The sequence below is a fragment of the Glycine max genome, chromosome 11, assembly GCF_000004515.6.
Source record: "Glycine max cultivar Williams 82 chromosome 11, Glycine_max_v4.0, whole genome shotgun sequence".
NCBI classification, from domain to species: Eukaryota; Viridiplantae; Streptophyta; class Magnoliopsida; order Fabales; family Fabaceae; genus Glycine; species Glycine max.
The window spans coordinates 7,810,948-7,949,602 of record NC_038247.2 but is presented as its reverse complement, the minus strand read 5'-3'; the positions used below and the strand labels follow the sequence as shown (position 1 = coordinate 7,949,602).

Sequence of the window (138,655 nt, the reverse complement as noted above, 5' to 3'; positions counted from 1 at the left end):
GCTCTTGGTAAACTTAACTCATTTCTTGTATTTCATTGTTGAAGTTGCATATTCATGCTTCCATGTGTTTTGTGAGTGCAAATACATGATTAATTGCAAATTTGCAATCTTTGTCCACAAACAAATAGCAATATGTTCAATATATGAAATGAAGGAAATAAAGAAAGAGAAGTAGGCCAACCTATGTCAAATTCCAACTGTTAGAGATATAAAAATCATTCTTGGCATCCACTTAGCAAATCAAAGCAAGCTAGCTGTCACTCCCTTTTTGCTAACAAACAAGCTAAAATCACTATATGTTTCTGTCACAGCTACACAACCAGAACATCTTTCTTGACGATGTATAATTCTTAGGTTTTAAAAATTGATTTGCATATTATTCATTGGCAGTACATCTTGCACCAAACTTTAAAATAAAATTAAAAAAATGGCTATCCTAAAAAGTACGAATATCTAGTCATATACTCGTATTTGTAAATTATATCCTAAAAAGTTGATTGGTTTATGCATTGCCAATTCAAGCGGGCAAAGTGCTGACTCCATCAATATTTCCAACACAAATCTAAGTGCATCAGTGTAGAGAGGTTCGCGTTCTTAGCTGCAACTGTTTTGGTGCTAGCTACATGACATTGAGGAGCTAGGGAGTATCTCAGGACTTTCCAGAGTTTCTAATCCATCTTTGATCTTATTGCTCCCTGCTGAAGGAAACCTTGGAACTCCTGTTGTATAAACAAAAAGAAAAAAGAAAAGGGAGAAAATAGGAAAGGGATTAATATAACAATGGTTTGAGCTAAATGCACCTTATTGATTTCAGAGTGCAGGTGTTTTTCTCATGCCATAGGAACTATTGTAGATCTATTTATGCTAGTTTGTCATCAACTTCAAATTTTAAGTAATGCTCATATTTAACCGTTGATAGATGTTGTGTGATGTGTGAAAGTAAATCATTATTTACATAATTTCTTGGGTATAGCATGCTTAGTAATACGTCAATTCTACTCATACGTCTTTTATTTTTACGTCCACAGAGAAGTTACTTTGTTTATTTAGCTTCCATTTTTCACGTAAAAAAAAACGCAAGTTAGACCCTATTCGACGAGGAAACCAACATACGTCCGTTGTAGTTCGCGGAGTTGCCTTGCAGCTAACAACTTATGCTGCCTTATAATATACTACTATTATTTATCGTTTTCTTTGATATGTTTATTTATTTGCATGAACCAGGCATTTTTTAATGTGTCTATGGACATTGAATAATTGATTAAGAAAAAATAAAGTAAAATAGTTTAAGTAGATGAATATTCATTGTATAAAAAAGTCATTTTAATACCTTTAAATAATCTATATAAAATGATATATTTTATATTATTAAATTTATATAATTAATTTTTTGAATTAGTTTCATATTATTTTTACTTTTTTTATAAAATAAAAAAAATAAAAGTATGTAAAATAATTATAATCTTAAATTGAATCGAACTAACAAGCTAATGAGAGAGAGTAAAATGTGTGTGAGTGGCTCGGCCATGCTGAAGTAAAAGACGGGGTTTTGAGTTTTGTGATTCTACTAAAATGGACATAAGCAACAACGGTATAGGGAGGGGTATCTAGGTAACTAGCAAACTAGGACAACTTAATGAATAAGTTGTTAAAAGAAAAACTAAAGTGACTTTCCTAGAAACCTTTGGATTGAACGATCAACTCACCAAACTCGGTCTGCAAGGAAATTTGTGAATTATGAGGCTGTGCTACAGCTTGTGTCATTAGCTTTTTATATAAAATTCACTTTTGCTGTGAAAAAAAAATGTTCTTCCTCCTATTCTTAGATCTCAAAAAAACTTTTCTCCAACACTCTTCTAAACTTTAATAATAAAATTATTTGGACCAATAGTTTTAATCTTTATCCATCCTCTTAAGGATCATTTTTAGTTCTCTAATTAGAATTCTACTCTAATAAACTAGATTTCGTTCATCCTCATAAATTTCTAATCCTTTTATATTAATATCCAATCTTTATCTGCATTAAATTAAAAAAACATATAAAAGTAATTCCCCGTCTCACTTCTAATAATTCATATAATCAATATACTATTTAATTCCAAGGAGTTGGCTAATTGGAGCAAGACAGAGTCTAATATCTATGGTAATCTTAAACTTTTGGTCGTTTCCTTAGAGTGAGATAAATGAAAATACATCTATAAGTACTTTTTGAGTCCAGAGACTTTCTCGACCTAGCTGGGGTGTCATCCCCACCTCTAAATTTTTGAAAGAAAAAAAAATATAAATTCGTATAGTATTTTAGATTAGTGGGATTTATCACTTGACTTTCAGTGAGTAACCTTACTGTGACAACTCTAGTTAGACAAAGTTGGAAAACATATACCCAATATATAGTATTATAACACCTAATGGAGATTATTAATTAGCTAGCAGGGGAAGGCCGGGGGAGCAACTAACAAAAATATTGTTATATGTTATCAGCCATTTCGGCAGATGCACGACTAGGCGTAATGAAGACAAGTTAGAAACGATAGCAGCATTAAGATGTCAACAGAATTCACAGAACATTGAATACTTTATAAATTGTAAGACTCTAGCTACTCAAGGGGGGTTGCTACTTATATTTTTATGCACTTTTTGGTACTCTTGTTTTCTGTCGATACTCCTTCCTAATAGTCAAAAGTGTACATAAACCAAAAGTTTGTGTGTGTATATTATCGTTCTTCATTCTAATGCTGACTGTAACCATTATTATTTTTTTGTGTTATGAACAAAGTCAAAAGGTGGAGTTAGGTTTGAATCCTTTTTCGTTGTTATATATATGCCAACTTCCTTTTCACAATATTTTAGAGTATCGGTTTCAAGACATGGCCTGTGAGAGAGAGTTCCAAATGGCTGTCCTTCTGACATTTGTCATGATCTGGACACCCATGTTTGTTCTCAGTGATTGTCCATTACAGGACTTTCTAGAGCACTCTGTCTCCATTCTCCAACTCAACCATATAAATAAATGCAATTAAAATCTCAATCTCCACTTCACCACCTTACAGCCTCTCTTCTTTCACACACAACTTTGGTGCAACAATACAATGATAGATTCAAATCCACCACTCGTGCAACACTATGGGGCACTTGTGAGAAACTCTGGTGAAGAAGCCAAAAAGGCTAAAAGTTTTAATGATCAAAATCATCCTTTAGTGGATGCATGTGACCTACCCTTGATAGACCTTAGTGGCCTTAAAAGTTCTAATGAAAGAGAAAGGAAGGCTTGCACTGCAGCAATATGCAAGGCAGCATCAGAATGGGGATTTTTTCAAGTGGTGAATCATGGTATAAGCCATGACTTGCTAAGAAAAATGAGAGAGGAACAAGTGAAGTTGTTTGAAGTACCGTTTGAGAAGAAAGTTACTTGCGGGCTTCTAAATAACCCATATAGGTGGGGGACACCAACAGCTACTCGTTCAAAACACTTCTCATGGTCTGAAGCTTTCCACATTCCTCTCACCATGATCTCAGAAGCTGCTTCCTGGGGTGAATTCACTTCTTTGAGGTATATATCTCGCTCTTACATTCCATTCCAGTTAAATTTGACAGTGTTTACTTACTTATTGGAAATCTTTCTTTTTTATTTTTATGCACAATGCACCGTTGATAACAATCCTAAAGCATGAATATTGCAGAACAATGACAAAGACTAATAATGGCTGCAGAACAAAGACAAAAGTGTCTTAGGGTGGTGACAGCGAGATTCACCACCACCCTCTTTCAAAGTGTTGTTTTCACAGTTTAAAATGCATGCTTATTATGCTCACTAGATCCCTTCCTTAATTAGATTATTTGATCTTAGGGTTGAATCCCATCCTAGCCGCTTCACATATACATAATGTGATGTATAGGCATGGCACTAACAATGACTTAAAAGAGTAAAACCTAGTGATTCATTTCTTCTCTTTTTATTTTTATTTTAGATAAAAAAATCACATTTGGCGGCTATCCTGAGACTTTTCTAGTACAGATGACACTCCACTCTCCCTATATATATATTATTGAAATTTTCACCGGGCACATGCTCTGTCCCTCTTGCCTCCATATCTATTAAAATTAGAAGACCACGTACATGTACATTTCTAAACTTGGCAAATGCTAGAAGGTACCTTTACTAGTTAAAAAAATTAAAAGAATAAAGTTTTTATAAAAAAATATAATAATATAAGCATAAAATTAATGTTTACTAATACATGGTCAGTGTGTTTTCTAATAAAATACTTTATTTATGAAAAAATAAATTTAACCAGTAATTTTAAGATGGGTAAAACTATTATTGTAATTTGCTCTTTTTATTTGTAACATTATGAATGTATGATAATATAAAAAGGGAATATAGGTAATACACTTTCTTAGTAAACTTCTTAGTAGTATTATTAATTAGTTGAAATTTATCAAAACATAAATACATTTTTTTAATAAAAAATATATATTTAATGATACTAAGAATAAGGAGAAATTCTTCCGTGGGCACAGACATAGCACATCACTCTTAGACACAACAATAAAAAATTTACACCTAAGAATATATTCTTATAATTTCTTCAAAATTCACACTATATGTCTGATAGGATATTGTATAGTGTAATGTATTTTTTGGATAACATAAGTCTCAGAGTAATTTATTGCAAACCAATAAGGAAGTCATTGTAGGAAAAGGAAAGTAGAATAAGAGGTGTTGGTGTAACTTATTTTTAGTCAGAGATATTACGTGTGTCTTCTAATTCATTGATTCATAAATTAATTCCGTTTATGTTTTCACTCATGGGAACGAATCTTTTGAGTTAAAGGTGTTGTTGTAATTTGATTGCACGCCCTTATTTCTAAAATATATACTTTTTTTATTTCTCAATTCTTAATTACATTTTCGAAATCCTAGGAGAATACTAATAACCAATAGAAATATTTTTAAAAAAAGAAGCACTTGTCGGGTTATTCCATATCTTGACAGGTTGGCTTGTAAAATTTATGCTGAATCGACAAACTCTGAGCAATAAAACAAGCACTTGTCTGGAATGAACCTTCTCGCATGCTGCATGATTTCATCCCCACAAGTTCTGCACGTTAATTTGTTTCTGTTGCTGCTGTTTCTGCAGGGAAGCAATAAATGAGTTTGCACCAGCGATGTTAGAAGTATCTAGGTTGTTGGCCAGCATTCTAGCACAAAACCTGGGCTACCCGGAGGATGCACTTGAAAAACTCTGTGATGCTGGCACATGCTTTCTGCGATTAAATCACTATCCATGCTGCCCAAAATCTAAAGATGAAATTTTTGGATTAGTTCCTCACACTGACAGCGATTTTCTTACTATCCTTTATCAAGATCACGTCGGTGGACTCCAACTCATGAAAGATTCCAAATGGGTCGCTGTAAAACCAAACCCAGATGCTCTCATTGTTAACATTGGGGACCTTTTTCAGGTAAAAAAATTTACTTTGGCATGTATCTTTACTGCCACTAAATAAAATTAGGTATTATTGTATGTATAATGTAGCAAATTAATTATTAGGTGTCATTGACCATAATGAATCATTCATTTCTAACATCTAGACCTCAACCATAGTGGGGCCAAAAGAGAGTTTCCAAATTCAAGGGTTCTTTCCTAAACTAATAATCATAATGGCACATATGACATGCCAACCTTTTTGAAAGGAATATATTCTATTATAAACAAATGAGTCAACCAATGAAGATTCCATCCTTAGAAGAGAATAATTAAAATGGTTTATGTGTATCATCCTTCAACTAAAACTGCGGCTCTTTCGAAGGCTACAAATGAAAATTGAAAGAAAACTAAACAAAACAGGTCCCTAATCCCTTGTTCTGTTCCTCTTAAGTCTTAAACCTAGTCTATAAAAAAATCAATAGTAGAGTGACGGGTAGAATGGCTATTGCAGCATCCATTATTGACACAAGCCTACCACCAAAGATGCATGCATGAACACATCAATTTTCTACTAATAAAACCTGTGGTTGTATGAAGAATTATTAAATTGTCGGTTACATATACATGCCGATGGTTCATTAACTAACAAGGTATTTCCTTTGGGACAAAAAAAAAAACCAATTAAATACAGGCTTGGAGTAATGATGAGTACAAAAGCGTGGAGCACAAGGTTGTGGCAAATAACAAAATGGAAAGATACTCCATAGCATATTTCCTATGTCCTTCTTACAGTACTGTCATAAACGGCTGCAAAGGACCTTCTGTATATAGGAAGTTCACGTTTGGAGAATACAGACACCAAATTCAAGAAGATGTCAAGAAAATAGGACACAAAATTGGACTATCAAGATTTCTACTTTAAGATACATGCGCACATTTGGATAAAGCATCAACCATCATTTAAATGGAGGGACTAATATTATTATTTTGCCTTTGCAGTAATAGAGAAAAAGGTAGTTTCAATATTCTTTTTTTTTATAAATAAAGTTTTTCTGTTTAGATGCAATATATGTAAGAAAAAGAGAACAGAGCCAGATAAAAAAAAGGTGGTGGTTTATGATACAGCCAGTTAGAAGCACCTGAATAAAAAAGTGTTTTTCTTTCCTCATTCGGGTTTCTTGCTTTCCTTTTCGCTATTATTACGATTTTAACTTCATTTTTTAAAAAAGAAACTCTTAAACAAGAAAAGGATATACATTCTACCAATTAATGACGATCATATATGTCACAAGGTTCCTCGATTGAAAACAAAGGTTATTCAAAATGGTGAAGCTAATTGAAGAACTAAACACATACGCGTAGATCATTAGGAATGGTTCCCTTATACCAAAGATGAGAAAGGAATTTCTGGCAGCAGAAAAAGAAATAAAAAAAAAAGTTTTGATTGATCGTGCTCCCTTAAGACAGAGGTGGCAGATACGAAGAGAAGTACCCGACAAGAAGAAAAAGGAGAACAAGATATTCTTTCAAAAAGCTAGAAAGAACATGCTTAAAAAAAATCAAAACAAAAAGGCTTGCTAATCAGTCACTCTCCACACTTGTTAAAGGAATCTTTGCAAAGAAACAAGTGCCGAAAACCATATACAAAGGCTATGAAATCAGTCAAGTCCAAAAGTAAGTATATGAACAAAGGTTTTCTGCGGCCAAAAGGCACCATAGAAAGAACAATACATTCAACAACTACCATCACACATCCTCCTCCTTTCTCTGACCAATCCCCTGAACTTAATTTAAAGAAAATGCTCCAATCTTTAAAGGCATGTCCAATTTTTTTTTTATTAAAAAAAAATTAGCCTACTTGGAAAATAACAAAACCTACATAAACGTCCATATTCTGTAATTATTTTGATTATTATAATTATCCTACCTTCATCTATCAATCAATATAAAAGTTAAACTCTCTAAAGTTCATGGAGGATACAAGAGCTCAGATACTTTGGTTGTTGGCTTGTCTTCAATGTATGATATTATCATAATTTAGCAAGGAATATTCACAATAGTAGCCACTAATCACCTTTTTCTTTATGATATGTCGATGAAATATCCCGAATCCATATTCTGTAATTATTTTGATTATTATAATTATCCTACCTTCATCTATCAATCAATATAAAAGTTAAACTCTCTAAAGTTCATGGAGGATACAAGAGCTCAGATACTTTGGTTAGCAAGGAATATTCACAATAGTAGCCACTAATCACCTTTTTCTTTATGATATGTCGATGAAATATCCCGAATTGCAGTGTAAAGATGAGTATTTTAATTCTGCCCTTGGCAATGGGTGATTGAAACTCAATTAAATTGTATAAGAATTAAATCTATAACTATATACACTAACATTATCACATAGGACTTTGCCCAACTAGGATGAGACTGCAATTATTAAATGATTTACATGTGAAACTACTACTATAGGTCATGCAAGAACTCTAGCTCATTGCTTTACCATGACACCCATGCTTGTATTGATGAATCTACATATCTTGGTCAAGAAACATTGCCACCTTGTCTTTCAAGGTGTTTCTTTTTTTCATCAAGGGGACCATTTCTTCTCCAGCAAGTTTATCTTGACTTTGCCTAGAGAACTCATGGGTAATCTTGGCATTTTCCACAACAGATTTGATCTTCTCCTTCTCAAGAGTTTTCCTCAGCAAGGGACCCAAGAACAGGTCCAGCATGTCTTGAGCAGGATCACCTGTTTGAGAGGTGCTTGTAGCAATTAATTCACCAGTTGTTGAAGTAGAATTAGATAAATCTTCCCTTCCAGACCCGGATGAAATTCTGTTCTCACAAGAGGAATCAAGAGTAGTTCCCGTTTCATTTGTATCTTGAAATTGCCATTTTGATTCACGCTGTCTACTTGATCTTTCTTTTCGATCCTTGTTCTCATAATCTTTAACATACTGCATGCACATGACAAACGTTCAAATCTTAAAGCAGAGGTAGGGTAAATATAAAATGTCTTGGGAGGCTATATTTTTATAATGACTGAATTATATGATAATTATGTTGACACAGAGAGAAAAGGTATAACATTACTCAAGCAAAGTAAAAAGCAGAAAATTACCTGTTCTGCTATGGCCATCAAATCTTCAACTGTCAGGTCCATGGCATCATCCCTAACTGGATTAACATCATAACAACCGTGGCTAGGATCCTCTAATTTTTTTCTTTTCTTTATAGAAGATAATCCTGCCTAGGGTAGCTTTGCTATTCTTAGCTGGTCCCAAGCCCGGATAAAAGGAGAGGGTTGTGTTAGGCTTTCGACAGCCAACGTTAAACTTTGTCGAATCTCTATGACATGGATCAATTACGTAATAATGTGAATGCTAGGTCGTTGCCCGGAAGCAACGCGTTGTATGGCTCGAGTACAGTGTCAAAAGAGCAAGGGTCGCTGCATCGCCGTCCGGATGTAGTGAAAAGTAAGCAAGGGTTCCCACATTTTCGTGAACGGGTGTGGGTAAAGAAGCTAGTTCATAACAGGAGGATTCGCTTTGGTACATGGAATATAGGCACACTTACTGGAAAATCTATGGAAATAGTGGATGTTATGGTGAGGAGGAAGATCAATTTTATGTGCCTACAAGAAACTAAGTGGACAGGTGAAAAAGCGAAAGAATTAGACAGCTCAGGATTTAAGCTGTGATATACGGGAAAAATCAGATCAAGAAATGGGGTAGGGATTATTGTGGACAAGGAGTGGAAGAAGGATGTCGTGGATGTAAGAAGAGTAGGAGATCGTATCATAGTCTTAAAATTGGTAGTGGGACAGGACACCTTTAATGTTATTAGTGGGTACGCACCTCAGGTTGGGTTAGCAGAACACTTTAAGGTAAAATTTTGGGAGGATCTAGAAGGGGTACTTCAGGATATACCCCAAGGAGAGAAAGTTTTCCTAGGAGGGGATCTCAATGGACATGTAGGTAGCGTGGCTAGAGGTTTTGAGGGGGTGCATGGGGGTTTTGGCCTAGGGGAGATGAATGGGGAGGGTAAATCCATCTTGGAGTTTTCGGAGGCTTTGGATCTTTCTATAGCCAATACATGGTTTAAGAAAAGAGAGGAACATCTTATCACTTACAAAAGTGGAGGGACATGTTCTCAGATAGATTTCTTCCTTATCAGGAAGTCTGATAGGAAGTATTGCTTGAACTGTAAAGTTATCCCGGGAGAGAGCTTGACTACCCAACATAGAGTTTTGGTTATGGATGTAAGAATTAGAGATAGGGCAAAGAGAAGAAGTCCTCTGGTAGCACCAAGGATCAAATGGTGGCACTTGAAGGGTGAGAAACAAGGAATCTTCCAACAAAAGATATGGGAGGGTTGGTGTGGACAATCACAAGGAAGTGCAAATGATATGTGGAACAAGATGTCCCAAGAGATTATTAAAGTGGCTAAAGAGACGTTGGGTGAATCTAGAGGTTTTGGACCTAGGGGTAAAGAATCGTGGTGGTGGAATGAAAATGTTCAGAGCAAAGTTAGAGTAAAAAAGGAGTGTTTCAAGGAGTGGTCTAGGTGTAGAAATTCTGAAACTTGGGATAAGTATAAGATAGCTAGAAATGAAACCAAAAAGGCGGTGAGTGAGGCAAGAGCCCAAGCTTTTGACGGACTATACCAAGCTCTAGGAACCAGGGACGGAGAAAGATCTATATATAGGCTTGCTAAGGGTAGAGAGAGGAAGACTAGAGATTTGGATCAAGTAAAGTGTGTTAAGGATGAAGAAGGCAAAGTCTTAGTGCATGAAAAAGATATCAAGGAAAGGTGGAAGGCGTATTTCCACAACTTATTTAATGATGGATATGGATATGACTCTAGCAGTCTAGACACAAGAGAAGAGGACCGGAACTATAAGTACTATCGTCGGATTCAGAAACAAGAAGTAAAGGAAGCGTTGAAAAGAATGAGTAATGGTAAGGCGGTGGGGCCAGACAACATACCTATTGAAGTGTGGAAAACTCTTGGAGATAGAGGTCTTGAGTGGCTCACCGAACTCTTTAACGAAATTATGAGGTCAAAACGCATGCCGGGGGAATGGAGGAGAAGCACGTTAGTGCCAATCTATAAGAACAAGGGGGATATACAAATTGTGCAAATTATAGGGGAATCAAGCTCATGAGTCATACCATGAAATTATGGGAAAGAGTGATCGAACGGAGATTAAGAAAGGAGACTCAAGTTACTGAGAATCAATTTGGTTTCATGCCGGGAAGGTCGACCATGGAAGCGATTTATTTATTACGGCGGGTAATGGAGCAATATCGCATGGCCCAACAAGACTTGCACTTGATTTTTATTGACTTGGAAAAAGCGTATGATAGAGTGCCTAGAGAGATTTTGTGGAAAGCTCTAAAGAAGAAAGGGGTTAGGGTTGCATATATTCGAGCTATCCAAGATATGTATGATAGGGTATCGACTAGTGTTAGGACACAGGATGGAGAGTCAGACGATTTTCCCATCACAATTGGTTTACATCAAGGGTCAACCCTTAGCCCCTACCTTTTTACCTTAATTCTGGATGTCCTCACGGAACAAATCCAAGAGATAGCGCCGAGATGCATGCTTTTTGCAGATGACATAGTCCTCCTTGGAGAGTCGAGGGAGGAGTTGAATGAGAGGTTGGAAACTTGGAGACGAGCTCTAGAAACACATGGCTTTCGCCTAAGCAGAAGCAAATCGGAGTATATGGAATGTAAGTTCAACAAAAGAAGGAGGGTTTCTAACTCAGAGATGAAAATAGGAGACCATATTATCCCTCAAGTCATACGGTTTAAATATCTTGGGTCTGTAATACAGGATGATGGGGAAATTGAAGGGGATGTGAATCATCGCATTCAAGCAGGATGGATGAAATGGAGAAAAGCATCGGGGGTGTTATGTGATGCAAAGGTACCGATCAAGCTAAAGGGAAAGTTTTATCGGACTGCGGTAAGACCGGCGATTTTGTACAGAACAGAATGTTGGGCGGTCAAGAGCCAACATGAGAATAAAGTAGGTGTAGCGGAGATGAGGATGTTGCGGTGGATGTGTGGTAAGACTCGACAGGATAAAATTAGAAACGAAGCTATTAGAGAGAGGGTTGGAGTAGCGCCTATTGTAGAGAAGATGGTGGAAAATAGACTTAGGTGGTTTGGGCATGTAGAGAGAAGACCGGTAGACTCTGTAGTGAGGAGAGTAGACCAAATGGAGAGAAGACAAACAATTCGAGGTAGAGGAAGACCCAAAAAGACTATAAGAGAGGTTATCAAAAAGGATTTCGAAATTAATGGTTTGGATAGAAGTATGGTACTTGATAGAACATTATGGCGGAAGTTGATCCATGTAGCCGACCCCACCTAGTGGGATAAGGCGTTGTTGTTGTTGTTGTTGTTGTTGTATAGAAGATCTCTTATCTCTATCCTTAGACTTATCACCTTTTCTCTTCTTTTGAGTAACCTTTCCTTCTTGTTGGTCTAATTTTTTTCTTCCCTTAACTTCACACTTGGCTCTTAAGTTTGAAGGTTCACTCTTGTGAGTATCTTTCTTGGTTGCATTAGCTTTAATGATGTCTCCTTTTTTGGTAGAGGAATTAGTTTCAACAGAGTCACTCACATGGGTGGCAGTGGCAGAGGCACCAACCTTCTGCATCATCCATGGTGGTAACTGGCGTTTATTTCCCTCAACACAAGCATTCATTCCTATGAATAATATGTGAAAACTTTTAATTTACACTCAAAGCAGAAACAACACCTAAAAGTTGAATCATCTGCACACACAACAAAGAAGGCTACGATATTTAACAGTTGAGATAAAAACAACAAGCAAATTTAGCCATAGAGTCTGTACAAAATAGCAATTGGGGGTAAAAATAGGTTTTCACAAAATCCAAGGTTGTTTGTTAAATTTCGAAAGAGAAAGCGAAGCCCAGATCTGTCGAAAAGGCAATGAGCAATAGAAAGAAGAAAAGAGAGAAAATTGGCTTGGCTTCGTACCTAGAATTGTCAGGGTTCCGATCCAATACCCAAATTCAGCGTTGAATGAACGACATTTTCAAAACATAACAGAACAGAGGTAATTGGCTTTTTATGACATGTTCTCTTTCTTTAGAAAGAATTATTTGTTTTAAGGTTTACAATTTACAGTAATTGAATGAAAATATATATATTTTTATATTATCTGTGCATTTATTCCTTATTTTTTATTTTGATATTTAAGTATTATTAATTGAATAAAGTCTCAGAAATTAGCACATAATTTGTTTTTATAAAAAATTTCATAAAATTTATACTAACAATAATTTTTAATTGACAGAAATATAGAATGTATGTTAAGTTGTTAATTAAACTCTATTTTTTTTTTACAAAAACAACTCTAATTAATTTTTTATCTTTTGTATGTATATTAATATCAGTATAAATATAAATCCTTTATTTATTTATTTATTTATTGAAAAGTAAACGAGAAAAACTATAAATTAAAAATATTTTAGTTTGGTTTATTCTTTTTTTATCTAATTAAAAATCTAGAATATTCTCATTGAAAATTTCAGAAATTATAATTTCATGCAAAACTAGTAGTAAATAAAAAGTAATTTTTTTTATGATTAAAAAAGATAGTAAAAAAATTATAATACTTATACATGTTCCATTCCAAACTAGATTCTCTTATAGCAAATAAAGATAACATAAACATCTAAGTTAATAATTTAGAAAATAAAATAAGGTAAATTCTAGGGTTTCTGTATTTTAATGAATAAATCAAACAATAAACAGAGTTTTGTAATATATCAAACAATCAATTATTAAAAATAATGTAACAGTGACATGCTAAGTAGTGAACACAATTAACAACGCGAAATAAATCATTTGGAAAGTTCTGCTCCCTCCATTTTCTCAAAGCCATGATTCATGTGAAGCACAACATTAACACTAGGAGACACGGGATGGCCTTCCACAACAAAGCAATGACAACAATTTTCATTTGCACAAAGCTGATTTTATAGCACACTTGTTCTCAAAAGGCACTGGTGGGAAAAGTCTCAAGGCTTCACATATTGCTTCATGCAGGTAAACTAACTTATCCTTTCAAACCAGAAACTAGACAGTCAATTTTTCTTCATTGGTTTTAAAGTCATCTTTTATTTCTTCAAAATTTTAGCTTCCATTTTTCTTCATTGGTTTTAAAGTCATCTTTTATTTCTTCAAAAAATTTTAGCTTCCACAAGAGGAGTTAGAAAATTAAAATAAAATGAATGAAATAAATAAGAAGAAAATACAAAGTTTTGAATTAAATAATAAAATAACAGTACCAAAATAACTTTAATTGGCCACACATGAATTAACAATGTTGGTTTCGATTGTGTGGAATGAAAAAATCCGCGAACCTTCTGAACACCAATGTTCTTGCTCTCAAAAATAAATTTTTTTTATAAAAGAAAAAAGAGAAAATTTTAGGGGGAGAAAGAAACCTTGCTCTGCTTGTATTTTTTAGAAAAGAGAATATATAAACATAAATGTTCCTTATGCAACAACAATAAAAATCTAACCGTTGAAAACTAAATATAACGATTGCAAACCAACTTAAACAAATATAACAAATTATTGACTCATTAAGACAAAATCTTAGAAAAATAGAATTTTACGCTAAAATAAATATTTTATTTTATGAAATAGAATTAATATAAGTAATATATATATATATATATATATATATATATATAAATTTTAAATTATAAAATAAATATTTCCTAACAGATGTGTTGAAACAAGGCAGAAGAATCAACTTAGACCTGCACTGGTTGCATCCTCCATTTTGTTGAAGGCTTTCTCATAAGCAACCTCCGAGAACTCGAGATGAACTTGTTTGGAAGGAAATTAGGATCAAATCCTAATACCACGGAGCAGATGTTGTTGTCAAAGGTGAATCTTTGAAAGATGTCTTGCAAGTCCACCTGGACCTCAGTTTTTTATGCATGATGGAGAAATGGAAGTAGCTAAGCAACTTTCAAGATTCTTCTGAATGATCTGTTGAAGGAACTTCCCAAAACTATCATATCATTCTTAAACAAATAAAGAATGAAGTATGGCTCTGTCAAAATAAAGCAAAAAAAATGTATTTAACAATTAACATAAAGTTATAAAAAGGAAAAGTTTCACATATTAACCAGAATAGGCCAATTTCTCGCCTCCCCTTTGGTTGCAGATTGCATGTTTTCTTATAATTGCAAGAAGAAGAATATTCTCCAACTCTCCCTGTGTTCTGTATTTCTGAATCCGTTCAAAATTATCCAGTTTTTTAGAATGCATGTTTATTATATGACGTTGTGGACCTTTTGTCAGTTAGTTATATTTTTTGGCGATTATTTTGACATTAATTGTCAAATGTCAGGGATCATTTTGACAGTTTCTTGTAAAAGTTTTTTTTTTTTGCCAACCGGTTTCATTCGAGTTTGGTTTGTCATACTACCTCCGTTAACAAAAACGAAAGAAAAACAAGAAGGATAGAGAACTGAAGAAGAAAGATGAAGGTGAATCGAATTGAATTGAATCGGAAGAAGGATGAAGAACGGTCGGATAACAACTTTGCTGAATGAAGAAGTTTCTTCAAATTTTCTACTCAAAATAATCGTTACCTACATAAACTAAAAAGAACAGCCGTGAAAATTATTTTTTTCACTGACAATTTAACCCAAAACACTGCACTGAGATGGAAGTTTCCTCCATGCATGGATATGCAGTGTCAGCAATGACATGCCATGTACACATGCTTAACAAGTGAACTAATCATACTTAATAGATGGACTAATTTGTCACAAATAAATTGGTCATTTTAAAAATATAAAAACTAAATTTTCAGTGAATGCATAAGTTTGAGACTAAATAGGCTATTTAAAAAAGAATGAAATCAATTGCCATCTTTACCAACTACTGTTTTTTCAAATAGTACTGTAAACGGAATATGTTAATAGTACTGTGGTGCTGGGATTTGTGCATTGCTTGTAAACGAAGATGGATAACAAATTATCTAATACTAATTCGTGCTTTGCTTTCAGTACCAGCAATCACATATTCACATTTATCCCCTTATTGATTACCATACAATCTTCATATGCAGAAAAATACACTTCAACTAATAATTGATAAATGAAACACGTTTCATGATACCAAATGCAAGTTCAAACCGATTTTGTTTTTAAGAAAGTTCTTCTCCTTGCTAGAAGATAAGAAATCGAATTCATGTCAATATATTTAAAAAGTCAAACTATCTTAGATCTTGTTGGTGTTTACACGAGAGTTTATATATGAATCCTCATCTTCCTACTTCTTTAATTTCTCTTCGACCACCACCAACCATAGGATTGGATTATTTTTCTTTTTTTGGGTGGATCATTGGATTGGATTTGCGAGTCATCAAGAACAACGAGTTCCTCCGTTTCTCTTTTCCTTTTTTGCCGTTGGATTCTCGACTCATCAATAACAAAGACTTCCTCGCTTCTCATCTTCCTCTTCATCTCCGGTTCTTTCTTTCTTACAAAACGAAACCTCTCTCTCTGCACACTGCACCACCCTTTATATAATTCAATTACAATCAAATCAAATTCAAAATCATGATTACAATTCAATTCCGCTTTCACCATTAGATAAATATATGGAGTATCAAATCGTGAGTGTATTTAAGATGAGATATGGAGTAGGTGAGAGAAAAATAAATAAATAAATAAAAGTGACGAAAAATAAATCTTAAATTATTTGGTAGGAGATAAAATGGAAAACAACAAATATTTTGTATTTGTTTGACTGAAAATAAATAACAAGATTAAATTTTATCTTTCTATTTCATTTTAATAATAACAAATATAATGAATAAAATTGTATAAGCTTTGTTTTAAAACTATTAAAATATGATAGTATTATTTTGTACCCAAAAAAAGTATAGTATTATTTGACGATGTGAAGTAAATATTTGTTTTTATCAAATTTAACAATAAAATTATTAGAAGTATATGTTGTGTTTAAGACAAAACAATTGTGAAGATTAAATTATTTTAATAATTAATTATATGTATAATTAACTATTTTTATAATTGTCTTATCTCAGACATCATACTTCTAGTAATTAAATTATAATCAATTTTTATTTGAATAAATTTGCATAATTAATTTATTTTGTTTTGATGCAACCAAAAAAATCAACTTTTACATAATAAAATAATATAAAAACAGCTCAAAGAAAAAATAAGCTGTTAGAGAGTAATCATAGGCTACAAATTTTTAGTTTCATCAAAATAGCTTATTTTTTCAAAGAAAAACTTTTTTCTAAATTTAAGCTAGGATCCCAAACATACACAGCTAATTAAACTATAAGAATAATCATTCAAATGTTGTTTTTTGAACTGGCTTATCATTATTTTTATTTTTTGGAAGAGTAAAAACAAAAAATAAAAACATTTATTGCTAACACGTGCTTAATTTTATTGTTTTAAATAAATCTTTTTACTATTCACTAATATATTTTATTCGTATTGTTACCTAACTACAAAACTAGAACAACTCTCAATTCAGAAAAAAAAAAAAAAAAAAAACCTCTCATTTATTATAGTTACATGAGAAAATCAGAATAGGCAAGATTAAGCGTGAAATCCATCATATATATATAACATAATTTTCGAACATTCAATTTCAGTATGTACATTCTTACCTTAACACAATCTGTCCATTCTTCAATTTTTAAAATAAATTACAGTACATAATGATCGATATTTTTAAATTTCAAATTGAATTTTGCTTCATTTTTTTTTTTTGCTTCATAAATTTCAAATTGAATGATAGTTAAATTAAAATTGTGTAATTAAAAAAACACTTACAATGTTTTTATAAATAAAAAGCGAGTCAAACTTGAAAGAACAATGAATCGGCTAAAACGAGGTTATCTTTTTTGTGGAAGTAACTTAATGAATATATTTTAAAATTTTCATTAAGAGTTACGTGTTAAATGTTTTCTATAGTAACCGCAACAAATATGGATCCAGATGAATTAAAAAGTTAATGAAATTCCTTTCGATGAATTAGGCATTCAAAATTAAGAAATTGAACTTTCTTTTTCTTAATGAACAACAGCATATCTTCAACATTCCTAATATATATATATATACCAGATCCATCTTCACTGGCATTCAGCAAGCAAGATAAATAGTTCTTCGTCAGTTATTGCTCCCCTCTCCATTGCTCTTTCAAGTACAGTGAGTCCTCCGGCATCTTTAACTGACGGCCTTGCACCCCTGGTAAAATGGCATGTTAGTTTATGCTTTCATTGGAAGTTTGTGTTAGAGATGAATGTGTGCAAGCTTCATGCAAACGGCTTAAAATAAAAGTATTACCTTCTTAATAGAAACTTTGCCAATTGATTTTTCCCACTTGTAATGCAATGGTGCAAGGGAGTTCTTTCATGATAGTCACACATGTTTACATCAGCACCAAATTGGAGCAACAACTCAACCATCAGTGCACTGCCAGAATGACATGCCAGATGTAATAATGACCATCCACGGAAACACCTCTCTGTCTCAGTAGTCTCTTCAACTCTCAGACAGGCTTCAGGATCATGCTGATGCCCTTTGGCATCAGCAGCATGGTGAGACTCATCATAATACTTTGTGTTTATCAGATTTGATGTTGATGTGACAATAAGGCGATACACTTCTCGTACATTTACAGCCTGAACTGCTTGCCAGATTCTTATGGAAACTGAAGGATTCCCAGGTATATCCTCTTCTCGGATGATCAGTGATTTCTCTACATACTGATTAAGGAAAACAAGAGTTACAACAATATTTAGGTCACAATAAAAGCTGTGAAGAAAGCAGAGGCTTCCTAACAGATATATCATAATACAGCAATACATAACATTAAATGTCAAAATGTAAAACTGACATAGGACTGGCAGAAACAATATGTAGAGAAAGACACAGAGCAACAAAAATAAGAGAATCCAAAGATGGAAATCCAATTATAAAAGATTACCAACCTAATTCATTTATTCACAAAGTGCAGTGATCTGGGTACATAATCTCCATAGAAGTAAGCATCAACTATCCTATTTCAAATTCTATTAGCAATGAAAACAAGTAATTATTATGACCAGAAAGGTGAAGTAAAATCCACAAGACATTCTTCAATTCCAATTGAAGTCCAAACTACATAACTTCCTAAATTCTTAGATAAAACCTTCATAATCCTTAAGACTTTAGATAATTCAAAAACATTTCCAACTTAATCCCGAATACTGGTGCTTAAGAATATGAACAAATACCTCAATGAACTCGTCAATAAAACAATTTTTAAAAAATTTCTGAAGTGTTTAGAATATCATTATTAAACAGACATAAATTTAAAATGAAAGAGTTGTGCTATCTTACTCATGGAAAGAATTTGTCACATGTCTAACATATCAAGCTGCCTCTATAGCAGTAAACCATGAAAGCTTCCAGTTGCATCAATAAAAATTGAAATTGAACAGAAACTGCTTACCTTTGCTTGGATGTACTTCTCCTTGTGTTGGAAGGCATCTGTAGAGCAAGGTTTCATAGGCACATTTGATTCACCTAACCTGCAGGTAATTATTCCCAAAATGAAGGATTACGAGCTTAAATACTCAGTCACTCAACATGATACATTGATAGGACACAATGTGCATTGCTAAGGAAAGCCATAATTTACCTTTCATGATCAAGTAGAAGCAAGCCCTCCCAGACAGAATTACAATAAGCATTACCTAAGTTATCAAATAACTCTAGAACGGTATTTTCCCAAACCCTAACATCTAATGTTATAGATCTCACCTGCAATTCACAGATAAAATATAATTACCTTAAGAAAATGATAATCGGTTTTTAATATCAAATCAGAAATCGCATTATTTAAGAAAATTGACTCAGATCAATTATAAAGACAAAAAAAAGTGTGTATTATTTCTCAAAAGTCAAAGCTAATGAATTCTTAAAATGAAAACCCTTGGCAAGAAAAAAAGAGTTGCAAAAATATGCAAGCACTTTAGTGCAATATAACTATCCTAGAGCAAGAAAAAGAATTAAATCTTCACCACCTCAAACTATGGATGCTTCAATGGTAAAGATAAACTTCGAGACAAACTTCAATAAAGTTACAAAATGCTCTTATATCCACATAGATGTTGAATTTAGAAGGGGAGATTTAGAGAAAGATAGAAAAGAATATCTTAGAGAGAATTTTGAGAATGGGAAATGCTTTCTTATTCAGTTGAATGTGGTACATAGATTATGCAAGACATCTATAATTCAATATCTATCTATCTATCTATCTATCTATCTATCTATATATATAGGCTCCTATCTTTCTAACACACTTCTTCAATCTTCAAACACACTCTTTTTAATTGATTAAAATTTATTGGAAACTACAAAATCAGGAGAGAGGATCATTAAATATGATGTGGGACCCACAAAATTGGGTCATTTTCAATCAATTTCAACCAATAAGAGAGAATGTGTTCAAAAGAGTGTGTCTGAGAGTGTGTTCCTAACATTTCTCTAACCAAAATGGTGCCAATGGGTTGCCAGAAAATGGCTGGATGTGCCTCCACGCACAGCTAGAAGGGGAGGCATGTGGAGGAAAAGTGCTGGACGGTAATTGCGTGCACATGGGATGTCAGATGGAGCTGAAACTTCAGTACTTCACCAGCTCATAGATCAACTGATGCTGATTCTGATTGCAGTAGTTTTGCTGGAAAAATCGCTAGAAAATTTTTCCAGTAGCAGCAGAGGCCAGAAAAGTGATTGAATGCATTGGGTGAGAGGACAAAATGTTGGGAAAAGGAAACCAAGGTGGAAACACTGTTTCTACCCAAAAGAAGGCCACAGATGGAGATGATTCAAGCAGAGCTGTGGTGAAGATAATGAAAGAGAAGATTTGAACTGGCCGGAATGAAAATATGTAGATGACTGCTCGGAAAAGAGAAGAATGCTATTGAAAACAAAATAATTCCATATTTTTAGGAACATGACAGTGGAATTGGAACAAGTCACAGAAGATGGTAACACTCTAATGCCACGTTAAAATTTAGAGGGAAAATTTAGAGAAAGATAGAACATAATATTTTACAGAGAATGTGAATTGGAATGCTTTCTCATTCAGTAGAATGCAGTAGATTGGTTATGCAAGGCATCTGTATATCTAGGCGCTTCATAGAGACATAGTGGAGATTATTTCCTAAGCTAATATTAATCCAGTGCAACTTTCTAGACGCTAATATAATGCCCATGAATAATAAATGCATTTTAACAGGAGATACATGAACATGCTATTTCCTAAGTACATTTAGTATTATTATTTGCAACAATAGAGATAGACATAATCACGTAAATAAATGGTTTGCATCTATATCTGAAAGAATGCACCTTTGAGACATGAACACCAAGATTTCGATGCACTCCAGAGCATTCAATACACAGCAATATGCCAAGGTTTAGAGATGCCCAGTCTGGATCAGGAGCACTGCACTCAGCACATTTATCATTCCCAGGAATTCCCCTTAAAATCTTTGACACACTAACCACTTCCTTGGAATATATGCCATCCCTCAATGATTTCTGACTATCCTCTGATTGACTTGCCAAAGAAGCACCAGCTGCTGAGTTTTTATTCTGTGAATGCACTCTACCAAATTGAGGCTGCAGCAATTATGAATGAATTAGTGTTGATATAACATCTTATATGGACATCTTGGCAGGATGCTATGCTTCAAAAAGTTTGAACAGATAACCTGTTGAAGAAACTGAGAATTAAAAAGCGATGTGATAGCTCCAGTAATTTTGTTTACCCAGTCCATCCTATCAGCTTCATTTTCAGCCTGATGAAACAAATTTGGAAAATCAGCTTCGAAAAACCAATCCAGAACTAGACCAAGCCAGCACACAGAATTTGATACAAGATCTAACAAAGAAGCTCAATCTAAAAGACTCAAAACTACAACTTTAACCAACAAAATGTCTATTTTCTCCTGAAATAGAAAAATTGTATCACACAAATGAGAGATCAATACAAGATCAGAAATTATGTTTGGTTATCACCAAGATAGGTGGACACAATACAGTGGCTTGTTTTATGAATCATTTAAATATATGAAATAAGTCAATCAGTCACCTGTAGTGTGTATGATTTTGAGGGAGAAATTATTCGGAAGCAAAGACGTAAATCTGTATCATCTGCATCCATCTTTATAGTGGATGTGCACAGATCAACCATACAAGAACCTAAAATATCCTCATTTAGAGATGTGGCCCTATTGTGTCTTGTACGGAATCTACCAAACATGCCACTGTTTTGTTCAGACGAGCGAGTATAATTATATGACTGAGAGCCCTGGGGACAGATTTGGAAGTAAACATTAGCAAATTGCTTGATAGGTCAAAACAAATAAAGACAAAAATAACTACCATGGGTTTGACACCCTTCACTCTGTAATAATATAAATTCCCTTGGTTATCAAGTACAAAGAACCTCCGTTTCCAATCTCCACGTGAGCTTGATGATCGTTTTAACAGATAACCCTGTTTAACTGTTTGAACCTGTAAGCGAGGGTAAAAATTAAATTTAGAAGACACAAAATAAAGAAAAAGGGAAAATATAAATGAAAACCAATGTATTTAACATAAAGTCATAAACAGGAGAACTTTCACATATTAACCAGAAAAGGCCAATTACTTGCCTCCCCTTTGGTTGTTGCAGGTTGCACCCCTGCTTCAAAACTTCTGTAAGAGTTCAAACCCACAACATGGGTGCCATCAGAACCTAGAACGGTTTCTATATAATTGCTAGAAGCTCGTATATTCTCCAGCTCTGCCTGTGTTCTGTATTCCTGAATCCGTTTTGCAAGCTTATCTTGCTCAATATTAGCAAGTTCTTTTGATTGCTGTGCATATGTTAGCACCTAATTTCAGGAAAATACACAAAAGTAAAATCAGGTCATAATTTTCATGCAACAATCTAGGTATGAGTCATTGATAGCCACCATCATCAAATATTAAAGAGATTACTTCAAAGTTGATCATTATAAAATAAAACTGTCAAAGAAAACATTTTGTAGTGTCACAATGTATAAAAATGCTCATACATAACATGCCCCAAATCACATAGAAGAACCCACAGCATAGAACAAGCAAGAAAATGGTAGAGCTATACAGTCCTAGTAAAGATAGTGCAAGAGATATCTAAGAGAAAGGTTAAGCACATTTTGACCTTAAAACTCGTCTTACACGATAGTTTCCTTTTTTTCCTTTTCAAGAGATAGAGCAACTTTTTAATGTGGGAGAAACAATTTTTTGTACAAGTGATTGAAAGTTCACAAGTTCATAACTCCCATTGTTCTTATTTACATTTTGTCACAAAGTAGTGTCATCCCTATGCTAAGTCAATTCTTCCAAGGCCAACAAAATTACAAATAAGGAGACTGTATTATACGAGGAAAATTATGACACTCAATAGTGAAGGTAGTGAGAAATTGACATTAAGTTTTACACACTTGTAAAGGGTACTTCATCTATGCCAATCAAGTGCTAAATATTGTTGTTTGAAATTAGCAAATAAAATACTCTAGCTTCAATTTAATAAGGTCAGTTTTGGCTACTAAAAATGAATGAAGCATGCCAATTGTCATCCTTTTTCAACTGTTGTATCAAGTATGTTCATAATTTTATCTTCAATATATTTGCTTGTGGGAAACAAAAGAGTACACTTAATACCTGGTGAATATAGGGCTCCATTTGGCTTAGTAAGTCATAACCCTAAAGCAAAAGATAACTTGTTTAGTACAAAGTAATAATTAAAAGCATAAAAGAAAAAGAGTTGAACATTCACTTATGAAGAATTGCCACCAATTTACAGACCAGTTTAAAATATCTCAAATGAGCATCCATTATTGCACTAATGGACTCCAAGAACTCGTACTTCTTTTTCACTTCAATATTCATGAGAGAGTTTACCTGCACTCCTTAAAACCCAATAGCCAGGTTCATAATAATAAAAAGAAAAGCTGAAGATGTCAGCAAAAAAGATTCATAATTGTAGAAGACATACTAGATTGAAGCGACTTTTCTCAAATGCTGATTTTGAGTTTTGTAGATCCTGCCATGGATCAGAGTATGATAAAATTAATTAAATAATACGACTCACACAGTCATAAAAAAATATGCCAAAAATTAAAAAACAAAAGACTTAACTATGTTTTTAATCATTGTAAATTTGACTATTTAGTCCTCCAAAAAAAACTGTTGGTTTTCCTAATAATTTTTTTAAAAAAAATATAATAATCCTTGTTGGTGTCTTGGCATGGACCATGGTTTGTGATGTAACATGTCTAGATATATGTCACATCATTCATAAATATTAAATAGTAATAGAAATTATTTCCTTGTAATATTATAGGTGCTTGTAATAGACAAACTTCTCTCGTGACTGGATTAAGAATAATGGCTTGTGATAATGAATAGTCACTCAATGAATTATAGGTGCCAAAATTATAACAGAGTAACGCTGAAAGTTAACAGTGTTTGTTGATGATATAAGACCTGTTCAAAGGTGATACAGGACCTGATTGTGTGAAAAATAGTGCGGAAGAAAATACAACTAAAAGGAAAAAAGTTATAGGAAGTTAGAGTGCCTAGTCTCTCCCAAAGTCCTAGCTAATTCCAGCCTACCCTCTCAATTATCACTTCCTAGCCTTATACCCCATACAACCAGATTTGCTGATAAAAAAATACAACCGAATCACCTGTTTTTCCCACCTTGCCAACTCAGCAATTAGTTACATGAAAAAATCCTTTTCATTCTCTTCCATTTCGTTGTGATCCCCTACAAAGCCACTCTTTTCTTTTCTTAACATAGCCTTAGTTATTTTGGGTTTGGTACTAACTAGTTCAAGGTTTCTATCAGACTTTTGGAGTTCCTTTAAATTCAGAAAGGATGCTAATCTCAGGGTATAATGCTATTAACATAACAGCCATAGTCTCAACATTGACTCATTTAGAGTCCATGAGTTATGAAATACTCTGGATGACAGGGCAGTACCTAAGAGAGATTGGTTGTTGTAAGTTTCACATGATATAATTTTAGTAATATCCTTTTAAAGTTGTCTCTTCTGAAGTCACAAAATTAGTTTTTCACCATAATCTGAAATCATGGCACACACAGTACATGAAAGTTAAGGGAAACCTCAGATACGACTAGAATTTTTTAGAAGCTATTTATCATAAACAAAATTGATACAGAAAACCTCTTCTAATTCAGCAACAACATCTTCCGGTGTATTCTTCTTCAAAGAGACAAACTTCTCTCGTGACTGGATTAAAGAGATAATGAATATGTTAGAGATCATAATTAATTGTAACTCTGAGAAATTGAGTATTTTGGTTTAAATATAGTCCAAATATGCATAAAACATTAGATAAATGAAAAATTTATGATGCTGAAATCGAGGATGTAAGCAAATTACCACTTTCAAAAGAGGCATTCAAGTGCAACATGAGAATGTCTTTATAGGCAAGGCTTCTGTAGATGACTTAAATTAGCACTGAAGCCACTGTCAAATTAAGCAAGCCTTACCTAAATGCTTATGTGAGCACTTAGACTGTAAAATAGAAGTTTGATTCTAAAATAATTTTTATCACCACAAATACTAATAAGGAGTAGCCCTGGGGGTATTACCTAGGGCTTTCATCCAAGTATAATTTACCATAAACAACTGTTCAGTCAATAGACAAATTAAACAAAGGGCTTAAGAAATAATTGCAAAAAATAATTAATCCACATAAATCATGGTCAATTACCTTAAAAAGCCAAAATTCTTATGAACCAATACAAACAAGATAAGTTTAACCATCAAAGGACTAAAATCATCCATGTTATATAAAAAAAAAAAAAAAAAACATCCAAGAAACTCTCTTATGAGGAATCCTAGAAGTTGATAAATAACTAAACGACTTAAGGAAAAGAAAAAGGAACAATACATAGGATGGATACCCAAAAGAGACATCACAAAAAGAATATCTAGGCCTCACAAAAGGAAAGGAATTATCATTTAAACAATGTACAACAGAAGCACTGAACTGTAATAAGAATATCTAAACATCACAAGGAAAATTGAAGCATTAACTTATGAACACCAATTTGATTTACCAAAATTACTGGTAATATTTGCATATACAATAATTTTTCTTTTAAAAAAAATCATCATCAACTTTGAAAATAGACTTTTTTATTTTCTCAATACCTGATCATACGAATGCACAGCTTTGTCAAAACGACGGCGAGAATCCTGATACAAACAAGCATCAAGTAAATGTAATGTAATAATTAATTTATATATATAATAAAACAACTTTTACAAAAGAAACATTAAGCCTAGAGAAAAAGAAAATACCTTTGCATCTTGCAAATCAACGTTCATAAACTCTGTCAGCCGGTCAATCAACACATGCTCTACCTATACAAGAAATCTGTCATGTAATTACTCGAATAAAAAAATCTACATCAACAAAACATTAAGATGGCTTTAGCAATTGCCCACCACAGATAAGTACACAAGTGTTGCTCTTTAATTTGTGTTTCTCTTTATTCCTTTACTATACAACCTAACAGATCTGATGCAAGCAGCAAATTTTCATGAAAGTAAAAGCTTAAACAAAGAAAGAATTTTCAAGTATAGTCCAATTTTATTACAGACAAAGTTGGAACCTTTAGAACTATCGTTCTTTAGGTGAAAAGGTTAACTGGGAACTTCCATAGCTTTAGTCATCATTTACCCATTGCTTCACTTTTTCAAAATAAGGAAACTGTTGTTGAAGTTCCATTTGATTTTTCTGGATTCTAGAGGAATGAACTACTTAATTTCTTAAACTTTTTTGTTTCTTCGAGTTAGACCTGCTTTTGACATGACACAATTCACAGACACAACAAAGTAAAAAGGAGAAAAGAGAAAAACTCACATAATTATCATTTTACTACTATATGAATGATAAGTGTATGATCTGCACAATCAATACTAGACTTTTGAACACCATCAGTATATGGGCACTCCACTCAATACATTAAACCAACTTATATCCTGTCAAATTTATTACGATTCAGTTTAAAGTGAGATAAATCAAGAGTTTTTTTAATGTTTGTTTTAGAAAATTTGAGGTAGTTGAATAAGCAGACCAAAAAACCATTGCCTTCAAGATCAAACACCTAAAGTAACAAGTCTCATAGTCACTATTAAAACTTCCAAGGAAAAAAGTGCAGCTTTGTGGTTAAAGGACTCACCTGTGAACGAAGAAGCTCTTTAAAAGAAGTTAGCTCACGCAGTGTGGTAATAAACTTAGATATCACAGGCCCTACATAAAGAAACAGTTTTAGAAAGAAAAATACACCTTACATTTAGTAATGGTCAGTGCTGTCTTCATGATAGAAGGTATCCCACTTATTATATATTATCATCAGGCACCAAAGCAGTTTATGTGGAGCTTGAGTGGTGACATGGCTGTTCCTGAGAAAGTTATATGGTAAAAAGAAAAAAGTGGTCCAAAACTACATATAAATCTATTTATTAAAAAATTAAAATCAGGGTAAGGTCTGTCATTTTTTAATAACCTCTTATAAGTTAAAGAAAACTAAATTAAAACTATAAGCTACTAACACATTTAACAGTGCACAAAATATAGTTGTTTCATAAATGAAGCACGGACACTCCTCTTGCTTGAGGTGTTAGGGTGCCAGGCATGTAACTGACACTGAGACCTCTCAAACACTTGCACGGCACATATTGAATACTCCTCAATAAGTGTCTGTTTAAAAATAATTTGTTATTAGCTCGGACACTTGAGCCAACACTTGCACCTCCATATGGATGGACACTTCGAAGACACTAGTATTATTTTTTTTCAAACATTCATAAATCTTGGCTTAAAATGTAACATAAAATATTAAAAAATAAAGTCTCTCAATATGATTTTGGGAGACTCATTATCATAGAAAGATGAATATACAAGAATATACAAATCTTGATCATCATTTTAATTTTTTGTTATGTCGTTTACATTTAATTTCATTTGACACACACACATATAGTGGTGTCCATGTCAAAGTTTGTGCTTCGGAAATAGAAGAGAAAGTAAAACAACATATGAAAATAAATTTCAACAACCTCCAATTGATACACTGACAGGGTCATCTTGGCCGCCACCAAATACTTCTAATGAATCAGCAAAGGATATTTCTCCATTATATGCTTCCCCCAAAGCTGTCCTGAGGAGTTGCAGAATAAAGAATTAATAACTTCACCTTCAGTGGTTCCAACAAATAGTTTGTTGGGCAAATTTGATTGGTAAAATTTTCAACCAAAATGTGGTGCTTGTACATTTAAAGCCACATCTTTTAGCCACCACAATCATTAATCAATAACTATCTACAATTACAAATAGATGAAAATTTATTATTACAGAAGACCCTGGCTCTAGTCATTTAATTAAACTTGGTGAACATTAATATTTAGATATTCCACATATACCAGTTCATGGCCAAGTTTGGTAACGTCAATTTTTGAGTTCAAACACATTTGCATTTAATTAATAGACCAACTTCAATGTGTCAAAAAACAGATTGAAAAGTTATGGAAGAATACTATTAGAAACAAACTAGAGAAAGTACAACTAGAGAGTGAGATATGAAATTCTCCTAAAAAGAATAACGAGAAGAATCAGAAGATAATGGTGAGTTAACATGGCTCACAAATGCAACAAAGCTGTCTAATTTCTTAGCATATTTGATCAACAATAGAAATCCCCTTGAAACAACCATGAACAGAGGAGAAAAACTAGCCCTATACTTCTTTCTGCTGTATTCAAGAAAATCATTCCTAAATAAAAATAAAAATTCAAAATCAAGAATTAACTTAGTACATGTAAAAACAGATCTAATACTCTATACATGAATGCCATTAAGCACTTACATAAACTTCCTGCACCCTTTATATAGTTTCTGGCACCGATCCGTTAACTCATCAGTTGTTTCTTCGAGAGAATATAACTGTCCCACATCAAAAAAAAAAATTACAGCAAGGAATCATCTTGATAAAAAAATAGTAAAGAACTAATAACTTACTAATCCAGTAATCTTGACCAATATAAATAATTGGAAATGTATAGGCACATACTTATTTTGGGGAGAAACAGCACAAGTTACAGAAATTGAAGAGAGTAAAGGAGTACAAAAGTAAAAAAAAAAATAAGGAATCTGGTTTCCGGAGACAAAAGGAACATCATCAAACAAAACAGGAAGAACACATCTTCACACACACACACACACACACACACACAGAGAGAAAAGGTGATTAGCTGAACATCATAAAGCACCAAGAAGACAAATCTATCCAACAAAAAGTGGCAATGGAAGATACCTTCCTTTCAGAAAAAGCTCGTATAAATCCCTATTTCTTTGCTCAATCGAAATCAACGAAAAAATTCCAAAGAAGTCCTAAACTAAAGCCTCATTCCACAAATTCCAATCAACACTATCCTAAACTAACGAATCATTCGGGTTCGCTCGCTATGAAACAGTTATTTCACACTCAATCCAAGCTTGTGTTAGCAGCAATTTGAAGATTTGCGAAGAAAAACAAAGTATGAGGAGAAACTAAGCGCAAAGGAAAGCATAATAATGTTGTAGGACAAAGGCAGAGTATCTATCAGTAAACCAAATCTGAAGCAAAGCTGGAATTGAAGCTTATTAGATTGCGAAAAGTGTGATCCAGGAATGGAATGAAAGTAGCGAACCTGTCTCTGGAACATAGGGGAATCATCGAGCTTGACGAACGCCGATGCCATTGTTGCGTTGGTCGGTGCGGGTGTTGGTGTTGGTGTTGGTGAGGGTGCCTCAACTCAAGCTCTGTTATGTTACAGTTTAGATCGCATGTCACTGTTATGTTCTTCAGATGGAGATCCACCTTTGTAATGTGACTATTTTGTCCCCGCCGTTAACCCACCCACGTACAAGTTTTTACTATTTTTACCAGACTCACCAAATAGTGTATGTATTAAATTATCTTTTTTTTTTCTTCTGAGTATTAAATTATCTATAACTATTATAAAAATAATAATTTAATTTAGTGTCATCTATTTTTATCCTTCACTGTTATAAATTATTATAACATTTTAATTTCCAAAAAATAGTTATATTTTTTAAAAACAAGTTACACACAATTGCATATATAAATTAATTTTCAAATATTTATTTTGCATTTGTTTACATAAATTTATTATATATCATAAATTTATTATTTTTTATAATAATTATGTTATAAAAAAATTTATAGACTAATGTAAAATAGATAATAGTATAAAATTAGTTTAGACTGACATATTAAAGACATTAAACTTTAACCATAATTTGATTGATCGGTAATATAAAACACTTAACATTAACCACATAATAAATACATCTTATTTGCTGACAATCTATTTTTTTCACCCTCACAACTATTATTAAAAAACTAGTCTCTATTATTACTATTTTACAATTGTTTGTTCTTATTTTAAACTATTTGATATAAAGAATTAATCTACTCCTATATTATTAATTAACATAATATTCTGTTTAAAAAGTTAGCATGATAGATGTTTTCATAAAATTAAAATTTATTGTGAATATTTTTTATATGTAAATTATATTAGAACTAAAACTTATGATAAATTAATATCCTTAAATATATCAATTATATTTTAAATTTGCAATAAATAATTTTAATTGTAATATATAGTTGTTTTTAATTATTAATATTTTCTTTTAATAATATTGAATTTTACTTTAGAGGTAGAAATAAAATAAGATAAATTAATAAAAGATATAATATAAAAATATATTATAAAATAAGTTAATATAAAAGTTATTATTGCCTTACGTTATGTTTGAAAAATTTAATTGAAAAATTAGTTAAAAGTTGAAAAAATTAGCTAGTAACTGAAAATTGAAAAAACTAACTTACTAGTTTATAAGTGTTTGATAAAATTGGCCGGTGAAATAACTGAAATGGGTAAAATGATAGTAAACTAATAAAATCATGATTTATTAAAAAAAAGATAACAATAATAATGAATAAATATATTGAAGCAACATTTCAAAAAATATTAAAAGCTACTAAAAAAATATAGTTTATTGAATAGTTAAACAAAAATTTTAATTAGTAAAAAAAGCTAGAAAGTAACTAAAATACCACACAGAGCATATAACCTTGATATAAAGATGAACTAATAAAATATATTAATATATATTATTCATTGACTTTACTTATAATTAATCTTTGTTGAGAAACATGAGTGATTATTTTTAGTGAGATTTTCTATTATCAAGCATGTTTCTTTTATCAACGAGTCTCATACTCAAAATCTTACTTAAGAAAATTAAGTATCACTCAAATTAATAATTTATTGTAAAAATCAAAATAATTGAGTCATTATTTGTTGGATCTAACTTAACTCTTAAAGGTATAATCAATAATTACTCTGTCTGATCTTATATATAATACTCAATTATCTAATCTACTAAGATTAAAAAAATGATTAATTTAATTGATAGTAAAAAATTTATTTTAAATTTATAACTTTTTTCAAACTATTATTATGATTAATACTCATCCATCTTTTAATTATTTGTAACACATTCTCTTTCTTCCTTTAATAAAAAATATTTTTAGTCTAAAATTAATACAAATAATATTATACATCAAATCTTATAAAAAAAAAAACAAACATCACTTCACATTTAAATCTTGTAAATAGAAACAATGAAAATCTGTATAAGTAAATACAAGTGTTAAACAACATTCCCAAATTATATCTGTCTTTAATTTTCAGTTTTCCATCCATTATTTAGTATTTCAGATAATCAAGGCAAACTAAAATAATTTTAAAGGGGGGATTTATTTTTTAAAAAAAAGGTAAAAAAGGTTTATAAATTGTTGTATTGGTTTTGATTTTTGTTTAAAGAATAAAATAAATAAGGATAAAAGAGAAAAGTTAACTAGAGAGAGAATAAACATATTTAAATAAAATGTTAATAAATCATTCCACATAACATATCATTAAAATATACAACGAAGATAATAATAAAAAAGTTGGAATTAGTATTTGAAACTATCATTACTCCCACATGACACATGAATTATGAATTGCTCTCCTATAAAATCAGACGGCTTTTAAGGTTGCTTTTACAGTTACAATTGTTATTTTAATTGCAACTTACATTAGAAATAGTCTCAGGCGGCGTTTGGTATGGTTTTTTTTATACCCGAGAATCATTATTCTTATAACTCAATTTTTGAGAATTATGATTATTAAGAATATATAAAATATGTTTGATTAATTTTAATATGATTTTTTGGAATTAAAGAATTTTATAAAATATGTAATTAAAACTTTTTCTTTATTCGAGAAAATTAGATTCCTAATCCCACCTTAAAAATATTTTTTTTAAAAAAATGAGTTAAAATTAATTCCCAAAAATTATAATTTCTTCATAATTTTGTTATTAATTATAAATCAACGTGAGAATCATAATTACTCAATTTAAGATTTCTGAAAAAGTTAATAGTGTGTAAATTTTCTGTCTACTAAACACTCTCTCAGGAATTTTGGTTAGGAAAGTTGAATTATTAAATATTCTACACACTATTTCGGTTAATACTATATATTAAATGCAAATAATTAAAGTTAAAGACAATGATTGCCACCAGTATATATCTATCATTGAATGATATGTTTTTTTGGTATAGTATCATCGAATGATAAATATGATATGATTACATATTTCATGTACAATAATTAAAAATTCGTTCCTCTAAAAAAAAAAAAAAAGAAGAATTCGTCCTTCAACTAGTTGCTCAGTATTTTTATTGGTTGTCCGCCACATATCTCTTTTGTTCTATTTTGAAACGGGTGGAAATAGTCGTCAAAATAGCTTCTTTTTTTTTTTCTTTACCAGGAGACATTGCAAACAGGGGTGTTTAAAATCGAATTCAAATATTTTAAACCATCAAACTAATCATAAAAACTAAAAATAAAATAAATTAAAAATTAAAAGACGAAAAAAAACTGTATTTTCTAGGTTAAGATTGGATTTTTTTTTTCTTTTTTTTACTGGTGGATTTTTCTTCTTATTATTATAAAAATCAAATTAAACTGTGTACGTTAACAATTCTTATATTCTTATAAAGCCATAACTCTATTTCGATAATGACAATATGGCATTTCATTGAATATTCTTTTTTTTATGAAATTTGATTTTTGTTGTTCTATTTCTTTGTAAATATCATTTTAAAGGATTGATTGTGACTTAATTAGTTATTAAATTTTATATTATGTCAATTAATTTTGAAATTAAAAAAATGAAATTCAAGTAAAAATAAATTAAAAAATTAACAAATCATCAAACCGATATAAACCAAAACGAAAAAAATTAGCTTGATTTAATTTAGATTTGACATTACATTCAACTAAACCAAACTACATATTATTTTTATGTTTCATTTAAATAATCTTTATATAAAAAAATAGACCAAATCGTACCGTAAACACTCGTATTTATGGCTTGAATATTAGGGGGCACCGGGGATGGGATCAAGCGGCATCACCTTCGGTGGTGACAAATGGTACAATAGAAAATTGCTAAAATGGCCATACTGACATTAAAGCATAAGACAACAAAAAGTAACATGCCACTCACTTCTACAGTATATTATTAGTATACGGTGATATGAGGCGATAAATGATCTTTAGTTTTTAGTTCAACTAAAAGTGAGACCAACGCAGATAAGAGCTTGATATGGAAGGAAAATGAAGGACAAACAAAAACAATACAATATGGCACTTGAAAGTACCAAATTTTATATTAACTCTATAAGTTACACAATAACTTCTACTTTGCAATGTTTCCACAGCCAGAGCCCAGAGATAAGTGCTTGATTGTTACAAAAAATGGTAACAATTCTCCATTTGCTTGAGTTGCATCTTTAACATCATTGTCAATGTATTGAATACTGAATAGTTCTCGCATTTAGTGTTTCAGGCCTATGAAGAAGTGAACCATATAAATGCAACATATGAATTTTAAAAGACACAAGGAAAAGCATGATAGAGAACACAACCACAAAAATGTATAGGTTTTAACCTTTTTCTCCTATCTTTACATTAGATCTGAACTCTAAAGACTCATATAAAGCATTACTGGTTAAGCTACATAACCACAGAACCATGGTGTGTCTTCTCATAAAAAGAAGGTAAATAGGGAATGAACAAATATGGAGAATTAATAGCAGTTAATAGGAGTGGCAACTCCTTGTGATTTTCTTTAACATAAATTAGGCACAAAGCATACAAATTTAATAAGGTAATTAAATATAATGCATTAGAAACTCATCATAAAAGAAGTCTATTACTCTATTTCATGCAGAATTTATCAATAAATCTCATCCCTGTTCCATATTATCAATAAATAATATATACTACTACTTTTTTGAGACTCTTCTCACATAAACTTTATGTTGACTTTGGTCTTGAATTTAAAATTTGTCCTATTAAAGCAAGTGTAAACCAATCTTACAATGAATCTCCTGGCCCCATCTCCCTTAAAACTCCTCCAATTTTAAATTCTACCAAGCATACTTTGCACAATTCTAAGCAGACACAGTAGTTTCCTCCAAAACTGATAACACAGCCAAAAGAAAAGGAACAAGAATCATATTGGATTTCCTACCTTCATCGGAATCAGCTTCAAGGCTTCACGAGCTCCTCATTCCTTTGCATTTGTGTCTCTCACCCTCTGTCTCAATTTCTCTCTTCAATTCAAAGCTGAAGCACAAACAAAGGACCTGAATGATTCAAATCATAGTGATAATTTGTAGAAGACGACCTTATCCCACTAGTAGCTACGGATCGGGATTTAGATTCAATAATAACCAACACACAAATTCAACAAGACAGAAATGAGACATACCTGAACAAGAATTTTGCAAAATCTTTACAAGCATCTATGGTGATGACAGATTTGCAAATTCATAAACCCTCCAAGAGATCAAGAGAGAGTGATGAGAGAAAAATGGGTTTCTACCATGGCTGAGTCTTTGCACTAAATCACAAAGTTGTACTTTTGCAGCTTGAACAAGGGTTAATGGGTAATTTGGTTTATTTTCCCCTAAACCTCCCTCCTAATTTGGGGAAAGTCAAAATGATTAAGAGGAGGGCTGATTAAAAGTCCCCAAACCATTCCCCTCTTTTTAAGTATCTCCCAAATGTTGAGAAAACATGTCTAGATACCTTCCCTTTCCCCCTATAACTCCCCACCCAAACACACTCTTAAACTCATGAATTAAAACCATCCACCTCTATCCGACTATATCCTGGAGCCTTTACCACTCGTAATCCTTTCATGAGCTTCCTGACCTGAGCAGCTGCTTCCCAGTTTTGACACATTTTATACAAGTTAGCCAGAAGTGCATAACTACCACTATGGTTTGGCTGCTGATTTACCAATAAATTCCCTATATGTTCACCCATTTCAAAAGCTTTGTGGACCAAGCAGGCACCAAATAAAGCCCCCAATACACCAGGGCTAGGCTTCATTGGCATATTATCAATAATTTGCTTGGCATCTTCCAAATACCCTGCTCGACCAAGCATATCAACCATGCAACCATAATGGTCCATCTCTGGCTTCAAATGATAAGCATGTTTCATCAATTCAAATAACCTTTTCCCTTCCTCTACAAAACCTCCATGAGAACATGCAGCAAGAACACCGACAAAGGTAACTTCATTGGGTTGAATACCACTTTTTAACATGCAACAGAAGATATTCAATGCTCCTAACGCATCCCCATGCACAGCCAAACCATTAATTATCACTGTCCAAGTGTACACGTTCTTAACTGGCATGTTTTCAAACACCCTTAAAGCTTCATCAATACTCCCACATTTTGCATACATATCCACCAATGCAGTCCCTAACGTTACATTCATATTTATCTTATTACACTCAATGTATTGATGAACCAACCTTCCTTGATCCAAAGCCCCCATTTGAGCACAGGCACTAAGAACACTTGAGAGTGTAAAATCATTGGGTGCAACATTGTCCGATAGCATGTCCCAGAAGGCACGAAGTGCATCTTGGAACTTGTTACTTTGCACATAACCAGCTACAAGCACGGTCCAACACACTACATCTCTGTGAGGCAACTCATTAAACACCTTGCAGGCATCTTCACAATGACCACACTTGAAATACATATCCATAAGAGCACTAAAAACATAACCATCCAATTGCACTCTCCCCGCTTCCACATAAAACCCATGAACCCACCTTCCGAAATCAGCATCTCCCACCAAAGCAGCAGCACGTAAAATGCTAGCAACAGTGACCGCATCAACACTCCTGTCCCTCAATCTCATCTTCACAAAACACTTGAGTGCCTCGCCAGGACAATCGTTTTTAACATACCCATTGATTAATGCGGTCCAAGCAACAGTGTCCTGGAAGGGACTTTCATCAAACACTTGGCGTGCACTTTCCACAAACCCAGAATTCGCAAAAGCCGGAATCAGGGCATTGCCAATGAAAAGATCAAGATCAAACCCAAGTTTGAAAATTTGAGCATAAATCATAAAAGGGTTTTGGGCAATGGACTTGGAGAATGTCTTGAGAAGCAAAGGGAAGGTGTGTTTGTCTGGTTGCACGCCCTTTTGTCGCAGTTTGGCGTAGCATAGAAGGGAAATGTGGGGGTGGGAGCAGGCTGCGATCATTTTGTTTAAGAGGCGAGTGTTGGGAGTGTTGATGGTGTCGAAGAGAAGCAAGAGACATGTATTTTGATTTTGAGAAAATGGGACACATTGGAGGAGTTTGGTGAGGAAAAGAGTGTTGTTGTCTTGTGTTGAATAGAGACCGGAAGTGACGATGATGGATTGAATCTGCTTGCATTGTTCCAATGTTTGGTGTTTCTTGAATAGGGAGACAAGGGTGTTGCTCCACCGAGGTAAAGCTAGCATAGCATTTGGCGCGCGAGAACGACAATGGTTTGGTTACTTCACCAATTTGTGTTAGTGTTACGGTAATTACTTCCTGCACCTCCCAGAACTTTCTAGTTTTTTTTCCCGGGTTTTGGGTCGAGTACTGACCGGATTGGAAAGGGTGTTGATAGGTGTACCCAACATTATTGCTGATGCATCCAGCACATGAAGTGAAATGACAAAAATACCCTTGATCTGTAAGTCATTTAAGTTGATCCGTAAAAGACTTACGGATCAACTTGATTCGTAGAAGCCTTACAGATCAACTTGATCTGTAAGGTTTCTACGGATCAAGTTGATCTCTATTGTTCCATAAAAGGCTTACAAATCAAGTTGATCCGTAAGCTTTTTACGCATCAACTTGATTCGTAAGTCTTTTATGGAACAATACGGATCAACTTGATCCGCACTAACCCAAATGAGCCGCGGGATCTGTATGCTTAATATCAACATACGGATCAACTTGATTTGTATCAACCTTACGGATCAACTTGATTCGTACGATTTACGAATCACCTTCACACACACTCATCACAAATACGAAAAAAGTGTAGGGGCAATTTTAGTATTTTAAAAAATGTTAGGTGCACCTAGCAACACCCGATTGAAAAACACCAAGCCCAATAGAAATTCTCCAAAGCCCAAGAAGTAAGGCTCAAATCCAACAACTCGGCGCACATGGATCCAGCACCAGATTTTAAAAAAGAACTTGATTGACATAACCTAATATTTTTTTATATTTAATAAGATAAAATATTTATTATTAATAATAACATTTTAAAGTTTCATTGTTTTCTTTATCTTATTTTGATTTTAAAATATTCATGTAATACATTAAATAGTTTATCTTTTATTCTCTTTTTCTATTTGAAATTTGAGGTTAGTATACACAAAACAGAAAACAAGACGATCCAAAATCTCTTTCCAGTAATCATTTGACTTACACTCATTCAAAAAATCTTTTTTGAATATTGGATTCCTCTGACCTAATGAGTCAGAGACTAATTCTATTAGTAGTTGTGATTGTTGTTGGTTCAAAAAATTACACACGATGATAATATAAATTTTTCATTAAATAAATTGATATCCCTAATATAAGCACGATGAAATCTTTTATCATTATGTCACTCATATGGTTAATCATAAAAGTATTTTTTTTTATAATGTAACCTCTCTTGAAAAACGTTTCACTTTAGTTGATGAAAAAATAAATAAATAATTTACTACAAAAAATTTAAGCCATAATAATTATAATTATTGTTGTTACAAAGAGAATAATATGTACACGTGAAGCCATAAAATAGAAAAATTAGTATAAGGTGTATGTGGGCAAGTTGAGAGATTACTTATATTATAGGTAAATTGCCCGTGCCAAGCATTTAAATATTGAAAGATGCATTGCATTGCATTGGTCGGCGGAGAGACCCGTGATTGATTCTTCTTAACTTAATTAACACACCGTAGCATACTTAGGAGACAAATACTAGTCCTCAAAATTACAAGTAGACATCATATACATTTTTTTTCTTTGGGTGCCGATTAATTTGACAGGAAGCACCGACGATTCTAATTCAATTATTCAGGACAAAAGGAAAAGAAAATTACAAAAAATGATTTTTAAAAATTCAATATGTAACTAATTTTATATATGAAATTTTTTTATCAAGCATTTTATATATTATTTTTTTATATTCTACTAGTTACACAAAATCAATTCCAATTTATTTCATTAATATAAAAAAACTATAATTGTAGATTTAAGATTCAAAAAGTTAAATTTCATTACTATGCATTAAATTAATAATGAATTTTACTAATAAAGTTTGGTAAAGTAATAGGTAATTGGTCTCTAATCAGAATTTGATTCCTGTCATAAAAAAACATTTTGAGAGATAAAACTCTAGTGTACATGCCGAAAAATTATTAGTCTTCGGCAGTGGAAGATACCATTTTTTTTTATTGAAAGATACCATTGTCGTATAAAAAAAATTAATGATTAATTTACATAATTGATTTCCGCTTTTTTTTTCAGACTTAAATGTTTGTTCTTTTTTATTTTATTTATATGATAAAACTTTCCAAAAATCGTATTTTTCTTATTTATTTTTATATGATAAAATAAAATTTTCATATTTTGGTTAGAGTGTCTTGTTATAAACCTTAATATACCTAATTCATATAGTTTGAAAGTGATCTTTTTAGTCTCTATAATTTATATTTTAATTATCCTTCAGTCCTTATCACAGAAAAAATATATAAAAATAATTAGTTATAAATTATAAATTATTTTTTTGTTATAAATTATCTTGTGATAAATTAATTATGAATGATTTGCTAATATTTTTGTAATTAATTGTAATTTATTTTGATGATAAGAACTAATATGAAATTAAAATATAAAGTATAGGGGACTAAAAAAATCACTTTCAAACTATAAAAACTAAAGAAAAATTAAAATATAAATTATAAGGACTAAAAAAACAATTTTCAAACTACAGAGATTAAAATGAAATTAAAATGTAAATTATAAAAACTAAAAAAGTTACTTTAAAATCATGAAAACTAAAAAATACAAATGATGAAACTATAGGGACTAAATGAGTAATTAAACCTATTTTTTTATAGATACTATAATTAAGTTTTAGTGAAGCAATTTTGTTTGAATTAAATAAAATTATTTTAAATAAAAAAAACATGTGACATCATTTACTTTTATATATTTTTAAATTCTTGCTTTTTCATTTAAAAATTTATGTTAAGATCTTTTTTCTAAAATCTCTACTATGGTACTTTTTAACCTTTTATACTAACTTATTTATCTTAATTCTTATTTATTTATACATTTAAATTAAGTTTTTATCTGTTTACCCCTTAATTTATTTATTTGAATTAATTTTAAATAATTTTTTTATAATTTTAACTATTTTATTTCTATTTGTAAAGATTTGCCTAAATTATAATATATGAATTAATGTTACCGATTTAGGTGATTGACTTAATTATTAGATTCTTAATGCAGTCATTAGATTTACCTATATTGCAGTAAAAAAAAATATTTACATAAATTAATTATCAGATAAAATTGTTAATATCATTAAGGAAAAAAGTCTCAATTACAAACCACTAAAATTGACTTAATGACAGTGGTTTAAGGCCATAAATTCAAATTCTGTTTCCGCCTTCATACACTGCGAAAAAAAATCTCCATCAAGGCAGTAACATATACCTTTATCAATGACCACGATAATTTTTTTCCCTGATCCTCGTAGGGTCCCTCTTCACGTGTTACGAAAGTGTATCAGTCAAAAATTCAGGAGGCAGAGAACTCTATTAGCATTATGTGACAGAAAATGTGAGATACTAAAATATCAACAAACATACTTTGACCAAAGGGGCTCAGCATCATATAAAGCTGGCCGAAGAATCATAAAGCTTAGTCTTAAAGATTTTGAATTAAGTGAGATGTCAAGTTCTTTAGATGATGGTTTATATTTCATTGATATTTTTTTCAATGTTTATCTCCTTTAATTTCCTGGCAAATTAGTATCAAAGGAATTGTCAGTAGATCTATAGACATGGAAATCTCTTTGTATCCAACTTAGTTGATTGAATAAAATACATAAGTTGTTATAAACTTTACTATTTGCCTTTGATAAAAAAAAAAAAAAACAAATATACTTTGGCTTACCATTTCTTTACTTACAGACACTAAATATTTTCTGCATCAGACAAAATCCTTACATAAGGTTTTGCTATTCGTTCGACCAACACATATATAACAAAACATATTTTCGTGATTTTTTGCAATTATTTCATATGCTACAACAACTTGTTGGCTACATGAAACAATAGGATAATTTAGGCAAATATACATAGGGGTATTTAGCACCTCACGTTTACAATAATACCAAAAACCTTGTCACAGATGGGACATATCCATGGGATCTGTCATTAAATAGCCAAAACTAAAACATGATCACTAGCACTGTAGACTCACGGCCGAAAAACCGTATTCAATAATAAACAAATCACTATATTATATAAAGAATAAAAAAAGAGAGATGAGAAACCATTGATTCAAGTTAACAAGCGAGGTATGAGTAACAATAATGTTAGAAAGTTGTAGCAGAAACTTGTTCATAATTTAATTGGGTGAGTTGGGAATGATGCACCCTTCTCTGCCACATATAAATAAATAAATAAAGAACCTCTTTGTGTTAGAATAATAACATAAAACCAGGCAACAGTGGGAGATGATAATAGGATATATCTTTCATGTGAAAAAAGCATTTTCTCTTTTGTCATAAAGGGTGCATATCCAAAATCACAACTTTATTTTTTTATCTGTTTTCCTTCAATGCAGAAGTAGCTATGCCGAAGCCTTGTGACTTGCAAATCAACATTGATGGTCAGCAGATATTCCTTTTGAAAGAGGTATTCATCAGTGTTCTTCACTGACTCTTTCTAGTTTGATATAGATATATATTTCAAAGAAAAATTATAATAAACATCAGTTGTGTAAGGAGAGGTGACACTAGTTTTATTTATTTTTGCAGAAGGTCATATCAAAATACTGTGGAGGGTTGAAGAAACTATTGAATCACCAAAAGAGAAGATGTCATGTGAAGGAGTTGGGGATTAGAATCAATGATTTCCCTGGAGGACCAGAAGGGTTTGAGCTAGTTTCAAGGTTTTGTTACAGCAATGCCAAAATCCAGATCACTGTGGCTAATGTGTCTCTCCTTCACTGTTGTGCTGTTTATCTTGGAATGACTGAGGAATCATTCAGCAACAATCTCTTGCAACAAACAGAAACTTTTCTTGAGAGAATCTATCACTGGAAATGGAATGACATACTTGCAAGTCTCAAGAGTTGCCAGCTGTTTTATGCATATGCAGATGGCTATGGTCTCTTGGAGAAGATCATTAGTGTCTTGGCAAAGTTTGTCCAGAATTCAGATTCAAACCTCCTCACTTCCTCGCCTTCAGCATCGTCGTCCTCTTCTTCACCAGAAAGCAGTTTCGCCCAGAGATTCTCTTTCTCATCCAAGAAAACTACCCCAGAAAAAATCAAGTCAAGTTTGCCGCGCAAGGCGTGGTGGTTTGATGATTTGGCAACTTTACCACCAAAGATCATTGAGAAACTCTTCCAGACTATTGGAGCATACAAAGCTGATAACAAGGACTTAATCCTCACAAGATTTCTGTTGCATTATCTGAAAAATATAGCTACTCAAAGCAAAGTGGTTAATTGCAGGAACAGCAATGAGTATGCTGCTCTTGCAGAAACAGCTGCTTATGGGGTCATATCTGTTGGTAAAGAGATATTTTCTTGCAGAGGTCTTCTTTGGGTACTAAGGATTGTATCTAAGTTTGGGTTGAGTAGAGACTGCAGAACTGAATTGGAGAAATTGATTGGTGGAATGCTTGACCAAGCTACACTGGATGATCTTCTAGTCTCTGGACATGACATGGGAGTTTATTATGATGTTAATTTGGTGATAAGATTGGTTAGATTATTTGTTGATATCAATGGTTCTGATGGACTACAGAAAGTGAAAAGGGTTGGTAGATTAATTGACACGTATTTGAGAGAGATATCCCCTGACCACAACCTCAAGATCTCTAAATTTCTTGGAGTAGCAGAATGCTTGCCAGACACTGCAAGGGATTGCTATGATGGGGTCTACAAAGCCATTGACATCTATCTTGAGGTGAATAACACATACCCTTCTTCCATTGCTTTTCATATATATGCATCATCTTCCTAAAGAATCATAGGAAATGGAAAAGAGCAAATAGATTAAAGGACTTTTGTAAAATAAAGTAATATTAAAGGAGTTGTTTTGCTTGAGAGAGAAAAATTTTTGTTTTTATTTTCACCGTTTTTATAAATAATTACAAAACTATTACTTTGTTTTGATTTTTTGTCTGACACTAAAAATTTATACAAAAATCAACAAAGATCCCTGTTTATTTTATTCTCAGTTTGTTTCTCCCTCTTTTCCTTTCTTCTTCCTTTTTATTTTATATATGTATACGTGTTGTTTTTATTTTATATGCATATTACTGTATTAAGTGACAAATGCAATCAACCAAAAAAAAAAGAGAAAAAAAAAGAAAGGACAAGGAAGGTGCCTGGATACGTACAAAATTTATATAATAAAAATTTTAAACATTTTCCTTAGATAATTATTTTCCCTCCATCTTTCTAAGATTATCTCTCTTGCATTATGAGTAGGAGCTTCAGCCGTCAAAATATTAAATTGTACTACGCTTTATCATAAAAAAATTATACTAAAACTTTTTAATCCTTATTTTGGCTCTTTCACCTTTGTTTTGTGATCTTCTGGTGTGTTCTCTCGTAGTTTATGTTTACCATTACATGACGCGGGGAAAGGGAAAAATCTATTAAAGTTAAGGCATGTAATCTAGTGTGGAAATTTTTACATATTCAGTGCGCATTTATAATAAAGGTACAATCTGAAACAAGTATTTTAGACCGGTGAAATCACTGTAAATAAAAAATTGTTATTCGTAATTGCCATTGATCTTAAATATTCTGATTTCTGAAATCTTGCTTCCAACTGATCTTGATAGAATTCGCCTGTTACTATAGTGTTATATAAAATTTTGTTATTTCTTTCATACCATACCGCCGTATTTGACCAATAGCATAGTATTATATAAAATGTTTTCATTTCTTGAACCAATAATGATTTGCAGTCTCATCCAACTATCACATTTGAGGAAAGGTCGAGATTGTGTAGATGTCTTAATTACAGCAAACTCAGCTTTGAAGCTAGTAAAGATCTGGCCAAGAACCCCAGAATACCTCCAAGGGTTGCAATGCAGGCTCTTATTTCTCAACAACCAAAAATTTCAACAAGTGACTTAGTAACTGAGAGTCCAAGGATGAAGCACTCCCAATTAGTTTTGTCCAATGAAGCCAACAGAGAAAGCTTCTCCCAAGAGAGGAGAGATATGAAACTAAACATAGAGAAAATGCAATGGGGTGTAATAGAACTGGCCAAATTACGCAAGCAAATGAACGGTCAGGAGCCACAGTTGTTTACCCATAATGTCTTGCTTAATCCTGCTCGTGCTTCATCCTCACCAAGATTTTGTTGAGTATCCTCCTCTTGTGTACCTGTCTACCACTATCCATGATATTATGGTGTATTTCTGGAATTGTAAAAAGATGTAGTAATTGTTTTGTACTTTATATTTGCTTTAGAATTTTCAACGTGATAGATGAAATCAAATAGCAAAGATTTCTTCATTATGCATGGCAACACTTGAAGTTGCATACATAAACATTATTGGATAATATTCTGCGAACAAGAGAACAATGTGAATGTGTATTACGTGCTATGGGTAGTAAAGTTTTTGATAGCTTCAGATGTCATCGTTTTAATCCATCTGTAACTAGTGACATGGCAACCGGCTTGAGATGCATAGTAAGCTGCTTTTTTCCCCCTTTCAAATAATAGGAATAAGAACTAATAAACAAGAGCAAAAAGAGTTGTGATAATGCAGTGTTACACTGGAGAATGTAGCATGAGGGCAATTGTGTTTCTCAAACATAGGACATGAATGTTTTGATTTCAATATTGTCAAACAGAACATAACAATGAAATCAGAGTACATGAAATCATAGCAATCAATTAAATTAGACAGAGTAAAACAGAGATGGCGAACTTAATTTCTAGCTTTGGAGTTTACACTCTACCATGACCCACTACCTTTCAGTTTGTTGGGAAAGATAATTCCCCTGGCTGTCCATGCATTCTAAATTTGTTAGGCTTTGATTGATATGATGAAAATACATATAAATGAATGGAATCTATGTAAATATATAATCATTTCCTTCCGAAAGGGCATAAGAAAATGGTGGGGCTCACAAAAATTATATCACCACAGTTCTTTCCTTTCATTTGCAAATGTGCTACCAAATAAATAGTGAACTTCATCCTCCCAATTCAACCTTTTTTCTTTCCTTTACGTCCAAAAAAATCATAACAAATAAAAGAGAGAATAATAGGTATGTAAAAGATTAGCAACAATGCAATGATTACTTAAAAAAGTAAAGATAATTTTATTTAGGGATGCACAAAAATAATAATAGAAAGATATTTTCCTTAACAAAAAATGTCATATTCGCATACAAACTACTCATGATATGAACTATGAAGCATCGGAATTTTACAGTGCAGACACTGGCAAGTTACAGATATGAAGAATGTAAGCAAAATCATGACCGGAAAAGGATGTGGAGGGCAAACAAAATTCAACTATCAAGTATGAGTACTAGAAGTTTTCTTGAGTCAGGTTGACAATATTAGATCCTTCTTTTGATCCACGCCACATCTGAAATAGGTTCTTGTAATCTAAGAGTATGGATCCTCCCATCAATCACCACCTCGTGAAAGCCCATGAAGCTTCCCATAGGTTTATCTGGAGGGATTGAAATTTGCCCAATGATTACATTTCAAATGCTCTAAGCCGAGAAAACACTAGGTGGAATAATATTCCTCCTTTGCTTCTCTTGTGACAGCACATAAGAATAACTTAACCTCAGACAAAAATGGATCTTGACAATAACTTGATTTGGATCCTATCTACGTCATAATATTAAGCCCAGTCAAGAAGTATCAAATGCATATTCTTTTCACTCAAGTTTTTCTAGTGAATCTGTATTACATCAACTAACAATCAAGCAATAAAAAATTTGAAAGAAAATAAGTAATAATGATACTGACAAGCGTATATTTAGAAAGTTCAGAAGAGACAAGACACAATAATTTAGTTACCCATCACTGAAAGAAGGATAATGGATTACATATAGGCATCCCTTTGCAACAAGTGCTTCATGAATCAACAAAGACACCAGCCTACAAGTTCAACAAATCCAGAATTAAGTCCAACAAACAAAATCCAAGTTTAATAACCTTAAAATTGTCTAAAATTTGTCCAAAAACCATGATCCACACATCATGTGCTTACATCTTTCACTACAATCTTATCCGGAAAACTCAATCTTGGCAATAACCATTCCAACAAATAGAATGAAGAGTTTTGATAATTGGTTGTAACAGGATGCTCATCTGAAAGTCAAGAATATGCTGAAATCATGGCTGGTGACAAAAACAATTGGCAATTGTAACCAGTGGCAATGGAGTCCAAACCTGAAGATCGTACAAGTATTCTGTGTGTAACAAAGGACTGTGACAGTGGAAGGAGCAGTATCAAATTAGAAATGTTAATACTGAATAAAAAAAATAGGCAACAATATTAGAGGGGGGAAAAACAGCATTAGGAATTAGCATTTGGCCCCTTTCTTCTACCCAGGAAAATAAAAAGCATTAGAAGCCATAAAAGCAGCCAGTTCATAATTTCGTTTTTAAGAACATATCCACTTTGTAACTCATGCTTATAATTTAGAAAAGATTCTTTCAGTAAAAAACAGCTTTTACATCTCCAAATAATTAAATATAAAGTATGTGAGAAGGTTATTTGAAGCATTGCCTGAAATTTAATAACTGAACATAAAAACTCCCACATTTAATGATTGTCATACGGCCACACATAAATAAATTATAATCATAATAAGCAGAAACCAGTGATATTGTTGAACATCCAACTTCCAAGTCCTATTAGAATATATCTGAAATCTTATCTATAATACAAATAAAGATAATTGTGATTTGTGGGTTGTTATTTATCATAACCTTTTGTCCATTTAATGTTTATAAATAAATTCATATTGCCAGATTAAAGGTGTAAGGGTATTTATACAATTGGTTAAACAATATCTCAGATAAATACTCTCACTTTCTCCTCTTCTCTCCCACTACACCCATTATTGCCTAGTGTCCTACCACTTTCCATCATTATTTTTTATTAATACTTCAGATATCATACCATTTTTAGGCCTTCACCAATAAAACATAAGATCTTATGAGAGTTGGTCTTGGGACACACTGACACACTCATATGACATGTATGTATATGATGTATCATGCATGAGTAATGAAACTTTTACCTGCCAGACAGAAGGCATGTATTCACGATACTGGAAATTTTGATGGTTTCTTGCCACATTTTTTGAACATCCTTCCTCCATATTCCTGTTATAGGGTATCATCATGCCCAAAATCAAGAAGTACACTTGAGATTAGAACAGAAAATACAGCCTTATATTTTTATTAGTGGCTGATCAATGATTAGCAGAACAACGATAAAATTTTAGACATTGCAAATGCAAAGGACCTGACAAATCACAATTGAACTATGAAGGCCAATTGGGTTTCACTAAATTATCTTGGCTTCATAATGTGTTGAAAAATATTAGAGAAAAAATAAGGGCACACCAGAGGTGTTACTTTGTTAAGGAGAAAAATATATTTACAGAGAAAAGGATACACAAAAAGGGAGGGCACTTATAAGACCTCAAAAGCCCATACCTACAGTTATATTAGAGGAAAGAGTATATGATAGTGTTATTGTGAATTAATTACCCCTTGATCAGCCTCCTAGTTAACAGCAATCAATCAACTAAAATGATTCTCCTATTAATCAACCTTGAAATGGGTCAACTCTTCTTAACCCACAACTCTCCTAAATAGTTTTTCATGCTTTTGACATATCAATCAAAATAACCCTGTACCAAATCAAAATATATCTTTCTATTAATACAAGATTTCAGGTCAGATTCAAGAGTTCTTCAAGCTTCTCTATTATTTGGAAATTGAAAGGAACAAGTTTTCATTTCCAAAACCATTATAGAACTCACACTTTGACATCATTTGAAGCTGTAGAATATCTATTCCCAAAAACCACTGACTTTGTGGCTATAATAAGCATAGGGTGCACCTGAAGAAGTTTTCTAATATTCTGAACTACAGCTTCTGACATGGTCTGAAGGAAAAGTTTTTTTCTGCATCACACATCACATCTGCAAATTAAAATCAACATATATCTGAACCAATGATAGTCATAGGTACTACTATTAATAGAACCTCCTTTCGATATTCTCCACACTTTGTGTCTATAAGTTTTCAATTTTTTTTAAGAAAGCTAAAAAGGGACAAATTGATCATGTGAGATTGAGAATTCTGAATATAAATTGATCATGTGAGATTGAGAATTCTGAATATAAATTGATCCTCCAAGAATTCTAAAACATGAAGCCAAAAAAGACACCCGCCATCCACTAGGAAATACAAACATATGTATAACTCACTTGCTGTTTTCTCTTTGAGACAAGAACATCGATGCACGATCCATCCAATGAAAAGCTCCGATGCTGCCAATACGGTTCAATCAGTCAAAGTTTACTTATTACATCAGATCAAGCCTTCCCATAATTAAATCAGAGGCAATTCCACCATAGTTAACAATGCAGCAACATTGAAAGTAATAGTTGGAAGAACCTCGTGTTTATTTTTAGTATTTAATCAAAATAGTTTTATGGAAACTATGAAATAGATGCATCATTAACCACAATTATAGTATTATACACAATATCCCCGACTTTTTAAAGTGAATAGTTATTTACATGGCATTCCAATGAATACATCAATGGAAACCCCAGAATAGAAAAGGACTTTATGGTTCATACTACAGTAAGATGACCCAACCCACCTAATGACAATATAAAGATTACAACTAAACCTTTTTTATTTATAGAAAAAACAGTCCTAAACTTTAGTAAATGAGAAATGCAACCATAAAACGAGCAGATTTATTTTACGAAAATCATTTCAAATTATAAGGTTGATCCTTCAAGAAAAAGCAAGAAGAAACCAACCTGTCAATCATGAGGAGGTGGACACCAACTCCGTGAACTTCTTTCTCCTTCTCTAAGCGACAATGCAATGTCTGTTGCAGAACAAAAGGAATAAGATAAATTAACGGGAGTAAAAATAAACATCGATACTCCACAACATGCACAATTATATTATTTCAGAGAAGCACTACAATGTTTCTGGGTTAGATTCCATCTCTTTTAATATTGAAGCCTAACAAAGTGCAAGAATCACGCAAGATAATGCATATTCATTTTACCACACTGCACTGATGAGAAATTACTTCGATTGTAATAAAGAACTGTGTGTCAATGTCACAATATGCACTTGCATCAGCCATCAAGAAATCATTAGTTTAAGGATCAAGGTGTCATAGAAGTCAACATTCTCGACCACTTACGGTTCATTACAGCACTCATTTTACTTGAGAAGGACACAAAAATTTGTGAGTATAATTCAGTGTGTAGCAGTGTACAAAGAGATCCTAGTTATGTTAGAATGGTTTAATTACTAATTCGGCCCTGTATCTACACAATTACCTTTTAGTCCCTACACATACACTTACCACTTGGTTTTAGTCCTATTAATTTGGACAATTTTGGACGGCAAAATCTAACACGGATTAAAAAGTGTATGAATAAAGACTAAAATTAATAATACTAGTTTCTAAAACATAAAGATTGTAACAAGTTCTTCTAAAAAAAGAAAAAGATTGTAACAAGTACAGGTTTAGAAACTAATCGAGTAATTAAACCTATAAGAAAAAAAGTAGTGTAATGCAAAAATACTACTATTGTAGTGTATCAGTGAATCACAAACATATCCAAAAAAAAAAAATAATGAAAAATCATTACCCTGAGAGTGTGAAGAAATTCAAAGCTGTCGTAACAACGGACGTACAAAAAACGGGCCATACAGAGAGCATACAGCGTTTTATCATAAGAATCCGTTCCGTGTTGGGTAATGCGATGAATGAGCAATTGGGAGAAGCGCGCAATGTCGAAGCGACAATCGAGGTCGAGAAAGAGGACCAAGTGGTCGAGGCCTCCGTAGCATTTGGGGAGAACGGAAGTGATGGCGGCGTGGATGAGAATGTGCGTTTTGGCGGAAGGAGAGGGCCCCACAAGCTCGACGACGTTTCCGACGCGGAGAGGAACCCTGTGGAGCGGCGGAGGAAACAAGAAAGGTCGCATGCTGCTCACTCTACTCAGCATCTCCGAGGCACTCTCATCTCCTCCAATCCACTTTTCAATCTCTTTCTTGTTCATTTCTCTTCTCAATTTTCAAATTGATAATAATAAAACACATTATTGTTAGTAAAAAGAATTAAATTGGGAGCACTTTTTCTCTTTCAAACGTATGTAGATGCGTGTCGTGGAGAGTTATGTTGTCACGTACGTACGGTGAAGTGAGGAGACGTGGCTTGTTACTAACGTGTAACATGTGCGGTGTGGTTTGCACATGGCAACCTGTGGTTGGCCTTATTTACAAGAGAAACATGAGGTTCTTATTCTCTTAATTTCACAACACCCTTTAATATCCACATTTTCTTAGTTATCTCTTTCATACCACACTTGCACCTCATTAATATTAAGCTAGCTTTGCTAATATTGGACCCTTCAACCCCAAAAAAACTAAAAAATTAAAAAAAAACATCAACCGAAGGGGTCATTTCTCCCAATCCGCTAGCTTCTGCTTTCTGTCTTCCAGGTTTGCTCTACATGTACTAAACATGTTCAATAATATGTATATATGGGTTTTGTTTTATGTTTACACGAAATTCTCTTTCTGCGTGATCTTGATTATAAGCTAGGAGTATAAATATTTATTTGTGGCATTCTGTTATGCATTGCACTAGAGTTTTATTATTTATCTTCCTTTGGAAATTTAATAACTTGTTATTCAATAAGTTAGCTAAAAGAAAATCAACAAGTTAACCCGCAATTTAGTAACCAGTACCAGCTAGCTTTTCAGTTATTTTTTTTATCAAACATCGTCTTGGTCTTAAAGTAGAATTTGGGAAAAGCATAAGATGATCTCTTTGATGTTCTCTGCACATGGATGGAGTTACGATTGTTAGTTAACTAAATTCATGCTTCTAATTCTAAGCTTATCTATTTGAAAAATTGTGAATGATCAGAGTAATAATTGTCTCAATCTATTATTATCCGTGGCCTTTTTGTTTCTATAATTGTTAATTGGTCTTATCAAATTCTGTAATTGCTTCATGATGTTCGATCATGACCTACTTTTCAAATGCCCATTTTGTCTTTTATCCACAAAAAAGAAGTCTGTGTTGGGCTGAGATTTGAGAACAATATGTTTATTTTTTATTTATTTTTTTGGCTGCTAACAGTATTTTAATTTCCACTTTCCATGCATATTTTGAATGACAGTGCGTGAAGGATACGATGAACATCATGTCTACCCACCAGTGTAGTTGGCCTGTGAGAATTCAGGATCATCCTGACAAAGGAAGTATTAACAAGGCTCCATTTTCCAGAGGATCGGAATTCCTTAATGTTGGATACCATGCTCAAAAATATGGCCATAGTGCCAGAAAATGTAGGCCCATTTTTGCCAGTTCAGTGAGCAACAGTATGGATCCTTCTGATTCAGATGACACTGATAAGAAAAAACCTCAGAATGGTGAAATGGGAGGAGTACGTTCAATTCTCAGTTTCCTATTGCTTGATCAATTTATATTTATGTCAAAGTGATTTTCCAATTGGATTATATCCAGACTCTCAGTCTTAAGAATAATACATTAAAAAGCATTAACTTTACATTGCTGTGCTTACCTGAGTCTGGCTTCTTTTGAAATATGCATCAGGTGAATAGTGAAATGCTTAGAGAGAGTCTCGAGAAAATAGTTGGAGAAGATGATTCCACGTTTAGTGGATTTGACCTTGCTACTCTTATCAGGAACAAATATGGGAGGTCTTATGATGTACAGTTGATAAAGAAGGTTAGTTTTTAAACAAGTGGAATTATATGCGTGATTTACTTGCTCTGAGTTATACATGAAAAATTCAGCCCATATAATATCTGGCTTGTTTGTTCCAAAGTATAATTATTGAGAAATGAGGGGGAGTTATCCAGCACTTCGTTGGAAATTGTACACTGCTGTTTCTTCTGCCATAGAAATTTCATTCTTCAGCTGATTTATCTTCTTGTCAACTCTATCCAGATTGCATTTGTTGATCAGGCATATACTTTGAAATTCTCAAACATACATGCTGTTGTTCATAGACATGCAAATGGTGATCAAATCCACAGTGCACATTGCCATCTTTTTCCACTTTAGCGCATGTATGTCCCTATTTATTAGTTAGCATGCTTGTGGTTGAAAAAATTCTGATAGTAAAGAGATGAATGCTGTAACTAATAATTATATCATGTAGTATGCTATTAAAAAATTGGGTTTATCCGATCACAGTATACCTTAGTGTGGGATAAAGGAAATTATATTGAAAGAGTTGGATATGCTTAGCTGTGATTTATAGACCGATGTCTTTCCAAAAATTACTAGCATCCTTGTTCTTGAATGTTGTTGCATTATATGTTTCCTTGAATATATAACTTGAAACTTCATGAGTATGATGCTTGTTCCTTATTTTCACATTTTACTTACGAAGTCCTTGGAGCATTATATCAGCTCCATGGTGTGTGCTTGATTCTTTGAAATTGGATAAATTGTTGAATTAAGACATGGTTTAGTCTCATACTGTTAAACATAATCTGTTCTAGGAATTCATGGGAAGAAATCTCCTTGCGATGAATGTCATGTGGAAGTACATGGAGCAGGTATTAAAAATTCAGTGCTACTTCGTGTTTTCTTTGTCTAAGATAAATGATTTGAGTAGATTCCTTTCAATTGAAACATACAATTTATTGGACACTAAGAAAATAAAGGAAACCAGACACAACTTTTTTTCTTAGAATTTTTGTCATAATGAGTTGAATTTGTTATTGACTCTGTTGCATAAACGAATGGTTCCCTGAAATGTCACTTATCCAACAGCCATGCTTACAAATTCTGAGTGAATTATGTCAAGCTGGCCATGTTGCATTAATCAAAATGAAAACAGCTTATGCCTACAGTCAGTTTAGAAAGGGAGAACAAAAGAAAAGGCAAAATGCAAAGGTTACTGTTTTCATAGATTGCATTGGTATGAAGAGTTTGAGTACCTAAACCATGCATTTGGTTGTACTTTAAAGTACATGGTTATTAAAAACAGTTTGTACCACTATGGAATTGCTTGTATACATTGAAATTATCCATTTAATTGTATTTCAGTATCTCCAATATTTTTTTGCTATTAGAGATCTTTCCCATTGACCGAAGAAGAGTATATTTTGAGGCTTGATGATATTGCAAACACCTTAAAATGTTGGGGAGCTGTCTCACATATTCGGAACAGCCTAGAAAAGTCGAAGGAACGACCTCGGATAGGCAAGGTATATGCTCTTCTGTCTTTTGTATAATTATCTAGGTGCTGTTTTTAAACTTTGAAAGTTGGTTGAAGACTGTTTCTTTCTTGGATAATAATATCATTAACGAGAAAGAAGGGCATAGTGAAAGGTGGATACATGTCTTTCTTAGAGAAGACAGAAGATACAAATAAGAAAAACCAACAAAACAATGACTGCTTAATGCAAAGCAGCTTATATGCAAATTAAGGGCCTGTTTGACTAAGCTTCTCTAGAAGCACTTTTAGGAGAAGAAAATGATGAGATGAGCTTCTACATAAGCTAAAATAAGTTCTCCATTGGTTAATTTGTAGATGTCCTATCATCTTTTAGAGTGCGTTTGGATAGAAAATTTTAACTAAGGAAAGTAATTTATTAGAGAATTTGAATTTCTATAATCTAGAATTCATTGTTTGGATGTTTTTTTTGTGAAGAATTTAAAATTTTGGAATTTTAAAACAAAATTTTAAACAACTAAAAATCTGGAATTTCAATTTCCTTCTAAAAGATGAGAAATTAAAATTCTCTTTTTACAGTCTTCTCCACAAAACACCGTCTGAGCTCGTGGAACATCGATCAAGTGTGAGCGTAGAGGAACACGTAGAACTAGCATACCAATCATATCTTCTCTTTTTTTCATTCATTTTTTTTCACCCTCATAATTTTAATTTTTTTTATCCAAACACAAAATTTTGAAAATAAAAGAATTTTAATTGAAGTATTTAAAATTCTTAAAATTTAAAATTTCTCAAAATTTTAAATCCCCCCATCCAATTTGGATAGAGAATTTTAACTGAGAAAAGTAATTTATCAGAGAATTTGAATTTCTGTAATTTAGAATTCATTGTTTGGATGTTTTTTATGAAGAATTTAAAATTTTGAAATTTTAAAACAGAATTTTAATCAACTAAAAATTTGGAATTTCAATTTTCTTCTAAAAGGGTGAGAAATTGAAATTCTCTTCTAACAGTCTTCTTCAAGAAACACCGTCTGAACTCCTAAAATATCAATAGGGTAACTAGCACACCAATCATATCTTCTCTTTTTTTTTCATTCATTTTTGTAATTTTAATTTTTTTTTTATCCAAATACAAAATTTTGAAAATAAAAGAATTTCAATTGAAGTATTTGAAATTCTTAGAATTTAAAATTTTTCAGAATTTTAAATTTCTCCATCCAAACATACTCTTAGAGAAGTTATACGAGAGAGTTTCTACAAATTAGTTAACGGTTAGCTAATGGAGAATTTATTTTAACTTATGGAGAAGTTCATCTCATTCTTTTTTTCTTATTTTTTTTTCTTAGTATTTTTAAAGAAGCTTACCCAAATAGTTTCTAACACTCAAACTAGAACGAAAAATTCTACAAGTGTAATTTTGAAGTTTTATACTGACAATAATCCCATAAATAAGTGGTTGCCAAGAAAAAAACAATGGTCAGTGTACATTCGAATTTCTTATTATTTGCTGCAGGCAGTAAGCATTTTTATAGATATGGATGAGTCGGGTGCTCGTTCCAACGAGTGGATCTACAAATAGAATGCATTGCTGAATTGAAATCTTATTTAGTCAATGGATTCCAGATTCCAGTGAAGAAAAAGTCCATAGCGCGCATGCAGGACCACCACTTTTTGTGAATTTCGTTAATTTGGAATTTGTTATACTTGGATCTTAACAACATCTACAGAAGCTTCTCTAACGTTTCTGTTGGCAACTTAGCATCAGGCCTAGGCAAATATATTTTTGGTTCGTCCCTTCTTTTTTTTTCCTTTGTTCGATGTAAAATGAGTTAATATAAGAAAAAACATTCATATTAAATTTCTAACGAACTTCTCTTCAATTTAGAGTATATATTAATACTGATTGTTGTGTTGTTGTCCTATGTGCATGCCTGTTACTTGAAACATGAGAGAAATTTGAATCCTTTGCCAGTAAGTATGAATATAGCCAGCTGATGGTCTAGCTGCTTTGATAGAGAATACAATTTTCAATGTAGCTTTTATCAAAGTAGAAATTTCTTTTCAGTGCCAAAATGAAGTTTTCAGAGCAAAACAATCAGATTGACTAATCTCAAAACAATAGATTCCAATCCCAATTTATGTTCAGGTTTAAGTAGCGTGACATGTGAGAAACTATGTATTTTCCACCATTTTTATAGCATCATGTTGACTCCACCTTATGAAGATATATATGCCCCCCAGCATATCGATAACTTTTTTACTTTGGCCATAAATTATTTTGTGAGAATCAACTAAGGTAAGAATGTAGGAGTTCAGTGATCTTCTTTCTCTTCAAGTTGGTATTTACAGCTTCAAGTTCACAAATATAAAAGCACAGAAGACAAACAACACATTCTACAAAAACTGAATAGTTGCAAAATAAATAAAATTAAACATATGATCCATTTCAGTAAGTGCAAGCTACAATTTACATGCTATCTAATTTATCTTTGCCTGCTTTCTTCTTTACAATAATTATAAGCCGACCTAGCATTGGCATCTACACAAATAACCTCGTTGATACATTATAAACCTCTATCACATGCTATAAGGAGCCGGACCAGTCAATGTAATTCTTTACAATCATAGATCAAGACTAGATGAGTCAATTCTTTGCTTCAAAGGATCAAGACTACAAAAGTTTCCTTTTTCTGGTGGAGGAAAAAAGAAAGAAGGAAAACCTACAATAAATCTATTTTAAGAGCTGCTATTTTGAATTGGCTGGGAGGGGCACTGGTCCGCTGGTGAGTTTAAGAGCTTCCTAAGAGAACGGTACTGCAGGCGGACATTCTCTCCAGTTTCAATAATCTTGAGCAAATACCTGTACAAAAGTTCACCACTAAATGAGAATTTACTTTTTCACTCTTTTCCATCTCAAATTAGTGTTGCAAAGAATGTAAAAAAAGAATGATTAGATACATCATATAAATTAAACATGTAGAGTGCATACAAATATAAAAAGCATATAAACTACCAAATCCCACCCACAGAACCCAATAGTATTCTACACTTTCAGAAATAGAATATCATAATAGTCTTAAATTTATACATAATAGTACAGTGCTATTAAAACTAGACAGGATAGCAAATTGACTCAGTTTTCGGCCATTTAAAATGGCAGGTCGAAATGGAGTAAAAACTTTCAGAAAAGTTGGAAAACATAGAGTTGATTCACTTGATTGTGACATTTACAGTGTTTGCTTTCATGAGTATACAAGCTAAATCAACCAAAGAGGTACCTAAGGACCCATTTGAGGTGGTTGCGAGTTTTTGGTTTTCAAAATAAAACGCATTCGGAACTAAAATGGTTTTTAACTCAATTTCAAAACATATATCTTCATTCATTTTCAAAACCAAGAAAAAATTATTTATGAATTTGGTTTTAGTTTTAAAAAAACCCCTCTCCTAACATTTAACAATGGTCCTACCCTTGCCGCCACCCCCACAAACATCAGCACCACCACCACCGGCTCTGCCATTACCACTAACATCGTCATGACCAATATCGACACTCCCACCACCATCACCGCCACTACCACCATTGGCACTGCTGCCACCATCGCCAACCACCACTACTAACACCACCATTGTCATCACTAGCATTATCACTGCCACCAATCCCATCATCACACAAACACATCTTTAAACTAATTTTAATATGATAGGAAACTTTTAAAATGAGTTTACTTTGAAACTAAAAATTAGATGGGAAAAAAAAAACTAAAACCAAATTTTAAAAACTAAAAACTAGTTGTTTTTAAAAAAATTGAAACTTACAAATAAAACCACCACAAACGGACCTAAGTATAGTATACATAAACAAAGGGGCTTGGGATGGTCATTTTGGTTGGCGATGAAGACAAAACAAAATACAGTGAAACCAAGCACACAGAAAACCTCTATATACCCTTACCACACCCAAATGGGAAAATGCGCTAAGGCATAAAAGAAGCTGACTAATTATGTAATGTGCAGGGAAACGGAATTTTTATATTAGTATTTCTACATTACGGGTAACTTATAACTCAAAATATAGAGTCTAAATGCAAATTTAACAAATCCATCCTTGATAACTCACCAGCCATTGAGACACTGAGATGTAATCACAGCTTCTTTCCCAACAAATTTTTCTGGTGTTCTCCTGTTGCCCTGTAGAAATTGGTTGTTCTTGATTCCGCTGACTATTTGGATATATTAGTTGCCAAAAAATTGAAAACGTAAAACCAAAAATGTTTACCTTAATAACAACTTTCTCATTTACCAAAAATGGATATTGTACTCCCCGCTGAAGTCCATCGGCAGCAGTAAAATCTCCATTTTCCTGAAACATTCAAGTGCCAACAGAAATAAATTTCTCTCCAAAAATCTAAATCCTTACAGTCTTGAATATTTTGTTTAATCAGAAAACATATCCTAATTATCACTAGTACACAACACTACTGGTTTGCTACTCATGCCAACTGGTCAATCTCTTCATCAATATGTTTGATGAGTTTGTGTAAGTCAGTTTATAAAATTATATTTTAAAACACAGATTACACAGATGATAAGAAGAAAAGGCACAACAACAACACAACCCAGGAAAGCAGAAACAAAAAGGAACACAGAAAACAGGAATTGACACCAGATACATAGCCACTCCTCCATGCCACTGCTTCTCACCCAAATCCATATATGATTATTCCCTCATCATTGCACTCATGACTCTTCAATTCCCTTTTCCAGTTATCCAATCTGTTAGTCATTTCTCTCTCTCCTCCAACTGATTTCTCCACTCATTGACTCGTTTTTTTTCTTATCTTATTTCCATCCTTGTTCCCTTTTCCTCTTTCTTGTTCCCTCATACACCTACAAGCCTTTTCTACTGTTATGCCCACCTGTTTTTTTTACTCTCCTTCCATAAACACAGATGAATGGCACATCATAATCATTGTGACTGAACATAAAATAAATTCATTTAATCCTTGCCCATAAATCCCAATCTTTTATGGGCAAGGATTAAAGCACAGGCTACTTAAGTTATATACCCCATTCACTCTTCTCATTGAATCCATTTGGTCACCCATTTCTTTCCGCCGCTTTCGGAGAGCGGCATTACGAAATAACCTCCGATCATCCTCATGCTTGACAGCAGCTGCTGCAGCTCTAAGAGCTGAAAAGGAAATCAAATTAATCGGTCACAAAAATAAATAAATAAAAACAATAAACCAAATGCATCAGATAGATAAAACATAACCAGAAATAAGGCATAATCCGTGTATTTGTGTATATTGTGAGATGGATGAAAGAGAGTTAAACTGTGAAGGAAATGGAAGATACCATGATTAGGGATCAAAGAACCAGTTTCAATTTCCACATTGCAGAGAGTACATTTTGACTGTTACAGAAACAGTAACTGTAAGTATGATTCTTGTCTCTCCCATCTAAAAGTTTAATACCATAAAGAAAGTGGAAGGTAATAAAAATGAGACAACACAAATACAACCAAAATAAGAATACCAAATGCATGGAGGGCACACATATCAAGAAAATAAGTTTAAATACACAGTAAATAAGGATATGGTACAATTTGATGCTGGATTTAATTGTGAAATTCAAGGCATTAACTAGCTTAAAGTAGTTAATATTTTGATATAGAAATTAAATGTTAACATTTTGATGCAAAAATACCACTTTATTCAGCAATGGGCTTTCATTTTTTAATGCAGAGATGTAACATAAAGAGTCCAACTTACCGTTTCAATGACTCTCCTCAGCATGAGACCACCAAAAGAATGTCCACATGAGACAAGCATGGCATCTTCAAGGAATGTGCCACTGGTAAACAAAATTGAAAGAGGAAATGAAAATAGATATCAGAATAAAATTAAATCTTAGTACATCACTACATCCTCAAGGGCATATTTTTCTTTTCTGATCATAATAAATGAAAAGGACACAAAATGAGCTAATATGCAAGTTAAAAAGAAAAGCTCTACATGTGAACAAAAGTACTAACAAAAAACCACCAATGTTGCATTAGAGATTAAGAGAAAATTGCTGATATGCCAAAAACCCACGATAAGGTTCCAACTTCCAACTCGAGTTTTACTTAACACAATATTATCTATAGCTTCATTATGCAACATGGAAAAATTAAGGTGTTGAACAATCTTTTCTCTTCTCCATATTATTGTGAAATTTTACTCGTTAAGATCAATAATATCATTAGTCTGGCAATTATAACTCTGGCTCCATATGAATGTCATAGACAATCATTTGGTCCAATCAGTAGAATCTGAAGACATACATAATATAACAGCAACTCTCTTCACAGAGTCATACATTCAGCAACACTTGCACAGACCAATAGCAACAGAAAAAGAACAGAGCAATGAATTAGACATCCTCAAGGCATGGCATAATTTCTCTAAGGTATAAAGTAAGAACATGGACAGAGCAAAGATAATAGTTTATTTCCATGTACTTAAATCTATTGCATATGTTTTATAAAAGGGGGAAATAACATTGCATATGGAATTATGGATCACAATAAATAAAGGAAATGTGCACTACATCAAGTATTTTCAGAATGTAAGATTTCAAAATAAAAGAACAAAAAGAAGTATTCTCAATCTCAAGGCTTTGGGCATACCATGCTCTAATAGCATAGTGTTATTATCATGTATATCTGTAATTGCACTATGAACAATCCACTGCAAAAATTAGCATAATATTTTATGTATTCTCCAAAGAGTGGATTTATTAATCTTTTACTTTTAATCAACTCCTGTCAGTCTTTTGTTATGGCAACTTCTTTTATTTTTTTAATTTTTAAAGAAACTTGGAAAGAATTATGTGAGACTGTTAATCACATAGTATCAATAACATACTTCTCAAACAGAGTGCTAAATCAGTTGGAGAGTTGAAGTTAAACTACACTTACGATAAAGGATCTGATAGAACACTTCTTAATGATGGCTCCTTATTCACATTGTGTTGAGCAGCAGCCTGTGAATAAAAAGAGTATAAGTTTCCACATGCATCAAAGGATATTTTCTTAAAGGGAAATCGTAGAAGTTTTACAAGAAGAGCCATTACTATTACAAGAGCTGTTATAAATGACAGGGAAACAAGAAAAAGACCATTATGATCTTCTGAATAGCTGGCCTCAATGGTTACCACATCAAGTAGTTCATTCTACTCAATGTGGGACTCCTAACATTGCCACCCCTTTAAGGGCCAACCTTCATGGTGGCTTTCACTCTATCGACACTGACCCAGTGGTAGCCAGCCCTTTTCCCTAGGCTGGCTTCACTCAGTTATCAGTATTCGGTTTGCACCTTAATCCAGCCTATATAGGTAGCCCTTTTTGTGGCCTGACTCTCAATGAAAACACTAATTGTTAGGACTTAAGCACAAGAGGAGAGCCCAACCCAATAAGTGGGAGAACCTCAAGGCTCAATACCACATCAAGTAATTTATTCTACTCTATGTGGGACTCCTAACACCCTCCAATGCCAACAAGCTTACAGACAAAAATGCTACATGCGTAAACTTTTACTTAAAAATAAGTGAAACAAGAAAGTCATAATCAAATTAGTTTAAAAGATCAATTCAGTCAGTAACTTGGTATAGGACACTGGACAAATAACACAAGCTAAGCTCTAAGGATTAGTTTGTATATAGCATCACACCACAGGAGCTTAAATTCAGCTTTAGTTTCACAGCAGAATGCTAGCAATCAAACATTGTCATTATCAACAGGGCAACAGGCTCAACACTGATCCTCGATATTTCACATTGTGTGTAGCAAATGAAAGTTTAATTGCAAAAAAAGTTTTAGTTACATTATAATAATATCCATGTCTTTTCAGGGTAATACCACAATAGAAGGTATAATACAATATTACAAAAGAAAATGAAGTGTAAACATTGTTTATGATTAATTTTCTGTTAATTGCATTCTACTTTCCATTAGTAAATTTTACGTTAGAAAGAATCCTATTGAATGATTGAATCTGGTTGGAGAGGAACTCGTGTGGCTTTTGCAGCAGGAAAGTTACAGTTGGAGAGAATATGAATGCCGAGATTTAAGCAATTTGTAGTTTTACAGATCTCTGAAGTATTTGGGTGAGTAAAGAAGAATGTGGTGTTTTGAAAGGTGTCTCTTTACAGTTCCATTTGTCATGGTTAGGATCTTTTTTTTGTTTATCTAGTCATGATCAGTGTGGAGGGCTTCCATAATGCATATTTAAAAATAAAAATAAAAAAATAGGAGAGATAACTTACATCAGCATTATCACATCTGCTGCCTATCAGTTCTTCGGCAGCAAGGTCATCCATAAATTGGCTTACAGATATTCGAACATAGCTTTGGGGAATAACATGGCCAGCTGCTGCAATTGGGGAACAATCTAATATAGCATTGCCCTGTGGCATGAGCCTATATGCAAGAGAAGACCTACAGTCACAAAGCCCAAGAAAGTACCTAAATAAGTTCCTTGGAAATCTTATCAGTCATCACAAATACAAGACTTTTTAAAAAAAAAATATTTGGTACCTTCCTCCACCATTAGGACTCAGAAAATAATCAGGAGAAGCTCTATATGATGCAGCAGGACATAGGCCAGCAGTAGCATGGCTAAGTGCCTTGCCTGTTATAAGTAAAAGATCTCCAGGCCCAAACCCACTGTCTGCCAGATACCATCGACCACTGGGATCACATACCTAGAGAAGAAAATAGATTATTCATAAAAGTTGGAAGATAAATCAACTCAAAAGCCACCAAGCTTTAACAGTCCCTAAACAAAATTACCCAACAGACTAGAAAATAAATATTGGACAATAGCACAAGATATTGTGATTTCTATGGGACCTAAAGCTATTGTTTTTCTTCAGCGAACTAAGACACACTTAAACTCTACATTTTCAATCCACATAAAACAATTAAAAAGACACCTGAAGACCAGGAGTGTCAGAAGATATCAACGTCAACAATCCCTTCTCAACTTCACCATTCATGGTAGGCTTACTGCCTCCAATGGCACCCCTTCCATTTTGCAAAGAAGCATGTGAGTAGGTCACAACAAGAACCGACGAAGACACCTCATTAGCAGGCAATGGAGCATCATCAAGCAAATGGTTAAAAACACTGCACAAAGCAATTTTCTTCTTGTGAACACGCATAATCATAAACTAGAAAGAAAAGAACAATCAGACAACACACGGTAACAAGACAGTTAAACTAAAAAGAAAGGCCCTCCTTCACAATCCCCATTCCTTACTCGCTTCTAAGACGCAAATGCCTCGCAATGGCACACAAGGCGGATCGAGATGCCTTTCCCATGCACCTGAAAATATCAGCCATGCAAGGGGGAGAAGAATCCCAATCCTCCAAAGCCCTGAAGCCATAAAAAACAGTAACAGGTCAAGGTTAAGCCAAACATCATCCATATCAAAACAATAATTTTCCATCAAAACACTAAGCTCCAAACCTATTAACAACAACAACTACTCTTGTCTGAATAAACTTCTCCATAAACACTCGTAAAATAAGAAAAATAACAACAAGGTAAAGTGAATTGAGCAGTTAATTTATGAATTGAATTTCTCTAGTGTGCTAAAATCAACTTCTCCAGGAGCACCTAACTTGTAACTTTTACAGAAGCTTTCATCTAATCTAACTTATCCAAAAGCTAAAAAGTGCATAAGTTGATTTTAGCTTATCCCAGACAAGCTCAACTCATTCATTTGAGGTTGAATGGTTTATACCTTCCTGCTCTGTACATGTAAACCCCACGGCTGCCCTTGCCAGAACCAAGGTGGGCCCTACTTCTGAAGAACAACCTCGCACCTTCCAAGCCGCATCGCATCAGAGCAGTGTCTTCGTTCCCCAATTCGATCAAAGCAGCATTGTGCCGCAACAGAGACCCACACAGTGCCTCCATTGCTCTCAGATAGGGTCCCCCTGGTGCCCCGTCATAGGGGGCAATGTCCGAGAGCCGGACTCTGACCAGCGGACACGTCGGCACCGCCGTCAGACCGGGCTCCACCGTCGTAACCGGCACCACCGGATGAGAGGGGGGTGGGGGTTGCCGGATGGGTTGGACGACGGAGAGCGGCGACTGGGCGGAGGGTGACCTAAGGGGAGTGGTGGTGGCGGTGGTGGTTGTGGTGGAGGATTGGGGATTCTTGAGCTGAGGTGGCACCAGTGCAGAGGGGTTCTGCTGTTGCTGTTGATGCTGCTGCTGCTGTTGCATGATCGCTACCATCAATCATTCTGAACGGTCGATGGGAATATGACTGATGGAGGACTCGGTTAGGTTTTCTAAGTTCGTTGGGTTCTGTGATCCATTTTGATGGTGGCGCGCCATTCGTCCATGTTTTGTTTTGTTCTTTGCCTTTACTCTTACTTGTTGGGGTTGGAGGGTTTTTTAGCAGGCAGCTGCAGAGAAGATCCAACTCCCCTTTCTAAAACAATTAAATTTAAGTTGGTATATTATCTGTTCTAACTTTTAACATGGTAAATAACGTGATTAATTTAACGCCCCAATGGCTGATATTTCAATGGTTCACACGCTAAAACACTCTATTTAATTATTTTTTTTACTCACAACTCTTCAATGGTTATAATTTTTTTTTAAATAGTCTTTTTAAGGATATCAACAATCAGTTATGACACAATTCCGTTGTTTTTAGGATCATTGACGACTAAAAAAATTTTATATTAATTTATAGGTATAATCAATGATCTTAAGAATAATCAAACGATATTAAAATTAATTATCAATATCTCAAAAATGACTATTACGAATTGTTATGATCAAACGAATGTTATTCATCAAAAAGTTTAATAAAATCTCATATGGATTGTTTTGATAGTAAAATTTGTTTTCTTTCTATTTTGTTTTATTAGGTTCCACGTAGGATTAAGATAAAGACATATTTCTCTTTACTCATTTACTGTCTTACTGAAATACTGTTATCTATGATTTCCAATCAATTAAACAAATAATGATTCATGGCATTAAGGTTTCCAATTTTGCTCCTATGATTTCACATTTTTTTTTCAAATGATAGTATTATTGTTGCAACAACTGTTGAATAAGCTTCTCATATTTTTAACTAATATCCAAAAAAATCCTATGAGGTGGCTTCTGGAGAAAGGGTTAACCTCAAATAAATAAAAAAATCTCTTGTGGGTGAAATGTTCCTTGAACCATATTTGATAAGCTGACAAATCAAATTGGGTATAAAAGCGGTATATTTGAGTCTACCTACTTTGGTATGGAGGTCCAAAGCTATTTAAAAGTCATTTTATGTATCTCAAATATATAACAATACACAATTGAATGATTATATTGTTATTATATTTTAATTTTACTTGTTAGGATTGGTTTAATATTGAAGACTTTGAGGAACTTGTGTAAGGTTCAATATTGTAATTTATTGTTTTAAAAAATATACATTTATTTTCAACATAATAAATTAAAGGCTAAATAATCTTTTATTTATTTTTGTTAAAATTGATCCTTTATATTTTAAAAGTTTATTTTAATCTTTTATTTTTTTAAAGTTGATTTAAAATGATCCTTTATCCATCCAAATTTAACGTGGTTAATAAAATAAAAGTATTAACGGTTAAAAATCACCATAAAATATAAGTTTTTTTCCCTACTTCTCTTTACTCCATCCTATTTTCTATTTGCAAACCTCCCTCCTCCTCCCATGTTTCGCCAACCTTATCACCTTTGCCTCCATTGTTTTTCACACCCTTCTTCGATGTCATGCACCTATCTCCTTCCTTACCACCACTACATTCCTCTATTATTTTCTTCCTAATGTTGTTAGGGTCATCGTAGTTCTACTACCACACCAACACCAATTCAAGCGCGCAAAAGATTTGTCCCCATTGAAACCTCCCACAACCTCTTCATATGCCTCCACTACAAATATTGGGGTCGTCCATTGTGAAATTTGGGGCTTTTATTGCACAACATTCACATATTTAAGGCATTTTGTGCATTTAAATTTTTACCTATAATTTGTTGTTCTCAAACCTTATTGCGTTTTCGACTTCGAGATCAAGATGGAAAAAAGCCATATTAGGGTAGTTGGGATTATGGTGTGGTGGGATCTAGGTCGAGGTTAGGGTGGCGGCACGATGGTTGTGCATCACCGGTTGTGGTATGTTGGTTGTGTAGTCTGTCGTCTATGGCGAAGAAAATGAATCTGTTGGGGAGAGATGTCAAAGTTTGTAATGTTTTTTAAAACGTTATTTGAAATAATATTTTTTAAAATGTTAGTTTTTAATTTTTTATATTTGACTTAATTAATGTTTTATTCCTTGAATAGTTTTTTTAGTTGGAAATTTAAAAATACATTTTTTAGTTCCTAAATTTTAAAAATTTCATTTTTTAGTCCATGATACATTGGGATAATTTTTAGCTGTCTTAAATTAATTTTTACTTTGTAATCACTTAAATTTGTATTTAATGTCACAAAGTACTTAAAAACCGTTACAATTAATTTATTATGTTAGAGACTAAAAAAATAATTTTCTAAAATTTAGGAACAAAAAAAGCATTTTTAAATTTTAATAACTAAAAAAACACACTCAAAATCTAGGAACTAAAATAATAATTTAGTCTCTTTTATTTTTATCTTCAATGTATTTTTTTTTACCTTTTTAAAATGAATTATAAATTTTTATTTTTCTATTATTTTACACATTTTAATTACTTTTAATTTTATGAAATAGTCAGAATTTAATAAACAAATTTTTTTAGCTGTAATTCTAATTTTGGGCTAGTTTGATCTCACATATATATATAGCCTTAATATTAATAAAAATCAATTTTACATAATTTTCGTCATTCAAAATCAAGACGAGCTATCCGACCCGTATTATTGTTGTGAAAAAAAAATGAAAGAAAAAAAAAAGTATTAACTATTAAGGATTGGCATTGGAAGAGAGGAAGAGAAACAGTGCAGGGAGAGTGGAGAGGGAGTGAGAGGAGAAGCGATAAATCACAGATCTAACGAACAACACAACAACTGCAGCATTTATCCGATATCTCAACCTCCTCCGATCTTGGGTATGCACTCTCGTTTCATTTCTTTATCCTTTTATCTCTATTTGTTCGTTTTTCTGTTCTATAATTTGCCCTTAATTTCGTTTTTTCAACCAAAAAAACCTTCCAATTGTATCTTTATTCTTCTTCCCTTCACCCCTTTCTCTCCGATTGTTTTACCATCGAGCAGTTACTTGTTCAAACGGTGTCTTTCATATTGCCACAGTCGCCCAACGTGGCTTTTGGTTTTTTATTATAACGGGGAAAACAGATTACACCACTGCTTTGTTTTTCAATCGATACACTGACTTTCTGCACTGTACGATTTTTCATCCGATGAAACTTCTAGAACATGTTTTTTTTTTTTTTTTGCTAAGGCGTTGTTCCACGCAATAAAACTTATTTTGCATTTTCTTCTGTGATTTTCACTCTTTAAATAACTACGCAGTTTTTTTTTTTTTTGCGAAAACTAATTTCATCAACGTCACATTTTGCCCCTTAATAAGTAAATTTGTGTCGTATCCGAATGTTTGTTGTTTGTACTTGTTGTCAAACCTTGCAGAAGAATTTTTGTTAGGGTTGTGATAATTTTTTGTTTTCCTTGGAGGTTAATTAATTAATTAATTAATGTCTTGACTTGTGTGTGTGCATTTGTGTACCCCTGTCAATTAATTGGCTTGCTCATTTTCAGAGCTCTGGTTGCTTCTGTTTCATGAGTTAAGGCCCCATGGCAAGCAATCCTGGAAATCATGCCCCTTCAAATGGGTCTGTCTATGTATGCAACTTGCCCTATGGGACTGACGATATTATGCTGGCTGAATATTTTGGTACCATCGGATTAATAAAGGTATGGAGTCTGCATCATGCATGGCAACCATTAAAATTAATGTTATCTTATTGTCAAAATGTCTTTCCTGCTATAGGAAAGATCAGAAATCTTATAAGGAACATAAGTATGGATTCAATTTTTACCTTGGTCAAATTGGAATCTCATATTTCGATGTAAGATTTGAATTAAATTCTGGTTTTTTATCCTTGCAAAATGAGTTTTATTTGGGGTTGTTTACATGAACAATAGGTTCAAATTTTCAATTCATGATTGATTTGTCATTTTTTGCATTTCTCTCCATATAATATTGTTTCTTGTCTTTTTTTTTTACCTTCTCTATGTTGCATTTTATTTCTAAACTGTTAGTCTTATTTCCTTTGCAATTCATACTTCGCAGAAAGATAAACGTACAGGGAGACCAAAAATATGGTTATATCGAGACAAAGAAACTAATGAACCAAAAGGAGATGCTACCGTAACATATGAGGATCCGCATGCTGCTGTAGCTGCTGTTGAATGGTTTAACAACAAAGATTTTCATGGCAATACAATTGGAGTTTTTATAGCAGAGTCAAAAAACAAGGATGAGCAAGCATATAATGCAGCAGTTGAACCTGTAGTTGCTGATGATGTTGGTGGACTAGAGGAAACTACCAAGGATGTTAATGGTGGTAGTGGAAGAGGTAGAGGTCAAAATGATTCTTCAGGCAAAGCATGGCAACAAGATGGCGATTGGTTGTGTCTGAATACAAGGTCTGTGATATGAAATTGGTGAGCAGCTCTTTCTTGCTCTTCTACTCACTTCAGTCATTTTAGATGATTTAGTATTGAGAGAATAACATTTTTCCCTCTCGTAGCAGTTGCTCCAATGTGAACTTTGCTTTTCGTGGTGCTTGTAATCGCTGTGGAACTGCTCGTCCTGCTGGTGCTTCTGGAATTTCAGGGGCTGGTGGCCGTGGCAAGGGACGTGCTGCACAAGAATCAGGGGGCATTGGCCGGCCAGCTGGTGGAGGACTCTTTGGTCCCAATGATTGGCCTTGTCCAATGTATGATTATGTTATATTGCCTTTGTGTTCTTTTCTCTCCTGTGTCTGGTTTCTTTATAATTATTTTCTATTCCATCATCACTAAATGTTTTACTGTTGACCAAGTTTTTTCATTTCGTGAGTCATGTTATAATTAACACTTGGCCTGAGGTAGTTATACTTGACGTTGAATTTGCACATCACGTGTACACTTTTGTGGTTTATGCAGGATTTTTAAAATAAAAAATTTAATGTATGAATTGGCTCTCATGTTTTTTTTTTCACTTAGGTGTGGGAATATCAATTGGGCAAAGCGGACTAAATGCAATATCTGCAATACAAATAAGCCTGGGCATAATGAGGGTGGTGTAAGGTATTGGATTGAATTCTTTTATATACCTTCATGATGACTATCTATTTGCATGCTAGGAAGTGTGTGGGTGTGCTTTTGGTCTTTTTCCTGAAGTCTTTTTGTAAAATGCATTCCGTTGTGTTTTATGGAAAATACCATGAAGTATTTCATTTTGGGAGACTGGGAGATTTCAACTTATGAAGTCTTGTCAAAGTCAAACAAACTTCCATTTATTTAGTTATAAAATCAAAATTAAGTCCACATATGTTGTTAACCCAGTTGGTATTTGGTTTACACATGGATTAACCATTATTATTCATTTTGGTTTCAATTTTGAAAATGTTGGATTTCTTCAATCATAATTGTCTCCTTCATTTTTCATATGTTGAAGCCAAAACTTCAATTTAGTGTCTGTTTTACTATTCACAATTTTTTTTTCTTTACCAATGAAAATGTTACTGAGGTTACTCTCCTAAGGTTTGTTCTTTATAATTTCTAATTAAACAGAGGAGGACGAGGTGGAGGTTACAAAGAGCTTGATGAAGAGGAAATAGAAGAAACTAGACGTCGTAGAAGGGAAGCTGAAGTAAGATTGATTAAAAGTCAGATCATACATGCTATATAATATATATACTACCTTTGTCTTATAATATCTTTTTTACTGTCAGGATGATGGGGAGTTGTATGATGAATTTGGAAATCTTAAGAAAAAATACCGTGCCAAAACACAGCAAGCTGAAGCTGCACGTGGGCTTCCTGGTTCAGGGCGTGCTGGTTGGGAGGTCGAGGAACTAGGTATTGCTGCATATCTAGAATTGTTAATACTACATGATCATTAATTACAAGAGCAAGCTGAAGCTGTACAAGTGCTTTGTGAGCTATTCAAACTCCCAAAGCCCCCACCTCCACACTTTCCCCACATGTTATCCTAGAATCATGATTGCATATCATTTCTTTTTAACGTTTTCTTATTTCCTTTTCAGCATTCTTGATCTAGGCTTTATGCAAATAGTTGATTTTTTAGTTTCTAACCCTGCATACTAGATCAAACTGGTTATTGTTTGTCTTGGGCATTGTTTGGATAAACTTCTCCATTAGCAATTGTAGCTGAAGAAAATAAGAAGGAAAAAAAAATCAGCTTTTCCCATAAGCTAAAAGTATCTTATGCATAAGCTAATTTGTAGAAACTCTTTTATTTTAACTTATTCAAAAGACTATTTTATTTTAACTTATGCACAAGTTTAGTTTATTATGGGAGAAACTTATTTTATTTTTTCTTCCTATTTTTTCTCCTGTAAGTGCTTATGAAAAAGTTGATCTAAATAGACCCTTAGTGCATTTATGTAGCAGTTGATTGTCCATCTAAAGTTTCGAGGTAAAATTATATTGAACTGTTTATTTGTGTTGGAGTATATTATACAGGTATATATGGTTTGCCTAGTTTTTTTTAGCTATCATGGTTAATGAGGATGCATAGATATGCCGTGTTTGTATGAAATTATGAATTGGTTTGATATGCAGTAACCAAGCTATTCTGTAATAATACCTATGACAGGGATAGACAGGGATGCTAGAGAAAGTAGAGACAGAGGAAGGGAGCGCAATGATGGGGAGAGCAGGAACAGAGAGCGAAGCGAAAAAGAGAGGCCTAGCAGTTGGAATAGAGAGAGGGAGAGGGGAAGAGACCGAGATTGGGATTATGTTGATCGAGATAGAGATTATGGGCGAGATCGAGATCGGGACCGAAGTAGACACCGTTACTGAAATTAGCAGCAAGAGTGCATCCGGATGTGTTGACTACCATGCTGTGTTGGCCTTTTGTGGAAGGATTTCAATTGCTTTGAATTCAATCCTTAAGTTTGGGGGATCAACTTCCTGCAATCTGATTAATGCCCATTTTACTTGGCATGGACCTTTTGTACAACCTATGGTATTAATGTTTTTTCTATTCACAAGGACAAGTTTTTGTTTGAGAATGTCGCAATAGTTTGAACTATTAGTTGTCGTCAGCTAATTTCTTGTGTTGTTTGAATGGAATAATTGCTAGAGCGTGAATGATAGTATTACAAGACGATGATGATCTTGAAGGCTGACAATTTTTCCTATTGCAATTTGCAAATGAGTGTTTGTTGCTTGTTCGAGTTTTGATGGTCATTAGACTCGTTACTCAGTCATAGATGCTTTGGGCGAACTAGTATTACAAGAATACAATTTGTGACATAACTAGTTGGAGGTAAAGACGCCAGAGAGCAATCAGTATGCAGAACATGAATTAACCCATTCGGGGTCGAAGTTAATTTCAGTATGTTCGACTCACATAAAGAGTCAGGTCTATAAGTTCATTAAATGATAAATATGTCTTATTATGTTAGACCTTAAAAATAGTCTTATATCTTTGAAATAACTGAAGTTGAGTTTTATAAAATTTAACCTACCTATTTCCATCGTGTATGTCTTGAGTATTACTTGTTTATAATTTGATTTACCAAGGGTTTTTTTTGTCATGTTAGCTAATTAGCTTATTTAAGGTTAGTTTAGGTCTACCGATTTTTTTAATATGAAATGGATTTTTTTAAAAATTAATAGACTAAGTCAGACTTTCAAAAAATGTTAGATCAATCTAAAAACACACATGACACGTAACAAGCCAAATATGAACTTACTTGATTTTAACCTATTTCCGTCCTAAGAAATAGTGTAGCGATTGACAGAAAAATGTGTGATATTTGATAAATAGTAATAGTAATAAAAAATTAAATTAAAATGAGTAAAGGATGATTTCAGGGTAAGTCACAAGGGTAATTTGGACCCTTTATTTAGGCCCTAGCCGGTAGCCACATACTACTACTTGCAATGTGGGGAAGAGAACTGTGGAATCCAGTCCCACCGTCACTCCATTATCTCTTTCCTGTTGATGCTGCTTTCCAAATATGTGAATTTTTCAGTGTCTTATTTCTCCCTTAAATTAACCATTTCAAGTAAATAAGAACGTGTTCATGAAAAAAAAATGCACGTATTTAATTATGAGCAATACTTCACACCACATGTATGTAGTTAAGGTTATTTTTCTAATAATTTAATCTAATTAAATTTTATAATATAATATTCATATGATTTTTAATTTACTTATCATGCAAATATGATTTTATTTCATAATTTATTTGACAAGTTTATATTTTTAAATAATACCATCTTATGAATAGTTATCGTTAAGATTATTTTTCTAATAATTTCATCTAATTAAATTTTATGATATAATATTCGTATTGATAATAATTAATAAATAAAAGCAAGGATTGGTGTCAAGGTAATGTTAAATACACGTTATAATAAAATTATTTAAATATTTTTTATCAAAAAAATCTAGTTCATTTAATTAAATATGACATGTGAATGTTATAAAATAATGAGAAATTATTATCCGGATTCTTCGTGTATTATTGTTATTTCTCGAGAATGTAATTATAAGAATGACATTTTTAAATTTTAAAAAAATATATATTTGGTCAAAAATTTAATTTTTTATATAAAAATGAGGTGTGGAATTTTTTTAAACTATATATATATATATATATATATATATATATATATATATATATATATATATATATATATAAACTTACTCACCTTTTTACGTAGGAGTGAAAATATGGGAACATGAAAATTGTTCTTCTCCTAAAAAAGTTTAATGTTCAACAGTAAAGAAATTTAATCTTATAATAAACATGAAAATATTTCCCCGTCTCATATCCTTAAAAACATACACAATAAAAAAATCTTAAAATTATAGTTCTGTAATAAAGATTAAGATTAAGATACTCAAAAGAATTAAAAAAAAAAAAAAAGATAAGTCGAAAGAAATACGTCTGAAAGGTAAAATAAATTTGAAAACTGAGTTTAGCACGTGCGAAGTGACGTTTGGCAGGCGTTGGAAGCGCGTGGGCGGGTCTGAACCCGGGCGGTTCATGTTTCCGTTCACAACAGTGTCAATGTCTTCCTCCCTTCTTTTCCCTTTTAAGTCGTCATAGCTTTCCCTTCCCTTCAATTTCTCCTCAAACCCTACCTTTCTCCGCGTCGTTTCGCAACCGGTAAGCCCCTTAGGGTTTCAATCTCTTTCTCAGATCGCTCTCTACTTCCCCGTTTTTCTTTGTATCGATTTTCTTTTCAATCACCATACAACCTAGTTTTCCAGAAGGACTCGCCTCTGCTTCAATCGGTGTTGTGCTGTTCTGTTTCCTATTTTTTGTTTTTATTTTTTTTAGTTTGGTCAATTCTTTATATATATATATATATATATATATATATATATATATATATATATATATATATATACATTCCGCTGATGAATTGACGATTATGTGTGAATGATTGGGATCGGGTTACTTCAAGAAGCTTGGCTTTATCGTGTGCACCAGATTAAACACGATTTAGTTTTATATATATATATATATATATATATATATATATATATATATATATTATTATCTAGCACTGTGCTGATTGTTGTAGGTACGTAGAAAGTTAGTCACGTGAGAAATAGTGATGGAAAATGGAAGTGGTTCTCTAATTTTCTATTCAGTTGTAAAGCTTGCACAGATTGTAGTGCTGACGTTGTGTGTTTTAAGTTGTTTAAGTTTTTGAATTTTTCTGTTTTATGATTGTCTTCTAACATTAAAAGTTTACCACTTCACCTAATTGTTTATGCCTAGACCTTCTTCTAAGAGCAACGTTTGTATGATATTGGATTTTTTTCAGACTGCATCTTGGATACGGGAACAGTGTGCCAATATGAGCTCTCGGGCAGGCAAGGGACCTGCTATCAGAAGTTACCGGCGGAGAAAGACAGCTTTGGACCTTGACCTTAACCGTTTACCGGCTGGTGAGAATCGTGAGCAGGAGGGACCTTCAACTCAGGCGGTGCCTCAAGAAATTCAACTTGAACAGCAGCCACAGGTTACTCAACCTCCGATGATTGACGTGGAAGCCATTGATGATGATGTTGTTGAATGTACCCCAAGGGCTTTTGCTGAGGTTTATCTTCCCTTGGACATGTTTTGTTTCTATTATTTTTTCAATTGTTATATTTCATTGTTGGAAATCAATCTCATTTTTTCATTTGTGTTCCATCTTAGGCTAAAAACAATTCAAGAAGAATTCGTAGGAGGACTGTAGTTGATATTGATCTAGGTAATGTTATGCTCCCCTTTCACATGCCTTTTTCTCACCAGGTTGTGCTGATGTTGAACATTGTGTTTTTAGAAGAAGACAACAGTTGTCAGATAAGATAACCTCATGAGTCATGACCAGTAGACTTGACTCAACTAAGGTAATCAAAGGCTATAATAGAACTCAAGTGGCAGATATGATGGAAGTTTGTTTATAGCCAAAGACTGGTAACCGTAGACCTATGTAAAAGTGAGAGCGTGTTAATTACCAGTGACTATGAATTAGACCATGTTTTCCCTTCAGTGCAAATATCCACATAATGTATTTCGGCAGTGACTCATCTAACTTTCCCCGATGCTTTTCTATGCTGATTGTGTTACAGGGTCTTGTACTAATGCTACTGTATCCCAGTGATTTAACTTATAAAAGCAGGGTTTAGAAGTTGCTAAAGCAAATTATAGTTAATTCAAACTTTGGATTCAATTTTATTAAGGAAAAACTGTGATCATATATATGATATCATGCTGAATATCTTGTTCATTCTGCTTTAATGGTCTGTTGTATGTGAGTTTACTGCCTCCTCAAACATTGGGACTTTTTGTGCTCCTCACATGTTATCTAAAGTTGTCTTTTTTAAAAATGGTTTTTGTTCTCTATGATTACTGATTATAATGGTGGTTAACTTATCTGCCATTTATGATTGTTGCAGAAGATCAGACTAGGCGCAACAAACGCCGAAGAGAATTGCCAAATCTGATTATTAATTGTGATAAGTATATAAATTTGGAAGGCAGTAGCAGTTCCATGGTAAAAAAATCCTTTCCAAGATGGCATTATGTTTTATGTTCTGTACTTCGTCTTCTGTTCATCTGAAAGGAAAAAAAGTTAGCTTTCAAATGTGTAATAATTGAATATCCACCTTGGAAACATAATTTGGTGTTACCTTTTTATCATTTCCTTCTGGCTATGATCTTTAGGCATTTATGTGTTGAGTTTTTTATTTGTTTTATTTTATTTTATATTTTTGGCGTAGAGAAGCATTCAGTTTTAGTCAAATAGTTGTTTAAAATCGGTCGTTCAGATTTCTATTGCTTATTACACAACTATATGTATTTGAAGAATCATAGGGATAAAAGATTTTAGGTGTTTTATTTTTTTTTAAAAACATTTTACTTGCATTTGATGGAATCGTTGCATACTTGGCATTTTGATATCACTGCTTGCTTTTTATCTTGTGTTGGTAGAGCAGTTTATTATTTCAAACTTAACTTGATTTCCTTTATCCTATTAAATTGTTATAATATGATTTATTCCCCTCAATAAAGAACATAATAGATTACTGTAAAGGTTTACTGGAATTCTAATTTCTGACTTGGATTTTTCTTTTGTAGGGGGGAAGTGTTAAAAAGACACCCGAACCTCCAAAGGAGCTTGTCTTCAACTGTCCAATATGTATGGGCCCTATGGTACATGAAATGTCAACAAGATGTGGTCATATTTTTTGCAAGGATTGCATCAAGGCTGCTATAAGTGCTCAGGGTAAATGCCCTACCTGTAGAAAAAAGGTTGTTGCGAAAGATCTTATAAGGGTGTATCTCCCATCAACTAGTTGAAGGTATGGTTAAAATTACTTGTGATTAATTATGTTGGTCGAGGTGCTTTCTTGTTACACAATATGTAATAAATGATAGGTCTTGGAAAGGCTGTCATTACTTCTATTGGTGGGTTGTTGTTCTTTTAATCTTTAGTGGGTTTTGAATAAGTATATGGGATTATGCTGACCAAAAAAAAAAAGTATATGGGATTAATATTACAAAACGATGGGGAAATTAATAAAATGCCTAACAGTTTACAAACTATGTGGATGTAGTAGAAATGATCAAATGAGTATGTTAAGAAGAATGTGTGGCCACACAAAATGATTGTGTACAAAGAGATATAGGTGTGACACCTATTGAGGAAAGACAACAAAAAATTGGTTAATGTAGTTTGGACATGTGCAATGAAGGTGACGGAGGCACTGGTAAGGAGAGTAAACTTTTATCCATGTGTAAAGGGATAGATAAATCAAGAAGAACATTAGAGGAAATTATTAAAAGGGACCTCATGGCGAATGATAAACAAGTCCAACGAATGGCACCATTGTGATCCTTGTAGACTACTTACCTAGTGGGATAAGGCTATTGTTTTTTTCTTTTTTTGCACAGCAAAAATCAGTATTATATATTAAGTGTAATACAGTACTAGTTGTACTGCAGATAGGATAAAATGTACAAGGCAAAATTGCCTAACCCATCTGAAAGTTACATGATCACATTAGCTAAAGCCAAAAAGGAAACACCCCCTAAGACAACTCCTCCCTCAAGCTAGTGGACCATTGATTAAAATGAATATGGAAGTCTTCATCCATGGAATAAAGCTTCATCCATTGATAAGGCTATTGTTGGTGGTGCTGGGTTTTAATAAATAAACTTGATTTAAAAAAATGGACATAAATACCACTGTACCCAAATTTAAGGAGTTGTGGAGAGAAACTGAGATATTTGAGACAGTAAAAAAAGGTGCTGGAGACATCAATGGGGTATATGAAATACAAGTAGAGAAATGAAAAGAAATATAATAAATGGAAATATCTGATTAAATAAACACATTTATAACCTGTTTTTTCCCCTTTGTTTTGGATAGAGAACTTTTGGAACAAGCTTGGAAACTACCTCTTTTGCCCTTTAAATAGGATAGATGGCATGCAAGATACTTTCGCATTCTTTGTTAAATAGGTGACAGGGACAGGGACCTTAGACATCTGCAAAAGACTGGCTAAGGCCATACGTTTATTGGATACGCTAAAACAAAAGGGGGGGGGGGGGGTGATTTTGAATCCAACATTGTCTGCCCCTCTCAGTTTTTCCGTTTTTGTACTTGATCAGGAAGAGTTGCCTTTCTCTTTGTTTCACTGTATTCTTCTACTCCATATGCATGTGCTTTTGTCAGGGTCAAGCAATAGCTTCCTAATCTCTTTTGACAATAAATATTTCTTAGTCTCTTTTTTATCTTCAATGCATTCTGTTGAATGGTTGCTCCTTTGCCATGCAACAGGATTTCCATGGAAGCTGTATTGAGGAGAATGGGGAATTGAAGAAACACCATTGTACTTTGGACAATACTGAATGGCTGTGTTGTTTCTAATATGTTCCCCATGGCAGATGCTTAGTCTGTTGTTGAGTAGCTGTTTCTCTTACTTAATTTATCATATTAATACATGATGACATTTGGTATAGATATAATTCCTTGATCAGCTTTTTTTAGCTTTCATGTTGTGAAATCTCGGTCTTTTCTTTTTGGTGACAATATATGGCGAGAGGCCAATCATGACCCATTCTTGAGTGTGGGGATTTTGTATGTATCTTCATAAATTCACTGATAGGATTTCTTTTGCTTCGTTGTTAGTGGCTTAGAGCAGCAGGTTGCCAGTGTGACAACTGTTTTGCAGTACTAGTCCAGCGTGTTTCGTTTCAGTTAACATGATATTTGCTGGTTAAATACTATTTTTTTATCAACCTCCTGCAAGTGCAAATACTTGTTGCTGGTATCTTATACTTGACAAAAAAGAGAGAAGGTTTTACTATTTTGATAAAATTAATATTAAGATGCAGTAACAAATTGATGCCATTTTTGTGAGATTCGATTGAGCTATAATTCAGTGAATAATTTGTATTGAGGAATATGCTATTGATGAGACTAGTGCCCCACACAGATTATTGGTTACAGTAGCACCTAGAATCAGCAAAAGTCCATACGGAAAAAACACAGGAGAAAGATATGGCAGTTGAAAATACCTCCAATGTTCAAGTACATTGCAAGTTCATACCAGTTTTGTGCATGGAGAAACTTCGTCCAACAGGACAATCCCACTCTAACATTTCCCAATGAATATTATTGTAGAGGCACTGGTTGTAAGGGATTCACCACACTGGTGGGGGATCCTTAGTATGATTGCTCTCTTATGGTTCTGACAGAAAACCCATAAAAGTTAAGCGTTTTGTGGGAAGGATTGGTTTTGATGAATCTTCCATTATAAAGCCCCAAGGTGAGGCAGGGGGCATGTGGTGCATTTGGAAATTTTGAAAAAAATGCATTGCTTGAACCATTTTACTCAGTTGATGCATTTGAAAGTTAAGCACACGGACAAAGAACCTTGGGTGATTACGGTAGTATGCAAAATCTCAAGTTTATGTCAGATGTCCCTCTGTGGGAGGAACCTTGATCATTAGTTGCTTCTACCAGGGACCCCTGCGAAGTGATGGATGGAAGATTAACGCATGCTTCTGAGAATTTCCCTTCACTTGGTGGAAACGCAGTGTTTGAAATACTATATACTGGATAGTGTCCTTCTGAATAATCCATCCGTGTGGAATAAAGATATTTGCATAGACTTGATGACATTATTTGGTGTCTCGGGGAAAGACAATCCTTGTCTCTTACGTGTGGAAAAATGTATTGAAGGTCTCCTTGTAAATTGCAATGTTTTGGAGACAAAAGTTGTATATAATTTCATTACACCACGATTATTAGGAGAAAGATCGAAACAATGGAGTCTGAATCAATGATCAATTAAAGGTTGTTGTTTGGGGCACCCAACAAAGTTATATATAATTTCACTACACCACGATTATTAGGAGAAAGAACGAAACAATGAAGTATGGATCAATGATCAATTAAAGGTTGTTGTTTGGGGCACCCAGCAATGTGGGTGAAAGGACTAAAATGTCCATTATGAGTCACTATTCATTCTCCAATCTCGCGCAGTGTTTCTTCTTCCGAATTGCTTCTTCCTCTTTTCTTCTTCCGAACTGCTTCTTCTTCCTTTTTTCCACGTGTGGTGGTTGTCCGTGGTTGTTGCTAGTGGCTTTTCTTCTTGTTGTTGTTGGTGCGTCTTCTTGTTGTGGTGGTTTCGTCTTGTTAATCGCCTTCGAGGTTAGTGAATCTTCTTCTTCCTGTGGTGCTTCTTCTTCCTTGTTGTGGTGGTTTGGAATTCTTTTTTGTCGTTAGCTATTGTGTGTTGTTTTGTGTTTTGGTTTGCTCCATGGTTTTTTTTTAAAACCTATATGGATTGACAATCCGTATAGACCATACGACAACGTGTATGGTCCATACAGATTGTCAATCCGTATGGGTTTAAAAATAGACGTAGTGTCAATAAAAAAATTTGTTGTTTGTATGGGTTTTAAAAAATTTTGATTTTCTTGACATGTAAATTATTTATTTTATTTAGTAATTTTTTTGTATGGTTTAAAAAAAATGGACGTAGTGTCAATAAATTATTTGTTTGTATGGTTTAGTAATTTTTTTGAAATGTTAATTTATTATTTGTCCGAGGAGATTGTTAGTTTAAGAAAATGAGTGAAAATAAAAAATAACATCTTAGTTATAAGTAACATTAGATTAGATATTAGGAAGTAATGGTTTTATGTAAGAAAAAAAATATTGTTGGTTACCATTAAGATTAGATTTTAGATTAGATATTAAATCATAAATATAATAGTATTAAAGTCATAGTTCAAATTTATGTAAAAAAAAAGTGTGAATTATTTAAAATTATTACAACAAATTAGTTTTTATTAAAATTGTTAGTTATTTTTAAAAAATGATTGAAAACATAATTTAATTTTTTTTAATTGTTAGTTAGTTTAAAAAAGATTGAAACCATATTTCAAAATTGGTAGTTATTTTTAGAAAATGATTGAAAAATAAATTTAACATATTTAAAAATGTTAGTTAGTCTTTAACAAAGATGAAAACATATTTTAAAAAATTTGGAAATTGTTAGAGGATGAGTGAAAAAAATATTTAAAAATATTAGTTAGTGAAAATAAAGATTGAAAACCTATTTTTAAAAATTGTAAAACTGGAAGTTATTTTTAGAGAATAATTGAAAACAATCATTAAAATATTTAAAAATGTTAGTTAGTGAAAATAAAGATTGAAAACCTATTTTAAAGTCATGTTTTTTTTTCCAGAGTTATAAATTAATTTCACCTACAGTATATGATTATTGTTGGTTAAAGAAATTTTTGTATAATATGAGAATCGAATAGGAATTCTCTTGTTAAATAGATTATTCTTACTCGTATAAATGCAATAAAATCTTATATCATTTAATCAATTATTGGACTCTTACAATTATACTTTGAGCTTTGTTTATGTCACATAAAACTTCAAACATTCTATACTATAAAAGATTCCTAGAGGTTAATAAAATATTTAGGGAATTTTCATTAAGCAACCATTATCACTAAAAGTTAATCTAACCCCCTCTAGTCCCAATATATAACCATAATTACTGGAGTACTCTAAGTAAAACAGAGAAAAAAACATTAGTCTTGTTCATAACAAAGTACAACAAGACTTATTCAATTTCTCATAATATGTATGCTATTTATTTTTATTTTTACTTCCACTTATAATCATAACTATAAGCCTTTTTTAAATGATTTATTGACTAGTTACAAAAATGCAAGTTCAATAAATATGAAGTTACCAAATAAACGTCACATAGTTTACTTTGTCAAACCAAACAATGTAAATATTTGTGCAGACATGTTTAAGGCTGTACAACGATATTAGTTCATTTTGCTATACTAATTGTGAATGATTGTCATGCTAAAGATGGAAATAATATATCGTGTATGCTTGGTTTGCCTATATAGATTTCCCGCACAAGTAAAAAAATATATACATTCCCCACATCTCTCCAGTATAAATTGAGTATGTTTGGTTTGCCTATGGTGCTTAACGTGTATTTTGCCAATATTTTTTTAATATAGATTAGTATACTTTTCACTTAAATTAATCATGTTTGAATTGAATAGAACTGTTATAGATAAGAAAATATTCCCTCTTGATAACTTAAAATCATTAATTAAGGTGAAATAATATAATATCAATTGATTCACAGGTTTCATTGTGTCAATACATATTATCTTAAAAATATGCTATGTGAGTTAAAATTTAGCTTGCGGTAGAAAGTATAATGTTGTAGTGGGTTTTGGAGTTGTTTGTGAGAAAAGGACAATTCATGTGTTGTAATCTTTGCTAATGGCTCAAGCTTCAAAATATTAGTTATAGTGTTCGAGTACAATAACTCTAATCTCATAAATGAAAATGTTTAATTTAAATTGTCTTAATATTGAGCACATGATTAATAGTTGTAACGATGATGATAATATCTTACTTTTTTTTTATTAACTTGTAATTTAACTCGTAAAATGTAAAAGAAAAGAAAAATATGAGAGATATAGGTAAGTTAGCAAGTCAATCATATGGATGAAAAAAATGTCACATTAGAATAAAGGTTTAATTACTTTGAACTATTAAAATGCCATCAAGGAGGGGAAAACTCCTTAAACACCCTGACTTAATCATTATTTAAATAATAAAAAAACTATAAAGGAGAATGGGGTGCAAATTATTTAACATTTTTTTACCACAGACCGTATGTGGGCTATTTCCTTCTTTCCAAATTCAATAGGGTAGAAGGCAAGTTAATTTGATAGCACATGATTTTCATATGCATAAATTAGAAATTAAACTCATGACTACATATTAAAAAATAAAATCATCTATCAATTATATATTTTAGTTAGTTATTATGTTTGTTCTTAAGTATATTCATAATGTGATTCCTCAATGTATTATATTAATGGAAAGGATCTGATTTGTTGGTGTAAAAATAAAATAATGTTAAATATTTAAAGTGAGAGATTTATCACCCCAATAATCTTATTTTGTTGAAGATTTTTACATCAAAAAAATATATTTAACATTTTTAATGTTAACTAACTGTTAACCTTGGTTTAATAAAACATTTTATTACTATCTATTATTATTTTTATCAAGTTGATACAAATGGAACAGAGTGCAGTATTTTTTAAAAGTTTTAGTCTAATTTTCATTTAAATAAATCTCATGCTAAATAGAATGCAATTTGTCTTTTTATTTGTTTGAATTATCTTTTTATATTAGCGTATTTTAATTTTTTTATTTTACTTATGATAAATTGTAAGTATTTATAGTAGAGTTTTCCGCATGTTTAAATAAGTTAATTTAGACACATTAATGACTAAATTAATGTCAAACATTTTTTTTTTCAATTCAACAAATATTTAAAAGAAAAAAATGTTAAGAACCGGGCCGAAAGCGTTATTACCAGGCCCAATACTCATATATAATACACAACCTTAACTAGGGTTTTTCTGAGAGTCAGATTCGCTCGCATTGCTTCGCCTCACAACAGCAGCTGCAGCAGCAATGGTGAGTTCTATTCACGAACGAAAGATCATCTCTGCACATGCTTATGCTTACCTACATTTTCTTCGTTTCTCTTACATCTTAGATAGGTTTTAGGTCTTACATCGATTGTGATGTGAAACCCTTATTTTTGTTTGCGTAATGTGCAATTGTTACTGTGTTTGATTTCGTAGGCTCCCAAACGAGGTGGAAAGGCTCCGGCTCTTGCCGCTAAGAAGAAGCCTGTACGTAACTAATAACTTCTCGGAGTTCAACTCGATTCGTGATTCGGTTCTTGCTATCTGTTTTTTTTTTTTTAAAGTGATTTTTTTCCTGTTTTGAAATCTCAGGAGAAGGTCACGAATCCGTTGTTCGAGAAGCGTCCGAAGCAGTTCGGAATCGGAGGGGCGTTGCCTCCGAAGAGAGACTTGACTAGGTTCGTGAAGTGGCCAAAGAATGTTCAAATTCAGAGGAAGAAGAGGATTCTGAAGCAGAGGTTGAAGGTTCCCCCAGCTTTGAACCAGTTTACCAAAACTCTTGACAAAAACCTAGGTAATAATAACTAACACAATGTTTGGATCTGGTATACTTGTGCGTGTTGTTCTGTGAGGTGTAATCCTTGTTATTTTTATTATTATTATAGATCATTGTTATTTACCTAGGCACATCCAAATATGATGATTCATTTTGGATATTTTCAAGCCTAAATTAGGCTATGTTGTTCTTATTTTTTTTATTTATCAATTCTCTTGAAATTAATATTGAAACAGTCACATATATTACATGCCGATGATTGTTGATGACCGTAATGTTCGTGTTGTCGAATATGCCTTTGCCTCATTGCAAAGTAGCTGCATTTTTGTTGTATGATAATTTTAATATTCAATGCCCTGTTCCTAATTTTGATGTTTCTTATTAATCTAATCTGCAGCAACAAGTCTGTTCAAGTTGCTTCTGAAGTACAGGCCCGAGGACAAAGCTGAAAAGAAGGAGAGGCTCTTGAAAAGGGCTCAGGCAGAGGCTGAAGGCAAAACTGTTGAAGCTAAGAAGCCTATTGTTGTGAAGTATGGTCTCAACCATGTTACCTACCTCATCGAGCAGGTTGTTTTCTGTGTTATTATCACTTTTGTGATTGTAGTTTTGCCCCTGTATTTTTTTAGTGATGTTGATTTTATTTTTTCCTAGCAGAACAAAGCACAGCTCGTTGTGATTGCTCACGATGTGGACCCAATTGAATTGGTTGTCTGGCTTCCTGCTTTGTGCAGGAAGATGGAAATTCCGTACTGTATTGTGAAGGGAAAGGCCCGCTTGGGAACGGTAATGTTTCTTTGTATATTGTGATTTTCATACTGTATGACTGAATTAAATGACTGATTTAAAACCCACATGCTTTTTAACAGGTTGTCCACAAGAAAACTGCATCCGTTTTGTGTTTGACCACTGTTAAGAATGAAGATAAATTGGAGTTCAGCAGAGTTTTGGAGGCTATCAAGGTGGCGTTGATTAAATTAATACTGTTTCTTTTATGCTGTTGTAAAAAAACTGATTGTATTGTGTTTTGGTTGGTGGTTTCCTTTCAGGCTAACTTCAACGACAAATATGACGAGTACAGAAAGAAGTGGGGTGGTGGGATCATGGGATCCAAATCCCAAGCGAAAACCAGAGCAAAGGAGAAGCTTCTTGCCAAGGAAGCTGCTCAGAGGATGACTTAGGAGGAGTTTCTTATATTTTGTTGTTTTGCGAATGCTATTTAGTCTGTGTTTTTTAATGTTACTCTCTTTTAATTATTGTCTTTATAAAAACATTTGTTATTCACATGAGCTAGAGTATTTCGTTAAAATCTCATGCCGTCTGTCCCAATTCCTGAACCCTAAGATTTATTTCTTTTTGGTTGCAGACTTTTTTCGGATACTTTATGAAGGAACTGCATGCGGATGCAGTTGCATCCAATTTTTGATATTTGATATTTTTGTATTTGATTCTCTATGATTATAGTATAAAATAGTTTGTGATCCTCTCTAAACAAAATAACTGCAAAGGATCATTCTGCTGCAGGTGATCATTTTAGCTAGTCAAATTGAAGTGTGCAAGTGAACCGAGAATTGTATATTTTCGTGCTAAACTTGTCGATTATACTCACAAGTCTCTGTTTGTCTGCATAATATATTGAAGCGTAATAAATTGATTAATCTTAAAGTGATGCCGCCTTACACTTTCAAGAAATTCAATTTGGGAATTACAGAGTATTCACTTAGATTTCAGTTAGAGTTAAAAAGTATTTTTTACTTTAAAAGCAATGCTGTCATGAATTAGTTCGTTATATTTTAAATTAGATTGTAGCGCTTGAAATTGAATTGATTGTTCAAATTGGTCCAAGAAAGACAAGACCTTTGAAATAGTGAATTACCATCAAATAATATTTAGTTAATTTTGTTCTTGAAATAAATGACGATAATTATTCAGTCAAATAAATTTTGTTTTTTGTTAATAATTGGTGTTAGCTAACACCATTAACAAAAGAAAACTAGAGTGGTAGTCAAATAAGTACACACATGAATGTCACGACAAAAGATGAAAATGACAATTAGGGTGAAACATACATATATAATTAGGTGGAGGGTCTCAGCTTGATTATAGGAATTATTATGGTGGTGATGACATTTTTCAATGAATAAATTCCAATATGCTAAAAAGCACAAGTCCCAAAACACAATAGAATTAATTATGTTTATAGCTTTTAAATAAAATTGGTTGGTCTTGGTCCCCGATCCAAAAATTACTTAAAATGGTGATTAATACATTTCAAACATTTCCAGTGGATTTAGGACCCCAGAAATTTCTATCACGATTCTTAACATGCGTTTAGAAAGTTCAGAAAAAAAATAAGTTATCAATTACTAGTATTTTTTAAATCATTTATATTTTGTTATGTTTACTTGGTGGAGATTCCTTTTATAATTTGATAAAGTGTACAAGCACACTAGAAGCCTTTGTAGTTCGTTTACCTTCTCTAATTGCAGATTAAGATTAATCTAGTGACCAATCGTGTGGATAAAGAAAGCCACAAATAAAGTTCTCTCTCTCCGTATTTCTGAAATTCTAAATCGAAAAACCCTAAGCTAAGCGACAACAATGGGGAACACAAAAACTCATGAACGGATCATGGAATAGAAATTCACCCCAATGTCACTGCAACGTCAATATGCACGTGATGAACATTTGGATTTACGTTGTGGGTTCAGTTGAATTTACGTTTTGTTTTTTTTATATAATCTGTGTCGTGTGATTGTTTTGGTTGACTCGGATGGCCCAACTACCCAGTTGGTTATAAAGACCTGGCCCGGTGATGCATTTCTGAAGGTTTTTAACAATCAGACACAAACTGTTTGATATGATTTAAACACTTATCCAAGCATTTTCTTATAGTTTTAACCGCTACAAAATATCCGCCACAATCATTTAACACGTGTCACTCCCTACAACAACCACAGCATCATTTTAACCATACACTTGACGGACAGCAAAGACTAAAAATACATACAGACAAAACATTGAAAAAGACTAGTCAAAGTTTTATTTAAGAATTAAAGTAAAAATTTTAAAAAATTTAGGGAATAAAAAATATAATTAACCCAATATAATATGTACTCCTATCACACCTTTGTAACTCATAAGAATAATGCAAAACTAATAAGTGGGCAAATGAAGAATAAAGACATACGAAAATCATTATTATTTCAGTAATGTTTTGTTGCCAATTCGACCTTCTTACCTGGGTTAAGTGGCACCAACTAATAATGAAGGGTCGATGATTTATAGTATTAGGATTTATATCATTTTTCTAATCCCGCTAGTAAGTTCTTTGGTGACACCAATTTGACCGAACATTATAATTTTAAGAGCTATTTTATTATTTTTTAAATTTTAAATTAGAAATTCAGAAACTAAATTGATTATTCAATCTTCAAATTAAAACATCTTGTATTATATATATATATATATATATATATATATATAATACAAGATGTTTTAATTTGAAGATTGAATATATATATATATATATATATATATATATATATATATATATATATATATTATGTTTTTAGTACTTAACTAGTTTATTAAAGAATGAATATGTGTCATCTTAACACTTTTTTGATAAAATCACTAACAACTAAATGTGGTTCTTGTTTCTGAAAAATAGAGTTGTTTGGTTTTTATTTAGATAAATATTTTATTCAGATTTTAGTTCATATATTTTATTCTGAAAATACACAATTTTTGCTATTTTTATTGAACAAACAAGCAAGTTTTTTGCAAAGATTAAAAACGTTAGTTTATTTAATTTATATAAAGTTAAAAACATTTTAAAGACATTAACTCAAACGGATAAAAAATTGAAATTAAGCAACAATCTTAATTTACCACGCATCGCAAATTAAAATTAGGCTGATGATTTTTTAACACATGCTTCGCCATATATAAATATCACTTCAGCTGAAAATGGGGGAAAAGAAGAAATTTTTCCTGGACTGCACACATTCTCTCTCTATAATATCCAAATTACACATCTTTAAATTATAAATCCCAAACTACACCAATTTTTTTTAAGACACTGAGAAGTGGGAGCTGGCAACCAGACTTCTTAACAGTTAATTTTTTTAAAAAAAATATTAATTTTTTTTAGTTAACATTTTAATTATTTAAAAAAAATTATTGACTGGTTTTTTAATATTATTTTTACATTAATAAAAAATTAAATATTTTAATAGTATTATTTTATTGAATAATTTTTTAAAATAATATTTAATTTTAAAGAAAATGATGTTATTAAATATATATTTTTTTGCTTATATTATTTTATTTTTAAAAGTTGATAATATTTTTGGATTGATAATAATTAATTTATACAAGACTTTCAAACTTTTGATTTTTTTAAAAAATGTATTATAAAGAATACAATGAATATATAATTATCACATATTAGTTATATTTTATGAAGAAATTAAAACTCTCAAATAACAAAAAATATTATCAATAACAATTGAGAATAGTAAAATGAAATTGAAACATAATAAAATACATATAATAAAATGAAAACAATGAAATGTAATAAGAATTAAAACATGAAAATGACAACACTAATCATGGGGTGGAAGGTGTTGCGTAGCAAATAACACTTTTCAAAAACTCGTATTGGTATTGGAATAGGACATTAAAAATAAACACTAATTTGATTGTAAATGATTGATTCGTTTGAAAAGATGAATGTCAATCTCATGTTAGAAATTGTTGGTGTTTGTTTTTCTAAAAAATGTCATAATATTGAGATTGAATATAGTTTGTGATGGTATGTTGTGCGAAAGTGTGTGACTATATTAAGAGTGTTTGGTGTTATTTATAGTTGTTTAAAGCTTCACCCCATTGATGTTTACTGACACATGCTGTTATTGTAATTTTGCTTTTTACCAGTATAGTGCATAGTGTTTTGAACTTTTTATTTTCCCTGATGCATTAGACGTCCATTATTAGTTTCAGACTTAAATTTAAATTATAAGTTATCAATTCAATGTAAGTTTTTTGTTGGTGAAACATCTATTATTTTTTTAGAAATGTGGGTAAATTGTAAAGTGTCAATTTCGATTATGATTTTACCTTACTGTTTAGTGAATTAGACTTCCATTGTTATTATTATTTCATACTTAATTTAAATTGTGAGTTGACAATTCATTGTTAGTGAAACATATATTAATTTTTTAAAGACATAGATAAATTGCAAAATGTTATCGATTTTGATCTGATTTTACTCCTCTCTTTCCTTGATACAAGTAAATGAAGGAGTACAAAGGGAGATTTGATTTAACTCAAATTCTCAATGAGATGAAAGAACAAGAAAATAAATAGAAATCTAAAAAAAATGTGAAATCACAACAAGGACAGCAAAAACAATAGAAATCTTTTTCTTTAGCTTTCCTTTAGATAAATATTATTGTTTATGTATTTTATTTATGATGTAATGTTCTTTTATAAATAAATTGTTAAACAAAAAATATTATCATTTAAAAAAAAATTAAATGACATTATTAGAAAATCATATTTAATAAAATAATACTATTAAAATATTAATTTTTTTATTAATGCAAAAATAATATTTTAAAATAGTTAAAATGTTAACTATTTTTTATTTTTTTATTAATGCAAAAATAATATTAAAATGTTAACTAAAACTTTAATTTTTTTAAAAATTGACCGTTGAGAAGTGGAGTCTTCTCAATGCTTTAAAAAACTGGTGTAGTTTGGCATTTATATTTTAATTTAGAATTTATATTTTAAAGATGTATGTATAATTTGGAGAGAAAACGTGTGCTCGTACAGTATAGGAAAAATTTCGGGAAAAGAAGAATGGAACAAAAAAGGGGACAACAGAACACATTCATCCCTGTGTTTCCGTTCCCGCCATTGCAAAGGGGGAAGAAAAGTCATCGAGAACCCTAACAGACTTTTTCAAACCCACTCTCCGACGAAGCCAATTCCTCCACGCTCTCCCTCGAACAAAAGTCGCGCGTGGAATACAACAAGCTCCTCGCCAAGTCCAAGCGCAATCTCAAACTCTGCATCGAGAGGGTCTCCAAAAGCAAAGGTAAATAAACCCTTCTTCTTCTGTCGTTTTCGGACAATGTAGCGTCGTTTCTGATAGTTTAAAACGCAGAATCAGACTCTGCTGGTGTGAAGCTGGAAGAGCTGCTGGTGGAGGAAACGTGGTTGGATGCTCTCCCTGATGAACTCCAAAAACCCTATGCCCTCACTCTCTCCAAATTCGTGGGAAGCGAGATTTCTTGCGGCGGCGACGACGTCGTTTTCCCTCCCACGCACTTGATTTTCAACGCTCTCAACTCTACGCCTTTTCATACGGTGAAAGCCGTTATCCTTGGCCAGGTTCGTGGATTTGTTGGATTCTATGTAGTTCTACTTGGGGCCTGTTTGAACAAATTTCTCTATGAACATTTATCCGAGAAGAAAATTAAGTGAGAAATGTCAAATAAAATATAAATTTTTGAACTATTTTTTATTAGTTAAAATCAACTTATAACTTAACTTTAACCAGTGTCACAAGTTAAGGACACTGGATAAGGAAGTGAGAGCTAAAGTTTTTATTGGGATGCAGCAAAATGTGCTCTTATATGATTTTTAAACGTGATTTTCAATTAAAACATTCCTTTTTTTAATTCCTTAATTGGTACCGAACTTTAATAAAAGCTCCCTTGTAAGGTTTTAAAAATTGGTCCACAACCCTGATTTAGACTGCAACATCAAGGTTTTTGGGTGTCTGAGAGTGCAACGCGACGGCAATTTTGACTGCATTTGGGTTCATTTTATTGCAATATTAAGGTATGCGATGAAACTGTGACCACAATTTAAAACCTGTTCGCTAAAAGCTGAAGCACATGAGTCGACTTTAGCTAATAAAAGAAGCTCAATTCATTTTATCTTGTTTTTTATAAGCATTTTATGGAGAAGTTTATCAACCCTGATTTTACTCTCTTTTAAATGGGCTGTGCAGGTACAATATCCGACATGTGCCTGACTTATGTGTAGGGATTTGTCTTTTTACAAAGATTGCAGCAAGGGGAATGTGGATCATCAAGTAATAATCACATTTGGGACTAGCAGTTTTCATACTCAATTTGATGTGAGAACATTGACTGAATCCAATAAATTGATCTATTTCGAATTTGTCCACTTGTTGCAACTATACACTTTGCAATTAAAGCAAACAGGATACATGCACACACTGTATTTCTTACTACTGTCTGTCTAAACAGTACTCTCTGTAATGGAAAACTATTAGTTTATGCACCTTAGCTTTTTTAAAAGCTAAAGTACAATAACTTGATTTTAACTTACGAGAGAAGTTTGATTCATTTTATATCTATTTCTTCTCCTATAAAAGCTTATGAAAAAGTTTATTGTAATTAGGCCAATATATTTTATGGTCAAGGCGTCTTAAACGTTTCTTTCAAATGTTTAATATGATTTGAACATAAAATCTGTTTGCCAATAACTAAAATTCTCACCTTTAAAAGGGCTCCAATTAAATATATTCAATAGAAAGATGGGTGACTTCTGTGACTTCATCAGTATAAATATTTTTAAGTTTTAACATAATGGGTGACTTCATGCAGTGAGCGGGATTTTTGAAATAATATTATTATTTAATCACAATTTTAACTTCATTTCAGGGTGTTCTCTTGCTAAATGCTGTTCTCACAAGTTAGATTCTTTATTTTTGTGAAATTCTAATAAAGTATATTGATGACTTATAGGTGTCATTTTGTTTATATTTCACTACCTGCTGGCTTATCTAGTATGAATCTGTCCTTCACTATGTTTGGTGTTTTATGCTTGTATTCTAGTGGTTTTTTTTTCTTACTAGAATTATACTTTTGAGTTCAGTCAGGAAGCATCAAGCATATTCTCATGTCAAAAAAGGCTGGGAACAATTTACTGATGCTGTTATCAAGACAATATCACAGAAGGAAGGAGTTGTGTTTCTGTTGTGGGGAAACTCTGCTCCAGAAAAATCTAGGTACTGCAGGCTGCTTTTTGGAAATTGTTTTCTAAAAACTAAATTGGATTCTTTTATTTCATTGCCTGAAAGATAAATTCTGTGAAACTTGTTGATGACCTTGTTTGAGTGCATATACACAGGTTAATTGATGCAACAAAGCATCATGTTCTTACTGCTGCACATCCTTCTGGTTTGTCTGCAAATAGAGGCTTCTTTGGCTGCAGGTAAGGTGGTTTTGCATTAAAATTTAATCTGTGTCGATATAGCAGTGCATGTTCAAACACCTAACTGTTCTGCATTGTAAGTATAATACACCAACCACACATTCATGACCTTTAAGTTTATGTAAAAAATAAGGACATGGGAATTGGCTAACTGCTATTGTGAAGAACTGCTGAATTGAAGAAATATATTAAACAGAGTGCTTTCTGTGAGTGTGTTAAAGTAGTTTGTTTGTATGATACGTTGCATTTTATAACTTGTGTGACATTTATTAAAGTTTTTTTGTTACAAATACTTCCTTTTGGAGTCTCCAACTTTAAAAAATTGGAGGGCTGTAGATGTTGAACATTTATGGTGTACTTGGTTGAGTAAGGTAAAGTGGGAAGCCGAAAAGTAAACATATATTTGAACACAATATAAGTCTAGAATACATTGTCATTTTCTTTCATATGCATTTTTTGTCTAGAATTGAACTTCTCACACACTTAACCAAGCTCACTATTAGCATTCCAAAATCAACGCAGATTTAAACGGTATGTGTGTATGTTTTTTTAATATTGTATTTAGTACAGTGACTAGCCAATAAAGAAATATTAGCATGCATTACTATGAACTATGAAGACTCTCATTAGTCATTCACATGGTGGTTGATGTAATACAGCTGGTGCATGTTCTGTTCGACATTTCTACTTGTATATTGTGCCATATTTTGGTTAGCTTTGTTATAGACTCATGAAGTGAACTGAAACTCGGATCTTGATATCCAATTGATATTTGAAAACACCACCTGATCAATTTTCCCTTCATCCATATAAGCAATTTTTCACTCTTTCATCTTATTTATTTAGATTTATCTGAGCAGGCACTTCTCTTGCACTATTCTGGAGCAAATGGGGATTGATCCCATAGATTCGCAACTATAATAATTTTCTTTAATGTTTCAAGGTAATTTTTTTCCTTTGGTTAGGACCATTTTTGAAGCCTACTGCTGTAAGTTTGGGGCGCTTCTGAAATCAATTTGCTTAATGTATAGATGATTCTGTCGATTTCAAATCTGCCTAGAAAAGATGTTTTTTCTTTTGTCGATAATTTGGTCCTACGGTGTTGCTACCTTGGAGATTATGCTGTACTGACTAGGATTTTGGCTTTTAACTATGTTCTCGGATACTAAATTGATTTCGTGTATTATCTATGTGCTATCCTAATATTAACGAACAACACCCTGATGTCTATAGCGAACCCAACTTTAAAACTTTCTATTTATTGAGTACTTAACCAGTATCTTAAGGATGTTGATTATCAACATCCATTAAAATATCCCAATCTTAATCATTAGGTTTCATATTTTTTTTTATATTTCAACATCACAATAAATGTATATTAGTTTTTTTGTACATTTTCACTTTTATAATTTTTTTGAGGAAATTTTCACTTTATAATAGTTATCTAAGTTAATTGAAAATTAGATGGTAAATAAAGATATAATTGACAAAAGGTTAATTAATCTCATTTTCTGAAAATGATAGATATATAAAAACAAAAAAATTCCAAAATTTTGACACTTCAAGAGAAATGAGAAAGTAAAGTACGCTCATTTACAGCAAGAAAAAAAAAAGAGTACAACTTACAGCAAAATTGATAAAAGTAAATTAGTTGAATTTAAAAATATTTAAAACGTTTTCTACCAAGCTTATTTAAATTCTTGTCTGGCGTTAATGTGAATAACCCGTGACCATCTGCCTACTTTACGGAATGTTAATATCTCAGTCCCATAATTCAGGATCCAGCCTGTATCAGTATGTCTATATTTTTTTATTTGATTTCGTTCGCTGTCAAAAATCACGGAGTGGAGAGTGGATTCCACACCTTTCCACGTGAGTTGATGTGACCTAATAACTATGCCAGATTGCCAGATACACAAATAGCTTCGAATCTTTTTTATATATATATAAGCTTTTTTGTATTTCTCCACACGTGCACGTGCTTTGATTGTACAGATAGATCATTAGATCAACCCACATTTTCAAATGATCAAAACTATAATATAATAATGGCCATTTCTTTTGTTGCATTAATTAAATTTAATCAGAACAGACTTTTTACTACAGTTTTATTTAATTATAAATTGGTATTATAATAAGATTGTTGTTTTTCATACTAGTAATAATTATTAAAATTATAATTAAACCAATTTTTAATTAATCATCATTGAAAACTTATAGTGTATCATTTTATTTCTTAACTATTTTTTTAATTACTCTTGATAAATTTCGAATTTTGAGCCCAACCTTTTATGATTTCATTTCATACTATTTGGTGCAATTTTCATTATGATTACCACCGCTATTTATTCATTCTTAAAATATTTTTAGTTAACCTTTATTGTTATTATTGTTATGATAATGACAGTTTTAGAGGAGGCAGGGGATGGTAGTGAATAAAGGTAAGGATTTTGAAGAAAAATAAAAATAATAGAAAAAATAATTGAGGAAGAATAGATAATAAGCGAGATTATTTTTTTTTGTTATAAGATAAAATTATTTTTTATGATAGCTTAATCCTCTATTTTTTAGTATCTTTCAGTCTTTTTCTCGTTATCACTGCACACAAAAGTTGATTTCGCTTTTCTTTATTTTCTATTCTATCTTCATTTTCTTTCTTTCTTTTTAACTCCCCATTATGCGACTAATGATTACAATTTTCACATTCGATTAATCTTTTTAATTTCGCTTTTTCTCTTTCTCTCCCCCCCCCCCCCCCCCCCCCCCCCCTATTCACTTACATATAGTATCGTTCTATTGACAAAAAGTTTGAATGCAAAAGGTTTGTTTCCATTGGTGATTATAAATGACGATGGAAACGAAAATACTCTTAAACATAATACCATGCAAAAATATGAAACAAAAATTCTTTGTATGCAAAAGGTTTGTTTCCATTGGTGATTATAAATGATGATGGAAATGAAAATACTCTTAAACATAATACCATGCAAAAATATGAAACAAAAATTCTTTGTATGCAGGTCATTGCTTTTACTGGATAGGCATAAATTCCTGTCTCCTATCCTTTAGCAACAAATGGTCACTGCCTTGATGGCCATTCCCCTAAGATATTTGCATGACGGTCCCATTAATTTTTGTATATATATAATAACAAAGCGGAGATTACAACCACGTATCATTGATAATATCGCCCCCAATGACCATTGTCCCAAAACTCAAGAGAATGGGGTAACATTTCAAAGGAATATTCTTTTAAATTAAAAATAAAAAATATAAGAAATATCTAATACATTAAAATTTCGAAATAATCTTTTATTTAAATATTTATATTTTGAGTCTATAATTCCTTTTAGATGTATTAATTCCCTGCTTATTATATTAAAATAAATGTTAAATATTTTATGTTTTCAATATATAAAGTGCATATATTTTTCTTTTAATTGTTGTTATTAAGAAATGGCAGTACTAATTAGAGTATCTCTAATGTGAATGTTTCATGAGTTGTTTAACGAAATTTTACTATTGGAAAAAATATCTTAATTCATTCAAGAATATTTTTTCAATTATAAAATTTAGTGTGAAGTTAGACATCCACTCTAACAACTTTAGTATTTCTATAATTTTTTGTATAAATTTTATAATTTTTATGAAATTACAAACTCACAAGTTTTAAATAACCAACTCATTTAAACAATCACGCATGATAGATGGTCTTAGTGTTTTTTGAAATTGAAAAATATGAATTTCATTAAAATTATCATTAATACAACTCATCTTATTTTTAGTGAAATTTATTATTATTATTATTTCAACTAATTCCTTAACAATACTCGTTAAGAAAACTTACATATTTTATTAAATATCAGAATGATTAATAAAAAGGTTAAAAAAACACACTAAAAAATTAATAACATTTATTGATAGTGTAAAAGTAAAGAAAGATATTTTTTATACTATTATTTAATACAAATATTTAAATATAATTTATTGAATTTTATAAAAAATCATACATACAATAATTTCTAGCCATGCATAAAAAAAGTTATTAGTCTAATGGTGAAAAAGAATTTAAATAATCTGCATAAAATTCTAATTCGAAGCTTATTACGGCGATTGTGAACAAAAAAAAAAAAGAAACATTTATTTTGAATACAGAGTGTTATTAGCATTTCACTTGTTTTCAACACAAGAAGATTGGTTTAGTATGAAAAAAACAATTTTATGGTCAGGCTGTCTGCAACTCACATGGTAGTGGGGGCAGTTTCCACGTGATTCAAAACCAGACTGCCAATGGAATCTGTTTACTTGGGCCATCCTTACGTTGGGATTCTAATCTCTTTTTTTTTTTTCTGTCTTTAGATCTCCTCGATTTACTTCTTTTCTTTCTATTCTATTTAATGGGCATTAATGCAACAAACTTTTAAAATATAATAGTACTATTCCATTATTTGTATCACTCTCACTATTTTGTTTCTTCTTCTTATAATACACCTTAGATTCATGTTCCTTGGTGAAGAGAAAAAAAAAGAGTAAAGAGTTAACGTGAGAGTCACACTTTTATGTTTTAATTTAATTATTTTTTTCTATTTTATCGAAAGTACACTAGATGATTTTTTTTTCTTTTGTGATTCCCCCAAAAAAAACTTTGGTTATTTTAGAAACACTACACCACACTACTATAAGATAAAATTAAGCGTTTTTTCAATTATATTTGGTTTTAGTAGTACATTAACATTGTAAATAGACACTATTTACATTGATGAAAGTGATATAATTATATCTGTTAATTAAATGATTTAAAAATATCATATTAAAAGAAAAATATTTACTTTTATTCCATATGTAAATAGACACTATTTACATTGATGAAAGTGATATAATTATATTTGTTTGACTTCCTCTGTGCATAAAGTTTTCTTAGATTAGTAAATGAGATTAATTTATAATCCAGTAAATTAAAAACATTCATGATCACTAATTTACTAAAAAAATCAATTAAGTGTATTTTAGATCAAATTTATCTCAACTAATTATTTTTTAACATGTGTATCAAAACTTTAAATGTAAAATTTTTGGAATGGAGCAACTTAATTAAAATTCTGTATTTCATCAAATGAGATGAAAATCATTAAAGTTTACAACTTAATTAATACTACTAACTTTAAATTTAAACCCTAAATACATAATTAAATTAAATACTAATTTTTTTAAAAAGAGCTTTACTATTAGAAGAATAATTTATCGAATCCGGCAAGATTATTATCTCTTTAAACCTAATTTATGGTCACTATCCTGAAAGGATTTAATTGTAAATTGACTGACACGGTGTTGTGTTCTTCTGTAGTACTCCGTAGTGTTAGAGTAGAGAGACTTAAAACCCCAGCAGAGTCCTCACATTTCACTCTCACTCTCGCAACTGCTGCCTCACTCTCTCACTCTCTCACTCTCTCAGGTACTCTCTCTCTCTCCGTTTGAAATTCTATTCAGATCAGAAAATGTGGATTTACGCTCTCGATCTTTCTTAATATGTGTCTACTTGTTCTGCATTCTAGTTTCGTTCTCAACGCTTTTTTTTTTCTTTTTCTGTAATATGTTTACTATTTTTCTTGTTTACTATTTTTCTTGTATGTTCGTACTCGCTGCTTGCTTAACATGATTTGGTTCTAGCCTGATGCAGAAAATTAAATAATATAAATTGTGTTTTCGGTTTTCGTTTTTCACTCTGTCATTTTCTGGAAAACTAAACCGACGAGCCGTACCTTTGTTTCTCTAGTCAACGTGAGTTCCATTTTCATGCTCCACTCGCGTTTCCGTAGCGTAGGATCTCAGATCTTTGTTAACCACTGCTGGATTTCGGTGAATTTTTCGATTATTTGCCGTTTCATGCACATGCAGCGAACTTTGTTTTGATTAGGGCTTCTGTGGAAGCAGTTTTTGCATCATCAATCTGTTGCTGCTAAGGTTTTAAATTGCTGGCTCAGTTTTTGTAGCTTTTCTTTGCTGACTATTGTTGTTGATGCGGCCACAATTGTGGTAGCAGACACTTAAAAACCTTGACGTTGCGGCCAAAATTACGGTTGCTGTCCGTGTCTTAAAACCTTGGTTGTGGCGTTTGCATTATCATAATTATTTATTGATAACTTTATAGACCAATGATCCTAGTTTTTAGTGCGGATGACTTTGTCTTAATTTTGTGTTTGTTTCTCTGTTTTATGACTTGATACTATTTTGTGCTACTGAATCAATTGATATTGTCTTTCTTTCTTTTTGTTCTACTAGAATTTTAGTTTTTTTTTTGTGTGTGTGTGTGTTTGTGGATAACTGTTGATTTTAAATCTTTCATGCTGTAGCAGGAGTATATAATCTGAGCGATGTCAGATCTCGAGGCTCCCTTGCGCCCTAAGAGGAAGAAGGTTTGGGTGGACTATTTTGTTCAGTTTCGATGGATCCTTGTTATTTTTGTGGTCCTTCCCATCTCCTTCACCATTTATTTCCTTACATACCTTGGGGATGTAAGATCCGAGTGGAAGTCCTATAAGACGCGTCAGAAGGAACATGATGAGAATGTGAAGAAGGTTATCAAACGTCTCAAACAGAGGAATCCATCAAAAGATGGTCTTGTCTGTACTGCTCGTAAGCCCTGGATTGCTGTTGGGATGCGAAATGTTGACTATAAGAGAGCCCGTCATTTCGAAGTTGATTTGTCTGCTTTCCGGAATGTACTTGAGATCGACAAAGAACGGATGATTGCAAGAGTTGAGCCCCTAGTCAACATGGGTCAGATCAGCAGGGTGACTGTACCCATGAATCTTGCCCTTGCTGTAGTTGCAGAGCTTGATGATCTAACTGTTGGTGGTCTCATTAACGGCTATGGTATAGAAGGAAGCTCCCACAAATATGGCTTGTTCGCTGATACTGTTGTGGCCTATGAAATTATTTTGGCTGATGGCACTCTTGTTAGAGCCACCAAGGACAACGAGTACACTGATCTATACTATGCCATTCCGTGGTCTCAGGGAACCCTTGGCCTTCTTGTTGCTGCTGAGATCAAGCTTATACCTGTTAAGGAGTACATGAAGCTAGCCTACAAACCTGTTGTTGGCACCCTGCAAGATCTTGCACAGGCATATTGTGATTCTTTTGCTCCCAGAGATGGAGACCAGGATAACGAGGAGAAGGTTCCAGACTTTGTTGAAGGAATGATTTATACACCAACAGAAGGTGTGATGATGACAGGAAGATATGCTTCAAAGGAAGAGGCCAAGAAGAAGGGGAATAAGATCAATAGTGTAGGATGGTGGTTTAAACCATGGTTCTATCAGCATGCACAGACGGCACTGAAGAAAGGAGAGTTTGTAGAATACATTCCTACCAGAGAATATTATCACAGGCACACAAGATGCTTGTACTGGGAGGGAAAGCTTATCCTCCCATTTGCTGATCAATTTTGGTTTAGGTATCTGTTTGGCTGGTTGATGCCACCCAAGGTTTCTCTCCTCAAGGCAACTCAAGGTGATGCTATAAGAAACTATTACCATGAAATGCATGTCATCCAGGACATGCTTGTTCCTTTGTACAAGGTGGGAGAGGCTTTAGAATGGGTTCACCGTGAGATGGAGGTACATTTTCTTCTTACCCAATCTTTATGTTTATAATGTTCTACTTTTAAGGGAAAGCTGCTTAACATTCTAGTTTTAATAATATGAAGCCAAAGTTGGGGCTGAACTCTCATGGTTATTTTGCAAACAAAGGTCATTTTCATTGTCTATTTTGTTCTAAAGTAATTCCTATGCTTTTTTTCCCCAACTCTCTATTATGTGAAAAAAAAAATCTAAAGTAATTCCTGTGCTTTTATTTTTTTTCCAACCCATGAAGGAGTTTTATCTTTTGAGAAAATTTAAGTGATGAGCATTCTACCAATGTAATGTTACTAATTTGTCTGAGTATTACTAATTTATATATTATTTCAATTAAAACTGGAATTCAATTTTCTTACATAATTCAGTTGGCACAGTCGAATATGTTGTTTCTTAGATTGTTGATTGTCAATACATTAGGTATACCCCATTTGGCTCTGCCCACACAAATTGTTCAAGCTGCCTGTCAAAACTATGATTTACCCAGAGCCAGGGTTCGAACTACATCGCAGGCAAGGAGACACCCAAACTGCTCAAATGTACACAGATGTTGGAGTTTACTATGCACCAGGTCCTGTTTTTAGGGGTGAGGTATTTGATGGGGCAGAAGCAGTGCGTAAAATGGAGAACTGGTTGATTGAAAATCATGGTTTTCAGCCACAGTATGCTGTGTCTGAGCTGTCTGAGAAAAACTTCTGGAGGATGTTTGATGCTGGTTTGTATGAGCATACTAGGAGGAAGTATGGAGCTGTTGGGACCTTTATGAGTGTATACTACAAATCAAAGAAGGGCAGGAAAACTGAGAAGGAGGTACAAGAAGCAGAGCAAGCGCACCTTGAAACTGCATACGCAGAAGCTGATCAACCAGTAGACTGATTTTGGATTTTTATTCATCTGATGGTAGTAGAATTTTATTGCAACTCGTTTCCCACATATGCAGGAGTTGATCAACGGGTAGACTGATTTTGAATTTTGATTCATCTGATGGTAGAATTTTATTGCTTCTTGATTCCGTATTTTATCATTTTGCCTTTGTAATTTTGGATCTCTGGCTTTGGATAGCCTCAGTTGCTGATACCGTTTTGGTGTTTCCAATGTCTTTAATGAATTTATGTGGACTTAACATGATGTTTTCAAGTGCTCAAGACTGAAATAAATAGCTGTGTACTCGAGTGTATTATTCTTAGGTACAAATAAAATGCATCTGCAGACGTGCAACGACCTAGGCAAAATCCTTTCACGGGATGTTGCACGTACATATATATATGATGCATTGTGTATCCCAGTGACCTGGTCCTACCACATTTGGATCCTTGAAAATTTACCTGGCTTGTAATCTACTCTTTGGTTTGGATTATTTGATTCAGTCCGAAAATTACTTGAAATTCTAATTGAAATTCTACTCGTCAAAAAGCATGGTTGATCCAGTAAAAAAAAATGGTTGAGGTGATTGAGAAACAAGTTCGATTAATTTCATTGACTTGGTTTAAGAACTTGTATTTTATTTTCGTTGATTTTACTCATTATATTTTGGCATCTAATGTTGAGTGAATGAGTCAAATGGTCGTAGGCCTAGGATTGCACCTGAGCAAACCTCTTTTGACTGGACCTGATGATGACACCAAGTGTGTTTGATTGATTTTACGTTGAGAAAATATTGATTTTGTCTCGTCAAATGTGTTTTCTTAATAAGGATACACTTTTGGATATTATTAGATAAAATTTGTTTTCAAATGTCACCTTGATTAGAAGTGATAAAAGTAATGTGTTGCATAGAAAAAGATTTACAACAAATTTGCTTTCAAGTTGAAACATCCAAACATATTCAGCAAAACATTAAGTATTTAATTGTATGTTTAGTTTCACATTTTCTAAAGTTATCTTGACATACCAATTAATGTTCACATATTTAGTTTTATGTTTTCAGAAATCGATTCTAAAATTGATCAAGTTGAGTGGGCACGCGAAAAGGAATATGGAAATGTTACCGCACACAAAGGGAGAAAACAAGTAGGCACGCGAAAAGGAATATAGAAATGTGCATGATCAGAAGGAGCACATATATATGCAATGCAATTGGGCGTGTGAGTTTCATACAGACAAAGACACATCATCTTAATTCCCTGACCATTTTCAAATTGGTGATTTTTCAAATTTTTTCAAAATGTTTTTTTTATAAAAAAAGTAATGAAGTTGTTTTCAAAATGTTAAATGCATGGTTTGACAAGAGATGCTGAAAGATGCGATTATAAATTTGTCAAACTTATTTCGATTTCATTTTTTTAATGTTTTTGAGACTAAATAAAGTGTTAAGGATGTGCTAGCCAATGTGAAAATTGTTATATGTAGAGATGTGGGAGAGGATGAAAGAATGTGGAAATTGAGCAGGGATGATCTCTTGTTGGTCAAATCTGCTTATTTTTATATATCATGGAGCATGCTACTAATATTTCCCAATTCCATATCCCTCAGAATTGGAATGCGATATGGAGGCTAAAAGTTTCAAGCAAGATTTGTGTATTTGTGATGGAGAGCGATGAGGGGGTGCCTTCACACAAGACGAAGACTTTCAAAGAAGGTGTGTGCAACATATGTGAAACTGATTTGGAAAATGAGTGACACGTTTTTGTTGGATGTGGCTCAGTGAAGAATTATTGAAGAGAAACGGGATGATGGGATGATATAAAGGTGTTGGTAGATAGATAGAGCTGATGGATATTCTAATTTTGTTTTTGATTGTCCATCAAATTTGTCTACTGGTAAAACGTGTGAAGTGACTGTGATGCTCTGGGTTTTATGGTGACAGAGAAACAACATGGTTTGGGAAGGTCTTAACATTTCCCACGAGGGTAGTGACAAGAAGCAAGATGAAGGATGTTTTGATGGAGTGAAAGGCGGTGAGAAAGAAATTTATATGTAGTCAGCACACTTTTCACTATATTCCACCATGTATTGAGATTCTTATTGATATAGAAATGCAACAAGTATATTCCAGTAAAATAAAAAGATACTATTTGTTTTTTTATTGATAATCCACGTTGTCCCAATTTTGAGGCCATAAATCTAGCTTTGAATTCCCACAATCATAAAACAAACGACTCTGAATTCTTTTGTTTTCTTCTTTCATTTCATCACATCACATGGCACTTTCCACTTCCATCCCCCTCCACCACCCCAAGCTTTCAAGGTTACATTTATAATAGTATAGTACTAGCTATACATACCTCAACTACTTCTATTTTCCATTCATTCATATTAATGTTTTTAATCGACCATGCCCCTTATCGATGATTCTCCAACACGCTTCTCCCATCTCTCACTTCCACTTCTCTCCACTCTCCTCTCTCTGCCCCGGTAACAGTAACACCCCATTCCCCTTCTCCAGAAGAAGGCGAAAGCGCTTATTCGCCAATTCCGGCTCCCGCAAATTCCGCAGAAAATGCACCGTCCGCTTCTGCGCCGTTCCCTCCTCCGACAACAACCACCCAAACTGGAACGCCGATTTCGCCAATTCCGCGCGCAGAACCGCCACAACCTTCGTTCTCAAACGAATTTCCAACAACAACAACAACAACAACAACAACAACAACAACGATAACGATGTTATCGTTACCGAATTACAAGCACCACCGCCATCGGTTCAATTAGGTTCAAACTTCACCGGTTTCAGCGAGGATCCTATCGTGGATAAGCTGAGGACGCAGCTAGGGGTGATACACCCGATTCCCTCCCCTCCGATTAACCGCAACGTCATCGGCCTGTTCGTCTTCTTCTTCTTCGTCGGCGTCGTGTTCGACAAGCTGTGGACTTGGCGGCGGCGGCGGAGCAAGAACAACAGCGGCGGCGGCGAGGACGGGCTTGGCGTGTGGCCGCAGGTGCCAACGAGCTTCTCGCTGCTTCTGGAGAAGGATTTGCAGAGGAAGGAGTCGGTGGAGTGGGTGAACATGGTGTTGGGGAAGCTGTGGAAGGTGTATAGAGGAGGAATTGAGAACTGGATCATAGGGCTGCTTCAGCCTGTCATTGATAATCTCAAGAAGCCTGATTACGTGCAGAGGGTTGAAATTAAGCAGTTCTCGTTAGGGGATGAACCCTTGTCTGTTAGAAACGTTGAGCGCAGGACTTCTCGCAGAGTCAACGATTTGCAGTAAGTTTTTTAATTATTTCGGTTCTTATTGCTTGCTTTATTGTGCTCCTGTTTAAATTATAAACGTCCCCATAAGTTTAATTGGATTCTCATGTGTGTGTGTATGTGCTTGCTTGCTTTATTGATTGAATAAATTTCTCCATAAGCATTTTTAGATAAGGTAAATTGAATTAGGCTTCTTTTCTGAATTAAAATAAACATATATATACCAAAAAGTTGTTGGTACCAGCGGTTTGCCACTTAGGTCCCTTAACCAAGGTTTGGGGTTCCATCCCCGGCTTGGGCATGGAGTCACAAATGGAGGTACCACTTTATCCCAAAATGGGCCGACCCGGTGGGAGAGGATTGGTTGGGTGTCAAATAAAACCCCCAGATACATCTGGTTAAACAAAAAAAAATCAACTTATACACCTCAACTTTTAGGAGAAGTTAGATGAAAGAGATTTTATAAGAGCTAAGGATATAAGTTGGTTTTAACTTACAGAAGTAATTCAATCTTACTTTTTTTCCCCCTCCTGTAAGTAGTTGTGGTGAAGTTTATTCAAATTCCGTTGTTGAAGTATCTCAATGTACTTTTGGAAAAGGAATTCTTTTGTAGCTTTCATTCTTAGCATACTTTTGTAAAAGTTCTAACGGTATCCCAAACTTGCACATACTGTTCGTTGGGAAGGAAATACCTAAGTTTTCAATCTTAGTATGGCACCTCAGTTGTTGGCCGGTCGTTGCACAGCGATTGAGGAAGAAAGAGCACATGACAGATAGTCAGGATTTTCGCCTTCTATAGATGTAGGAGAGGATCCGGGTTCATTACTATCTCTTCAGCATAAGTTAGAATTTTGTTGGTCGGTGGCCTAAAGCAAGTGAAAAATAGTAACTGTTCACAATGTTGCGTGCTATACATATATGTTGGTTATTATGCTTAGGGTAAATCAACAGTTATATAATGTTGAACTTGGTATTTGGGAAGTAATAGCTCAGTTAAATGTTTTGCTGGTTGTCAAATATTTAAATTGGTCTTTTTGCTTATTTTTCTTCAATTGAATTTGAATTTCTGTTTGGGTAACGTTTCTGGTCATATCTTGTGTAGTATGGAGCAGTTTGGACTTGGGAGCATTTTTATTGTTTATTCTACTTCTGGATTTTTCTTCCTGAGATCCAAAGCTGTAAACTTTATTTAGTTTTGTTATCGCATTATCTATATAATCAATTAATTTGCCTCTGTTTATGTAGGTACCAGATAGGCCTTAGGTATACAGGTGGTGCTCGCATGCTGTTAATGCTTTCTCTGAAATTTGGCATCATTCCAATTGTTGTACCCGTTGGTGTTCGAGATTTTGACATTGATGGTGAACTTTGGGTAAAATTAAGGTTAATACCAACAGAGCCTTGGGTGGGAGCTGTTTCATGGGCTTTTGTTTCACTCCCAAAGATCAAGTTTGAATTGTCTCTATTCCGTCTGTTCAATTTAATGGGTATGTCATACTTTTATAGATATAAGAAATTATACTCTTTTTATTTACTTGGATCTGAATGATTTGGTAAGCAATTCAAGTAAAAATACTGATTTCTCCTGAAATCTTAAACTAATAGGTGAATGATTTAATATCTAATATTGTGTCTTTTCTACCTGTCCTTTTAATTTTAATAATAGATAAAGTTCTATTCATTATTTTTGGTAGGTCAAAGGTAACATAGAGTCTCTTTGCATGTCAAATATATACATATATTTTTAAAATGTCTGACGTATTGTTGCTGACATCTATTTTATTTTTTCTTTTGTGCATCGTTGGGCATGGTCAGCTATTCCAGTTCTCTCGATGTAAGTTCCATTTGTCTTCTTAATGTTATTAGTTCATCGCATTTGATGCTTGTGAAGCTGTATGTGTGCGCACTTGCTTGAATGCATTTTCAAAGTGATACTATTAATAGAGTATTAGACATGTATCTGATGATGTTACTAATTGGGGGTATAGCACCTTGGAAGCTTTATTTACTCTAGCTTAAATATATATTTTAGTTAATAGTAAATAATTACATCTTTTTATGTTGTGTTTTCTTTTGTTTCTCTTTAATAATAGTTATTCTCTTAAATATTTATGTCAATGTCTATAATTCTTTAGAACATTATATGTCTTCTGAAGTTAATTTATTCCAAGCTCTCTTCATCTTCATGGATTTGTTATCCTGAGATTGTGGAAATTGTGTTTTTTGGTGTTTTCCTGTCACTAATTGTAAGGTAATTACTCTGGCTTTTCTCTTGTAGGTTTTTGACTAAACTTCTCACTGAAGATTTACCTAAACTATTTGTACGCCCAAAGAAAATAGTTTTAGATTTCCAAAAGGGAAAAGCTGTTGGTCCAGTTGCTGTTGGTGTTAAATCTGGAGAAACGCAAGAAGGAAACAAGGATTCTGTGGGTGAACTATCTGTTACTCTGGTGGATGCTCGAAAGCTTTCTTATATTTTTTACGGTAAAACTATATTCTGTTGTATTTTCTTTTAAGTGATTTTTTAATTATTGTTATTCAGACATGATTGTTGTGTTCTTTGATCTTTTTTAGATTTTTATTTAGCAGTCTATTCTCTAATTTATGTTCGTTCAGTGGACATATTTTGTTTTGTCTCATGCAAAGCTTTTTTGTTTGATATATTATGATATACCAGTGTCAATAAACATGCTACTGTCCTATGTTTTTCACATAACCCTTGGATGATGATTAAATATGACGAATATTCTCTAAAGATGAGGTGAAAGAAAGGGAAAAAGAGAAAGTCTAACTAAGCTTTTTGATTTAGTTGCCTGCAAAAAACTAGTGTTAAAGTAGTTTGTATTTGTCCTAGAAGATACGAAGAAAAAAAATAATTGTTGAAGTAAATGATGAAGTGGGATGTTAAGTTGGTATTCCATTAAATTTATGCATTTCTAAATCAAACTAAACAAAATTTAGGTTTTCGTGAAACTTCACTTCTAATACCTTGGCTAAGAAGGAAACATAGTTGATTATAGTTAGTTGACCTTACTGTAGAATTTCGCTACGGGTAGTTCATTTTGCCCTATCTGTGTTTTCTTTTCTTACCAGTTTTAATTTCAACAGAAAATTTAGTTATGAATGGTGTGCAATATATATGCTCTATTACCTACCATGCTTAATTTTTATTCTACAATTTTTCTAGGCAAGACAGATCCTTATGTTATTCTTAGCCTTGGAAATCAAGTTATACGCAGCAAAAAGAACAGTCAAACTACTGTAATTGGACCCCCTGGAATGCCAATTTGGAATCAGGTGTCATTTTTTTATTTCCCAATTCATCTTCGTTATGCCATTTGTATATTCTTTTTTATCATACTAATGTGTTCTTGCTCTACAGGATTTTCATATGCTTGTTTCCAACCCTAGAAAGCAGAAGTTATTCATCCAAGTAAAGGACGTTCTAGGATTTGCAGATTTGACTATTGGTACAGGAGAGGTATGTATTATGCACAATATCATTTGTATTTTTGTGATGATTTTTTTAGGTATAGATCATAAACTGTTTAATATTATTGAAGGAAAGCTGGTAGATTCCCTATATTTTATGCCACTTGAGCTGACTTCTCCAATGTTAGGTACACTGAATATTTTGCTGTACGAAAAATGAATGTGTATTTGAAATTTTTTTCATATAATCTTATGCTTCAGAAAGAACTGAAACCTATACATTAAGAAGCCTAATGGACAGATGTAGGTAATTGAATTGAAAGGAAATATATTAACAATTTCTGTCCCCTTCACTGTGGTGGGCTTTGTGGTCACCATTTTTCACTATTGACTGTTGTATAGTTCCCTTCTGGTGGCCCCTATTCACCACACAGAAAAATATAGTATTCTTATATTTTTCTGAATGGTTTGTGCATGCATGTGTTTGTGTGTATTTATATATTGGGAAGTTATGGCAAAATAAATTTTATCTTCTCAATCTCTTGCATCTAAGTTGGAGTTGTGCTGTACAATTAAATTTAATGTTTTAAAGGTAGTCTATTTTGAAAATTAGTTTTTATTTATTTATTTATTCAAGATTGCACAAAATTTTCATTTGTCATATTGGGTTTGTTTTGAAAGTTACATTAAGAAAATAAAAGAAATACATGGGATTTCCAAGTTAATTTTGTATTTTGCCCTACATTTATGCTTAATTGAAAATGTTTTCAGGTTGATTTAGGATCTCTCAAAGACACTGTTCCAACAGACAGAATTGTGGTTTTACAAGGAGGTTGGGGATTTTTAGGAAAGCGCTCTTCTGGGGAGATATTACTTCGGCTAACATATAAAGCATATGTGGAGGATGAGGAAGATGATAAAACTGAGGTGTATGCCATTTATACTGACGTTTCTGATGATGAGTTGTCTGATTCAGAAGTAAATGGTACTAATGAGAAGGATGAAAGAGATTCTGCGTATGAAACAGATAAGGAGTCATTTATGGATGTTTTGGCAGCATTAATTGTTAGCGAAGAATTTCAGGGGATAGTAGCATCTGAAACAGGGTTTAGCAAAGTTTTGGATAGTGGCTCAAATGCTGGACCTAGAGTGTCAAAATCTCAAGTTCCCAATGTTGAACCAATTCCTTCTAGTTCTGATAATTCCGAAGGTTTTGGAGGTATCATTATCTTATGATCTTAATTGAATATTCTATAATATGTATTATGTAATCTGAAGGTTTATAAGATTTAAAAAACATTTTGTGTTTCATGATGACAATTAAGACTTCCAATTGCAGGGTCAGCTTTACTTTGGCTTGCTGTGATTACTAGCATATCACTACTAATTGCTCTCAACGTTGGGGGATCCAGTCTCTTCAATCCCTAAGGTGGTGTTCTGCTGCTTGGAATTGATCCTTTTTCAGCTTAAGTAATTCTTAAATCACTTTTCATTGCTTACTAACTTCTAAAGAGATTTAGGGAGAAAAGAGAAAGAGAGAGAGAGAGAGAGAGAGAGAGACAGAGGAAAGTGTTTTTGTATTGATGAGGATTCAACCCAACTATAGGCTTCTGCAAAGGCTGGAGCAAATTTGGAAAATGGTAGAGGCCATCTTCACCAACTTTGCCATGTAGAAACACCTCTTTCGAAGCCTGAGATTTGACAAGACATAAACTAGAGTGAAATTCAAAAAACACAGAATTATCTTTACAAAACTGACTCACACTTAGAAGATTTTTGGTAAAGAGGGAACAGAGAGCAAATTTATAAGACGAAGAGAAACATTGGGATTAAGAGGAGAAACAAATTTTGAATAACTTGAGGAATCAATAGGAAGCCCTTGACCATTACCAATGGTAATTTGGTCTGGACCCTCAAAAGGAGTGACTTGCTGAATGTTTTGGGAGACATTGGTGACATGGTGAGATGCTCCAGAATTTGGATACCGGCTGTTTGATGAGGTGCCGGAAGCATTGGCTTGAGGAGATGGGTAAGAATTGGGTTTAGGAGAGTGATTTTGGGGTGGAGGTGGGAAGCCAAATGGTGGCATGAAAGGGAAGTATGGGTAAAAGGGATAAGGTGAATAAAGATAGGGTGAATTGGGATTTCTGTTTGGGGTAATTGGTTTGGGAATTAGGTTGGGAATTTGGTTGAGAGGGCTAGGAGGAGTAGCTTGCATCATTTTTGTACCAGCAATGAGAGGCTTTGTGCCCAAATTTGCGACAAATCGGACACTGAACATCAGTGAATCTGCCACGCCCTCTCCCACGGGCTCCACCTCGACGGTATGAACAACCACCATCACCCCTCTCTTATTACCATACTTTGAATCATAGTTTGAGGAGGAGTGTGTGTTACCCTGAGTTAGATGAACCTGAGCTTCAGAAGCAGAATTGGAATTCGAACCCTCAGCCAAATTCAACGAGCCCAAATTCTTCTTGTGAGACTTTTCAATGCTAGATTCCTCAGCCAGTAGCATAGAAGTCACATCATCCAGATTTAGAGGATCACACAAATTGTTTAGAATACTACAAATTGTGCGATAATCATCAGGTAAACCATTGAGAATCAAGTCAATGTGAGCGCTCGTCAAAATCGAGTCTCCAATAGATGCAAGTGAATCAATTAGTAATTGAATGTGCAACAGATAAACAGTAATTTAATGATTCTCAAGAGAAGAACGAAGCTCACTATGTAATTGCTTCTTCTTCGCACGCGCAATGGATTGAAAATACTCATGCAATCGATCCCACAGATGCCACGAGGTTGTGCAATTGATGATTTTTGTTTGCGGAGAAGAATTTTTGTTTGCAGAATCCATTTTCAGAGGCAAGGATCTAACCTAGCTCTTTGATACCATAAAGAGATTTAGGGAGAAAAGAGAGAGAGGAAAGTGTTTCTGTATTGATGAGGATTCAACCCAACTATAGATTGGGGAATGAAGCAGTACATATACTGCAATTGCATAACAGAATGATAAAGCTGTTGATAGTTGTACTTACAACTGTTAACAGAAAACCAAGTAAAAAACACTTAGAGAGTAAAATACTACTCTCTTATAAATTCGTCTTTAGTTATTACCAAATATGCCTTTATTTATCCTTTATATTAATGATAGCTTTTTATTTCTTGTCTTGTGTCCAACTGTATTATATTATATCTGTCATGTCTAGTTATCCATTCTGACGCTTAGCACCTTGGAGTACTTATTAAAGTCAACAATTTGTTATACGTGGTTTTTCAATTGGCTACGTCTTTGAAATTTCCTTCTTCTTTTTTGGCGAAATAAAACAATTTGCGGTAAATACTGTCAAATATTTTGTATGTGCCCGGGATAATTGGGGTACTATTTTAGATGGTTGCTTGGAAATAATGTCAGTTCGTGTTGCAATGTTGAGCACTTCCAGTGTAAATGTCAAATTGCTTACATGTTATGTTCATATTTCTCGTCGTGTTGGTTTGCCCTTTGGGAGATGCTAATCCCATTTTGTTTATTTCTTTCTCTGGCAGGTTGGTCAGTAGATATAATTAGATCAATTTTCTTTTATCCGCTATTTACAGTGTTTGTATATTCGTGAGTGCTTCTGATGGAGAAAAGCATCTACCGGCGGCGCATATTTTTGGCTTCATTTTGTGAGAGCTACAAATTTTATTTCAGCTTAAATGTGTGTATTACTTGTCTATATGCAAGCATTTTCTTATACCCGGCAATAATATAATAACAGGCTTCTCATTTTACTGGCCGGAGTTTTTTTTTTCTCTCTTTTTTTAGATAAACCATGTCATTCCAATGCATGGTGAATGACGTAAATTTCTTATTTTATTAGACATTTTGCCTTTTGGTGTTTGAGGGTGAAAATCGCCTGATGAAATCATTAACGGTTGTTCATATATGATAATGGTAAATATCAAGATCCCTTACTAATTCGATTCTTAGTAAAAAAAGAGTTTCGGTAATCCCTCTACTGAAGCATTGACAAGTTGTATATAACAATTGTTAACCTTTCCGTTAAGTAAAATTAATTCCAACCGTCAAACCCATAATTTTTTTCACAACATATTTGACTTTACCGTTCAAACAAAACTTTTCTAACAAAAATCAGTTTTTCCTTAAAAAAACAATAAAAATCACTTTTCTCATCATAAATTATGTCAAAATTAACTCTACCAACACTCAAACCAAATGGACATCAAACTGTTTTTTTTAGCAAAAGGGGCTAACAGCCTCAAGAACTAAGAACCTCTCTATTAAAACAAACACCAGCCGCATCTGCTGTTACAAATGAAGATAAAAAAAGCAGGAATAACATCAAAAAGTCTGTCTCCTACAATCATAGACAAACCATGACCCGCAAGGGGGTCTCTAGGTTGGTTCGCCTCTCTAAGAATATGCAAAAAAAGGAATTTTATGCTCGTAAATGGTAATAGTAATAGTTGCCAACATTCAACTACGCTACAAGATGATAGAACTGCATAACGCTTACCCAGGGGGGCAAAAAAGCCAAACACAAGACTGGTACAACTTTCTATATATACTTCTGTAAATATTTCATGAAGCTCAACTCTAAACAACAAAAAAATCATTAATAACGAAATTTACATCTACCATATCAGGTTCATGTTAAGACATGCTAGAAATATTATACAAGTGTCCCTCTATGTCCGGAATAAAACCTTTCTCCAACATTTCCAGTCTTACTACATCGTAGGTAGTACGATTAGGGTTCAAACCCTTTTCCAACATCTCATTGAGAAGCCTGTTTGCATCCTCTAGCTTGCCTGTTTTACAAAATCCTTTAATCAACACATTATATGTGACAACATTTGCACGCTTCCCTTCTTTCTCCATCTGGGTCCTCACCTTCAATGCTGCCTTGAGATTTCCCTCCATACAATATCCATCCATCAATGTATTATATGTTACATGATTAGGTTTGACACCAACGTTGAGCATTTCACCAAGTAATTTTTCTGCCTTACTTGGTTCACCATCTTTGCACCACCCACCTATTAAGATGTTATATGTTACAACATCGGCTTTCAATTCATAGTTCTCCATTTCATTAAGAAGCTTCTTTGCAGCTCTTACATTCTGATTTCTGCACAACCCTGCAATTAAGCAATTATAGGTTGAAACATTTGGAAAAATGCCTTCATCTAGCATTGAATTATGCAGTGCAAATCCTTCTTCCATCATCCCGGCTTTGCAGAATGCATCAATCATTGTATTGAATGTTATTGCATTGGGAACCAAATCTTGTTCAGCTATATCATCGAAGAGTTTTCTTGCTTCCTTAATCATCTTCTTCTTACAAAACCCATTAATTAGAGCATTAAAAGTAACAATATTTGGCTTCAAACCCAAGCCAACCATCTTATCCCACAAAGCAATAGCCTCATCTAGTTTCCCATTATTAGATAAACCATTTATCAGTGAGTTGTAAGTAACTATATTAGGTTTCAGTCCCTGCCTTTGCATCTCTTCAAAAGCATTCTTTGCAGCCAACACATTCTCATCCTTACAAAAACCATCAATAAGAGTGTTAAAGGTAATCTCATTCGGACAAATTTTATTAGCAAGCATTTCCTTCAAAATGGCATCAGCTCTGTACATTTTTCCGGCACTGCCCTTCTTGCAATGCCCATCAATCAAAGTGTTATAAGTAACTATGTTTGGGGAAAATCCCCAGGCTTTGATGTCTTCAATAACATCCTCTGCCTTATTCAACTTACCAGCTTTACAGAGACCATTGATGAAAATATTAAATGTGGTCAAGTTAGGCTGAATTCTCCTCTTTATCATCTCCTTGTACACATATTGCATTTCCCCTGTTTCATTCCCCTTCACCAAAGCACTCAACAACGGATTGCATGAATTCAGTGATAACTTAAATCCATAATCTTGAACTCGCCTAAATACTTCACAGGCAGAGTGGATTTCTAAATTTGTCACATATGCTAGGACCAACATATCAGTTATTAGAGCATTTGCACAAGGTCGATCACCACCCAACAAAAGAGAGTGAAAAACAGAAGAAACAGTATGTTTCTCATTCTTCACAAGTTTATCCAAAAAGGACCTGACTTTAGAGTACTTTTTTGAATTTGCTAGAAGATGTAAAACTTTGCCAGTTGTTTCAAGACCATATGAAATCCTGAACTCTTTCTGAGACCACTGAAAGAACCTTAAAACAAGCTCTGAATCAACCCCCGCATTGAACAATTGGTCAAGGAATATTGCAGGTTTGGTTGTTCTAAAATGGGGTTTGAGCTCTGACCAGTGTTGGTTACTCAAAAGCTCTGAAATTGTAGATATGCTCAATGACTGGAAGACTGAACCTGTAAGAAAAAAGTACAGCACAAGCTTGATAACTAAATTATCTAATGATGAGGAGAGAGAGAGAGAGAGATAAAACATATTCGTAAAAGAACTAATCAGAGTTTTCATGATAGAAACATTAATAAAAAAAAAGAGTCACAACATGAGTGGTTAAGAATACTATCATTTATCAAGAATTGACACAAACAGAGAGAACAGTTAAAAGAAACATAACACAGTTAAAAATTTAACGTAATAAAAATGATATACACGAAGATTCACAAAAAAGAGTAAAATCCTCAGTATCATGTGGATTGTTTGCTATTTTATACATTATTCATATACTGAATCACAATTACAACTTTTGGGTGAAAAAAGGTTTATTACCTTGTACAGGTCCAGTAAGTTTGCCTATAACCATTGCTCCCAGAATCCTTCCTTTGATATGACAGTTAATAAATAGTAGAGGCCATCGCTGAAGATAAACATAAACTGCAATGACTTGTATGTATTAGAAACAGAATCATACAATACTTCAAAATTATAAAAAGAACTAGAAAGAAATGGTATTGGTATATAATGTCAGAGAAAGTCAAATTATGCATAATTTTTATTCATCAGGAATGACTGAGTTTGTTTGTGACTATTAGTGTTTCATTAGTATTTTCCATTGCCATAGTTGAGTGTATTTTGTATAGTTGAACTTTGTCCAGCATGGTCAAGGTTTTCAAACTCAAGAATTCAAGTAAACTCGTAACTATAAGTGACAGAATTACATCACACGGTATGAAGATCTTACTATATTTTATGATAATGAACACACTGAACACATCATAATTTATATCAGATAGAGATTATATCATAATTTTTTTTCTTTCTAAAAAGGGCGATTAAATAATAATATACAGCCCAGTACTCGTGTAACAGAACACATTATACTTATAGGTGTTTCAAGATGGATTTCAAAACCAAATCATGTTGTGAATGTAAGCGAATGACATAGCACAGCCAACAAAATAAAATTGGAAAAACATATTAGTATAACATAACACAACCTAGAAGAAAAAATTAGAAAAAAATTATAAATTAGAATAGAACACAACCAAAATAGAGAAAACCACTAAAAATGGATCGTGAGAGAGGCGAAGTTGAAACCATGAAGTGGGGCATGAGAGAGACTAACTTGAAACTGTGTACAGATACGTGAAATCATGAATGGGTGGTATTAAAGAACTCCGTACAATAATTGGTCGTCTTCAACTCTGCCTTCTGGTTATGTTATGGGTGCTCTTCATTGAGGACGTGACGTGGGTGGCTTCGAGAAACAGAGCAATCTCGTGCCCTAAATTTCTCTGATTTAGTGTGCCTCAAAATGGAGCTGCTGGGTGTCGTTTGGGACAATAAATGGAGACCAACTGAATGAGCCCGCAGAGAAACGATTCTGGCTCGGTGGAGGGCGGAGGCTGCTTGGATTGTAATCTGTGGGATAAGATGGTTGGCTTGGGTTTGAAGCCAAATATTGTTACTTTTAATGCTCTAATTAATGGGTTTTGTAAGAAGAAGATGATTAAGGAAGCAAGAAAACTCTTCGATGATATAGCTGAACAAGATTTGGTTCCCAATGCAATAACATTCAATACAATGATTGATGCATTCTGCAAAGCCGGGATGATGGAAGAAGGATTTGCACTGTGTAATTCAATGCTAGATGAAGGCATTTTTCCAAATGTTTCAACCTATAATTGCTTAATTGCAGGGTTGTGCAGAAACCAGAATGTAAGAGCTGCAAAGAAGCTTCTTAATGAAATGGAGAACTATGAATTGAAATTTTTCCAAATGTTTCCACCTATAATTGCTTAATTGCAGGGTTGTGCAGAAACCAGAATGTAAGAGCTGCAAAGAAGCTTCTTAATGAAATGGAGAACTATGAATTGAAAGCCAATGTTGTAACATATAACATCTTAATAGGTGGGTGGTGCAAAGATGGTGAATCAAGTAAGGCAGAAAAATTACTTGGTGAAATGCTCGACGTTGGTGTCAAACCTAATCATGTAACATATAATACATTGATGGATGGATATTGTATGGAGGGAAATCTCAAGGCAGCATTGAAGGTGAGGACCCAGATGGAGAAATATATCAAAAACTCTCTTGTTTGGAACAAAGCTTGAAATCAATGGAATCCAATTGAATCCCATTCTCAGGAGTATATTTTAAATCAATGCTATTCTGAACTCCGTTGTAACTTCTCAAAACATAGTAAGGTTTTGTCTGGATAAATTTCTCATTAAGTACTAATAGGGAAAAAAAGGTAAAATGAATTAAACTACTCTCATATGTCAAAGTCAACATGTGCACTTCATCTTTTATAATCTAACTTTTCCAAAGGCTGAGGTAACATAAGTTGATTTTAATTTATAGAAGTTTGATTCATTTGGCATTCTTGTATTATCTTCTTCTATAAGTATTTATTCAAACAAAGCGTTTGCGATTGAGATTTAGTAATGAAGAACCAGAAAACAACTCAGCAGTAATAAAACTTTAATGCAGTCTTAATCAAAATAAGCATTTCTACCATTTTGAAAGCTTCAAAATAATCCAAAATCTTGATCAAACAAAAACAATGACCGAAGCTCGAAGTATATCCCAATAAAGTCCAGACGCGAAAAATCAATCCAACCATCAAATAAACAATATCCCAATGATACAATATTAAGTCCAGGAGCAGAAAATCAATACAAAGTTCAAAGTGCACAGAAACAATGAATGCAGTGAAAGAAGTATCGTAACATTTAATTGTCATGTGGCTTTAGCCACCCTGACTTTCAGCTTTTGAATACGAAACTAACACATTCTGCCACAAATACAACATCCCTCTGTTTGTTATAGACAATTGAAGACCACACAAACAAAGAGGGACGTTCGTGGAGGGGTAACACAAAGAGTTGCGGCAGTTTAAACGACACCGTTTGAAAAAGCGAAATGCGAGTGAGAACGTACCCGGAATCGGAATCGAAATTGAAGTTTGGTTAGATCTGTGATTTTTTTATGGCTTCTCTTCTCCAGTTTCTGCTCTCTTCCTCTTCCTCTTCAGCACACTTGTTAGGTCGAAATAAATATCATTTCCTTCCCTCTTTTTTTGTTATCTATAGAAATCCAAATAAAAGATAAATATTTTAAAAAATTCGCCCCCTTCTTGATGTTGAATTGAGTGATGGGAATTTTGTAAATTGATTTTTTTTATTAAAATTTAATTTTAAGTAAAATTATTTTAGGTTGGACTTACTCCTTTGTTTCTTTTTAATTGTTGATTTTGTAATTTTATTTATTTATTTGTCATTTTCAAAGTTTAAAATAACATTTTTGTTAATTATATCCTTATTTATCATCTAACTTAGATCAGTTCACACTTTTACCATTAGTATTTATTTATTGTGAAGTAAAAATGAAAAAAAAATATGATAAGAAACTTTAAAATTATTTTATGAAAATTTATTGTATTTTTTTATAAAAATGAAAGTGTAATTGTCACTCATTATAGTCCAAAATTCAAAAAATTATGACTTAGGTGACAAATTAACATATTTTTTGAGACCAATAAAATGACAACAAAAAATCAAGTTTTAAAATTCAAGTTAACAACATAGCGACTTTTAGGACATTTTTTAAATCATTTTATTATTTTCAACAACTAAATTTGTCCTTATTTTTTATTTTCTAAAAATATTTTCATTCATCGAAGCATGAACAATAATCTCTTTTGTTTGATCTAATCTTACTAGTTAAATATAGTTTATCATCAACTAATCACATTATTATATGAAAAATTATTAATTTTCTTAATAATTACTTTATAATGCGTTAATGAATAAGAGATAACATCTTTAAAGGAAATTACTTTTTAATCATGATGGGGCATATTTCAATGAGCATACTCCCGTGAGTTTCACTCATGAAGTGATCGTACTTAATTTGAATCTAAGGTATTGCCTGAGTATTGCCTCGAGTAAGTTTTCCCACTCACCTTTTCGATATATATCTCTCACACTACAATAGTAAAGTCTACAGTTGTGAAATCCAGTTCAGTCCGTCGGACCGGTCCAATCGGGATCCGGTGACATAACCGGATCAATTTCACTATTAGACTGTTCATGCATATGATTCCGAATGGTTCGACCAAACTAGGCCGATTTTGTGGAAACCCGATGACCTGACCGCTGAACTAGCTATGCACCTTAGAAAAAATAACAAAAGTATAAAAAATTTATCTGCACCTTTTTTGTTTATTGAAAATTGGACTTGTGTTTTAATTTAGGTAATTACTATTTACACTCTCTTTATTACTAATACATTTCACTTCACTTGTATTATTAACTTTAATGCTATTTTTTATTTTGGAGTATGAAACTATAGATTTGATTTTTGTCCATCAAATAATATTAATTATATGTTTATATATAATATATACACATATAATTTTAATTTTTTTAATATTGACCGGGCGGTGCACTCAGAATGGTGGAATCGCAAATGGTTCGAGGAAGTAAGCTAAGCTAGCCCTAACCTAACTCTAAACATACATAGCATCACCAACCTATTTCTTCTTCCTTCCAACAAGTTCCAACTCGAAACACTCACTCACTCCTCTCTTTGCTCTCAACTCCACACTCTCACTCTGGTTCGTTATCATTCCCTCTCTCTCTCTGCTCTGTTCATTTCATTCCTTAATTGCTTTATATCGAATTTCGCATCCCTATGTCTGTCGCCTTATAAATTACGATTCGCCTTTGCCAAAATTCTCGTTCGTTGCCGTGTTTCCGCCGTCGCCGATTGTTCTGACCGCAGATCGGTTTCAATGGCTTCACCGGCGTGGTTGCCGCAGGAGTCGCAGCCACCAGTGTCTGGTGAAACGCCTCTTCCCATGGCTTCTTCCGCTCATACAACTCCTTCTACTGGTAAACCTACTGCACCTTTACGTTTTCTTTATGATTTTAATTCGTCGAATGTTATTCCTACTGAATCAGTTAAAGTAACAGCTCATGCAAAATTATTTAACGCAACCGCGTTTGTAGCTCCGGCACCGGCACCGCCATTCGCTTACGGCATGCTTCAGAATGTTAACGCTTCCGGAAGTTCTCAACAGTCATCGACGCATCCTGTTAGTATAGTACCGAGTTATTTGTTTCTAGTGTTAGGTTTATGGTGATGTGATGTTGTATTTCAATCTCTCCACTCTATTGGTTATATTTGTTATTTTTTTAATGCAGGGGATGAAATCCAATTCTGCAGTGAATCCCATGGTTGTTCAACCTCCAGGTGTCTCTTTACATGCTGCTCCTTCATTTTCATATAATATTCCCCAAAGTGGTGCCATTTTTTCTAGCAACCAACAGCATGCACAATCTAGCACTGTAAGCCCCGTACTCTTACTTTAAACTGAAGAGAGTGCAATTTGGTGAGATTGATTGGAGAGAAGGGAATACGTTTGAGTGATTCCATATATTAGGAAATTTGTCAAAATTTTAGGATATGATTGTTTGAATGGGTGGAAAATTTGGAATGAAGATTACCTGACACTTGATCAGTTTGACAACAATATATGAAGATTAATAAACCCTAAACCCTAAACAACAATATGGGACAGTTGAAAGTGGTGGAGTCAGGAGTGCAACTCCTTTATGCTCCACCCTCTATTATGAAACTGAATTGAAAATGAGATTTTCCTCCTGGTACCAAGCAACAATTAGTTATGATTAAACACCAAAATCTTTCAATTCCTTGCTTCAGTTGTACCTCCCCTCATTTTGATGCCATTTCACTTTCATGTTTCAACCTACTCAAACACGAATGATAACGACTTTTAAATGCTCACAGTGAACTAAGTGTCCAAAACTGGGCCTAGTATGTACAGCATATGTGCTTAAGCCTTAAGTGAAATGAAATGTGCTCAAACTGTAGGACGCCAGCAACTTTAATATACACAAGACTCTGATGATATAATAGTGAAGAGGTTTGGTTGGTTACATGCTATGTGTTACTTCTATACTACATTTTCATGCAATAGTGGATAACGAAGAAATGATGTTGTATTCTGATGTGTGATATAGGTACACTCTGACAATCTTAAATGAAAAATGGATATCATGTAGTGTTCTTGTGATGAGCATTGGCATCGTGTAATTGGTGCAGCAGTGGTTTTAACAGAAAAAAAATCTCAACAATGATTATTTCCTCCTACTTTTACTTGCTTATTGCAGAACATGCCAGATTCTGTTGCACAGGATGTTGGTAAATTGTCATCTGCGTCAAGTATCCCACATTCTGTCCCTGCTCATACTTCTACATCCATAATGCCTCCACCCTCTGACCCTAATTATCGCCCAGCTACTTCATGGATGCCAACTGCCATGTCTTTTCCCGTGCTTCCTGTAATGCCTACTCAAGGGAATCCTGGCCCTCCTGGATTAGCATCATCTGCAATAATATCCTCCAATCCTGCTGCTCCATCCACAGGCACAGATTCTTCTCCAGCTGCATTACTGAGACCAAACATGCCAACTTCAGCCATTGCATCAGATCCTACCGCCCCTCAGAAAGGCTTACCCTATCCATCTGTGCCTGCCATGGCTGCTCCCCCTCAGGGACTTTGGTTACAGCCCCCACAGATGAGTGGTGTACTTAGGCCACCATATCTTCAATACCCTGCTCCTTTTCCTGGTCCCTTTCCATTTCCAGCACGTGGTGTTGCTCTCCCTGCTGTTCCGATACCTGATTCTCAACCTCCTGGTGTTACACCTGTGGGTGCTGCTGGTGGCACTTCTACACCTTCTTCTAGTCATCAGCTGAGGGGAACAACTGCTTTGCAAACAGAAGTTATTTCAGGGCCTGCTGGTATGCACAATGCAACGTTACTGCTCCTCCGAAATGTTTTTTCTCATTGACATGCAATAGAAATGTCATTCCTAACCTTGTTGTTCTTGTGGTTGTAGATGATAAGAAGAAATTAAATTCCGTTGACACTGTCAATGAGGATGCTGCTAATAACGATCAATTAGATGCCTGGACAGCCCACAAGACTGAAGCAGGAATTATATACTATTACAATGCTGTGACAGGAGAATCAACATATGATAAACCTGCTGGCTTTAAAGGGGAGGTACTGATACTTAGACCTGTATTCTTGGCAGATCTTATACCTTATTATGTCCTGCATCACTAAATAATAATATTCTTTTTATTAAATTGACTATAATTCCAATTATCACAAAAATTCTTTAGTATACTTTATATTATCGGTATATAATATTTAATTATTGTAGATAAGAATATTGGATACCCTAACCAATGGTAAAAACCTCGGATAATAGATATTTGTGGACTGAAACTGTTACATGTAACTGTAGAAAATCATTTTAAATGTCTTTCCTACTATCCAAAGCTGCCTACTATCACATGTAGGAGTGTTTATGATTCCTTTATATATATATTTTTTAATTCATTTTTATTGATATTTTGGATTGCAGTCTCACCAAGTTTCTGCTCAGCCCATTCCAGTTTCAATGTAAGTTCATTGCGTATATTCTGGTTACAATAACTATCTTTTTGGACATGTTGTTTTTCATCTTGCACTAACTCCTAATATACTTCTTTTTTCCTATTTTTCCTGTTGACATTGAAAAAGTGTCTTTCAATTTTATATTTAGTATTTTAATTCTATGCCTTGTGTAGTAAGGAAAGGGGATGACAGTCAACTGGTATTATCCCCCTGGTCCTCTCTCCAAATACTTAAAATGAATAAAGGGAGTGAGGGTTAAATGATACCAATTTTTATGTACTATCTTTTGTGAATATGTGGGTGCTAAACTTTAACCCTTTGTTTGGACATTGATTGTTTGGATGAAAGGAAAGAAAATGAAAGAGGTGAGAAAATTTGAAATTCAATATTTTGAATTGGAGAGAAAACATGAAGAGAAAAAATGAAAATTTTTAACTTTTATCTTCAATCAAATAAGATAAATTTTCAAATTTCATTTTTTTTCTCCACCCAAGCATAGGTTAAATGTGGCTTTATAATTATACTTCTTGAAGAATTGAATTCACTGCAACCAATATTCTTAAGAAAGTTAAATGCCTTATGTTTAAGTATAGAGATATGGATTGATTGGTGTGGAAGGGTCTGATGTTCCTATTAACAAATTAATAAGGTTCGAAGGAAATTTTGGTATCAACACTGTTGGACTGCAAAGAAATCATAATTGCTAGAATTTTAACTAAATATAGTGTCTAGCTACAGTATCGGGCATAATCAGATTCTTTATGCATGGGTTAGATGGCCTTTATGTATTTTCACTTACATTTATAATTTCCTTTGTCTCGGTAGCATAATGTTATTTGTATGTTGTTGGGTCTTAAAAGTTTGTGTTATTTATAACCTTTGATTTATAATCTTACCTTCTCACCTTTTGTCATTTTTAATTTTAATAGGATGGATTTGCCTGGTACTGATTGGCGGTTGGTCTCCACTAGTGATGGAAAAAAATACTACTACAACAATCGGACCAAGGTATGGTTCCTATATTCATGAGACAATCAACTTTGTTATTTCAGTTATTTGTCTTATTGTCCTGCCAGTCTCCTTGAGTTCTTGTCTTTCTAGGATGACCTACCTAGTTACATTCTAAAATGATGTTCTCTGTTCCCTGTTTGTAATTATGCATTTTCTAAATTGTTATTTACATTGCTGTGACAAGTTATTTCTTCTTTCCCTTGTTTCACTCTACAGCTTTATGTTATCATTATTATTAACCTCTATTAGCTGGTGTAGTATTATTGAAAAGATATGAGGAAAGCAGGAATAATGTTTCTTTTCCATTTGATATTATATGGGATGTCCATAGGCGAGATTTAGGAACTTAAAAAATTGGTTACAAACTACTCTAGTATAAGTTTAATTTGTGAAAGAAACAGGAACAACAAGAAGTAAGCATTTTTTCCTGCAGATTGATTTGACTACATGTCTACATGGAATTGAAGCAATGTGCCAAAATTCATTGAAATATTTTGAAAACCAAAATTTTAATAAATCCATTTAAAGGTCTTTTTTTTTCAATGTTTGATCATAAAGAAAGGAAAAGAAAAGGAAAATACAAGTTATTTAATTTGATTTGGTTGAAGCAGATTGCTTTTACCACTTCACTTGATTTGGTGTAGGATAGTTTTTCTTGGCTTCACTATGATATTGTGTTAGCAGTGCTTCTTGTTGCATGCAGGGTTTGCATGCTGGATAACATTTTTAGGGAGAGAAAATCATTCTTGGGCTTCCATCTAATAGCTTTAGCTTCAAAGGAAAGGAGAGTTTAGGAATATGATCCTTGTCAACCCCCATTTTACATATTTAAGTCATTTTTTTCCACAAATGGACCTGCAAATCATCCATGATTCATGCCCATAGATCTTTTGTGTGTGGGTGTGTGTTAGACATGTGCAAACCGTTCTTGGTACTAGCAGTAACAATGGAAATTAGAGGAGTTCTGATAGTAATATAGTATAGTTGAAGGCTTTTTTTATATCCCAGAGGTCTGTTCTTTTGTTTGGACAATTGATAGAACTAACAAAATGATTTATTACAGATTCATGTGAAAGTTATGTTCTGGAACAGCGTAAGAGTTATTTCTGATTTACAACATAGACACTTTTCTATGTGAGAACCTTTCTGGGATTTTTTATTAGCATGCTGTCTCCTACTTTTATTGTTGACACTTCCAATTTTTGAACATCAATTGAAATATTGGTTAATAAGTCATTCTATCAACACATTAGGCATTCTTTTGGTTTCTAAATAGGAAATATTTTTTTTTTGGACAGCAAAATCTAAATAGGAAATATATTCACCCGATCTCAAAATGTTATTTTTTCTAAATTGTATTTAATGTACATGTACAGTTAACACACACACACACACTATTTCTCTGTTATTCACTTTGTTTATTTTTTTGTCCTTTTGTTCTATGTTAGACTAGCTGCTGGCAAATCCCAAATGAGGTGGCTGAATTGAAAAAGAAGCAGGATGGTGATGTTACAAAAGATCATTTAATGTCAGTTTCAAATACTAATGTATTGTCCGATAGAGGGTCAGGAATGGTTACTCTGAATGCTCCTGCTATTAATACTGGTGGTCGTGATGCTGCTGCTCTTAAACCCTCTAGTCTACAGAACTCGCCATCGGCTTTGGATTTGATCAAGAAGAAATTGCAGGACTCAGGAACACCTGTTGCTTCCTCTTCTATTCCTGCCCCATCTGTACAAACAGGACCTGAATCAAATGGTTCAAAAACAGTTGATTCTACAGCTAAGGGCTTGCAAGTAGATAATAACAAAGATAAAGCAAAAGATACTAATGGTGATGCTAATGTCTCTGATACATCCTCAGATTCTGAAGATGAAGATAATGGGCCTTCGAAGGAGGAGTGCATCATTCAATTTAAGGTATATTTGTTTCTTTCTTTGAGCTGATGTAGTTCTTTCCCGCGTTGTCTTTGTTTCTGTAATGAGGAATCATGATCCTCCTGCACTGATTTCATTATAGATTGTTAACTGCGTCAAAATTATCATATGAAATGTGCCTCCCGGCCACCCCTTTTGCTTTTCTTCCATCCTCAGATTATTTTTATGGAAGATTGTTAAATTGCTGCATATTTCTATTTAATTAAATTATCTATTGCACCATTTCACATACTCGTATTCATCTTATTTTGTGTTCTCCTACTTTGGGTCCTGGCTTGAACCCTTGTTTTGTCTTGAATAGAATCAATCTTTCCTCTCATTTGTCTTACCGGTGTAACAACTGCCATGTTAAATATCACTTACAAAATGAAGTTCTTTATATTATGACGTTGAATCCCTTGTTACTGCATTTTTACATAACTATAAAACTTATAAGATTTACTGAATAAAATTGTGTTCATGTCGTATTTAAACCTGTTCTGTGTAAGCAATACACCATGAACTATGACGCACTCTCAAATGTACCTTAGTTTATATCTAATACCGTGTTTATTTGCGCCTGTGAATTTTGTAGGAGATGCTTAAGGAGCGAGGAGTGGCACCATTCTCAAAGTGGGAGAAAGAATTGCCAAAGATAGTATTTGATCCACGTTTTAAGGTTTTATGAAACTATTTTTTTTTATATATATTTTGATTGGGAAACAGTGGCCTTTCCTTCAACTGGAACTCTTATAATAATAGGCCATGCACAAGTTGTACACTTGTACTTTTATTCAATGCTGGGATTTCTATCAACTTTGTCTTAATTCTGTCATGCTGTATGATGTCTGGAGTGGTGTCCATTTTGTGGTTATGCCTTTCATGTGGAATTAAGTCTAATTTTTTGTACATCACCTGATTGAGTGTAATGGATCTAAGAGAAAGTTCTAAATTTTCTCCATGTATATAAATGTTTCAGCATAGGAGTCATATTAATATTATATTTATATCTACCTTCCTTTTTGCAAGAATTTGCTTCTTTCAATTTTTAAGAACTTGCTACTTCTAACTGTTTTTTTTTTTTTTTTGGGGGGGGGGGGGGGGAGGTAACAGAATTTATGGAAAAGGATTATCTTCTATAGCTTCCTTGTGGTTGTCTGTCCATGGTTTCTTCGTGGAAATTTCTCTGATGGATATGCATAGAAGCTAGGAATTTTTTTTCAGACAATGCACCTAGGTTTAAAATTGTCTGTTCTTTTTAGATGTCTTACACCCAACATTGCATTTCCTTGTATCTTAATGTTTTTCTTTTCACGTTTTGGCTTGTTTATGTTGTCATCCACATTTTTTTTTAATTTCCATCTGTTATTACAGGCCATCCCAAGTTATTCTGCTAGGAGATCCTTGTTTGAGCATTATGTTAAAACTCGTGCAGAAGAAGAACGTAAAGAAAAACGTGCTGCACTGAAGGCAGCAATTGAAGGATTTAAGCGGTTACTGGATGAAGCCTCAGAAGTTAATATTACCTCATTTTGATGCTCATTCATACTTATTGTTCCGTTGTAAAATCTATCTTCCTTTTTTTCAGGATATTAATTACAATACTGATTATCAAACTTTCCGGAAGAAATGGAGAAATGATCCACGGTTTGAGGCATTGGACCGCAAGGAACAAGAGCACCTATTGAATGAAAGGTGCCGCTTTGCATTTTGATAGGATATTCCTTTTAGCTTTCTGTCATTTTATTTGCATGTGATGTTTTCACATAAGCAGCATCCTTCCCCATCATATTTTTACTTATTTGATTTGTTAATTTTCACACTGGTCATGCTTTTTGATCTCCTAGCCTGGAAGCCGAGTTGGTCTGTCACATCAAACAATGATACACGTCATATGAATGCTTTTGTGGAGGTTTTATGACTGGAAGTCTGTATTTGTATCTATGTCATTCTTAACATGGAAATCTAATAGTTCATTTAGTTTTTCTGATCATTTTTCATGTATGTTGAGCATACAAAATAGAGAAGGTTGATATTTGGTTAATTTCTCTTAATAGGCATGTTTCTGAATTGAATTATGGTTGTAATGCTTCCTTCAGTGGCAAACACGAGATTGAATTATCCACAAAGTAGCCACTATTTGATACAGTACAAATATCATGTTGCAGATTTGCAATAATATTGGCAAATGCAAAATCTGTTGACTTAGAAATATGAAAGATGATGCTGGAAGTCACTAGTCTGAATATGGGGTAGGGTTGATTAACAGCCTCAAAAGTGTGATGATTGATGACAGTATTCAATGTTGTTCTTTATGTAACACTAATTACTGAAGCTACTGAAATCCAAGTGTCTTTTATCAGTTGAAATTTCAATATTTTGTCAAAGGAATTCAATAAAGCTATACATGTTACTATGTTAATGTCTTAATTTATAGTAAGTACTTATCTAGGAACTAGGATACTATCTACTGATCTACTGCGAAACTTACGGGGTGATTAACAACCTCAAAAGTGTGATGATTGATGACAGTATTCAATGTTGTGCTTTATGTAACACTAATTACTGAAATCCAAGTGTCTTTTATCAGTTGAAATTTCAATATTTTGTCAAAGGAATTCAATGAACCTATACATGTTATTTTGTTGATGTCTTAATTTTTATTACTTATCTAGGAACTAAGATACTATCTACTGATCTACTGCGAAACTCATGGGATCCATGCTGCTGCTTAGAATGAATTTTGATTTTTGCTATTCTTCTATCTATGTCCTTCAGGTTGATAGTGTTAAAAGGAGAAAAATGTTAAGGTTGTTTAGCTTAAATTGACACAGGCGGAAATATATTGGTTGAGAATTTGGGATGCAAATAATCAATCATTGCATGGTAGTTTATACAACTTTATATATATGTGTGAGGAGGGATCCATTTACTCCAAGAGTAACTCTTTTAGAGTTACTCCTCATCCTCACCATTCATTTTCTTAAGATGTAATGGTTAAAATTAGTTACTTATTACAACCATTAGATTTTAAGAAAATGAATGATGAGGATGGGGAGTAACTCTAAAAAAGTTACACTTGGAGTAAGTGGGTCTCTGCTCTCTCTCTCTCTCTCTATATATATATATATATATATTTTTATTTTTATTTTTTTTATTTTTTTCAAATGAGGTTTTTCCCCACCCTCTTGGCTCTACAGAATCTACCAGTTAACTGGGAATGCAAGTGCAATATTTCCTTTGATAACCTTCCTTACATTCTACCCTTTCTTCCAAGGATTCCCTAGAGAGGGGAATTATATTTAAATGTAGCTCATTTTCTTTACAACAATAGGCATAGAGATGAAGAAATCAAGTCACATTTGTTGCATGCCAGTGTCTATTTTTTTTTTCTTTCTCCACCAGCATCAGCTCAATTGTTGTATGCAACAATTTGTTCAAATTGAATGTCATCTTTCCAGCCAATCCTTTTGATTTTGTTATTCAAATTTGGTACATCCGACTGGGCTGAGTTCTTACCTTTGTGTGTATATGTACTGCTTTAGTTTGGTTCCTCATTTGCATTAATATTGAACTTTTTCCTAGACAGAGAAATGATTTCTATTGATAATCCTTGAAAGCAACATGAGTCAGCAGGTAGTAGGCTAATGACAGACTCTCGGATTCGCTGTGGGTGTGTCCTTATGCCCTCTGAACTCTTTGAATTTGCATGGTAGATGGTTTTGTTTTTTTTTTTTTATCAAATGAGACTTTTACTGAATGCTGGTTGATGGGGTTCCTATTTGTGTTTCAGAGTGCTTCCTTTGAAGAAAGCTGCTGAAGAAAAGGCTCAAGCAATGCGTGCAGCTGCTGCTGCCAGTTTTAAGTCAATGCTTAAAGAGCGAGGAGATATATCTTTTAACTCCCGTTGGTCCAGGGTATGGGTGCACTTTGAATTAGTTGTGACATTCTTTTCTGTTCTTTAGATGCAGGATTTTGAAACAAATTTTGTCTTAAAGTGCTAAGTCCATTCTGCTAGGTGGAAAAAACACTGAAGCACATTCAGAAAATTTAACTTATTTTCTCACAGCAAGCTTCAACTTTGGATTGTTAATCAAGGATATAGTTTGTTATTTAACTCCTTTTAGAAATGAGTGGGAGTATACTTGTACATGTGTGTAACTTTTGAATGTGGCGTGTCTTAGCTTTTCTGTGGTATGTACCATCTAATTTATAGTCTTCTGTTGATGCAGGTCAAAGAAAATTTAAGGGATGACCCAAGATATAAATGTGTGAGGCATGAGGATAGGGAAGTTTTGTTCAATGAGTATATATCTGAACTGAAAGCTGCTGAACATGCAGCAGAAAGAGAGACCAAAGCTAAAAGGGAGGAGCAGGTATTAGCTGGTTATATATGATGAATGCTTTTTTTTAATCAACAAATAAGTTGCTAAGTAGAAAAGAGAATAACTGTCATCTACCTTTTTTATCCTATTATTATATTTATTGGTGCCTTAACATGCTGCTGCTCTATGTTCCTAGTGGGCAGAAGATGTTGTAAAATTATGTTGTAGTAACTTTTATTATGGGAATATGGGTATTGTTGGAGTTTGCTTGTTGATTTTTTTGTGTATTGATGTTCTCCCAGCAACTCATTTTCATTCATTTTTTTGTGATGTATCTGTATTGGTTATGAAGCAAAATACTTGAAGTTGAAACTTGTTTATAGGACAAGCTCAGGGAAAGAGAACGGGAGCTGCGCAAAAGAAAGGAAAGAGAAGAACAGGAAATGGAAAGGGTGCGACTAAAAATTCGAAGAAAGGACGCAGTTACTTTATTTCAAGCTTTACTTGTGGAGACAATCAAAGACCCTCTGGTACAGATTTTTTGTGTGTGGTATGGTTATATTTATTATTTTCATCTCTAATAATCAACTTAAGTGGTCCCCCCCAACCCCAGAAAAAAAATCTGAAAAGATTAGAATTATATCCCCTTTGGATTAATTTCATTTTATTTGAGTATTGATATCTTTGAAGCTTTATTCTACCGGTTTCTGATTAGATGCAATACAGTACCATCATGAATAGGACTAAACTGCATTCAGTAGATTAGGGGGGATAGACTAAAAGAAAAAAGATAAGAATTAGATTAATGGGAATGTGTATTTCTACTTTCTAACACTTGAAGGTTGAATTGTATTAAGATTGCTTGTTTGTAATTTGCTTTGTTGGTAGGAATTTGCTGTTAATGATAATAAATTCGTTATCCTATTTTCTTTCATTAATTATAAATTAATGGCATTTGTGTACTCATGTTCTCAGGTATCATGGACGGAATCTAAGCCTAAATTAGAAAAGGATGCTCAAAGACGTGCAACTAATCCTGATCTTGATCCATTGGACACGGAAAAGCTCTTTCGGGAACATGTCAAGATGCTTCAGGAAGTAAGTGAATATATAATGCTAGTGGTTTTCTACGGCATTCTCTTTTGCTATATTATTGCCTGTGTTTTATGGTTACTTACACACACACACACACATCCATATACATATATATACATGTGTGTGCTCTTCAGTGGTAAATGAGACACAGTGGCACTTGTATCTCCCACTCTTAACACTCGTGACCATTGTGGTTTGACCAGCGTTGTGCGCACGAGTTTAGAGTTCTCTTAGCTGAAGTGTTGACTTCTGATGCTGCATCTCAAGAAACTGACGATGGAAAAACAGTGCTTAATTCTTGGTCTACAGCTAAACGTCTTTTAAAATCTGATCCAAGATATAACAAAGTTCCAAGAAAAGAAAGAGAAGCATTGTGGCGCCGCTATGCTGAGGATATGCTGCGGGGGCAAAAGGCATCTCATGATTCCAGGGAAGAGAAACATACAGATGCTGAAGGTAGAAATTATCTAGAATCTTCCAAACCTCCATTTGAATCTGGGAGATCGTACGAGCGAAGATAATTCTTTTCGAAATTCTTGTTATCTCTTCTCTCCTATGCCAGAGATTAGGTTTCCTTAGTTTGAAGCCCTGACATTAGAACATAATTATATTACCTTTTTTAAGTTCTTAATACTGTGTTTAGTACATTACTCTCATTCCTCAGACCGCATTTGTATACTATTACCATTCTTGAGAGCAGAAGTATCATTGAGGGCAGTGCCCCATATCCTTTTTCAATTCTCAAATCAATTTGTTCCGTCTTTGAAATGAGATTAATAAAGTTCATTATATCCTCTCCATGTGGTTTATAAATGATAAAGAATATAGATGAAGAAGTATAAAACTAATCTTCTAATTTATTTTTATCACTTTAACTTCTTAATTGATTTGAATTATTAAATATATTAGGGTTATTAATCAATTTAAATTGAATTTACCAAAAAAAGATTAATTGGAATATGTTGCTTGTGTTATTAATTTAAATGTTGAAATATTCACATTTTGGAGGTAAAAAAATGAATAGGTGTAGTATTTGTTTTATGTGATAAAGTCCTTGCTTTGAAAACTATTGGTACCTAACGAAGTTTTCAGAATTTTCAAACTTAAATCTCTTTGTCGAAGGAGATCGCACGCAAAATCTTCATTTGTAACAAAAGTACCTCTAAGCTCTTGTGAACGTGAACATTACAATCACTTACACATACACATGTAAGGTTTTTTTTTTTTTTTTCCAAAAAAAGTTAATTTGCTGGAATGTTAGTTGTTATTAGGAGAGAAGATATAATTCACAACATTTTTCGTTTTTCTTTTCCTTTTAATTATCCAACTCACCTTATATGGACAAATGTAAGAATAAGTTCATAGAATTTCAATTTCATAAAATTTAAGGTATTTGATGTAATTCTAAAGTCGCTCTTGCTCACACACCTTGATCAATGAACTAATCTAGACCCCTTAATTACTATCATTCATCATTTTGATCAGGAACGCTTATTAAGGCCATGAAAAAAACGATGCTTTCTCCTCTTCGAGTGCCTCCGAGATTCTTTTGTCATGACATAGGAGACAAATTGAACCTGCACAGGAATATAATACCATAAAATTACACTCTGTTAAAGATGTCATTCAATAAGTGGACAAGGCAAGAAAAACTAAACATAGATTTGTAAATAACACTCAACAATGAAATACCATTACACAAGAATAGAAAAGGGGCTGATTTCTTGAACTCGAATTCTAGATTTCTTTATACTAAGCAATATAATTCTATTTGAAATGACATGCCCTATTTGCTAACATGATGTAACAAATTAAGATGCAAGCAAACCATATATTTTTCTGAAAAAAAGGGTTATCAAAAGCTTTTTTGGAGACTTGTTTGAACATAAATACGAGAATGAGTATATAATAAAACAATGCCATAGGAAGAACGATTCTTTTAAGGATATGTGATGCTTAAAATTCCAATATTGGAAAAAGAGACTAATGTAGAGAAAATGAGTTAGCTGAGAAGAGATACAAAATCAATTTGAACGCAGAACACAAAAGGCAAACCTGAGAATTATTCCGCACACCAAAATTTTGAAGTGCTTCATTATCATCTAGGAGCTTGTTGTTATGGCATGATAAACAATAATTTGCCCATACGTGCTTCCTACAATTACATAAGTTTTTGTAATACTGAGTTGCACAAAATCAGGATTTCCAGAGATGAACTATTGCTGTCAAATAAAATATTATAACATTGACTTTAAGTGCTCTTCTAATGAACAGTAGCTTCTGGAACACGGCAAAGTGGTTCACTAACTTCTTTCTTGTTTTTGAGAAAGGAGTAATGGCGATGGAATAGAGAGAAAAGAAAACTGTAACTCACCAGGAAATATGGCGGTGACCCATGCTGGATTGTTCCATGTCATTTACCTTCTTCTTGATGGCAAGTTTCAAATCCTTGACTGTCGCTGAATTCATCACTATCACATCTTACACCACCAAAATAACTAGTGAATCAGATCAGAGCTTAAAATTTTCAATTTGCAATAGTGAATAGTAATGCAAGTATTACCAAGTGTAGTTCCATCCAATTTCAGGACAGAAATGCGCATGGCACTACCCAATTCAAGGTTGATGAGAGTGTCAACATCTGCAAAAGTTGGGTTCTTGGGGACATCAGAAAGTATAGGATCATCTAGCAAGGTTGTCAGCAATGAGTTCAACCTTGCCTTCTTCACGCTGCTCTTGTTATATTCTTCCATGTTTATGCTCCCAAGCTTTCCAAAACAACCAACTTTTTGGTCAGCCTGCATACAATTGAGGCCAGGGAACATTATTCCCTTCAATCTTAATTTAAGTACATGTATTCAAATCCAACAATACATATTCTCTTGGACCTAGACATTAGTAAAATGGCTACTGTTTATTATTACCAAACAACAACTAACATAGCACAACACCACACCAACTAACAGGTAGTCTCCAAATTGAGCAAAAAGAATAATTTCTTTGACTCATGTTCCTTGAAACACACAAAATGTTTGTCTGTGTAGAGTAGCAATTGTTTGTTTCTAAAGCATAGAACTTCAAATAGTGGACAGAATAATTTTTATTTTATTTTCCCACAGCACCAAAGGATACACCGATTTCAGTTTAAAGAAAAATATCTTAAACGAATAGCAGCACTCTGATTGAATGATAAGAAGCTTTTGCAACAATGCTTCCTGGAATGCAGAAAACATGAACAATTTAATTTGTATAATAATAGAACATCATGGACCAGTTGAAGTGAAAATTCACCTAGTTTTGTGTGCAGGAAAAAAAAATACACAACTCTCTACAAAATACTGCATCCACTTATCCAAACACACGTGTTAGAATAGAACATTAACATGATGAAATTACACTAAATCTACGCACATGCTCAAATCTAAGCAGCAGAATGCACCTGAAAAGAGGCTTTTTAGTTTGTCAAGCAACAATTCAAGACAATTGAACTGAGAAAGAGAGTTGTGGCGTTAATTTGGGAATTGAAAAAAAAAAATCATTAAGCTGAACGAAGAAGGAAATGGGCCGGGCCAGAAAAATGTGGTCCGGACCAAAAACCCGGACCGGCACTGGTGAGTGAAACACGTGTTGTATTTTGCGTGCGTGCGTGTGTTAGTATCTTCTTGAAGTAAGTGAAGAGCAATTACGCCGCGTGAACGGCATGGCGCAGAAAGCGGCGGCGCCACTACCGTCGAAGCCTCTTACAACTCAGGAGTGGGAAACCCTAATCGAAGACTTCCAGAACGGCGTGCACCGCAAATGGAGCTCTCTGGATCCCTAGGTGATGCAAGGAACACAGTTACAACCTCTGTCCATGCAAGGCTCTCCCACCATAAAGGCATTATTCTTTGGCAACCAAAAAATATGTGGGACGCTTCCTCCTCATGACACGAACAAAATGGACAATGGTAGTCATCTAGCTGCACATTCCTTCTCCTTAGGTTTGCTCTTGTTGGTAGTCTATTCCTAACCAGCATCAAACAAAGCGTTTGCGATTGAGATTTAGTAATGAAGAACCAGAAAACAACTCAGCAGTAATAAAACTTTAATGCAGTCTTAATCAAAATAAGCATTTCTACCATTTTGAAAGCTTCAAAATAATCCAAAATCTTGATCAAACAAAAACAATGACCGAAGCTCGAAGTATATCCCAATAAAGTCCAGACGCGAAAAATCAATCCAACCATCAAATAAACAATATCCCAATGATACAATATTAAGTCCAGGAGCAGAAAATCAATACAAAGTTCAAAGTGCACAGAAACAATGAATACGAAACTAATACATTCTGCCACAGATACAACATCTCTATGTTTGTGACAGACAATTGAAGACCACACAAACAAAAAGGGACGTTCGTGGAGTGGTAACACAACGGGTTGCGGTAGCTTAAACGACACCGTTTGAAAAAGTTATCGATCAAATAAGCGAAATGCGAGTGAGAACGTACCCGGAATCGGAATCGAAATCGGAGTTTGGTTAGATCTGTGATTTTTTTATGGCTTCTCTTCTCCAGTTTCTGCTCTCTTCCTCTTCCCCTTCAGCACACTTCATCTTCCTTGTTAGGTCGAAATAAATATCATTTCCTTCCCTCTTTTTTTTTTTTTTTATCTATAGAAATCCAAATAAAAGATAAATATTTTAAAAAATTCCCCCCTCTTGATGTTGAATTGAGTGATGGGAATTTTGTAAATTGATTTTTTTATTAAAATTTAATTTTAAGTAAAATAATATATATATATATATATATATATTATTTTTAACAGAAAATTATTTTTTGTTAAAAACAATTTTGAAGTGAAAATTAACACAAATTTTGTATTCAACATAGCGCTCACATAATTTTATGTTGTACTTACTACTTTGTTTCTTTTTAATTGTTGATTTTGTAATTTTATTTATTTATTTGTCATTTTCAAAGTTTAAAATAATATTTTTGTTAATTATATCCTTATTTATCATCTAACTTGAATTAGTTCACACTTTTATCACTAGTATTTATTTATTGTGAAGTAAAAATGAAAAAAAAATATGATAAGAAACTTTAAAATTATTTTATGAAAATTTATTGTATTTTTTTATAAAAATAATACAAGATTTTGTCAAGAAAAAAATTATAAGACACTTGAAAAGGATATAGGTGTAGTATTTTTTGGGGTAGTAATTGATATCTATGTATCTATTAACAATCTAAATATTTTTCTTTTGTTGGCAAGTGATTAATTTGATGCTTAAAAAATGAGACACAACTAATTTAGTCCCTAAAAATAAAATGACAAAAATATTTTTAAAAGTGTAATTGTCACTCATTATAGTCCAAAAATCAATAAATTGTGACTAAGGTAACAAATTAACATATTTTTTTAAACCAATAAAATGACAACAAGAAATCAAATTTTAAAATTCAAGTTAACAACATAGCGATTTTCAGGACATTTTTAAAATTATTTTATTATTTTCAACAACAAAATTTGTCCTTATTTTTTATTTTCTAAAAATATTTTCATTCGTCGAAGCATGAACAATAATCTCTTTTGTTTGATCTAATCTTATTAGTTAAATATATTTTATCATCAACTAATCACATCATTATATATAAAAAAATTATTAATTTTCATAATAATTACCTTAAAATTCGTTAATGAATGAGAGATAACATCTTTGAAGAAAAATTATTTTTAATCATGATGGGGCACATCTGGATGAGCATGCTCCCGTGAATTCCGTTTATAAAGTGATCATACTTAATTTGATTTCAAAGTATGATCTTTATTATAAGAAGAAGAAAAAAGGACATATTTTACACTTTTAAAGAAGATTAGTTAATTTTATTAAATAGTATTATTTTTAATTAAAAAAACAAACAGTTTTCTTAAACTATCTTGAAACTTAATATCAAACATAAAAAATATTTTAATCTTATTAAATGAAAAATATTTTGAAGAAAATTTCATTAAATAAAAATAGGCAAGTAAAATTTACTTATATTTGAGATAAAAAAAACCATTTATTACTTATAATTGAGACAGGAAGAAATACTAACGTGCTTCTCCGTGAACAACATTTCTATTTGTTTCTTCCATTGTATAACTTTCTACCCTCCATGTATTTATTGGCAAAAATGATACTTTGTGAATAGAATAGTGCTCATTTATACGTACATTGTCCCTAATTAAGTGTTGGCTCCAGCGAATCTATGATATATCAAAAATAAATTAACATAGTCCTTTAACTTTTTCCACTCACCTTTTTGGTATACATCTCTCATACTACAATAGTAAAGTCCACATCATAATTGTAAAATTTGATTCGACCCCGTTGATTAGACTGATCCAATAGGGATTTGGTGGCATAACTGGACCGATTTCACTATTAGACCACTCATGTATGTGACTCGAGATGGTCCAACCAAACCAGATCTGTTTTGTGGAAACCCTTTTAAAAACTCGGACTAGGTTGTGTACGTTAAAAAAAAATAGAAATGCAGAAAATTTATTTGCACTCTTTTTGTTTATTGAAAAAATAGACTTCTCATTTTGTTTACTGAAAAACTGGACTTGTGTGTTTTAATTTAGGTAATTACTATTTATGTTCTCTTTATTACTAATACACTTCACTTGTGTTATCAATTTTAATACTTCAATTGTTACTTTAAATTTTAGAATATGAAATTATGAATTAACTTTTCTTAATCAAATAATGTTAGTTATATATTTATATATAATATATACACATATAATTTTATATTTTTTAATATAGACCAGATCAAATCAGACTAATTATTAATGCACCGATTAGACCATTAACTCACTGATCCACTACCTCGACCGGGTCAATAACCTAACCAGATTTCACAACTATGATCCACATGCAAAAAAACCTCCTGCCCTACAATTGAGACACAATTGCATCTTTTAATATATTTATACATCTATTCATGCTACTATAATTTATACGAGTTCATGTGATTCAAACATGACTCATTGTTCCAACTAGTGAATGATTCAAACATGACTCATGTTGTTGCATTACGACAGCCCTTTACAATCAATAAAATCTGAACAAAATAATCAAGATTAAGAATTAAAATTTAAATATGAAAGTGATACTTTACAATTTACAATAACAATATATCAAAATTAAAACTAAAATAAAAATAAATTATAATTAAATAATTTGCTATAATTAATAGCAGTACTTTTCTTATATACACCATTTATTCATTAATAGTACTTATAATTAAATGTATTTTTTTCTAAAGCAATTCTATTCGAAATATTTATTTAAATATTTCATACATTCTGCAAGACTGCAACCTTAAGTTTTTTACACTATGCAATATTTTATGTGATTACTCTTTAATTTATAAGTTGGTTGACAAGAACACTGTCTTCATGCTTATGATTTTATCAAGAAAATAGAAGAGAGGAAGAGACAATGACATTGCAGCTCTATAATATCCGGAAAACTCGAATCCCTCGTGTTGTCATACGTAAAATTGTATCAAAACAACTCTGATGAATTGTTCTGCTAGCATTAACATAATTGATGACAATTCCATACTAAATAAAAAATTATATAATACCATTCCCATAACAAATCGTTACCGCAACTTTATCCATTTATATGTCTGCAGCAAGAAAGTTACCGGACAGTGCAACCTGCGTGAAAATAAGGAATGACTTATGACGCCCATACCAAAGAAATGACACCAAACAGTTGATGAGAGAGAGAGAGAGGGAGAGAAAATACCTTCTCGCCCAATTTGAAGGCAGGCAGTCCCTTGTAAGGGCAGGTACTGCACCTGAAAGCATCCCCTAGCCCACACTGCAGACCAAAGACAACTTTGAGATCAATGCCAATTATGGGAGGAAAAAAATCTGAAATAGTATTAGAGGATAGATTGACATAATAGAGGGTAACTATTCACAAAGAATATATCGCACAATCTGCAAGAGAATTGTAGCTCTTATGATAGTAGTCACAATGACCATAACTCTAATCAATTTTAGACATTCTTATTGAACACAGCCTTAGAAAGCATAAGCAAACTGCATATTGTAAACGAAAAAACAGAACACATACATTGCCACAAGCTGATTGAGGATTATCAATCTGTTCTGTTGTCAATCCTAACTTCAATACTTTTTCCTCCTCTTCAGCCCTCCCACAGGTGCAATTTTTGCAGGCTTTTCTTGTGCTCCCAATTTCACAATCACCTATAGCATAAACATGACAGCTAAGAGCCCAATATCACACAGAATACTAGTTGAGAAACAGAAACTTAAAACTGTTCCTTACCAGGTGGAAGCTGGGGTTTCTTTAAATCTTCTTCAGTCAAAAGACTATCTTCATCAATCAGATCTGAATCAAAATCAATTTGCATTTTAGGTGAACTCCTAATCACCTTCTTTAGCGCAAAAGACGAACCAATTTTCCATGAAGGCTTTTTAGCTTTGATCTATGTGCAATACAAAGCATGTTGATAGTTAGAATTTGTAACATGGTCCCAGCAGTTAATTAGGAAAAAAAAAAAGACTTCTGATGATTCAAGGCCCATATTCCACTCAACAGGCAATGGGAAGACAAATATGCCAGAAGGAACAGGGGGAAATCATGATTTAAAAAGGAAAAAAATCTAGCTGAAATTATTGATCGTGTTAAAAATGAAAAAATCATTAACTTGAAAATACTAGTAGAGTGGGTTTCAAGACACATGTCAGCCTATTATTCAACTTGTCTAACAATTTTCTATTGTATTCTGTTGTACAACAGACCAAACACAAGAAAACAATACAAAAATGATGAATAGAGATGACACAGGCAGATACCAGATAATAAAACTTACCCCAGCTGATTGTAAAACTTGTGGTTCTGTAAACCCTGCCAACAATAACTTGTTCTCAAGAGAAGATATTATCTGCAAGGACAATGGGGGGAATAATCAGATCATGCAGTAGAACAATACACACTCAGGCACAATCTAAGCTGTTATTACCTTATCAAATGAACCCACAGCAGACTGAGATGACTTGCGAATAAGAATTGTACCATCTACTTTTAACACTCTAAGAATTTCTTGAATCAGTTGATCCACAGGACAATCGATTGACAGCCAGATTAAAATCACAAAATCAACAGAGGAAGAATCCACAGGCAACTTGCCTGAAATTTGCAAAATAGGTGATAAGAAATTGTCTCTTCAGCTATAATACAATAAAATATGATATATGCACAAAATGAAAAATCGAGCATTTGTAAGGGAAATAGAAACTTCCATCCAACTTCTTCCTAGAAACAATAACTATGGGGTTGACATATGTTTAAAGGAATTGGACAAAATACAGGAAGGACTGGCTAATGGCTATTTCCAGTTTTCTCACAGTTCAGGCATTTCATTTCCAAACTAAAGGTTGAACCAGTGATCTTTAAAAGATCCAAAACTGAAGTAGCTAAGGCAAAACAATGAACTTTGTCCCCTTTTATTGTTGCAGATAAACTAGGCAAACAAAGAAAAAATCTGGGCAAGTGACAAAGAAGAAGAAAAGACATCACATCCTTACTCACAAGTTACTGGGCTATAAGTTATACAAAATAAATTCATGCTGAAGCAAGAAAGATAAACTCACACAAATATGCAACATCTAACAAGTAAAAACAATGCATAAGTATAACAGCAAGTAAGTATCCTTTCTTACCTAAATTCCCTTTATTTTCTACTACCGTAAATAAAGAAAAATAAAAAATAAATAGAAAAAAGGTATTTAGCAAAACTTGAATTACTTAAGAGTGACGCATATTCTACTGGAACAACCAGCAGCATAGAATGATAGATTATTAAAGCGCAAACAGAAATACAGTCAAAGGAGCGGGAGAAATACTTAAGAGTGAGGCAGAAGTAAGAACAAGAGGATCCCATTGCTCAAGCCCTCCATTCCCAAGCTCTCTAATTGCATCAAACACTTGACTGACGGGAAGAACTGCTCCATCTGTACATGCCAACACAGCACCATCCTGCAATATTCAAAATGTTACAAGCTATACATGTACATGGATGACCTTCTTTCCCTACAAGCCAGAATCCAAATTTTTATTTTATACTCCTCAACAATTTAATTTCATCCCTTCCCATTTGATTCCACAGTCCAGAAAACGCAATTAATACTCAATTAAATTAACATTTAACAGAACAACCATCTACCACATGAATCAGCATAAATCAACAATTCTACAGTAATAGCAACAAATTTTCAGCCAATAGCAGTCCTCATCGAAGGACACAGAGTATCACCACTACAAAATATAAGGAAATTAGGGCGTTGGGGGAGGAGATAGACCTAGGAATCAAGGAAAGCAAAGGAAACTAAAATCGTGTTGCAACGCAAAATCTTATGGGAGAAAGAAAGGGGAAAAAGAAGGCACGAACCATTCTGATTCAGCAACAGCACAGAATAGAAGCTTCAAGAGAAAGGGAAGAGTTGCCGACTGCAGAAATTGAAGAAACAGAGAGAGATGGTGCGTGCGCTCTTTCTCTTAAGTATAAATAGCAACCAACCAGCTTCTCTCTCATTCAGCCACGCTCGTCATAATAATTAATAAATAGTATTTTAGACCGTACATTAAACAGAATAAATTTTATTTTATATAATTAAAATTTATAATAAATAAATAATGAGATTGATTGGTGTATTAGTTGAAGAAAGAAAATACTCGGTTTAATTTTAACAAAACACAAACTAAAACTAAGGTTAAAACAAGGGAGAGAAATTAGCTTATTTTTTTTATT

General features: G+C 33.2%; 18 protein-coding genes and 1 non-coding gene across 51 annotated transcripts in view; 12 read left to right on the top strand and 7 right to left on the bottom strand.

Moving 5' to 3' along the window:
* Nucleotides 1–918, top strand: part of LOC100797061 (uncharacterized) — a 6,239-nt gene extending 5,321 nt beyond the window's left edge. For all 3 annotated transcript variants that reach the window (XM_006590780.4, XM_006590779.4, XM_041006684.1), the window contains exon 10: nt 523–918. The gene's annotated coding sequence lies outside the window, so the exon portion shown is untranslated. The remainder of the gene's footprint in view (nt 1–522) is intronic.
* Nucleotides 919–2,663: 1,745 nt separating this feature from the next.
* LOC100819653 (gibberellin 2-beta-dioxygenase 6) lies at nt 2,664–6,468 on the top strand. The gene is made up of 3 exons (XM_003538931.5): nt 2,664–3,550; nt 5,142–5,466; nt 6,124–6,468. The coding sequence occupies exons 1-3, from the start codon at nt 3,090–3,092 to the stop codon at nt 6,352–6,354; spliced, it is 1,017 nt and encodes a 338-aa protein (XP_003538979.1). The 5' UTR covers nt 2,664–3,089; the 3' UTR covers nt 6,355–6,468.
* Nucleotides 6,469–7,729: 1,261 nt separating this feature from the next.
* On the bottom strand, nt 7,730–12,565 carry LOC106795167 (uncharacterized). Its single transcript, XM_041006683.1, has 4 exons — nt 12,458–12,565; nt 11,870–12,231; nt 8,560–8,678; nt 7,730–8,395 (listed from the first exon to the last, which is right to left on the bottom strand). Exons 2-4 carry the CDS (start codon nt 12,159–12,161, stop codon nt 7,967–7,969), a joined length of 840 nt encoding a protein of 279 aa, XP_040862617.1. The 5' UTR covers nt 12,162–12,231; nt 12,458–12,565; the 3' UTR covers nt 7,730–7,966.
* A 4,931-nt stretch (nt 12,566–17,496) lies between these two features.
* LOC100796006 (ADP-ribosylation factor GTPase-activating protein AGD2) lies at nt 17,497–29,462 on the bottom strand. 11 transcript variants are annotated; one of them, XM_003537746.5, is made up of 19 exons: nt 29,305–29,462; nt 28,482–28,558; nt 27,678–27,778; nt 26,798–26,868; nt 25,914–25,976; nt 25,764–25,808; nt 24,768–24,833; nt 23,573–23,620; nt 23,383–23,478; nt 23,239–23,280; nt 22,206–22,427; nt 21,934–22,065; nt 21,641–21,859; nt 21,261–21,347; nt 20,896–21,168; nt 19,181–19,302; nt 18,992–19,070; nt 17,842–18,263; nt 17,497–17,742 (listed from the first exon to the last, which is right to left on the bottom strand). In XM_003537746.5, exons 1-19 carry the CDS (start codon nt 29,353–29,355, stop codon nt 17,628–17,630), a joined length of 2,331 nt encoding a protein of 776 aa, XP_003537794.1. In that variant the 5' UTR covers nt 29,356–29,462; the 3' UTR covers nt 17,497–17,627. The 11 variants fall into 11 exon arrangements, with proteins under 11 accessions (XP_003537794.1, XP_006590837.1, XP_040862613.1 ...); XM_006590774.4 differs by lacking the exon at nt 24,768–24,833; XM_041006679.1 differs by lacking the exon at nt 29,305–29,462 and having other exon boundaries at nt 26,798–27,020; nt 27,678–27,773.
* A 3,724-nt stretch (nt 29,463–33,186) lies between these two features.
* LOC100819113 (pentatricopeptide repeat-containing protein At1g50270) lies at nt 33,187–36,609 on the bottom strand. 2 transcript variants are annotated; one of them, XM_006590773.4, is made up of 3 exons: nt 34,517–36,609; nt 34,277–34,391; nt 33,187–33,591 (listed from the first exon to the last, which is right to left on the bottom strand). In XM_006590773.4, the coding sequence occupies exon 1, from the start codon at nt 36,562–36,564 to the stop codon at nt 34,882–34,884; it is 1,683 nt and encodes a 560-aa protein (XP_006590836.1). In that variant the 5' UTR covers nt 36,565–36,609; the 3' UTR covers nt 33,187–33,591; nt 34,277–34,391; nt 34,517–34,881. The 2 variants fall into 2 exon arrangements, with proteins under 2 accessions (XP_006590836.1, XP_003538978.1); XM_003538930.5 differs by having other exon boundaries at nt 34,277–34,371.
* Nucleotides 36,610–40,608: 3,999 nt separating this feature from the next.
* Nucleotides 40,609–43,988, top strand: LOC100795481 (BTB/POZ domain-containing protein At1g50280). 3 transcript variants are annotated; one of them, XM_006590766.4, is made up of 4 exons: nt 40,609–40,679; nt 40,949–41,019; nt 41,142–42,299; nt 43,312–43,988. In XM_006590766.4, exons 2-4 carry the CDS (start codon nt 40,957–40,959, stop codon nt 43,714–43,716), a joined length of 1,626 nt encoding a protein of 541 aa, XP_006590829.1. In that variant the 5' UTR covers nt 40,609–40,679; nt 40,949–40,956; the 3' UTR covers nt 43,717–43,988. The 3 variants fall into 3 exon arrangements, with proteins under 3 accessions (XP_006590829.1, XP_006590828.1, XP_003537793.1); XM_006590765.3 differs by having other exon boundaries at nt 40,653–40,737; XM_003537745.5 differs by lacking the exon at nt 40,609–40,679 and having other exon boundaries at nt 40,721–41,019.
* LOC100818578 (DNA repair protein XRCC2 homolog) lies at nt 43,268–49,844 on the bottom strand. Of its 8 annotated transcripts, none has more exons than XR_416696.4 (9): nt 49,250–49,836; nt 48,398–48,468; nt 47,831–47,893; nt 47,381–47,524; nt 46,631–46,715; nt 45,774–45,810; nt 45,592–45,692; nt 45,399–45,479; nt 43,268–44,064 (listed from the first exon to the last, which is right to left on the bottom strand). XR_416696.4 is itself a non-coding variant. In XM_006590768.4 (9 exons), exons 1-8 carry the CDS (start codon nt 49,661–49,663, stop codon nt 45,456–45,458), a joined length of 939 nt encoding a protein of 312 aa, XP_006590831.1. In that variant the 5' UTR covers nt 49,664–49,836; the 3' UTR covers nt 43,858–44,064; nt 45,428–45,455. The 8 variants fall into 8 exon arrangements, 4 of the variants coding, with proteins under 4 accessions (XP_003538977.1, XP_006590831.1, XP_006590830.1 ...); XM_006590768.4 differs by having other exon boundaries at nt 43,858–44,064; nt 45,428–45,479; XR_416695.4 differs by lacking the exon at nt 43,268–44,064 and adding an exon at nt 44,664–45,042.
* Nucleotides 49,845–50,011: 167 nt separating this feature from the next.
* Nucleotides 50,012–54,747, top strand: LOC100794949 (uncharacterized). 2 transcript variants are annotated; one of them, NR_155431.1, is made up of 7 exons: nt 50,012–50,105; nt 50,792–51,058; nt 51,229–51,363; nt 51,586–51,707; nt 52,146–52,202; nt 52,722–52,856; nt 54,341–54,747. NR_155431.1 is itself a non-coding variant. In NM_001362184.1 (6 exons), exons 2-6 carry the CDS (start codon nt 50,807–50,809, stop codon nt 54,404–54,406), a joined length of 645 nt encoding a protein of 214 aa, NP_001349113.1. In that variant the 5' UTR covers nt 50,012–50,105; nt 50,792–50,806; the 3' UTR covers nt 54,407–54,742. The 2 variants fall into 2 exon arrangements, 1 of the variants encoding a protein (NP_001349113.1); NM_001362184.1 differs by lacking the exon at nt 51,586–51,707 and having other exon boundaries at nt 54,341–54,742.
* A 475-nt stretch (nt 54,748–55,222) lies between these two features.
* LOC100794424 (uncharacterized) lies at nt 55,223–63,417 on the bottom strand. 2 transcript variants are annotated; one of them, XM_003537744.4, is made up of 12 exons: nt 62,620–63,417; nt 62,133–62,249; nt 61,807–61,999; nt 61,409–61,575; nt 61,138–61,309; nt 59,792–59,856; nt 58,602–58,683; nt 58,186–58,243; nt 57,894–58,018; nt 57,104–57,187; nt 56,945–57,015; nt 55,223–55,687 (listed from the first exon to the last, which is right to left on the bottom strand). In XM_003537744.4, exons 1-12 carry the CDS (start codon nt 63,117–63,119, stop codon nt 55,564–55,566), a joined length of 1,758 nt encoding a protein of 585 aa, XP_003537792.1. In that variant the 5' UTR covers nt 63,120–63,417; the 3' UTR covers nt 55,223–55,563. The 2 variants fall into 2 exon arrangements, with proteins under 2 accessions (XP_003537792.1, XP_014619439.1); XM_014763953.3 differs by lacking the exon at nt 62,133–62,249.
* Nucleotides 63,418–65,758: 2,341 nt separating this feature from the next.
* On the top strand, nt 65,759–70,182 carry LOC100793376 (transcription initiation factor TFIID subunit 15). The gene is made up of 8 exons (XM_006590764.3): nt 65,759–65,945; nt 66,613–66,768; nt 67,148–67,503; nt 67,611–67,796; nt 68,065–68,148; nt 68,635–68,713; nt 68,796–68,922; nt 69,683–70,182. Exons 2-8 carry the CDS (start codon nt 66,649–66,651, stop codon nt 69,889–69,891), a joined length of 1,161 nt encoding a protein of 386 aa, XP_006590827.2. The 5' UTR covers nt 65,759–65,945; nt 66,613–66,648; the 3' UTR covers nt 69,892–70,182.
* Nucleotides 70,183–71,982: 1,800 nt separating this feature from the next.
* Nucleotides 71,983–76,727, top strand: LOC100792853 (E3 ubiquitin-protein ligase RNF4). Its single transcript, XM_003537742.4, has 6 exons — nt 71,983–72,215; nt 72,883–73,158; nt 73,260–73,314; nt 74,003–74,100; nt 74,685–74,908; nt 76,390–76,727. Exons 2-5 carry the CDS (start codon nt 72,916–72,918, stop codon nt 74,904–74,906), a joined length of 618 nt encoding a protein of 205 aa, XP_003537790.1. The 5' UTR covers nt 71,983–72,215; nt 72,883–72,915; the 3' UTR covers nt 74,907–74,908; nt 76,390–76,727.
* A 4,758-nt stretch (nt 76,728–81,485) lies between these two features.
* On the top strand, nt 81,486–83,394 carry LOC100792324 (60S ribosomal protein L7a-2). The gene is made up of 7 exons (XM_003537741.5): nt 81,486–81,603; nt 81,774–81,824; nt 81,930–82,131; nt 82,511–82,680; nt 82,768–82,896; nt 82,980–83,072; nt 83,160–83,394. Exons 1-7 carry the CDS (start codon nt 81,601–81,603, stop codon nt 83,289–83,291), a joined length of 780 nt encoding a protein of 259 aa, XP_003537789.1. The 5' UTR covers nt 81,486–81,600; the 3' UTR covers nt 83,292–83,394.
* A 3,332-nt stretch (nt 83,395–86,726) lies between these two features.
* On the top strand, nt 86,727–91,588 carry LOC100818039 (uracil-DNA glycosylase, mitochondrial). The gene is given in 10 exon segments (XM_041006786.1): nt 86,727–86,738; nt 88,078–88,219; nt 88,289–88,515; nt 88,895–88,968; nt 89,176–89,269; nt 89,904–89,944; nt 90,034–90,046; nt 90,048–90,166; nt 90,289–90,372; nt 91,233–91,588. Coding segments are annotated over 10 exon segments (867 nt in total). The 3' UTR covers nt 91,294–91,588.
* Nucleotides 91,589–95,678: 4,090 nt separating this feature from the next.
* LOC100791799 (delta(24)-sterol reductase) lies at nt 95,679–99,137 on the top strand. 4 transcript variants are annotated; one of them, XM_006590762.4, is made up of 3 exons: nt 95,679–95,824; nt 96,726–97,991; nt 98,430–99,137. In XM_006590762.4, the coding sequence occupies exons 2-3, from the start codon at nt 96,744–96,746 to the stop codon at nt 98,883–98,885; spliced, it is 1,704 nt and encodes a 567-aa protein (XP_006590825.1). In that variant the 5' UTR covers nt 95,679–95,824; nt 96,726–96,743; the 3' UTR covers nt 98,886–99,137. The 4 variants fall into 4 exon arrangements, with proteins under 4 accessions (XP_006590825.1, XP_003537788.1, XP_014619438.1 ...); XM_003537740.5 differs by having other exon boundaries at nt 96,723–97,991; XM_014763952.3 differs by having other exon boundaries at nt 95,703–95,813; nt 96,723–97,991.
* A 1,880-nt stretch (nt 99,138–101,017) lies between these two features.
* Nucleotides 101,018–109,347, top strand: LOC100817508 (tricalbin-3). The gene is made up of 9 exons (XM_003538927.5): nt 101,018–102,153; nt 103,384–103,625; nt 103,954–103,972; nt 104,417–104,622; nt 105,326–105,435; nt 105,521–105,619; nt 106,342–106,789; nt 106,910–106,999; nt 109,120–109,347. The coding sequence occupies exons 1-8, from the start codon at nt 101,297–101,299 to the stop codon at nt 106,996–106,998; spliced, it is 2,070 nt and encodes a 689-aa protein (XP_003538975.1). The 5' UTR covers nt 101,018–101,296; the 3' UTR covers nt 106,999; nt 109,120–109,347.
* Nucleotides 109,348–110,123: 776 nt separating this feature from the next.
* LOC100791270 (pentatricopeptide repeat-containing protein At1g09820) lies at nt 110,124–115,081 on the bottom strand. Its single transcript, XM_003537739.5, has 3 exons — nt 114,929–115,081; nt 112,316–112,420; nt 110,124–111,948 (listed from the first exon to the last, which is right to left on the bottom strand). The coding sequence occupies exons 2-3, from the start codon at nt 112,347–112,349 to the stop codon at nt 110,231–110,233; spliced, it is 1,752 nt and encodes a 583-aa protein (XP_003537787.1). The 5' UTR covers nt 112,350–112,420; nt 114,929–115,081; the 3' UTR covers nt 110,124–110,230.
* Nucleotides 115,082–116,431: 1,350 nt separating this feature from the next.
* LOC100816454 (pre-mRNA-processing protein 40C) lies at nt 116,432–128,576 on the top strand. Of its 5 annotated transcripts, none has more exons than XM_006590761.4 (17): nt 116,432–116,606; nt 116,774–116,883; nt 116,965–117,086; nt 117,196–117,339; nt 118,186–118,819; nt 118,918–119,084; nt 119,452–119,489; nt 120,413–120,491; nt 121,943–122,413; nt 123,006–123,089; nt 123,785–123,925; nt 123,999–124,105; nt 126,204–126,327; nt 126,643–126,786; nt 127,119–127,265; nt 127,711–127,833; nt 128,034–128,576. In XM_006590761.4, the coding sequence occupies exons 2-17, from the start codon at nt 116,784–116,786 to the stop codon at nt 128,349–128,351; spliced, it is 2,943 nt and encodes a 980-aa protein (XP_006590824.1). In that variant the 5' UTR covers nt 116,432–116,606; nt 116,774–116,783; the 3' UTR covers nt 128,352–128,576. The 5 variants fall into 5 exon arrangements, 4 of the variants coding, with proteins under 4 accessions (XP_006590824.1, XP_014619432.1, XP_014619433.1 ...); XM_014763947.3 differs by having other exon boundaries at nt 116,433–116,606; nt 117,001–117,086; XR_005887114.1 differs by having other exon boundaries at nt 116,432–116,883; nt 127,119–127,285; nt 128,034–128,053.
* MIR5380B (microRNA MIR5380b) lies at nt 125,351–125,487 on the top strand. Its single transcript, NR_048856.1, has one exon. It is a non-coding gene; the product is annotated as a microRNA MIR5380b (primary transcript).
* Nucleotides 128,577–129,178: 602 nt separating the features above from the next.
* Nucleotides 129,179–138,441, bottom strand: LOC100789853 (anamorsin homolog). Of its 2 annotated transcripts, XM_026124381.2 has the most exons (11): nt 138,296–138,441; nt 137,751–137,883; nt 136,868–137,034; nt 136,718–136,789; nt 136,171–136,330; nt 135,955–136,088; nt 135,568–135,696; nt 130,394–130,598; nt 130,205–130,310; nt 129,886–129,985; nt 129,179–129,407 (listed from the first exon to the last, which is right to left on the bottom strand). In XM_026124381.2, exons 1-11 carry the CDS (start codon nt 138,296–138,298, stop codon nt 129,312–129,314), a joined length of 1,305 nt encoding a protein of 434 aa, XP_025980166.1. In that variant the 5' UTR covers nt 138,299–138,441; the 3' UTR covers nt 129,179–129,311. The 2 variants fall into 2 exon arrangements, with proteins under 2 accessions (XP_025980166.1, XP_025980165.1); XM_026124380.2 differs by lacking the exons at nt 135,568–135,696; nt 135,955–136,088; nt 136,171–136,330; ... (2 more) ...; nt 137,751–137,883; nt 138,296–138,441 and adding an exon at nt 132,320–132,475 and having other exon boundaries at nt 130,394–131,835.
* Between the last annotated feature and the right edge of the window lie 214 nt (nt 138,442–138,655).

Coding starts and splice junctions, on each gene's coding strand:
- LOC100819653 (XM_003538931.5), top strand. CDS start 3,090: ATGATAGATTCAAATCCACCACTCGTGCAACACTATGGGGCACTTGTG. Junction 3,551..5,141: donor GGTGAATTCACTTCTTTGAG/GTATATATCTCG, acceptor CTGTTTCTGCAG/GGAAGCAATAAATGAGTTTG. Junction 5,467..6,123: donor ACATTGGGGACCTTTTTCAG/GTAAAAAAATTT, acceptor AATTAAATACAG/GCTTGGAGTAATGATGAGTA.
- LOC106795167 (XM_041006683.1), bottom strand. CDS start 12,161: ATGAATGCTTGTGTTGAGGGAAATAAACGCCAGTTACCACCATGGATG. Junction 8,679..11,869: donor TAAGGATAGAGATAAGAGAT/CTTCTATACAAC, acceptor AGGCAGGATTAT/CTTCTATAAAGAAAAGAAAA. Junction 8,396..8,559: donor TGATGGCCATAGCAGAACAG/GTAATTTTCTGC, acceptor ATGTGCATGCAG/TATGTTAAAGATTATGAGAA.
- LOC100796006 (XM_003537746.5), bottom strand. CDS start 29,355: ATGGCATCGGCGTTCGTCAAGCTCGATGATTCCCCTATGTTCCAGAGA. Junction 27,779..28,481: donor AAAGGGTGCAGGAAGTTTAT/GTAAGTGCTTAA, acceptor GCAACTCCTCAG/GACAGCTTTGGGGGAAGCAT. Junction 19,303..20,895: donor TTGGTGTTCATGTCTCAAAG/GTGCATTCTTTC, acceptor TGTGAATTGCAG/GTGAGATCTATAACATTAGA.
- LOC100819113 (XM_006590773.4), bottom strand. CDS start 36,564: ATGCTAGCTTTACCTCGGTGGAGCAACACCCTTGTCTCCCTATTCAAG.
- LOC100795481 (XM_006590766.4), top strand. CDS start 40,957: ATGCCGAAGCCTTGTGACTTGCAAATCAACATTGATGGTCAGCAGATA. Junction 41,020..41,141: donor AGATATTCCTTTTGAAAGAG/GTATTCATCAGT, acceptor TTATTTTTGCAG/AAGGTCATATCAAAATACTG. Junction 42,300..43,311: donor CCATTGACATCTATCTTGAG/GTGAATAACACA, acceptor AATGATTTGCAG/TCTCATCCAACTATCACATT.
- LOC100818578 (XM_006590768.4), bottom strand. CDS start 49,663: ATGAACAAGAAAGAGATTGAAAAGTGGATTGGAGGAGATGAGAGTGCC. Junction 45,693..45,773: donor AATACTTGTACGATCTTCAG/GTTTGGACTCCA, acceptor CTTGACTTTCAG/ATGAGCATCCTGTTACAACC. Junction 45,480..45,591: donor ATAAGATTGTAGTGAAAGAT/GTAAGCACATGA, acceptor TTGAACTTGTAG/GCTGGTGTCTTTGTTGATTC.
- LOC100794949 (NM_001362184.1), top strand. CDS start 50,807: ATGAACATCATGTCTACCCACCAGTGTAGTTGGCCTGTGAGAATTCAG. Junction 51,059..51,228: donor AGAATGGTGAAATGGGAGGA/GTACGTTCAATT, acceptor AATATGCATCAG/GTGAATAGTGAAATGCTTAG. Junction 51,364..52,145: donor ATGTACAGTTGATAAAGAAG/GTTAGTTTTTAA, acceptor AATCTGTTCTAG/GAATTCATGGGAAGAAATCT.
- LOC100794424 (XM_003537744.4), bottom strand. CDS start 63,119: ATGGTAGCGATCATGCAACAGCAGCAGCAGCATCAACAGCAACAGCAG. Junction 58,019..58,185: donor TTCTTTGATCCCTAATCATG/GTATCTTCCATT, acceptor TTTCCTTTTCAG/CTCTTAGAGCTGCAGCAGCT. Junction 57,016..57,103: donor ATGAGAAAGTTGTTATTAAG/GTAAACATTTTT, acceptor CAATTTCTACAG/GGCAACAGGAGAACACCAGA.
- LOC100793376 (XM_006590764.3), top strand. CDS start 66,649: ATGGCAAGCAATCCTGGAAATCATGCCCCTTCAAATGGGTCTGTCTAT. Junction 67,797..68,064: donor AATGATTGGCCTTGTCCAAT/GTATGATTATGT, acceptor TTTTTCACTTAG/GTGTGGGAATATCAATTGGG. Junction 68,149..68,634: donor CATAATGAGGGTGGTGTAAG/GTATTGGATTGA, acceptor CTAATTAAACAG/AGGAGGACGAGGTGGAGGTT.
- LOC100792853 (XM_003537742.4), top strand. CDS start 72,916: ATGAGCTCTCGGGCAGGCAAGGGACCTGCTATCAGAAGTTACCGGCGG. Junction 73,315..74,002: donor TGTAGTTGATATTGATCTAG/GTAATGTTATGC, acceptor TGATTGTTGCAG/AAGATCAGACTAGGCGCAAC. Junction 74,101..74,684: donor AAGGCAGTAGCAGTTCCATG/GTAAAAAAATCC, acceptor TTTCTTTTGTAG/GGGGGAAGTGTTAAAAAGAC.
- LOC100792324 (XM_003537741.5), top strand. Junction 81,825..81,929: donor TTGCCGCTAAGAAGAAGCCT/GTACGTAACTAA, acceptor TTGAAATCTCAG/GAGAAGGTCACGAATCCGTT. Junction 82,132..82,510: donor AACTCTTGACAAAAACCTAG/GTAATAATAACT, acceptor TCTAATCTGCAG/CAACAAGTCTGTTCAAGTTG.
- LOC100791799 (XM_006590762.4), top strand. CDS start 96,744: ATGTCAGATCTCGAGGCTCCCTTGCGCCCTAAGAGGAAGAAGGTTTGG. Junction 97,992..98,429: donor GGGTTCACCGTGAGATGGAG/GTACATTTTCTT, acceptor TCAATACATTAG/GTATACCCCATTTGGCTCTG.
- LOC100817508 (XM_003538927.5), top strand. CDS start 101,297: ATGATTCTCCAACACGCTTCTCCCATCTCTCACTTCCACTTCTCTCCA. Junction 105,620..106,341: donor TGACTATTGGTACAGGAGAG/GTATGTATTATG, acceptor AAATGTTTTCAG/GTTGATTTAGGATCTCTCAA. Junction 106,790..106,909: donor TAATTCCGAAGGTTTTGGAG/GTATCATTATCT, acceptor TTCCAATTGCAG/GGTCAGCTTTACTTTGGCTT.
- LOC100791270 (XM_003537739.5), bottom strand. CDS start 112,349: ATGGTTATAGGCAAACTTACTGGACCTGTACAAG. Junction 111,949..112,315: donor ACTTACTGGACCTGTACAAG/GTAATAAACCTT, acceptor TTTTTCTTACAG/GTTCAGTCTTCCAGTCATTG.
- LOC100816454 (XM_006590761.4), top strand. CDS start 116,784: ATGGCTTCACCGGCGTGGTTGCCGCAGGAGTCGCAGCCACCAGTGTCT. Junction 116,884..116,964: donor TCATACAACTCCTTCTACTG/GTAAACCTACTG, acceptor TTAAAGTAACAG/CTCATGCAAAATTATTTAAC. Junction 124,106..126,203: donor GAGCACCTATTGAATGAAAG/GTGCCGCTTTGC, acceptor TTTGTGTTTCAG/AGTGCTTCCTTTGAAGAAAG.
- LOC100789853 (XM_026124381.2), bottom strand. Junction 130,599..135,567: donor TGTTTGGTGTCATTTCTTTG/GTATGGGCGTCA, acceptor TGTTTTGGAAAG/CTTGGGAGCATAAACATGGA. Junction 129,408..129,885: donor GTGTGCGGAATAATTCTCAG/GTTTGCCTTTTG, acceptor ATTCCTGTGCAG/GTTCAATTTGTCTCCTATGT.